Consider the following 113006-nt stretch of genomic DNA (forward strand, 5'->3'; position numbering starts at 1 on the left):
TGATTCTCACATGCAGCTCCTACCTGTGACTTTGACTGCAGTGTCAATGTTCCCTCCTAGGAGAGACCTTCCTTGACTGCCCGTCACAGAGTGGCCACTAAGTGCCTCTCTACTACAGTATCCCATTTTACGTCTCTTCATGGCACTCATTATGTGGCATTTTACTTTTATATATTTTTTCTGCCTCTCTCCACCTCCTATCATCACCTCCTTCCCCACCAAAATATAAGCTCCCTGAAGGGCAAAGATTTTATGCTTCTTGCTTCTAGAATAGAAGCCCCAAGGCTGCAGGGACTTGGCTGATTTTGTTAACATCGATATCATTTCAGGGAAGGCAGGGCTTCCCTGGTGGCTCAGATGATAAAAGAATTTGCCTGCAATACAGGAGACTGGGGTTCGATTCCTGGGTCGGGAAGGTCCTTTGGAGGAGGACATAGCTACCACTCCAGTATTTTTTCCTGGGAAATCCGGTGACAGAGGAGCCTGGTGGGCTACAGTCCACGGGGCCGCAGAGTTGGACACAACTGAGCAACTGAGCATATTAATTAAAAATGCCTTACACAGAGTAGGGGCCTTCAATGCTTCAGTGAAAACTTGTTGAATAAAAGAATCCAAGAAAGAAAACCCTTTTCTGTTGATCAAGTTTGCATGGTGATGAAGCAGTTAAGTTTTTCTCTGAGTTGGGACAATGGCAGGCACATTGCTTTGGTCGTAAGTATAGCCTCCATTTTTAGCCTGTTGGGACCAACAAGGTCAGTGGCATGGGTGGAACTGGAAGTGTCTCCTCTGTGCTAAATATGATGCGGGTAGGAAGACACTGTGACGAGAGAAAGCAGCTCCTTCCTGCTCCAGGGGGGCAAGAAGGAGATGTTGTAAAGGAGGCACCGACTGCATTGAAACAAACACAGAAGATCAGATAGTGCTTCAATCCTTTAAGCTTGACAAAAGCTTTTTTGATGTGTGGCAGGTTACACTTATACTGAAATATACTCTGAAAATATTCTTTACTTGTTAACAGATGTCTTCATCAGATTGGTAAACATCAAAGATTCATCTTGGTCTTTCGTTATCTCTATCTCAAATACTACCTGCATCTTTGCTTCATTATATTCTCCCTTTAGGTAAGAATAAAGCAAAAGCATATGATCATTTACAAGTCAAGATATTTAATATTAGCATTTTGTTAGTGATTTAAAATATACAGCTTTCTGAATATGTAAAATACAACAAATATATACATATTTTAGGACAAATAAAATTTCACAGTAAAAGATACATTTTTTTTAACACTAACAGTAATGTTCATTTTGGAGCACAATGGCTTTAGTAAATGATATAAAGTAAAATAAAGAGGATTGTCCAAAAAGCCAAATAAATGAATTGTGATAAATTATATGTTGGACATTAGCAGTTTTCATAACTAGAATGATGAATGACCAAATGATTTATCATCCAAAGGGATGCTTCTGAGAAGGAAAGGGCACACTGCCCACAATTAACAAAAACCAGGATAAGCCAGGATATTTGGTCATCCTCCTCATGGGGACATCTAATGACAAAACTACTTTGGGGTTGTTGTTTTTTTTTTTTTTTTTTCAAAAGCCAAGACAAAACAAACTAGCTTGCTCAATATGCTGAACACTGGTCCTTTTTTGATTAACTGCTTTGGTACAGTAAAATTAAGGAGAAGGCAATGGCACCCCACTCCAGTACCCTTGCCTGGAAAATCCCATGGATGGAGGAGCCTCGTAGGCTATAGTCCATGGAGTCCACAAGAGTCGGACACAACTGAGAGACTTCACTTTCACTTTTCACTTTCATGCATTGGAGAAGGAAATGGCAACCCACTCCAGTGATCTTGCCTGGAGAATCCCAGGGACGGGGGAGCCTGGTGGGCTGCTGTCTATGAGGTCGCACAGGGTCGGACACGACTGAAGCGACTTAGCAGCAGCAGCAGCACAGTAAAATTAAACTATTTAATCTGAATATAAATTATCACTGACAACTGTTAGAAGAGGAAGAGAAATTCAGTCGGTAATTGCTCAATTTTCAAATGGCTCTGATCATTAGAAAAAATTTCCCCTTGATGTAAAAATTAATCATAATAGAAAAGTCTGCTGGTTACCATTTTTCAGCTTAAAAATATGCATTTTGTGTTTTTAAGATTACCCACTTCCAATATTGACCTGGTTGGCAGAGAGCTCACCTCCAACCCCAGCCCTTATTGGCTGTGGTCATCAGGAGTCCTTTGTTGAGAGGATTCTGAGGTCACCTTAGGGCCAGCAGCAAGGCACATGGTGATGTGTTAATGGTGTTTATAGGACACATGGACTATGGGGCAGTGACAGGTGTGGCAAGTATTGCCATCCCAGATCTGGAAATACACCTGTTTTTACAATAATTTTCTGACAGACATCCAATACAAAAGAAATAATTACACCTTGTTGATCCTGCTTCTTCTACCTCAATAAGTCTGAAACTGAAGTGATGTCGCTCAGTCGTGTCCGACTCTTTGCGACCCCATGGACTGTATGTAGCCTACCAGGATCCTCAGTCCTTGGGATTTTCCAGGCAAGAATACTGGAGTGGGTTGCCATTTCTGTAATTAACACATCAGCTACACCACAGAAGAACAACGTCGTCACTCTTAACTAGAATGAAGACAACCACCTCATGATTTCCACACATCACTGTTTACAACTCTCTCAGTCCAAAATCAAAACAAGGAAGGTCACATTCTTAATACCTGAATAGAAAGCAGTAGAAAAAAAAAAAAAAAAACCACAGTAAATATGTAATTAATTGTTCCTCTGTTTCCATCCCTTACTTGTTTGGTTGTTTGTGGGCTATATTTTTATCTACTAAGTAATAAAATGAAAATTAAACTTGTTTTTCCTCTTGTAAGCAAATACTAATAGCTCGATTTTAAAAAACTATTTTCTGCATTTATTTCATTACCATATATTTTGCATTATTTATCCTTCATACAGAGAGATCTCTTTAGTGTCTTGCAATGAGGAAAATTTTTAAAAGATATAGTTGAAACATTTTTTAAAATATAGAAGTCTTCTCTAATATTTCTGCTGCTTTTGTGGCCATGAAGTATGTTTCATCTTTGGATCTTAATTCTCTAATTAAAAAAAATTGGGCAGAATTAAATTTGTGTTGAGAGAGAGCCCTCTTCAGATTGCAAGGCAGCTTTTGACTACACAAATCTACTTTTCTAAGAGTGAAATCCGATTGAAGTGGCTTTCCAAAATATTTTGTGGAAAGTAAGAATTAATAGATGGCAACTCTTTGTTCATGCTCCCCAAACAGGAGACAAATTCATCAGGCAGCAGAGTTTGTTCTGGAATAGTTTCATTCAGTAATGCATCTTCCAGAAGCATGGCAGTTTCCCCCTCTATTGAGTTTTGCATGTCCGGAGGACTGCATTCTCCTTGATTTAAAATGAGGTTTAATTCTTCAAGAAATAGTGTGTTGCTTAGTGAATTTGTACTTGAGACAGAAAAAGCAAAATCAGGATATTTTTTAAACCTGGCATTGTTTCCCAAGTTTAAGGAATCAGCTGGTGGTTCCAGAATTGAGGAAGCTGTTTCATCATCATTGCTGAGATGGTTTCCCCCAGGGAGAAAACTTGAAATCTGGGGTTTATACCCAGTGTTGAGATCAGGAATATAAACAACTGTAGTGTCGGTGAGTAGTGATTTCTCCAGGCTCTCTTTTCTCTCCAGGCATCCTGTATTGTTTTCTTTCTTGTAGCCCATGGGTTTTTCTTCTGGGAGAATGATTTCTATCTCTGTAATCACCGGATCAACATATAGGACCTGTTCGCTGGAATTGTTATTCATAAACTCATTTCTTTCCTAGGAAGGAAAGACACTTTTATTTTACAAAAGACATTTAAAGGAGCAAACTGGGTAAATGAGGACTAGAATTTTGCTTTCCCTCGACTTTCCTTTCCCCCTTGCTTTTCTTCATAGTGTTTCTCTTCCCATATGATTTCCTACTTTTGTCTTGTTACTCTGCTCCTTTCCAAAGGTTTGTTAAATTCTCCCAGGAAGGGATTGAGGAAAGGAGTAATAAAAATAATCCATGCTGTAAGCACATGTCTTTATTTATGAATTTTAAAGAGAAAGAAGCCTTCTGCTTGTTAACTTACATATTATCTCAGTGCCTTTTAAAATTTTGGAATATTTTGTTATATTATAGAGCTTTACTAGAAGAAAATACTTTGTTGCTTAAATAAAAGCCACCTGATGTGAAGAACTGACTCATTTGAAAGACCCTGATGCTGGGAAAGATTGAAGGCAGGAGGAGAAGGGGACAACAGAGGATGAAATGGTTGGATGGCATCATTGACTCAATGGACATGAGTTTGAGTAAACTCTGGGAGTTGGCAATGGACAGGGAGGCCTGGCGTGCTACAGTCCATGGGGTCGCAAAGTTTTGGACAGACTGAGCGACTAAACTGAACTGAAAAGGGCACAGAAAATCCTGTTTTGCTTCCATTTGAGAATAAAGTTGTGGTAAGTGCTTTGGGTTGTGCCTCCAAAGGTGGGAAGCTGCTCACAATTCAGACATGTCTGTGGTGATCAGTCAGGAGGGTGGGTGAAGATAGTTTTTATTTGTATAAAAGCCTGATGACTTTTCTGGTAAGAGAAGGGCTCATGGCCTTCCACCTGATGGGTGGCTTCCTGGGGCAAGTAACTCCCACCCAACATAGTTATAAAATTATAGCTGCCCGCTATTGTGGAATGTTCGAGTCCTTCCAAAATTCATATGTTGAAGCCCTGTGATGATATTAGGAGGTCGGACCTTTGGGAGGTAATTAGGTCATGAGAATGGAGCCCTCATAAATAGGATTAGTGTTCTCATAAGAAAAGACACAAGAAAACTGATCTCTCAGTCTGCCATCTGAGGATATAGCAAGAAGACAGCTGTCTGTAAGAGAGCTCTCACTAGGAACCACATCTGCTTGTGTCTTGATCTTGGACTTCCCACTTAAGCTGCCCAGTCTGTGGTATTCTATTGAGCGTCCTGAACTGACTAGACTACCACCTCTTAGTCTTTTGGCAGAAAGCAAAACCTCATCTGAAGGAAACCCTAAGGTTCATTTCTAATTCCAAGAGCTCAGGATGGGAAGGAAGCTTGGCAAAAGGAAGACCTTGAATAAAGCAGGGTGAAATATCATTAAATTTTTTTCAACTCAGCCTCCCCAGGGCCTTTGCTAGGTTTGTGTTGGGAAGGGCAGACATATAGTCATGGATCAGATGTAGTCAAAGGAACCAGATTTGCTATTGTAAACCAAGAGGAAGGGGGTGTTTTTCCCCTCTTCAGGTTGGCAGCTGAATGGAGAAGTACATAGGGGTCAGACCACAGTGAAGAACACAAAGCAAGGACTAGTCCAGAGTGAGGACACTGAAGGAAGAGGAGAATCTGATCACAGCGAGGTCAGGGACAATTGTCTGAACCACAGAGTGTTCCCAGTTCCCCAGGATAACTAGTGGGGGAACAAGACAGAGTGACTAAGTGGAATGAATATCAAGACCACAGGATTTATCAGCTGTAGTTTACTGACTGTGTACTTGCCCTTCAGCCAGTTGTTAACTACTTTATTCTATGTATGGGTTCAGTTATTCCAGACCACCCCTTCACTATGTACAACATTACCTCCTTAGAGTCAACCACGTCCACACTCTTTCCTTTAAGTATCCAGTGACAAGGATCCCTCCTCCTGTTCATGGTAGGCCTTTCCTCCTCAACCCTTCATAGTCTTGCTTGCTCAATCCTTGCCCTACCTCTGCCACCCCATACTAGTCCTTTCAAGCCCACCCAATTTAGTACAAATACAATTCTGAGTCCACACTGCTCTGTAGCTATTGTTACACATAGGTTGCATCAGTACCATCAGTACTGAGAGCATTTGACCATGTGTCAGCATAGCCCCTTTCTTACTTCTCTTCTAGTCTACACTCATCAAAAGATGTCTCCACGTCCATCCCCACTTCTTTATCTTCTATTCACTTCTAACTGAACCCTTGGATGGACCACTGGTGACCTGCTCCTTGTAATATTCCATAGGCACATTACAGTCCTTATAAGCCCTCTACAAAGTCAGCACTGAGGACTCTTGCTTCTTGACACTTTGCCCACCCCTCACAATGCTAATTTTTCACAGTGGTTTTCAAACCCTTAACAGTGTTCTCAACACTGGCTGTATAGTGGATTCACATGGGAAAATTTGAAGATGCTGACACCTGGGTCTCCCTACATCAGCCCTCCTCCCCAAAGATCCTGGTCTCCCTCAAAAGATTGTGGCCTGGGAATCAGGATTCTAAAATGCAATCAAGGCTGAGAACTGTTGCCTTAAGGACTTATCTAGGGCTCTGAAAGGAGTTGATTAGTGGGCTCACTAGATCTCCAGACAGAACCACTTTTACTTGTTTTGCAATACTTGTCTACTTCAACATCATTTGAACAGAGGGTCCCTAGGCTAAAAATAAATTTAAGCTTGAAAACTGTAGGTTGGTCAAATGAAGTCTGAGTTCCAAAATAAGGCCTCCTGTGCCCTGATCCACTCTACATGCAGTGCTTAGTCACTTCAGTCATGTCTGACTCTGTGCAACCACTCTGCATTCCCCCATTATTCCAGCCACTCCTCACATCAAATGTTTCCACAAAGCCACACCCAGCAAGCTCTTCTCATCTCTGCACCTTTGCTCATGTAGCCTCCCTATTTTGAATGTTCTCTGTCTCTCCTGAGCAATTCCTTCCCATCTCTTAATATATTTCCTCTACATTCGCATCAAGTTTGGTCTCATTTCTTTCACTATACTACGTTGCTGCATTTCAATGCTTAGATGATGTGTCTGTCCAATCAACTGAGTTTTGAGCCCCTTGACAGCCAGGCCAGAGAGCCAGAAAGTTAAGAGCACACATAGCAGATTCTTCCCTCTCCTCCATAACCAGCAGCTGCTCCTTCAAAACCTGCAAGATCCCCTATTGCCTCAGGATCTTCCCAGGACAACCTTCTATTCTTTGTTGAACTGGAGACCTGATCTACCCCTGGTGACACCATCTGCCACAGTCTCCTCACATCCATCTTCTCGAATTCCACTGGGTCTCAGGAGCAAAGTAGTATCTTCCTTGGGCTCCACCTGCTTCTCCAACTCGTGTAAAACAGAAGCCCCTTTGTGTCTCTGAGGCTCCTTCTATTTAGATTTTATTCCCTGTCCCTTCGATCTCTGGGGACACCTACCAATTGTTTGGCCACCAAGTAGCTCTGGCACCTGGCTTACAATCTTGTTCTTCACTTTTATCTTTTGAATAACATTGCTTCTCTCTTCCATCTCTCTTTTCTTCCCCTAACCCATTCTCCCATCTCTCTTAAGTATGATCTGAAATATGTACAGTTTTATTTCTGCATATGTTTATACAGTTGTGCAAATATGCACACACATTTATTTATTTTAATGGAAATTCTACTTTAACTATTGGACTGTGCTCTTGGTCTCAGCTGCCATTTAGTTTGTACTTAATGGTGTTTGATTACCTGAAGGATTTTCACAACTTTACTGTTTTCCATATTAGGAATATCTTCATAGAGCCATTTTGGTATTAGCAATAAGATTCTTCTTTTAATTCTAAAAAACAAAAAATGACACATTAAGATAAGTATCTTACTGGAGGACTGGTGCAGGCAATCATCTTGGAGATTAGGAAATAAACTAGAATAGAATACATAATAAAAGTTAAAATTTCCAATGCAGGAACTAAGATTTCCATCTCTTTAAAAGTTATATGGGAAATTGATTCAGGATCTTTTCAGATGGTCCTCTTCTCCGTATTGCTCTGCCTCCAAGGAGTCAGAACATTCCAAAGCACTCATGCTAGATTCAAGATAAGTGGGAGAACCACCCAGGAAGTGAAACTATACATGCGTTAAATATGGCAAAGCATTATAAGTGGAGACGTTAGTGTGGAAAAGTTTGTAAAACTTTAGGGATAAATGTAAAACTTTCCAAGGGGAGCATAACCATAAAGAAATATTAAAGAAGAGAATGTCATATAGGAAAACTATAATATTTGTGCTCCTCTAATTGAAATGATTCTAAATAAGGTTGAGAGAGAGTGGTAGCCACAAACTTCCCTTATGTGGTCAGAGTAGGAGCCTGGAGAAATTGTCTTTCAGTTGTATGGCACAGAGAGAACACCAGTTTTTACTTCACTTGTGTACTTATTAAGGATCTCTGGGGTTGTGTGACAGAAAGAAGAGGGAGAAGCTATGAACACCCCACTTTTCCTCCGAAGCTACCCCTTGGCACTGCCACTGTGTTGAAAGCACTTTCTACATTTGTGTAAACACTGATTTGAGCAAAGAGGTTGTCTTGGGTGTTTAGGTTGGGAGCTTAGAAAAGACTACAGTGAGCTCTGGCACATTATTACATGTTAACAATGCACCACACAATCAGGCTTGCTTATCTGCTTATGCAGCTTCTGTAAGAACTTCAACTAATTAACAATCAAAATGGCTGCACAGACTTTGCTAGCTCAACTTGACCTTGAATTGTAGCATAAAACTAGTTTCTTTACATATATTTATACAATGTTTTATGGTTCAGTTTCTTTTACTATTTCATATTCCTTTAGCATACCTAAAATTAGAACAAATTGGTAAATTCATGATACTGTAGTAAAGTTTTTATACAGAATACTGATACAGTGAGAAAAAAATATTCATTCAATATCACGATAATCCAAGTCATGCCCCAACCAGTAACGCTGGAGAAGCTGAAGTTGAATGGTTCTATAAAGACCTACAAGGCCTTCTAGAACTAATACCCCCAAAAGATGTCCTTTTCATTATAGGGGACTGGAATGCAAAAGTAAGAAGTCAAGAAACACCTGGAGTAACAGGCAAATTTGGCCTTGGAGTACAGAATGAAGCAGGGCAAAGGCTAATAGCATTCTGCCAAGAGAATGAACTGGTCCTAGCAAACACCCTCTTCCAACAACTCAAGAGAAGACTCTACATATGGACATCATCAGATGGTCGACACCAAAATCAGATTGATTATATTCTTTGCAGCCAAAGATGGAGAAGCTCTATACAGTCAGCAAAAACAAGACTGGGAGGTGACTGTGGCTCAGATCATGAACTCCTTATTGCCAAATTCAGACTGAAATTGAAGAAAGTGGGGAAAACCACTAGACTGTTCAGGTATGACCTAAATCAAATCCCTTATGACTATACAGTGGAAATGAGAAATAGATTTAAGGGACTAGATCTGATGGACAGAGTGCCTGATGAACTATGGATGGAGGTTCATGACATTGTACAGGAGACAGGAATCAAGACCATCCCCAAGAAAAAGAAATGCAAAAAGGCAAAATGGCTGTCTGGGGAGGCCTTTCAAATAGCTGTGAAAAGAAGAGAAGTGAAAAGCAAAGGAGAAAAGGAAAGATATTCCCATTTGAATGCAGAGTTCAAAGAATAGCAAGGAGAGATAAAGCCTTCCTCGGCAATCAATGCAAAGAAATAGAGGAAAACAATAGAACGGGAAAGACTAGAAATCTCTTCAAGAAAATTAAAGATACCAAGGGAACATTTCATGCAAAGATGGGCTCAATAAAGGACAGATGGTATGGACCTAACAGAAGCAGAAGATATTAAGAAGAGGTGGCAAGAATACACAGAAGAACTGTACAAAAAAGATCTTCACGACCCAGATAATCATGATGGTGTGATCACTCACACTCACCTAGAGCCAGACATGCTGGAATGTGAAGTCAAGTGGGCCTTAGGAAACATCACTATGAACAAAGCTAGTGGAGATGATGGAATTCCAGTTGAGCTATTTCAAATCCTGAAAGATGATGCTATGAAAGTGCTGCACTCAATATGTCAGCAAATTTGGAAACCTCAACAGTGGCCACAGGACTGGAAAAGGTTTTCATTCCAATCCCAAAGAAAGGCAATGCCAAAGAATATGCAAACTACTGCACAATTGCACTCATCTCACACGCTAGTAAAGTAATGCTCAAAATTCACCAAGCCAGGCTTCAGCGATATATGAACCATGAAGTTCCAGATGTTCAAGCTGGCTTTAGAAAAGGCAGAGGAACCAGAGATCAAATTGCCAACATCTGCTGGATCATGGAAAAAGCAAGAGAGTTCCAGAAAAACATCTATTTCTGCTTTATTGACTATGCCAAAGCCTTTGACTGTGTGGATCACAATAAACTGTGGAAAATTCTGAAAGAGATGGGAATCCCAGACCACCTGACCTGCCTCTTGAGAAATCTGTATGCAGGTCAGGAAGCAACAGTTAGAACTGGACATAGAACAATAGACTGGTTCCAAATAGGAAAAGGAGTTCGTCAAGGCTGTATATTGTCACCCTGCTTATTTAACTTAGATGCACAATACATCATGAGAAATGCTGAGCTGGAGAAAGCACCAGCTGGAATCAAGATTTCTGGGATAAATATCAATAACCTCACATATGCAGATGACACCACCCTTATGGCAGAAAGTGAAGAAGAACTAAAGAGCCTCTTGATGAAAGAAAGTGAAAATGGAGAGTGAAAAAGTTGGCTTAAAGCTCAACATTCAGAAAACTAAGATCATGGCATCCGGTCCCATCACTTCATGGCAAATAGATGGGGAAACAATGGAAACAGTGGCTGACTTTATTTTTCTGGGCTCCAAAATCACTGCAGATGGTGATTGCAGCCATGAAATTAAAAGACACTTACTCCTTGGAAGAAAAGTTATGACTAACCTAGATAGCATATTCAAAAGCAGAGACATTACTTTGCCAACAAAGGTCTGTCTAGTCAAGGGTGTGGTTTTTCCAGTGGTCATGTATGGATGTGAGAGTTGGACTATAAAGAAAGCTGAGCGCCAAAAAATTGATGCTTTTGAACTGTGGTGTTGGAGTAGACTCTTGAGAGTCCCTTAGACTGCAAGGAGATCCAACCAGTCCATGCTAAAGGAAATCAGTCCTGAATGTTCATTGGAAGGTCTGATGTTGAAGCTGAAACTCCAGTACTTTGGCCACCTGATGCGAAGAGCTGACTTATTTGAAAAGACCATGATGCTGGGAAAGATTGAAGGCAGGAGGAGAAGGGGATGACAGAGGATGAGATGGCTGGATGGCATCATTGACTCAATGGACATGAGTTTGATAAACTCTGGAAGTTGATGATGGACAGGGAGGCCTGGCATGCTGCAGTGCATGGGGTTGCAAATAGTTGGACACCACTGAGTGACTGAACTGAACTGAACTGAAGGATAATGGGCAAATGGGGCTGCTAAATGGGGCTGAACTGAAGGAGAATGTGCAATGAGGCTGCTAAAACACTAACAAAATTGGTTCAAAGTGATGAATTCAGACACTGCCACACTTTTCTTCAGACTGACTTGGGATTTATTTGGGTAGAACTTGAATCAGTTTACAGCTTAACTACTGTGAAGAATCCAGGCACAGTAGACAGACTTGAGGCACATTGAGAAGACTGCATAGGGACAGAAAGAACATGGGCTGAGATGTCAGCTGCCTTTGGACTCCTGGCTTAGTGTTTGGTGACCTTGGTTTGAGCACTTACCCTCTCTACACTTCATCTAAATCATCTGTAAAATAGGTCACTCAGCTTTTCTGGCAGGGTTGTTGCAAGGATTAAATGAATAATATTTGTAAAGAGTTTGGCATGGATAGATTCCCTGATGCTCAGTTGGTAAAGAATCCACCTGCAATGCAGGAGACCCCAGTCTGATTCCTGGGTGGGGAAGATCCCCTGGAGAAGGGATAGGCTACCCACTCCAGTATTTTTGGGTTTCTTTTGTGGCTCAGCTGGTAAAGAACCTGCCTGCAATGCAGAAGACCTGTGTTTGATCTGTGGGTTGTGAAGATCCCCTAAAGAAGGGAAAGGCTACCCACTCCAATATTCTGGCCTGGAGAATTTCATGGACTGTATAGTCCATGGGGTCCCAAAGAGTTGGACACAACTGAGCGACTTTCACTTTCACTTTTTGGCATGGATGCATACTCGTTAAATACTGTTCCTTTTATTTTGCCTTTTTCTCAGGAAAAGTGTTGATGAATTTTTAAAATAAATCACATAGTTGACTACATTTTGATTGTACAAATATATGGTCTAAATGAGAAAACAAATTCAACAAAAACCTACCCAGTTCGAAGCGATCTGTTAAATATCCCAATCAAAGATAGAACTGACAGCATAACAGCAAAGAAGACCATTCCCAATAAAAGTCCAATGTCTTGTTTCCTGTTGTCTGAAAGGAAAGAAAAATAATTTTAGCTATAATTTCCATCTTGGCTACGTGATGTGAAGAACTGACTCATTGGAAAAGACCCTGATGTTAGGCAAGATTGAAGGCAGGCGGAGAAGGGGGTGACAGAGGATAAGAAGGCTGGATGGCATCATTGACTTAATGGACATGAGTTTGAGTAGACTCCTGGAGACGGTGAGGGATAGGGAGGCCTGGAATGCTGCAGTCCATGGGGTCACAAAGAGTTGGACACGATGGAAAAACAACATGTGATACCAGAATCACTGTTCTCTCTATTCTGCTCCAAGTGAAGGTCATTAATCTCAAAGGAAACAGGAAGAAGAAATAAAATTAACATTTACCTCGGGCTGTAAAGTGACTGCCATTCCAAACTGCACAACAGTATCTTTTGTTTGAGAAGACTGGGTTGCACGGATCTGAGGTCAGTGGGTTTCTGGAATTGAGTCTCTGGCAAATGTGGTCAGTGTTAGACATTTTTTATGAGCTTGTGCTTGCATATTTTATATTTAAAAAAGTGTAGTGATGAACCTCATTTGGTTTGTCTGACACAAGTGAGAATTCCCAATTGCTTGTGACAGAGGCTAAAGCTGGCCACAATCACAACTGAGGTTTTTTTTGGTTTGTTTAACCTTTTGTACAAGACAGAAGTTATGTACAGTTTGTCACCATTCTTCAAAGTTTACTGTTCATGAATTTCTTCCTGCTGAAAAAGGGCACTCTACTTAGAGCAATATACAAGAGAGAAATTCAAATTGTCATATATTTTGCACTGATATTTTATTTTAGAAACAAGGCTTATTTTGAATTTTGAAGTAGAATTAATCACCTGAAATCTTTAAATAAATAATATATTCAACATGTATTACCTGCCAGGCCCGTCACATTTTCTCGCTGCTGCTGCTGCTGCTAAGTCACTTCAGTTGTGTCCGACCCTGTGCGACCCCATAGACGGCAGCCCACCAGGCTCCCCCGTCCCTGGAATTCCCCAGGCAAGAACACGGGAGTGGGTTGCCATTTCCTTCTCCAATGCATGAAAGTGAAAAGTGAAAGGGGAGTTGCTCAGTCATGTCCGACTTTTAGTGACTCCATGGACTGCAGCCTACCAGGCTCCTCTGTCCATGGGATTTTCCAGGCAAGAGTACTGGAGTGGGGTGCTATTGCCTTCTCCACATTTTCTCCCTGGTACATGAAAAACCTTATTTTCTGTTTTCAAAAGTAGACTGTAATTGAGACATGATTTGTCACATGGGACATCTAAGCCATGCTGTGTATTGTCTCCTTCATCCTCCTTCCTCCCTTTGACAAACGTTTATCAGATATTTACTACATGACAGGCACTGAATCAGCCCTACCCTAGTTATTTCCCAGCTGCACCTAACACACACTTGGGGGTCTCCAGGCTGTCCAGCCCCTCTCCTAAAGCCAGCTGGTGGGCTGGGGTCAATGTGGCTTAGTTCACTCCTAGTCCCTGTGGGGTATGGAGTTAGTGTTTTCCTAGGAATAAAATACTAGTGCTGAGAATTTCAAGCCACTAATGGGAGGACTGACTGCCAGACATTAGAGCCTAGAAGATGATGGAGAATCCTAAGTTAACATGGGATCAGGTAAAGGGGTGTGAGGAGTAGAGCAGAGTGACCAAAAGTACAAGCCGAGATACCTGGGTTCCAATTAGATACTGCCATTTATCAGCTCTGGAACCTCAGAGCATAATAATGAACTTGCCAAAGCTCAAGTTTCCTCTTCTGTAAAATGATGTCTACCTAATAGAGCAGCCATGAGTTCCTAGCCTCCACAGTTCCCACAGCAATACCAAGGTGCTGGTCTGTGTAAGCATCTGTAATTAGGGATCTTTACGGAACCTAAGCACTTGGCTCATACTTGATTCACATAATACAAAATTTAGAGTACCCTTACATTGCTTGGTCTTTATAACGCTTACTGCCACCTTACTTTTCTTGTTTTGTTTGTTGTTTACCTCCTCCCAACACACATTCATCTATCTAGAAAAGAAACTTCATGAAGACGGGCTTTGTTCATTTTTTTCACTGCCTATTCCCCAATACTCAAAATAGTGACTTAGAATATGTGCCTGGCAACACAGAATGTTTTTTAATAAATAAATAAAAATCCAAAGAACATCAATATTGTCTGCAAAAGTTTTTATACTGTTCCTGCCATATTTCTGTGCAAGGAAATAAATGTTCCACAACCTGATCTCATATCTTTTTATGCCTAAAACATTTTGATATGCTTATCAATGGAGAATATCTAGTCATACTAACAAATAAAATGGCAGCTGGTTTGTGTAAGAGAAGGAGCACAATAGGCTTTAGGATTTGGAAAATCAGATTTGAATTTTAGTTCAAATAAGTTCCTCAATGTCTCTGAGTTCCAGTTTTCCCATCTGTAAAATAGACTCATAACACTTACCTCAAGAAGTTATTTTGAAGATTGAAAAAGATGAAGTACATGAAACTTTTAGCACAAGGTAAACACTTAAATAATGATATTTTTTAGGAAGAATTTTTGAGGTCTTGAGCCCCAGCACCAATTGAAATGAACATGTTTTTAACCCAGAGCAAAAGCCGGCAGAATCTACTTAAAACACTCCTTAAAATCAATTTTAAGCAGATTTTTGTTGGTTATTTTCCAGTGTAAATCATGTGGCATATCTTACTATCAAGAACTTATGCCTAACGTGATTTTTCAGTATGGAGCATTTAAATGAATGATTGCTAAGACTACTCAACAAACCTAAGCAGTATTTTCTTACCAGAAGTAAGATGTTTTTTAAAGATGGAAGCAATTAGAAGTCCAGAATTCTGAGTATCATGTTGGAATGATTTCATTGTGACCTGAGGAACTTAAACAAAAAGAAAATAGTATAAGCTTTTCATTCTTTGCACTCAGGTTGCCCAGTTTCCTAAGAGAGTTTTTTTACTTGTTTGGAGATGAATAAAGTAAACCACTAACTTTAATAGACTGCAAAGATGGAGTAAAAGCCTTCTGTATGTGTGTCTTTTCCTCTTTTTATTAAATTGGATAAATCCCAAAGGAGGAAACATACAAAGGACGATACCTGGAGTTTGTAAGACTTCAAGATGTGTCCACTAATTTCCTGAGACTTCTAGGCAACAAATACCAAGGAGCTTTATTTCATTCACTGAGCCAGAAGAAAATGCACAACCGGTCTCTACTTGATTCCTTCCAATAGGTGATGCAATAAGGTTTAGGTTTCCTTAAGCGCCTCCAAGATGTGACACTTTTGCCTTCGCATGATCTTCAAGATGCTCTTGGCAAACAGCATCTTGGCTCCATATAAGAAGCCCAGTTTTGATTAGCAGACACTTTGAAGTTATAACATAAGGGTGGAATGCCATTAATGACTTCCCTCTGCTCCTTCCCTGCTGGCAAGGATCCTGGCCAGCCCTGTCTACTCATAAAGGCTCTCAGAACACTGCTAATGAAAGCTTCTGACCAGGGTGGGGTCATCTAGCTTTCTTGATAGCTAACTCATTTTCAGTCTGAACTCAAGAGTCCTGGAGCTTCCTCACCCACCTCCTCCCTCTTGATAATTAAAAGCTTCCAGAGGTGATTTCAAGGACACGATTCTCCCAGTTGTTGGAAGATGTTCCTTAAAGTGGTTCTAAGCTCTGGATCCCCAATAGGGCCGCAAACCCTGTGTATTCAGTCATTCTGATTTTAGTGTTCAAATTCTTCTTTTAAAAGAATTACAGTGGGGGTCAGGGAGAGATCACAACTTGAGATGTCCTTAACTGCTACAGGGATATTACAGGCTTTTATGACAAGCTATGTGGCTGGGGCAACTCTTTTTGACAAAAATATCACAGAGTTCCGATAAAAAAGGTCCCTATGGGTCTTTGGAAATGATTATAAAAGGCTGATCTGGTTGCAAACACAGGCTCAACTGTAGAGGAGTTTTCTGAGAACCATGGGTAGGGAATTTTAGGAGATGAAAACATCAGAAAAGCCAAAAGTTCTTTCTTGTGTTTTTATCTTGCTTCTCCACAGCAAGAGGGAAATGTTTCACTCTGAACTGTGCATGCTGCATGCTCAGTCGCTTCCGTCGTGTCTGACTCTGTGCGACCCTATGGACTGTAGTCCACCAGGCTCCTGTGTCCATGGGATTCTCCAGGCAAGAATACTGGAGTAGATTGAAGTGTCCTCCTCCAGGTGATCTTCCCGACCCAGGGATCAAACTATCGTCTTTTATGTCTCCTGGGTTCTTTACCACTAGTGCCACTTGGGAAGCCCTACTCTGAATTGTGACAAATCAGAAACTCTTTCTGGCTCCTTGGTGCTTCTGTAAATCTCTTTTTTCCCCTGAGTGTGTGGTTCCATCACCAGTGGCCAACAGCCAAGATTATTCATCTAATTTTAAGAAAAATATTACATTAAAATGTAATACAGGTTTATAGCATATGTTGCTGGATTATTTTGTTCTCACTTTTATTATTTTTGAATTAGCATTTTATTTAAAAATAATATACAATGTTGCTAGCTTTTAAACACAGGTTAATATAATTCTGTTGCATAAACTGCAGGTGGTTATTTGGCAATGAAACATCAGTTATTAATTTGCATCACGTAAAAATAATTTTCATATCAGACTAGGGTTTTATTAGCCCTAATAGAGAAGAAACATAATCTTCCTTTAGAGTCTTTTGTTATCATAATTTCAAATTGACCAGGTTAGAGTAATGAAGCCATTTAAAAAATGTGCTTAATTGTGAGGTGATTTCATAAAGAATCATGTATCTGAAGTAAGACAATTTATAAGCAAAATTGTCAGAGAAGAAATCAAGTCAATGATAAATTTTTAAGCATGGGACTAAAATGAAGCCATGTAGACTATATATTCTTCACAGCATACTGCCACCAAGTGGCTAGGTCATTTTTTTTTAATCACACATAATATTTTTCATTATAAAATCAATAACTGTAAAAAGAGAAAATAATTTTAAAAGAAAAATAAAAGGGAAAAAAAGTCCTAACCCTTAATCCAGCTTCCATGACTAAAACATTGTTTATATCAACTCTGATGATCAGTGTATTGCCTAAAACGCTAGAAAAAAATCTCACAGTATTTTTGTTATTTGTTTAATGTCTGTGGTATTGTCTGTAAAGAGACAATTCTGTCTCTGCAGCAGAATATTAAATTATGCTTATTACTCTCACAGTACATATTTGAGTATACTCAGAAACCCCAAATCATCTCTAATTTGGTAAAAATTTTTATATAATTTATACACACTGACATTGGACACTAGAGTTAGTCTTAACAGAAGGGAACGTGTTTATAGGGAGTTGAGAATTTTTTTTTAAAAAGATGTAGTTTCTTATTCTTGGACAAAACTGGAAGCAAAACTGCATTCTTTGGCCCACTGAATACCAGCTTAATTTAATCAGATCTACTCAAAAGGAATTAACTTTTGCAATAATGTATTCCATCTGTGTCTTACGGATAATGTCAAACCAGTCTCCTCAGCCTTTGCCTCCACGTCTACCATGGGGCAAAATGTGTTTTGTTATTCTTTTAAAGTGATGATTTATTGAGTACTAATTACGTTCCAGATAATGCACTAGACTTTACATGCTTTCTCTCATTTAATCCTTACAACAACCTAATCAGGTAGATAATACTGTTGTTCTCATTTAAAGATGAAGCAACAAAGGCATAATAAGGATAAATGACATGTGCAAAGTCACCTAGGCAGAGATCCAAGAGTAAAAATTCCTACCTGGTTCTGGCATGTGATTTACGCTGGTCGCTGGCCCCATTAATTAACAATCTCACCTTCTATCAGGATGGCTGCAGGTGGGGCAGCTCAGCCAGCCCAGCAAGCAGAGCTCCCTGCTGAGACTTAGCCGTTGTCCCTGGGGGCTGGCCAGTGTGCTAGAGCTGCCTGGCCTTGTAGGGCTCAGGACCCACCTCAATGGCCTGTGTTTGGACTAACCCACTGAGCACTGATTCTTAGACTCTTCCAGCCTAGAGTTATTTTCTTCTGAACACCAACTATTTTATACAAGCTACGGTGGCTCAGAAAGTAAAGAATCTGCCTGCAATGCAGGAGACCCAGGTTCAATTCCTGCGTCAGGAAGATCCCCTGGAGAAGGGAATGGCCTCCAGCATTCTTGCCTAGAAAATTCCATGGACTGGGGAGCCTGGAGACCTACAGTCTACATGGTTGCAAAGAGTCAGACACGACTGAACAAGTAACACACACACATGCTAACTACAAGATGCTTGAAAAACATAGAAGAGTATGAAAAAGAAAATACAATTTTGTATTTGTTCAAAAACTAGAAACAATCATTTTTTTTATATTTGTTAACAGTCTTTGGTGTATGTCTATGCCCTAGTGGAGATTATGCTCTTTACTAAATGTTGTGTCTAGGTTTTTTTATTCAATACTACATCATGAACATTTAAAAGTTTTATTAAAACTTGTTCACAGTCATCATAGTACTGGCAATTAAATATTTCATCATGTTTGTACTGTGTTGATTCTATCACTCTCCCATTGAGAAACTGTATAGCTTGGTGATTTCAAATAACAGCTTTGGATTTAGATGAAACTGTTCAAATCTTTGCCAACAAAGGTCCGTCTAGTCAAGGCTATGGTTTTTCCTGTGGTCATGTATGGATGTGAGAGTTGGACTGTGAAGAAGGCTGAGCACTGAAGAATTGATGCTTTTGAACTGTGGTGTTGGAGAAGACTCTTGAGAGTCCCTTGGACTGCAAGGAGATCCAACCAGTCCATTCTGAAGGAGGTCAGCCCTGGGATTTCTTTGGAAGGAATGATGCTAAAGCTGAAACTCCAATACTTTGGCCACCTCATGTGAAGAGTTGACTCATTGGAAAAGACTCTGATGCTGGGAGGGATTGGGGGCAGGAGGAGAAGGGGACGACAGAGGATGAGATGGCTGGATGGCATCACTGACTCGATGGACGTGAGTCTGGGTGAGCTCCGGGAGTTGGTGATGGACAGGGAGGCCTGGCATGCTGCGATTCATTGGGTCGCAAAGAGTCAGACACGACTGAGCGACTGAACTGACTGACTGACTGACTGTTCAAATCCTGGCTCTATCACCTGGAGTTGCATGGCCCTGGGCAAATTACTTAACTGCTTTGTGACTCTGTTTCTTCATTTGTCAAATTGGATAATAATAATAATGCTTCATTGTGAGGTTTGATGAGATAGTTCATACAAAGTGCTTAGTACCATGGCTTATACAAATTAAAAGCTTAGTAAGCATTAGCTATTGCTATTATTGGACTTTTAGATTGTTTCCAAATTCTTATTTTATAATTAGCTTTTAAATAAATTTTATGCATCAGACTTCTTTTCATATCTCTACTTATTTCCTAAGGCTAGATTTCTAAAAGTGGAATTGTTAGGCCAAAGGGCATAGATATTTTTAAGACACCTTTATTTTTGTCCTTGCCAGTCTTGGTGTTAGAGCCACACTAACCAAGATCTGCGTCTTAGAGCTTTGACCAGAGCTGACACAGGGCCCTTTCTAGACCTTTCCTTCTGAAGTTTCTAGGTATTTTAGAAAGAGAAGTCATACTAAAGGTGTGTTTTTCAAGTTAGTGAAGGTTTTTTCCCCGTCTTGTCTGTCTTAAAACATAAGCATCTCCTTTTGATTTATTTCTTTTTATTCTCCTTATTCTAATAATCTCAACTGTTTCACAGCATTTACATGCTATCTTCCTAGGCTAGTTTAGTTTTATGGTTGGAATTCAACATTATTTGGGCCAAGGGTAAAGATCTGACTATAGTCCATGTCAGATGGCAAAGCAAAAGACAGTAGGCAGAAGTATCAAATAGTCACCAGAAGCTCTGGGCAGAGAAAAGGATACGTCAGAATAAACTCTTTACCACGCCTTGAAAAACAAGTCGAACAATGAATCATTTCATGAGTTACCATGTCATCCTCGTATATTAAGGACAGGAGGTCGTGCCTAGACATATTCAAGGGATTATCGTCATGCTTATATTCCTTACAGTTGAGGGAGAAGAAGGTAAGAAATCTGGGTATGGCAGTCATATCACTAAAGAGAAAGAATAAGAGAAGGAAAAGGTTAAAAAAAAAAAACGGCAGCCACCCAGACATTTTCTTGAGTGACATGGATCTCACAGAGGTGAGGATCTGATATCAAAGTGTAGCAAACTCTAGGCACAAGCATGGGCAGCTTCCAATTTTACCTAGTGGTTCAGGATTTTTCAAAGGTGCAGCCTGGCTATCAAGCCCAGCATGTACCTGTTCCTTAGTCTGAACAGTCTAGTGGACATTTGCCATTTTTCAGTTGCCCAGCTGCAGGACCTCCTTCTTTGTGGGCATCCTAGAGGAGGTAGGAGGCAGGTAGGGTTTCCTACTGTGGTAGCCTCAGTGGAGCAGAGAAACCCTCTCCCTACCCCATCCCACCCGCTCCCCAGCCAGCAAGTGGCTGCAAGCAGATGACCTAAGCCTCACTCATCAGATACCCTTCTCCCCAACCCACACGTGGCTCCAGGAAATCACTTAGAATCCGATACAGATGCAGCAGCTCTATCCAGAGTCTGGTGACAGCAGCAGCAGTGGAGTGTCTGGGGCTCAGGGAAGCAGTGGCAGGGAGCACAGTGCCCAGTGCAGAATCCTCACAGGAGTCTTCCCCGGCTGAGATTTTGGCTGGGCTTCTGGCTGCCCCCATCCCTTGGATCCTATCTGTGACCATTTTACCAGCCTTTCTACTACTTTCCAGCTGTCGTTCCAATAATTAATTCCTTTTCTGCTTCAGAAAACCAGATTTTATTTCTTTTGCTTACACCCAATCACAATGAAAAATGCTATAGTGGGTAAACATTGCAATTTTTGGTAGTGGGTGGTTAGGTGAGGAGACATGGTAGGACAAATATCGACCCCACAAAGATGTCCATGCTCCAATCCCTGGAATTTGTGGATAGATTACTTTATATGGCAAAAGGGATTTGAGATGGGGAGATTATCCTATATTCAGGAGTGAAATTTCAAGGGTCTTTATAAGGAGACAGGAGGGTCAGAGTCCGAGAAAGAGATTGGCAGATGCTATGCCTCTGATTTTGACGATGAAAAATGGGGCTGCAAGCCAAGAAATGCAGACAGCCTCTAGAATCTGGAAAAGGCACTGAAACTGACTCTGAGTGCCTTCAGAAGGAGCATAGTCCTGCCAATACCTTGGTTTTGGTGCAGTGATGCTTATTTTGGATTACTCACCTTCAAAACTACTAGAAAACACATTAGTATTGTTTTAAGTTACTGAGTTTATTCTAACTTCTAATAGAAGTGATAGGAAACTAACACAGGAGAGTAAGACTTCCTCATGGAGAAGCATAATCTTTATTCTCTATTATTTGATTGTAGACCTCAGAGAGATTGTGAAACTCTTATGGATTGTTCTTTATTCTACAAAACCCTCGTGGTTTACTAGGGACAGGATCCAAAGAAGATTAAATCCAGATGAAGGATCTAAAATCATCAGTATTTCAAAAAACCCCACTCCAGTACTTTTGACTGGAAAATCCCATGGATGGAGGAGCCTGGTAGGCTGCAGTCCGTGGGGTTGCTAGAGTTGGACACGACTGAGTGACTTCACTTTCACTTTTCATTTTCATGCATTGGAGAAGGAAATGGCAACCCACTCCAGTGTTCTTGCCTGGAGAATCCCAGGGACAGGGAAGCCTGGTGGGCTGCCGTCTATGGGGTCGCACAGAGTCAGACACGACTGAAGCGACTTAGCAGCAGCATACATATTTAACCCAGTTTAGTAACCACAAACCTACAAATTTATAATCCATCTTAATATGAATGAATCAGAAATCTCTTAATTACAAATAACAGAATTTTTGCAAAGTACACTCTGTGTGCCACTTCTAATTTGCATTATATTTATTATCACCTATATTTGGTTCCATTGGTATAACATTTGTTTTTTCTTTTTGAGCCACTAAAATCCTGAAAAATTAATGAGAATCTTTGAGTCACTGGTAATACAACCAATGGTATTTTGTGAGAACAAAGTACAATGTGGTTTAATATCTTGCTTATACTTGCCTTCCTCTGGAGAACCTCCAAAAAACAAACAAACAAAAAAGACTATGATTTCTCTGGGAATCTTTTCTACTGCCAAGTTGTAATTCAAGCAAGTTAATTAGTCATTGTGAAAGGTAACTGCCCTTCCCTCAGGCCCCTAACTTGTCATTAAAGGGATTAGAGGGCCTGTACCTTTTCTTCATGACAAAAGGATCTGTATTACAACACAACTGAAAAACATTCCTGCCTAGAAGTGCTCTTCTCACATTTTTTCACATCAGTAGGAGTGAAATTAGGAAATTCATGTTCAGATTTTCAGTGTCGGTTTTCTGCGCCCACAAACTATCTTTTCCCTTTTGGTGCTATTTCTGCACTGCTTAATGACTCCAGGAATTGTTGCAGTGACTATCCAGGTTGGTGGTCTAGAAGCTCCAGTTTCAGCAGCCTCTGGAAGTTTTCAGCGCCTCTGCTGAAACCTCATATCCAGAGGCAGAGAGAGTCTAGGCCGAGGGGGTAATTTGGAACATGATGGTTCACTGGAGCCATGGTCCTGCATCCTATACTTCTTGAGATCCTGGGGTGCTCAGGGACTGAGGAAGTGGTGGGCAGGAGGAAAAGGAGGCAGAGGTGGAACCATAATACTAGAGAGAATGGCCTGAGATTCTCATGTATCCACCCTTTTTTGCCCCCCAAAACCATGTTACTAAGGCAATGGCTTGGGCAAGTAGTTCTGACCATTTTTGTCCACACACTTCTCCCTCTTACAGGGTGTATCCAACCTCCAGAACACTGGTTTTTACACTTGATAGATGTAATAATACTAGAGAGAATGGCCTGAGATTCTCATGTATCCACCCTTTTTTGCCCCCCAAAACCATGTTACTAAGGCAATGGCTTGGGCAAGTAGTTCTGACCCTTTTTGTCCACACACTTCTCCCTCTTACAGGGTGTATCCAACCTCCAGAACACTGGTTTTTACACTTGATAGATGCTGCAGAAATACCACTTGATAGATGCTGCAGATATACCACTTGATAGATGCTGCAGAAATACCACTTGATAGATGCTGAGGAATTGTATTTTTAACTGGTACCCAAGCATTTCTAATGCAGATGATGATCCTCAGAGAAGCACTGCTTTCAAGACATTTACTGAACCAAGTTCCAGCTGGAAAAACACACTGTGAATTTCCCTGTGGTGCCTTGTCTCGGGCAAGGTCACCTTTTCCTCCTGTACTTTGTCCTTGTCTCTAACTGCCCTATCCTATCCCAAGGTTCCTATGGATTCATTCTCTTCACTCTAACACAAACCTGCTTCCACATCTGGTATTCATGCCAAAGTGGAAACAGTTGATAGCATCTTATGGCTCCCTCTTCTCTCATGTATTTGCATTTCATAACAAACATTAAAAGAATTAAAAGAAGCTCCGTTGGCATATTAGCTAATGTATAGAGGAGGATTTGGTTAGGTGATCCAGAGGAGGCTGACAAGGGACCCTCTGAGGTCTCTTAGGAAGGAAACCAGCAGAACTACAGGGTGAGTGCTGGAATCCTGCAGCCTGCCTCATTCCCAGATCTACCATTTACCAGCTTTATAATGTTCAGCAAACTTCTTAATCTCCTTGAGCCTCATCCTCCTCTGTACAATTGGAATAACAGTTTTATAGGGCTGCGGTGATGAGTAAAATTCTTATCACAGTGCCCGACACATAATAAGCATCCAATAAATGTTAGCTGTATTATGTTTTATCCTGAAGTCACCTGGATTCAGCCACTGAATTAGCCTCTTGTTATTATACCAGGATAGAAACATAGTAGTCTCTAATACAGGGAAATTTGTCCCATAAAGTCTGAAAGTATATTCTGAGGTTGATTTATTTTTTCTTTTTTAGTCCCCTCTTATGATTATCCATGGTTTTGCTTTTCTCAGTCTGTTACCCTGGTCAGCTGGATCCAAAACTATTAAATGGAAAATTCCAGAAATAAAGAATTCTTAAATCTTAAACTGTACACCATTCTGAGTAGTGTGATGAAATTTTGCATTGTCCAGCTCCATCCTACCCTGGATATGAATGATCCACGAATTGGGCCTGTCAGTCATTTAGTAGCCATCTTGGTTATCAAAACAACTTTTCTGTATTTTGGTGCTTATCTTCAGGTGACTCTTATCTTACATAATAAGGGCCCAAAGAACAAGCATAGTGATGCTGGAAATTTGGATATGCTGAAAAGAAGCTGTAAAGTGCTTCCTTTAAGTGAAAAGATAAAAGTTCTCAACTTATTAAGGAAAGAAAAATAGTTCTACGCCAGGCTGTATGGTAAGAATAAATCTTCTGTCCTTTAAATTATGAAGAAGTAAAAAGAAATTTGTGCTAGTTTTGCTATCATACCTCAAACTGCACAAGTTACAGCCAGAGTGTGTGATGAGTGCTTAGTTAAGACTCAAAAGGCATTAAATTTGCACAATAAGGTATTTTGAAGTTGAAAAAGAAACTACATTCACACAATGTATATTATGTGTACATTGCTGTAGTTCTATTTTATTACTAGTTATTGTTGTTAATCTCTTGCTGTGCCTAATTTAGAAATTAAACTTTATGTTTTATTTACAGGAGAAAAACATAGTATATATAAAGCTCAGCACTATCCATGGATTCAGGCCTCCACTGGGGTCTTGGAATATATTCCCCATCCATATGTGGGGGGCTACTGTGTAAGGCTTTGTTTTCCATTGAAGTCTAAATACTCTAAGGATGAAAAAGCGAGTATGTCATTTAACCCTTATTATAATTTGGTTATACTATAAAATGATTTCATTTGGTTTCTTTTGGAGACCAGGTTTTTAAAAGCCAAGGAAAGGTGCTATCCAGAGGGAAAGTGATACAGAAGGATGCTAGGGTCTGCAGGAAAGCCATACCTACTTCACGATTTGTCCTGCCGTGCCATCTGGGCAAAATTTTGAAAACGCATTGTTACAAGGATGAATCTATTTAGTGGTACACAAATAAGAATTTTAGACCACAGAAACAGGAAATTCCTCCATGAAGGGAGGATTACTGCCTGGGCTGTGTTTCTTCATACTTGATCTTAGCCAAAAGGCCAAAAGCGATGTTTCTCCATAAATAAATAAATTGCCAGGAAAGTTTGGCCCCAAACTCCACTACTAAACAAGGTAATTAAAGTATTAAGAAACTATCTTTTTATTTTTTCCATTATGAAGCAATTCAAACTTCTGTGGTGAGGTTTAATTCTTACTGCTTTGATTTATATGTTTGTTTATAATGCTGTGTGCTTTTGGTTAGACTTGTGCTTTGTCTGTCTTCTCTAGGATTAAGGGATCTTTGTCTCCTTCGCTGACTGAAGTTAGGCGAGTATCTAGCAAGTGCCTGATGTGCAGTATAGGATAAAGGAACATTTCATGAACAACTTAAATGAATGACTGTTTTCATGGATGCCTTTTTAAAAAAGCAATTGATATTAAAGATTTACTGAAAAGCAATTTGGCAACTTGCATTAAGCATCTTAAAATATGCTCAACTCTTGATCCAATAAGACCTAAAGGCAGAAGGAGAATTTATATACAAAACTATTCAAAGATGTTTATTGATAATGGAAAAATGCAATAACCTAGATATTGTTTACATCCATAAACTGAAGTGCACCCATTAAATAGGTTTTTAAACTCAACAAAGTAGATTAAGTAAGAAAATCAGGATATAAAACAGTACTTACACCACAGCACCAACCATTTTAAAAATATGTGTACAGGAAAAAACTAGTATTAAATCCCCTAAAATGTAAACAATACTTATTTCTAGGTTGCATATTACAATAGATTTGCATTGCTTCTACAAATAGAAAAAAAGAGATAATTTTTCAAAATGATTTTATGCTAGCACTTTCCCTAACACATTTTTCCTGTATCTTGTTTAATGTGTCTTAGAAAGGAATTTGTACCAAGAGAATAGTTTACAGTTCCTCTTAGCTAACATGTTAGTCCTGGATAGATGCAAGTTTTCAGAGATATTTAATTTCAGCTGGCATTTTTGCCTCTTGAGTGATTATTTTTCCCTTAGGAAATAAAGACTTTAAATTTAGAATTGTAGGACTGGAAAAGGTCAGTTTTCATTCCAATCGCAAAGAAAGGCAATGCCAAAGAATGCTCAAACTACCACACAATTGCACTCATCTCACACGCTAGTAAAGTAATGCTCAAAATTCTCTAAGCCAGGCTTCAGCAATATGTGAACCATGAACTTCCTGATTTTAGAAAAGGCAGAGGAACCAGAGATCAAATTGCCAACATCCTCTGGATCATCAAAAAAGCAAGAGAGTTCCAGAAAAACATCTATTTCTGCTTTATTGACTATGCCAAAGCCTTTGACTGTGTGGATCACAATAAACTGTGGAAAATTCTGAAAGAGATGGGAATACCAGACCACCTGACCTGCCTCTTGAGAAATCTGTATGCAGGTCAGGAAGCAACAGTTAGAACTGGACATGGAACAACAGACTGGTTCCAAATAGGAAAAGGAGTTCGTCAAGGCTGTATATTGTCACCCTGTTTAACTTATATGCAGAGTACATCATGAGAAATGCTGGACTGGTAGAAACACAAGCTGGAATCAAGATTGCCAGGAGAAATATCAATAACCTCAGATATGCAGATGACACCACCCTTATGGCAGAAAGTGAAGAGGAACTAAAAAGCATCTTGATAAAAGTGAAAGTGGAGAGTGAAAAAGTGGGCTTAAAGCTCAACATTCAGAAAACGAAGATCATGGCAGCTGGTTCCATCACTTCATGGGAAATAGATGGGGAAACAATGGAAACAGTGTCAGACTTTATTTTTCTGGGCTCCAAAATGACAGCAGATGGTGACTGCAGCCATGAAATTAAAAAACGCTTACTCCTTGGAAGAAAAGTTATGACCAACCTAGATAGCATATTCAAAAGCAGAGACATTATTTTGCCAACAAAGCTTTGTCTAGTCAAGGCTATGGTTTTTCCTGTGGTCATGTATGGATGTGAGAGTTGGACTGTGAAGAAGGCTGAGCGCCAAAGAATTGATGCTTTTGAAGTGTGGTGTTGGAGAAGACTCTTGAGAGTCCCTTGGACTGCAAGGAGATCCAACCAGTCCATTCTGAAGGAGATCAGCCCTGGGATTTCTTTGGAAGGAATGATGCTGAAGCTGAAACTCCAGTACTTTGGCCACCTCATGGGAAGAGTTGACTCACTGGAAAAGACTCTGATGCTAGGAGGGATTGGGGGCAAGAGGAGAAGGGGACGATAGAGGATGAGATGGCTGGATGGCATCACTGACTCGATGGACGTGAGTCTGGGTGAGCTCCGGGAGTTGGTGATGGACAGGGAGGCCTGGTGTGCTGGGATTCATGGGGTCGCAAAGAGTCGGACACGACTGAGCGACTGATCTGATCTGATCTGATCTGTGATGTCCCCGTTCTTTCTGTGTGTAGCTTACAACCTTTACTTTTAAAGGAGAACATCTGTGGTTTGTGGTCCTATACAGTTGTCCATTGGTATCCATGGAGGATTAGTTCCAGGACCCTCTTTGGATACCACACTCGGAGAAAGCTTGAGTCCCTTAACTAAAATGGAGTTTGTATTTGCCCTTAACCCATGCACATCCTTCCATATACTTTAAATCATCTCTAGAGTACTTAAAAAACTCAATACAATAAAATGCTATGTAAATAGTTGTAAATACAATGTAAATGCTATGGAAGTAGTTGCTGCTGTTATCAGTTGCTCAGTCGTTGGGACCCCATGGACTGCAGCATGCCAGGCTTCCCTGTCCTTCACCATCTCCCAGAGTTTACTCAAACTCATGTCCACTGAGTCCGTGATGTCATCCAACTATCTCATCCTCTGTCGTCCCTTTCTCCTCCTGCCTTCAATCTTTCCTAGCATCAGAGTCTTTTCTAAGGAGTCAGCTCTTCGCATCAGATGGTCAAAATATTGGAGCTTCAGCATCAGTCCTTCCAATGAATATTCAGGATTGATTGCCTTTAGAATATCAATGACTGATCTTGATCTTGATTTTGATCTTGCAGTCCAAGGGACTCTCAAGAGTCTTCTCCAACACCACAGTTCAAAAGCATCAATTCTTCGGCATTCAGTCTTCTTTATGGCCCAAGTCTTACATCCATATGTGACTGCTGGAAAAACCGTAGCTTTGACTATACGGACCTTTGTTGGCAAAGTAATGTCTCTACTTTTTAATATGCTGCCTAGGTTTTTCATTCCTTTCTTCCAAGGAAGTAGTTTCTGGTGTGAGGCAAATTGGTTTTGCTTTTCAAATTTTCTGGAATTTTTTTTCCAAATATTTTCTACTCTTCATTGGTTAAATCCGTGAATGTGGAACCCATGAATGTGAAGAGCTGACTGTACTTGTAGGATATTTCTGTAAGTTGTTCCACTTCGAGGTACAATTGACCCTTAACACAAGGGTTGGGGAACTGACCTTCCACACAGCCAGAACTCCTCATGTAATTTATAGTTGACCCTCTAAATTTTTTGTTCCACTTTATCCTGTTCTGCACTGTGAGTTCAATCCACCACAGATTGTGTAGTGCTATATTATTTATTGAAAAATATCTATGTATAAGTGAATCTACACAGTTCAAACCCATGTTGTTAAAGAGTCAACTGTAATTGGTTAAAGAAAGAAATCAATGAGATTGCTGAGGGCTGCTGGTAAGAAAACTTGTATTCTTCTTTAACTGCTCTTTACTCACTAGCAAGGAAACAAATCATGCTTCAGTTTCCTCATTTGTAAAATGATGCCAATTTCACTATTAAATTTGTCTGATGTAAAGGTCAAACACTTATGTATACTATAATAAATGGTAAGAAAATGTTAATTATCAATTTGAATAATCTTGCTAAGCAATTCTAGATTTCATTAAAATAATTGGATTATCTACTAAATTCTGACTGTTCTAAAATGGCATCAAAAGTTCTAAGAATTTTAACAATATCAATTTAAGTTGGAATACCTTAAATTAAAAACTTACTTAAAAAAAAGAGAGAGAGAACTGATAACCCGTATTGCAAATGATTCTCTTAATGTGTTTCTAAGATTTTGACATAGAGGGCACCAAAAGAATTTTTTAACCTTATCTTTGGCTCTATGGCTCCCTCTACTTACTTGGTGGCCATTAATATTTACAATGTATGTCAAAGTGCTTTGAAAACATAAAATAATTCCAAGATGTTATATTATGTAACGATGACATTAACAGTGCTATGATTACAAATAAGTCCTTCAGTTCTGAAAAGAACATTTTAAATCTAGTGTGTAAGCTACCCACAGTAGAGAGACATCTTCAGGATAAAGACTGGGACCAGCATGGAGTATTATGACAATTACAATAGGTTCATTTTATTATTTACTTACAATTAAAAATAAAATCTTAGCCAAATAGACTTAATTTCTTAATTTAATTTTTTTTGGGGGGGGGCGGGGGTTGTGCTTGCAGCTTGTGGGATCTTAGTTACCCAACCAGGTGAATTTATGCCCTTGGCAATGAAGGAGCAGAGTCCTAGCCACTGGACCGACAGGGAATTCCCTGGCTAAGCTTTTACAGAATAACGTTTAAATGACTAGAAAATTAACAGAATAATATTAAGAGCAGTAAAATATCTAAAAATAAACAATTGCTCAGCTATGTTATACTGAGAAGAGAATTTAAAAATCTCATGTTGAAGTGTTTTAATTTTTTATGTTTACTTTGCATATAGTAAGTAATCAATCTTTATTGAATAATTTTGTGTCTCCTAAGGAGAATATATGTTATCAGAATGGCCTAAATAGTGTACTGTAACTCTTATTAAACTCTTTTTTAAAACAAGGGTTAGGGGGATTATATGCCTGACAATTACCCAGGATATTTGACAACCCCCATCCCCTCTACCTCAGATCATGGACTCAGACACTCTGGGAGCAGCCATAGTGAACATGCATACCAAACAAGCACCCCCAGCTGGTTGTTATATCTTGAAATATTTGAGAACCATTACATAAATTGTAGTCAGCCTTAACAAAATCACAGCAAAATAACAATTTAAATGTTATCACCTGCCCCAGTCGGTTTTGGTGATGGATAGGGAAGCCTGGCGTGCTGCAGTCCATGGGGGTTGCAAAGAGTTGGACACGACTGAGCGACTGAACTTAACTGACTTGCCCTAGAATAGTTTTGTCAATTTTGATAGAAATCAGGGAGAAAAAAAGAGAGAAACTTAGAAGAGAGACAAAAGTCAAAAGAAAAGCCAAAGAGATTAAATATAGAAATACACTCACCTATTTCAGGAGTTTTATGAAAAAAGGGTGAACTCCAGGGCTGCCAGTACTTTTTACCTGTTTCTTGACATCTCACTTGAAATACATACATAGCATTTGGCTGCAAGTAGAATTCTGACTGTTGCTCGTATGTAAAATTGGTATCAAATTCTTTAACCTAAAATAGATGAATAACCATAGTGAAGTACCATAAAGAAATAATGCAGTAGGCTTTTAAAACAAACAATTATTAGCGGAAACATATGGGGCACATATTATGTTCCAGACACTTCTCAACCCTGGGAAAACAGAAATATAATACTTTGTATAAAAGATAGTCATAAATAATCAAATACATGTTACTTAACCTTAAAAGTCAAATACACATTGCTTAATGTTTGACAACTCTCTCAAGCTTTTAAATCTCAAGAAATTCCAACATGTAATATACTCTTAATTTTGACCTGGCTGATTTTAATAGGATAGGAGGAGGGGAGACCTGATAGCTACTGTTTGAATTCAGTCCTTCTTCCTGCCCCCATCTGTCTGTCCCTGTCTCTCTGCAGTTGGGTATTTAGATCAATAATTCTTTCTAAACGGTGAAATAATTTCACTTGCTAATGATGACTTATAGAAAAAAATTACCTACAAACTAAGCTGTTAAATTGGTGCTTATTGCAGATCTATGCATTCTATAAGGATATATATGAAAACAAAACAAAACATTTAAGATTGTTGAACTGTGAAAATCCAATGGAAGGTAAGCAAAAACAATAGCTGAGGGATTAATTTAAAAGTCATGATTCTGGGGCACTACAACCTGCCATAAAATATAATGAAAAAGGATCCCCAGACGAGCTGGTTCAGAAGGGAGAGAGAAACCAAGGTACTTACAGAGCACATTAATGTGCTGTAATAAGTGGATCTACAGAAAAAAAGTGAGGCACAATTGAAAGGTAAACATAAAAAAATTCTAGAAAAGCATTTATTTATTAACAGCAACTGAAAGAAAGCAGTGACCATAAAAGAGAAAGTTAAAACTATCACGATTAAAACACAAACACATACACACACACACACACACAAAACAGGGTATTCACATCATTTAGAGATTCTTCTGTTAAAACTCACTCTTAATATGTCTTAAAACTTGCAATACATTTAAATTGTAAAAATTATATAAAGGTCTGTTTTGGGACATGTTCCCTGAAAGATATCATTCAGAGTTTCCATAAGCCACATTTTTACCCATGGCTCCTGAAATTTTCTGCTGTTTTAAATTTGAGTGGAGGCTCCTGGATTCGCCTGAGATACAGGAGAGATTGTACTGGTGCCAAAAGTTTAGCTTCCATATGCACTATTCTCCCGTATGTCTCTTGCCATTATGTTTGTAGATACGCCCTCTAAGAAGAGAAATACCCTAAAGTTACAGCTAGAATTCTGAAATAGAAAGAATTTTATGGAACTGTTACAAGTTGTTTCTACTAAGAAGCAAACCAGGTGACTCTTTAGGGCCTTGCAAGCTCAAGATGGTACTTCAAAATAATACTTTCAGAGGCTAAAACAGGCATTGAGAGAGAGTTGGACCTAATTGTGTTCCTATGGAGAGGGTATGATCTCAAGTGCCAGAAATATAACTTCATTTTTATAGCAGCTAATTTCTTTTTAGAGCCTCAGTTCTCAAGGTGGGAGGCCTGGGAACTTAATCTCCATCATTTTGGGGTACTGCTTTTCTTAGGGTTACACCTAAGTTTCTGGGAGCATCCTTGGGTGAAGGGAAGAATCTCACCCTATTCAGCGTTCTATAACCTAACTGCCTCTGACTCCCAGCCTGGAGCATGGCATAGGGTGAGGGGTCCTGATCATTAAACATCTGAGTCTAAACGTTTTTTTGTTCTTCCCCCTTACCCACCCATTTCCTCCTCTCTCTGCCCAGAAGCCTCTTTTTTCCCATATTTATTTATGTTCGGTTGTGCTGGGTCTTTGTTCCTGTGTGGGCTTTTCTGTCGTTGGGGTGAGTGGGTGCGACTGTCCAGCTGCAGTGTGCAGGTTTCTCATTGCAGTGGCTTCTCTTGCTGCAAAGCATGGGCTCTCGGGCATGTGGGCTTCAGTAGTTGCGGCATGTGGACTCAGTAGTTGCAGTTCCTGGGTTCTAGAGCACAGGATCAGTAGTTGTGGCACATGGGCTTAGTTGCTCTGAGGCATGTGGGATCTTCTTGGACCAGGGATTGAACCCAAGTCTCCTTCACTGGCAGGTGGATTCTTGACCACTGAGCCACCAGGGAAGCCCTTGGAGCCTTTAGCTAGTGTTTGGTATGAGAGAGAAAGGGGTTGGGGATTGGGAAATCTAGTTGTGACTAATTACACGTTCTTTTTTGTTTTGGTTTTTTGAACTTTTTATTTTGTGTTGGGGTATAACTGATTCAGAGTAGTTGTGATAGTTTCAGATGAGCAGCGAAGGGACTCAGGCATGCATATGCATGTATCCATTCTCCCCCAGATTCCCCTCCCATCCAGACTGCCACATAACATTGAGCAGGGTTCCACGTGCTATACAATAGGTACTTGTTGGCGGCAACTCACATGTTTTTACAAGTTTTCTGTCCTATAACAGCACTTACACTTTTGAAATGTGAAGGCCAAGGATTTGACCCTTTGCTATCTGCCCGTTGTTCTATTAGCCATTCCAAGAAAACAGTGGATGCTTGGTTTTGTGCAGCCTATGACTAAGAAGGGTTTTTACATTTTTTAAATGGTTGAAAGAAAGTCCAAAGAAGACTATTTCGATGATGCATAGAAATGATACAACATTCAGTGTGCATAAGTAAATTTTACTGGTATGCAACAATGTCCATTTATTTACACATTGTCTAGGCTGCTTTCATGCTATAAATACAGAGTTGAATATCTGAGAAAGAGATCTTATGGCCTGAAAAGACTAAATTGTTTACTATTTGGCCCTTGAATAAAAAGTTTGCCAATACCCTGATCTAGCTTCATCAGAGATTTGCTGCTTCTGCTGCTAAGTTGCTTCAGTCGTGTTCGACTCTGTGCGACCCCATAGACGGCAGCCCACCAGGCTCCCCCGTCCCTGGGATTCTCCAGGCAAGAACATTGGAGTGGGTTGCCATTTCCTTCTCCAATGCATGAAAGTGAAAAGTGAAAGTGAAGTCGCTTAGTCGTGTCTGACTCCTAGTGACCCCATGGACTGCAGCCCATCAGGCTCCTCCGTCCACGGGATTTTCCAGGCAAGAGTACTGGAGTGGGGTGCCATTGCCTTCTCCGATCAGAGACTTGAGTCACCAGTAAGTCATTTACTTAAACTTATAGTCAAGACTTCCCTACTTTACTGTCACTGCCCTTGGAACCATTAAAGGCAAATAATCATACTAATAGTTGATGTGTCCAAATATTATCCGTGTGAAGCAGACATTATAAATATCAATGTAAAAACAAAAATGATTATGGAATAGCCCTGTCTTCCAGGGGCTCACAGTTAAAAGATGAGGAAATACACATGTAAACTGAGCAAATGCTCCTGAGATAGGGCTCATAGGAGTGTGCAAGGATTGCCATTGAGAATTGTGAGCTCAAATTTTTATGCAAATTTAAGGTGTCAGGAAGACAGCTGATGAAGATAACCAAAGCAGATATTCTCCCCATGGCATCAGCCTTGCAGGTTCACCTGAAGGACTGGCTAATACCTTGTAATATGTATGCAGCTTAGCTAAAAACAGCTGAAAACGCCCTCAATGCACTGATTTTGATTTTCAAGTGGGCATCCTTGGCTCAACCACACCTGCTATGTGGCTCTTCTGGAGGTTAAGATGAAGAAGAGCAGTAACAATCAGCATTAACTATATTCCAGGTTGTGGGCTAGCTTCTCTCATCATTTGATCATTCCCACAACCACATGAAGAAAAGTATGGCAATCCACTCCAATATTCTTTCAGGAGAATCCCCCCATGGACAAAGGAGACTGGTGGGCTTTAGTCCCTAGGGTTGCAAAGAGCTGGATATGACTAAAGCGACTCAGCATGCATGCTTGCATAGCATGCACAACCATATGAGGTGGGTGTTTATCTTATTCTTCTTTTAAGTATGGCAGTAATGAGACTCAGAAAAGCTAAGGAACTTGCCCAAGGTTGTACATTTAGAAAATGTCATAGCCAGGCTTTGAACTCTAGAGCCTGTGCACTTAGCCACAAGGCTTTCTGTGTAACTGCCCACCACTTTGAAGTAAAGAACTTCCTTCCAACAATTATCTGATGCAGGCAGAGCTGAGGTGGAAGGGCAAATCCGTAGTCCTTTGTATCTGCCTATTCTTCATGACTCTCATTTCCCGTCTCCTTACAAGGAGGCAACAATAACATTTTATGCATGATCCAGATGAAATTGATGGGTAACACATGTGGAAAACAAAGCTTCATTCTGGCTTTTACCAACTGGACTTGGGTCATCTCTGTGAGTAGTTACATTTGGAGGAATTATGGTAAAAGGGATAGGATACAGATTTTAGATTGAAACCGGTTCCTTCATTTTCCAAAAATTTTTTGTGCCCAAAGTAATATAGGGTCTATGAGAGGTACTTAGTTACTGTACTAACACTGTAAACTTGGAGAACCTGGCTGAAGCTCTTTCAAGCCCTATGTCTTCATTTCTGTGATGGAGCTGAGACTACCTATCACTAAAGATTGTGATAGAGATTAAATGAGGTAACAAATATTCTTTCAGCTCCTTCATTTGCCTGCTTCTGATAAAAAGAACATTTTGAGGAGTTCAAATTTACCTCTAAGTTACCAAGTTTCACAGTGACACATGTAGCACCACCAGGGGGAGCAGAGAACAAGAGTTTCAACCAAAAAATGGTTTCTGAAAATCTATTAGGAGATACTGATACTATAGCACCTTTCTATTTCCTAAGCATTCTTATAGCTTATTACTTCCTCCTACTTGTGCCAAATAAGGGAATTTCATATTCTTAATATCATCCTATGACCATGACACTACCCATGTGTGTGTACTAAGTCACTTCAGTCATGTCCTACTCTTTGTGACCCTATGGACTGGACTGTAGCCCACCAGGCTCCTCTGTCCATGGGGATTCTCAGGCAAGAATACTGAAGTGGGTTGCCATGCCCTCCTCCAGGGGATCTTCCCAACCCAGGGATCGAACCCAGGTGTCTTTTTAGAGTAAAGCCTCACTCACTCAAAGTCTAAGATGAGAATTTCATTTGGGCTGTTTTCTAATTTACCTAAATTCCACATAAGCAAAAGATTGGCTGTGAATTTTTTTATTTTGCTCATCCCAGGCTCTACGCTTGGAGTTACTGTGAACACAAATGCCATAATTATTTAGTCAAGGAGTCCAGCAGGATCTTTATTTGGGTATTTATCAAGTGATGCAGAACATGGACTTGCATCTAAGTGTAATCTAAACAACTAAAATGTCACATTTCTCATTTAAATGAACAAGGGTAAATAAGCAAGTTGGCATTGGGGATTTAAAGAGTAGTTGTTACAGTATGTGGTAAAGTTAGTATTTTGCCCTCATTTTTTTGACACTGCCTGAACATACTGCTTTCTATAGCAAAGAAAAATTCATTCACGTTCAGAATGATGAAGGCTTTGGAGTCATGCTAGTCATCAGAGAATAAATGTGTACCATTTCACTTAACTCCCTGAAAACTGACAAATTAATACATGACACATAACTCATAATTAAGCAAAGCCATAAACTCCATTCCCTAATTATTTTGACTAAACTAGCAGCTACAGTCCATGGGGTTGCAAAGAGTCTGACACGACTGAGCATGTGCGTGTGCACACACACACACACACACACACACAAATGGCAGTTTATTGTACTTGGAAGTAATAAAATGGCATTTCTTTTCAAATACACCAAAATTGGTACTTTTTCCTCAGATAGTTCTTTTTCCCCTATAGTTCAAAATAGTGAGCTTTTATTACAGTGTTCACAGGTGCTGCCATGTGATATGATTTCTATTAATGAACCTTGCACCTGTGCCTCTCCTAAGATACTAACTTGCTAAATTACTGCTGGTGTTTAAGGATGGTTGATTTGCCTAGACATTCACTTTTTTTTTACCTTATGCTCATTTAAAACTAATATAGTAATAAATCTTACATTTTGAATTGTGCATTTCTTCGTTTAAAAAGAGATACCCATAAATCTGAAGCTCTTTTTGAACAAATTTTATTTTCCTGAATGCCTGGTAAATTTCAGGATAGAATACTTACGTTTATATTCATAATTACTGATATAAATTTCAACCTGAGACACTGAATTATAAGGAGCTAACTAGATGAATCCCTCCTAGTTGGACATTTGTCTATTTACTGGTTTACAAAAGGCAAGGGACCTTTTCAGGAAATTCACCTCTTTATTTGGAAGCATCATTATTACAACTAGAGTAGTTTGAATATCACACAAACAGTCAGATAAAAACATGTAAAATAGATCATTATACATCCACTGTGGTCATTGACTTGGCTGGCTTTTCTTTTACTCATTTACATGTAAAAGGAAAGTAAATTTAGCTTACGTTCCAAGTTTGGTTTGTTGTATCTTTGTATCTCATTTCACAGGAAACTTTTTCAATTGATGTTTGACTATCCCAGTGGATTACAGTCTTGGACACTGTAGTATTTATATCCTCAGCCCTGGAAATAATGGATGCAGAAGGTATCACTAGAAAAAAACATAAACAGAAATCCAGTAACTTAAAACTGCCTAGGAAGAAATTGGTATTTTTTCATCAATATTTAGACCTGTTAAAACTCAAAGTGCTAAACAAAAAAACTCACAATCTAATTAATGATTAATGAAATTTTTCTTGTTTTCTAATTTATTATGTAGGAGAAAACTGCTGTTATTAATTAAAATTCCATTCCACCCATTCTCCATTTCTTTTATTTATTTATTTTTAAAATTTTATTTTATTTTTAAACTTTACATAATTGTATTAGTTTTGCCAAATATCAAAATGAATCCGCCACAGGTATACACGTGCCCCATCCTGAACCCTCCTCCCTCCTCCCTTCCCACACCATCCCTCTGGGTCGTCCCAGTGCACCAGCCCCAAGCATCCAGCATCGTGCATCGAACCTGGACTGGCATCTCGTTTCATACATGATATTTTACATGTTTCAATGCCATTCTCCCAAATCTTCCCACCCTCTCCCTCTCCCGCAGAGTCCATAAGACTGTTAACAGTCTTGTCTTTTCCCACCTCATGCTGCCTTATATTCCTAACTCATGAAATCTGAAGCCTGGCCTATTAACAAATGAGTATAAAAAAGAGGTAAAGAAGATATCTCTTCTTTCCTGTGTATGTTTAGGGAGAAATTATGTTTTGCATCCACAATTTAGTTCAGAGTATATGATTTGGCAAAATGTTGAGTTGAGATCTTTCACAATCATATTATTATTCTCCTGTGTCATAGGGAAACTTGTACAAATATTTGCTTACTTGTTTTGTTAGCTATTAAAGTAAATCTGTACTTGAAAGTATAACTTGAACAAAGTGTCTCACAAGACTCTATGCTATGCTATGCTAAGTCACTTCAGTCGTGTCCGACTCTGTGTGACCCCATAAACTCTAAGACTTTATAAATTATTACTGTGTTGTGTGATTATGATTTTCAAAGCAAAAGAAAGTGAAGTTGCTCAGTCATGTCCAACTCTTTGCGACCTATGGACTGCAGCCTGCCAGACTCCTCTGTCCATGGGTTTTCCAGGCAAGAATACTGGAGTGGGTTACCATTTCCTTCTCCAGAGGATCTTCCTGACCCAGGGATCAAACCCTGCATTGCAGGCAGACTCTTTACCATCTGAGCCACCAGGGAAGATCAAAAGGAAACTAAAAATTTCCTTTGATTTTCAAAAGGAAACAGAAATTCTAATTGTTAATCTTACTATTTTTCGTACTAGGCGTCATGGAATACCTGGAATCTCTATATTTCTAATCTGCAAATTATTATATATTTGTCCTGTCTGAATAGAATACAATCATTGGCATTTCTCATTTCTCCTATATGCATAATAGAACAATGAAAACCTATGACTTTGTTAGATGTATTTATTTCGGGATTGGCTAAAAATTTCATTCAGGGTTTTCTGTATGATGGTATGAACTCTTGGGCCAATCCAATATTGATTTAACAAATCGGTGTGCTTTTTGGGGCCATTATTACAACTTAATATTCTCTATGAGTTCATTTCCTTTTATTCTAAGTTATAAAGTATTCTTCAGGAAAATAATTTTTTTATTTTCAATGAATAATATTCCATAAAGTTATGTGCACAGATACATTATTTATAGAAAAACAGAAAAATTAAAGTTTTGCTTTCTAGTAACACAGACCTAAAATAAAATCCTTGGGCTTAACCTAGCATGGTGATTTGGTCACTCAGTCGTGTCTGACTCTTTGTGACCCCATGGACTGTAGCCTGCCAGGCTTCTCTATCCATGGAATTCTCCAGGCAAGAACACTGGAGTTGGTTGTCATTTCCTTCTCCATAACCTAGCATAGTATATAAGTAGTAGTAGTAGAATTAATCTAATTAAAGAGCTTACGGTACTAAATTTTTATCATCTGAATTCCATAGTTGATTCCCTTTTTCTATTTTAAGCTCCTTGTAATAAGAATCAGAATTCGGAGATTTCTAGAGTCAGGGAAGTGGATCTCTAGGGCTCTGAAACCATTTGCGAATACTTAAGCCCCCCTCAAGGGTATAAATTACACCCCATCTCTGAGTATAGCCTGCTACAAATATAACAATACAAGCATTGTGAGATCCTTTTCCAGAAAGAAATATTCTGGGGAGGAAGAAAAACGTTTCTTAGTCCTGTGAGAAATGCAGATAGAACAGTAAGTGTGGTTAAGATAGAGGCTTAGCACAGAGCAGATCAATACAATAGAGATCTAAGGCTTCAGGTTTGCATGAGCTTATATTTTTCAAGTAATTATATAACACATACTTGACCATTAGTTTGTTATACAAGACTCAAAATGTTGAATTTTTTTCTCTCATTGCTTACATTTCAAACATTTCCATTGGATCTTACTTTTTTTTTTTTTAAATGTCAGTTCCATCATAAATGCCATATCTTTAGTTTCCACTTAAATTGAAATAAAGAACTGTATTATAGTTGTCTGGTATCTTTCTAACAATATGTATTTACTTATAATTATTCACTGGCTAGAACTAATGTTCCAAATGGCAGCCAGAAGGCACTGCATTTTCTGTATTGAAACTCATTTCTCTATAAGAGAAGTTTAAGCATTCCTTTCACATGTCATTTTGGCAGTGTTTCTACACTGTTAATTCAGTCCTGCCTTTCAGCATACCTCCCTAATTTAATTAAAGCCCAATCCCATAGCTGTTGTGTGGAAATTACTCCCAGGAGAGTCCTCTGATTCAGTTTCGTAGAACAGTTAATTTATCTCGTTTGCAGTGTCTCATTCTTAAAGTGCCATAAATCAATATAGCACATCCAGTAAGAATCTAGGGGCTTTGATGGGAGGGGCCTCCTACATTGTTAACCTGTGTTTTTCAATCTGAGTTTCTTAGAATCCATTTTGGGAGACTGAGAAAGGAGGAGGAGGGGGTGGAGGTGCAGAAACTCCAAACAAGAGGCTCCCCGGTTTAGTGTGAAAAGATTTGAAGGTGACAGTCAGAAGAGATTTTGGAAGGCGGGGGTGATGGTTAACTACAGCAAGTGAGCAAGTCTGAGATGAAATCTGGCTCTCCTCCTTACTAGCTATGTGCTTTGAGGAAATTATTTTACCTCTTTCTTTGTCTAAAAAATGGGCATAATGGGTATCATATATGATTATTTCCAGAATTAAGTGTAATGGGCATGTTAATTGCCTGGAACACCATAGGTGTTTTTTTTTTTTTTTTTTAATTTAACTTTACAATATTGTATTGGTTTTGCCATATATCAAAATGAATCTGCCACAGGTATACATGTGTTCCCCATCCTGAACCCTCCTCCCTCATCCCTCCCCATACCATCCCTCTGGGTCGTCCCAGTGCACCAGCCCCAAGCATTCAGTATCGTACATCGAACCTGGACTGGTGACTCATTTCATATATGATATTATACATATTTCAATGCCATTCTCCCAAATCATCCCACTCTCTCCCTCTCCCACAGAGTCCAAAAGACTGTTCTATACATCAGTGTCTCTTTTGCTGTCTTGTATACAGGGTTATTGTTACCATCTTTCTAAATTCCATATATATGCGTTAGTAGACTGTATTGGTGTTTTTCTTTCTGGCTTACTTCACTCTGTATAATAGGCTCCAGTTTCATCCACCTCATTAGAACTGATTCAAATGTATTCTTTTTAATGGCTGAGTAATACTCCATTGTGTATATGTACCACAGCTTTCTTACCCATTCATCTGCTGATGGACATCTAGGTTGCTTCCATGTCCTGGCTATTATAAACAGTGCTGCGATGAACATTGGGGTACATGTGTCTCTTTCCCTTCTGGTTTCCTCAGTGTGTATGCCCAGCAGTGGGATTGCTGGATCATAAGGCAGTTCTATTTCCAGTTTTTTAAGGAATCTCCACACTGTTCTCCATAGTGGCTGTACTAGTTTGCATTCCCACCAACAGTGTAAGAGGGTTCCCTTTTCTCCACACCCTCTCCAGCATTTATTGCTTATAGACTTTTGAATCTCAGCCATTCTGACTGGCGTGAAATGGTACCTCATAGTGGTTTTGATTTGCATTTCTCTGATAATGAGTGATGTTGAGCATCTTTTCATGTGTTTGTTAGCCATCTGTATGTCTTCTTTGGAGAAATGTCTATTTAGTTCTTTGGCCCATTTTTTGATTGGGTCATTTATTTTTCTGGAATTGAGCTGTAGGAGTTGCTTGTATATTTTTGAGATTAGTTGTTTGTCAGTTGCTTCATTTGCTATTATTTTCTCCCATTCTGAAGGCTGTCTTTTCACCTTGCTTATAGTTTCCTTTGATGTGCAGAAGCTTTTAAGGTTAATTAGGTCCCATTTGTTTATTTTTGCTTTTATTTCCAATATTCTGGGAGGTGGGTCATAGAGGATCCTGCTGTGATATATGTTGGAGAGTGTTTTGCCTATGTTCTCCTCTAGGAGTTTTATAGTTTCTGGTCTTACGTTTAGATCTTTAATCCATTTTGAGTTTATTTTTGTGTATGGTGTTAGAAAGTGCTCTAGTTTCATTCTTTTACAAGTGGTTGACCAGTTTTCCCAGCACCACTTGTTAAAGAGATTGTCTTCAATCCATTGTATATTCTTGCCTCCTTTGTCAAAGATAAGGTGTCCATATGTGTGTGGATTTATCTCTGGGCTTTCTATTTTGTTCCATTGATCTATATTTCTGTCTTTGTGCCAGTACTATACTGTCTTGATGACTGTGGCTTTGTAGTAGAGCCTGAAGTCAGGAAGGTTGATTCCTCCAGTTCCATTCTTCTTTCTCAAGATAGCTTTGGCTATTCGAGGACCATAGGTGTTTAGTAAATGGATACACTAAGATTGTAATAACAATGATAATAATAGCAGTAATACTACTAATATTAATCTAGTTCCTAATAATGAATACTGCCAAAATGATACTTAACATGATAACTTTTAACCATTATTAATCCATTGAGAGGAACCTGTTTTTAGGGCTTCCCAGGTAGCTCAGCTGGTAAAGAATCCGCTTGCAATGCAGGAGATGCAAGAGATATGGGTTTGATTCCTGGGATGCAAGGATACCCTGGAGGAGGGCATGGCACTCCAGTATTCTGGCCTGGAGAATCCCATGGATGGAGGAGCCTGGCAGGCTACGGTCCCTAGGGTCACAAAGAGTTGGACACAACTGAAGCAACTGAGCCCGCACATACTATGACTGTATACTACCTCAAAATGTAAACTTACAAAAGTGTGTAGATCACGATCCAGAGAACTATAACTCCAAGAATATACAATACAGTGGAGTTACTATTCAGCTCCATAGTTAGCAGTGTTTGTTTTCAAAGCCAATATTCATAGCCTAAGCACAGCTTTTCAGACCAATCCTATTGTGATAGTTGAGACATTGAGATATTAGTTCCAACAGAAGACTCCAGTAGTCCCCCAAGGATACTCATGCTGTATCCTGAGAGGTGTCACATCCCCTAAATCGTTAATCAGCAGGAAAGTTGTCACACACATTGCAATGTGCTTTTATTTTATTTTATTTTATTTTATTTATTTATTTTTTTTAAGAGACGGGGTCTCGCTATGTTGCCCAGGCTGGAGTACAGTGGCTATTCACAGGCGCGATCCCACTACTGATCAGCACGGGAGTTTTGACCTGCTCCGTTTCCGACCTGGGCCGGTTCACCCCTCCTTAGGCAACCTGGTGGTCCCCCGCTCCCGGGAGGTCACCATATTGATGCCGAACTTAGTGCGGACACCCGATCGGCATAGCGAACTGCAGCCGAGAACTCCTGAGCTCAAGCGATCCTCCAGCCTCAGCCTCCCGAGTAGCTGGGACTACAGGCGCGCGCCACCGCGCCCGGCTGCAATGTGCTTTTAAACAAAGACAGGTTAGGAGTTGAGGATCCTGGAACTAGAGGCTTCCTAGCTCTGCAGCCTCAACTTGCCTCATGCCACCTCAGCTTGGTTTCCTCACGTATAAATTACATTATCTTCTACAAAATAGAGTTGTTGTAAGGATTAAACAATTGGAGAAGGAGATGGCAACCCACTCCAGCATTCTTGCCTGGAGAATCTCAGGGACGGCAGAGCCTGATGGGCTGCCATCTATGGTGTCGCACAGAGTCGGACATGACTGAAGCGACTTGGCGGCAGCAGCAGCAGCAAGGATTAAACAAGATAATGTATATAAAAGCAGTTAGTGCTGAAGAAGTGGGCCATGTGTTTGCTACTGAAATTGTCTTTAATAATAAAAACAGGGGTAATTGGCACTAGAATCTGAAACGAGAAGGGGATTCACACTTGGTGCTCTTTGGCTGAACTCTGGCTTTAGGATTAGAATGTAAATGTAAAAGGCTAAAGGGCAGTTACTTTTTGGAATTTATCTTAAGGAGAAAAACAACTACTATGTAAAAATTCAGCCTAAAGGTTGTCCATGGCAGTATAGTTTATGATGGTGAAAAACTGAGAACAGTAATAAGGGATAATTAAAGATTTTAATTAAAAACAAGCTTGTAGATTGAATTAATAGAAATATTTATTCTATATTGTAATTTTTTAAAAAGGCAAGTTCTAAAATACCTTTCGCAAAAAATATTAACATTTTAATCTGGCTGGTATACACAGAGATGTCTACATAATTCTCCACAGTTTTCTATGTTTTTTTGTAGAACTTTTCAAACAAAAACATAACTTTAAAAATAGTGTATATAGCAGTATACTGTAATTCTCACAACATAAGACTCATCACACTTTATTATAATCCTTATTCATTTCCATCATCCCCAGTAGATTGCAAGCAAGTACCTTCCTTGTCTTTTTCTCCCCAGCCCTTAGAACTATGCTTGAACATAAGAAATTCTCAATAAATATTCTGAAAGACATACCCATGTAGAAATAAGACTGGAAGGATATATAAAACAAAGGCAGCCTCACTTATCTTTGACTTGTCTCAGGCAGCGGGTTATGGGTAATGCTTATTTTCTTTATCATGATTTTTGGGGACCTTTAGGGGAACTCCTTTCAGATCTCAACTTCATTTGATTAGGTCAGCGCAAATTAGTTGTTTATTTGTAAAGACATTACAGAATTTTTTATTCTTTACCTATATCGTCCAGATGAATTTGTAGTTGTTTCGACTTCTCCATGCCCAGAACATTTGAAGCTTGGACCCAAACCAAATACTTCTTGCCCTTTTGCAATGAATCAGTGGAGATGTTAATGTAACTTGAAGTGAGATATTCTTGCTCTTCTTCTGTCTCTAAACTTAAAAAAAAGAAAGATTATGATCACCAGTTATGTTGAATTAATAATTCCTCAATTTTTTGATGCTGTCTTTTTAGCTTGCTTGCAGAATGCACTTTCACTTAAATGAATCAAAATTTGTTTCATTTTTGAAAACATAATCAAGACCATCCAGGGTCACAGTGTGGCTTTCATGGGCACTAGGCACCTTTACCTTCATAAACCCCTTTTGCAAGTAAGATTAAAAAGTTTGTATATGTGTAGGTATGTCTTTACATATATATATATATATATATATATATATATATATATATATATATATATAATGTTTATGTTTATATATATATTGTTTATATATGTATATGCAAGCTACAGCCCATGGGGTCACAAAAAGTCATGACTGAGCAACTGAGCATGCATGAGCACTTATATGAATATATATTCATATAGATTATGTTTTACAACTGTTGATATAAAAGTAAATATATTAATGTCACATGTTAAAACGCTTTCTTTGGCCTAATGGTTCATTTTTTTCTTGTGATTTCAAGTGAAATTAAACATTTTCATAGATTTCTGAAGGTATGGCAGGCCCTGGGTGTGCCTATTGTGCCTCTTTGGGGAAGTCAGCACTGGACATAGTTTAAACTAAGTGAACTCCCTCTGGGAAGGGACATTGAATAGGAGTTCCATGCCAAGGCTTTGTAATAAGGAATGCTAACTTTTGTGTTAAATAAGTATTCAAATGTGAAAATAAGAGAATGGCAACTGTGTAAGTAGTAAGTAGGGCATCTTTGAATATTTTTCAGTTAGAGAAAACCACATACATGTTCTTATTGGTTTGTGGGTAATTCTTTCATCACACATATTGAGACCACAAGTCAAAATGGAAATGTATTCTCAGACCGACATTAACTATAGCTACTGGGTAATTTAATTCTTCTTTTAAAGTCTACCCTCATATTAGCACCTAGACCACAAAGCACTATTTTAGATGAAAAATCCAATCAAAATGACTGACTAAACTTTAGGACAATTTTTGCATACAACTGTGTAGTACAAAGTTTCAAAATGTCTTCTGTTTTTTTTCCCTGTGCTAATTAATATATATAACAGATTATTTGTTGAGGGGAATTAGTATGATTTATATTTTTCTGAAGTTTCCATTGCACCTAGTCCTTGTTGCAGTTAATAAATTTTCTGTAGACACTGCTGATTTATGGTAATAATGATAAATAGTATCTTTTAAAATGTAATCATTCATTCAACAGTTATTTAACATTTAACACCCACTGTATTCTAAGCACTACTTTAGACACTGGAGCTACCATAATGAACAGAAAAGGTAAAGTCTCAACCTTTGTAGAGCACACAAATACATATATTATATGTCTTGTGTTGATAAACATTCAGAAGGAAAAAGGAAGGGGGTTAGGAAATGCTAGGAGTAGGGGTGAGGGGGGATCTTTTTAGAGAGGAAGATAAGGGAAGACATGTCTGAGAATCTGAGAAGGTAGTGCTGAAGCAGTACAGAATCAAGAATTATGCCTTTCTGGAGGAAGTGCATTGTAGGTGATGCACAAAGGTCCTGAGGCAGGTCCTTGTCCGTCCTGTTCAAGAACAGTAAGGAGGTCATTAAGGTTTGGTAGACTGAAGGAGATGGGAAGGAATGAGATGAGATCAGAGAGTCCTAGATGAGAGGAGATTTATAAGGCACTGTAACATCACATAGAGCCATGGAAGGATCTCTGAGTGAAACGGGAGACTGAACAGAGGAGTAACATCTGAGATGTGTGTGTGAAAAAGATTACTCTGACTATTTGTGAATAATAGACTATAGCACTTTGACTTTTCACTTTCATGCATTGGAGGAGGAAATTGCAACCCACTCCAGTGTTCTTGCCTGGAGAATCCCATGGACAGAAGAGCCTGGTGGGCTGCCGTCTATGGGGTTGCACAGAGTCGGACACAATTGAAGTGACTTAGCAGCAGCAGCAGCAGTCTATAGCAGGGCAAAGGTGGAGGCTAGAGCACCAGTTTACTAACCCAGATGAGAGATGACCTGGCTTGGACGAGGCAGTGAAAAGAAATTAGTTTTTTAAAGATAGATGCGATAAGTTTTTCTGTCAGTTAAATGGGGGCATAGTAGAAAGAAATCCAGGAGGACTCCAGTGATTTTTAACTTGAATATTGCAAAGGATGGAGTTGCCACTTACTGAGATAGGGAACATGAGTCTGAGGAGAGGGAACTAAGTATTTGGTTTTGAAAATATTAGCTTTTGGACATTAAGAGGAAACATTGAGTATGAAGTTAGGTAAAATTTGGCTGCAGCTCAAGAGATATGGAGATATGGACTGGAGGTACAGATTAGGGAGTTTTACAGCATAAATTTGGTTGAGATCTTTTAGATAATGAATGTAGATAAATATAATAAGAGGTCCTAGAACAGAGCTCTGGATCACTATTCAGTTCAGTTCAGTTACTCAGTCATGTCCAACTCTCTGCGACCCCATGAAACCCAGCACGCCAGGCCTCCCTGTCCATCACCAACTCCCGGAGTCCATCCAAACCCATGTTCCTTGAGTCGGTGATGCCATCCAACCATCTCATCCTCTGTCGTTCCCTTCTCCTACTGCCCTCAATCTTTCCCAGCATCAGGGTCTTTTCCAATGAGTCAGCTCTTCTCATCAGGTGGCCAAAGTATTGGAGTTTCAGCTTCAACATCAGTCCTTCCAATGAACACCCAGGACTGATCTCCTTTAGGATGGACTGGTTGGATCTCCTTGCAGTCCAAGGGACTCCCAAGAATCTTCTCAGTTCAAAAGAATCAATTCTTCAGTGCTCAGCTTTCTTCACAGTCCACATCCTTACATTCTCACATCCTTACATGACCACTGGAAAAACCATATCCTTGACTAGACGGACCTTTGTTGGCAAAGTAATGTCTCTGCTTTTGAATATGCTGTCTAAGTTGGTCATAACTTTCCTTCCAAGGAGTAAACGTCTTTTAATTTCATGGCTGCAGTCACCATCTGCAGTGATTTTGGAGCCCAGAAAAATAAAGTCTGACACTGTTTCCACTGTTTCCCCATCTATTTGCCGTAAAGTGATGGGACCAGATGCCATGATCTTAGTTTTCTGAATGTTGAGCTTTAAGCCAACTTTTTCACTCTCCTCTTTCACTTTCATCAAGAGGCTCTTTAGTTCCTCTTCACTTTCTGCCATAAGGGTGGTGTCATCTGCTTATCTGAGGGTTATTGATATTACTTTACTAGAATGAAGGAGAATTGACAAAAGAAACTGAGAAAAAGCATTCAGGAAGAACCAAAAGGGAGTGCTGTCCTGGAAGATCAAAGAAGGAAGTAAAAAGTTAAGTTAAATGTTCCTGATAATAAATCTACCCTTCCTGAAAAGGAAGGTAGGAACTGAGAATAAACTGTTGCATCTGCAATGGGAACGTCATTAGCAACACTGATAAGACCTGGAGGTGGAAGGCAAAGCTTGACAAGATTAAACAGAGGATGAAAAGAGAGGAAGTAGAGGTGGAAAGTACAAACAGCTCTGTTTGAAGAGTTTGCCATATGAAGGAGCAGAGAGATAAATTAGTGGAAGGGGGTGCCTAGGGAAGGTAGATGCTACAGCATTTTGAAAGCTGATGAGGAGATCCAGTAAAAATAGAAAAGGTGATGATACAGAAGAAAGGAAGGAGTATTGTTGGAGCGATGTCCTCTAGCAGGCAGACAGAGAAAGATCTAGTCTTTAGTGGAGAGCTGGCCTCAGGGCAGTGGTAGTTCATCCACAGTAATAGAAGGGAAGACCAAGTGTGGGGTACAGATGTCAGTGTGTCATCAGATGAGGGAGGTTGTGGTATTTCTTATAACTCTTATTTTCTCAATGAAATAGGAAGTTAGTCATCAACAGAGAGTGAGAAGGGGGAGAAGATGTTGGAAACCAAAGATGAAACAGTAACAAAATAATTGCCTGGTTAGTGGGGGAGTGACTTGACCAGTGAAGTTCCACAGGACTACTGGGTAGCTATCTGGGCTCAGTTGAAGTGAGTGATCATGAATATAAAGTAATATCAGTCAGTAAGTTTGTATTTGTCCCCAGCCACAATTAGCTCTCCAAGCACTGGTGTAGAACCAGTGAGAAGATGGATTTTAATATATGAACTGATTTTTAAGTCCTAAAAGAACTCAGTAGAAATATAACATCACAGCCTTAAATATATTTGGAATTATATTTAAGAACTCTGTCTGGCTATTATGAATATGAATATAGAGAGAAACATGTGGCAAAAGCAAACAGGTCTTATGAAGTAGAAGAGTAACAATTGATTTTAAGGGTCTTATTAAAACTAAAAGACCCTATTGGTCTCTCATGGTACAAGAAAATATACTATTGGTGTTATTCTAAATAGTTTATGATCTTGTCATGCACAGAGATGTTGTCTATTTTTTAAAAGTTTTCTAGCATTTAACATAGTTCTGAGAAGACATGAAATTCTAAATAAATATTTGTTAAATTGACTTGAATAAAATAGAATGAAGGGCCACCAGGCACTCATTTTCATTCAACAAGTATTTACTGAGTACCATGCCAGATATTGCAAGAGCTTCCATGATAAAGAAAGAACATATTTACATGTAGCTGTTGAGGGTAACAGGACAACAGTAAGTAGTGAAGGAGGAAACAGACAGAGCTGGACTCCATCTCAGGCCAGGCTGTGAACATTAGGCTACATGTATGGTCACTCTCCCAATGGACTCTGAACTTTGTGCCCAGTGTCTATAGAAATGGCATACCAATGGAAAACCAGACCCCCGATAAAAGAGCCTCAGGACTTGTACTTGGGCTCTCCATTGCCTAAAAGAATATGCTAATTATCTCTGTAACAGAACAAAGTCGTAAATTCCATTATGTTTATCGGGATATGACCACAGTCCTATTGATAAATGTCCACTGTTTATCTAGTCTTGTGACACATGAATCATGGGCTAACCTTGATCGTATCTCTCTTTTATCTTTTCCAGACTAGTTTCTAGGAATTGGGGGAGGTGGGTTTGAGCAAGTACACTTAGGGTATATAAGGTTTTCACAAAAACTGGTCGGGGTCCTTGGCTAGGAGGAGACTCGGCCTTGGACCTGCCGGTATAATAAACTGCACTCCACTATCTGCACTGTCCTTCTGAGTGAGTTTGTTTCCTGGAATGCGTGGCTACAACAGTAGATGCTTAATAGCAGAGGTTTTATTTTTGTTTGTTTGTTTGGTTTGTTTTTTTTCTATCACCACCCATTGGTGCAATACTTAGCAAAATACAAAGGGGTTGAGAAGGGTATGTGAAAGGTCATGCTGGTGGAGTCACTACAGAAGTCCTGTACAGAAAGAAGATTCTTGAAACAACATAGACACAATTCCTCTGCTTTACAACTTCAACCCCACACCATCTGGAGGCCCTCATGGCCCCACTGCTCCCATGGAGGGAATGCCATCTTTCTGCCACTGTGGAAACAAGTAGGTGGGCTGAGGTGAAATGCCTCTCTCTGTACATGATTTTACTGGAAAATAGAACCACAGGAGCTGGAAGTGAAACCTTGCAAATGCTGATATCTACGCAACTGCCAAAGTAGAAAATACCCTGAGAACTCAGGGTTCTGAGTTCTCAGGGTATTAAAAAGAAGAACCTTTTTAAATCTGATACTACCCTCAACCAGAAAATTCATTATAAGTCACCTTTTTCCTAGGGGGGAAAGACCTTACTCATTAGTTAGAAATGGATTTCTGTAATTTTTCTCAGTTCATGGATGTGTTTTTAATTAATTGTGAGATGAACAGATGTCTGTTTTCTTTTCCAATTTGTCTGTGGTTACAGGAGCTCATTCTTTGAATTTGCTAGAGGAATACATTCATTTTTATGCTATCACTTCACATCCTTTATGTCCTTTTTAAGATACAATAAAATTCCACTAATCTGGACTCAGTCAATTTAGAATTTGGGTTAGATTTGCCTAAGCTTGGCTATAATTTACTCTCAGTTTCAGAAAAGACATGAAAAAATACCTTTTTAATATATAGGACCTTGTATTATTATTATTCAACTTGATTGTGAAGGGAGGATACAGGAAATGTCCATTTCTAATTGTCAGAATGATCACTCAACACATGTTTATTGAGCACTTTCTAGATGCCAGGCCTCATCCTAGGCTAAAGAAAGATAGCAGTAAACAAAGCAAGCAAAAATTCTTGCCCACATTGAGTTTACGCTTCTAGTTTGAATGACTTTAAAATGAGTGACTTTACTATTGATGTATGTACACCAGCTTGAAAATTAGTCTTACTTATTAGACCACGTTTGACATTCTTTCTAGATAGTCATCTGTCTAAAGTTATTATTACTTGAAAAGAAAGTAAATAAAGTTATTGCTTACAATAACCTGTAAGTGATCATTTTTATGGCTTTGCATTCATCTTCTCTCCCAAATCAGTCAGGTTTTGATTTTAGAATGAATCAAAAAAGTCTAGAGAGTCAGTCTTGAGTTTCATCATAATGTTCTAACACTCTAACATCATCTTTTTGTCAGTTTCTAAGCATTTCCTATTTGTGAGCCTTTTCTTATAATTTGCTTTCTTATAAGTTTTATAATACTTAGTTTTGTATTACCTATACTCATTTTTCAGGAGGCTAGGGCTTAGCAAAGCTAAACAAATTTTCCAAGGTCACTCAGCTAGCAACTGTGGCAGATACTGTTAGATTACTGAACTGCATCCACCATACCCTTCTCCTGGGTTCCCGTCCAGATAGAGTAGATGTGTAATTCAATTCTGGCCAATGAGATGCAAGTAGAAGTCCATGGGAGAATTTCCTTTTCCTTTCACTACTTTCCTGCCTGAAACTTGGATGAGAAGCCTGGATGTGCAGCACCCGAGGACTAGGGTCAATGTTCTAAAGACTGCAAAGAAGAAAGATAGAAAGAGCCTGGGTCCTTGGAGTACAATTGAATTAACACACTAGCTCTGCACTACCTACCGCCAATGGCTTGACATAAATAAAGCCTTGTCTGTTTGGGTCATTGCACTTGGGTTTTCAGATATTTGTACCATTAAAGTCTTCTAACTGATAAGTCTGCAAACTGGAAATCAAACATTAAAGTCTAAAGCTCATGCTCTTTCCAATGGATATTTTTGACAGTTTACTCTTTAATAAACCTAGTCTTCAGACTTTCAAAGTGACTTTTTGAGTACCGAGAACAATTTCAGTCCTCATAACTACTGTAAGTAACCCTCACTTGATAAAGTAGATATGTCCCTTAAAAACCACCATGTATAAATAATTTAGACATATATAATTGTCAATGCATTAATGGCTTTTAAAGAGATGTATAACAATCTTATAAAATTGTGAGAACATTTTAATGATACTAAATAGGAAATTATGCATGGTCGACAAGTGTTTTTTAAGAAACATATTTTTTCAAATTGTGTTATGCCTATTTCAAGTTTACAACACAGTCTCATTGCCAGGAATCCAAGAAGGCATATTAGCAAGATTTGAGAGAAGTAAACCATACTCACTATGGTGACAATAATCAACAAGATAATAGCAAATATTGACAAGAATGTGGGGAGGTTGGAATCCTTGGTGGGAATGTAATGGTGTGGCTCCTTTTTTAAAATAATTTTTTTAATTAACTAATTTATTTTAATTGGAGTATAATTACTTTACAATGTTGTAGGGGTTTTTGCTATATGTCTACATGAAACAGCCATGGGTGCACATGTGTCCCCCTATCCTGAACTCCCCTGATGTGACTTCTTTAGAAAACAGCATGGCAGTATAAAAATGGGCAGAAGACCTGAATAGACATTTTTCCAGAGAAGATATACAGGTAATCAATAGGCACATGAATAAATGCTCAACATTGCTAGTCATTGCGTGCGTGCTCAGTCGCTAAGTCATGTCTGACTCTGTGATCTCATGAACTGTAGCCCATCAGGCTCTTCTGCCCATTGGATTTCCCAGGCAAGAATACCAGAGTGGGTTGTCATTTCCTTCAAGGGATTTTCCCAACCCAGGGATCGAAACTGCATCTCCTACATTGGCAGGCAGATTCTTTACCAGTGAGCCACCTGGGAAGCCCAGTGCTAATAATTAGAGAAATGCAAATCAAAACACTAATGAGAGGGAATGCACCAGGGTGATTCATTGGTTAGGAATCCACACTCTCTGCCAAGGGCCTGGGTTCGATCCCAGGACGGAGAACTAAGACCCCACAAGCTACATGGCAAGATCAAAGAAGCCCAACAACTCTCTCTTCCACCAAATACCAATGAGATATCACCTCACACCTGTCAGAATGGTTATGACCAAAAACTCTACAAATAACAAATGTTGGCAAGGATATGAGTAAAAGGAAACCTTAGTATACTGTTGATGGGATTGAAAATTGGTGCAGCCACTATAGAAAACAGTACGGAGTTTCCTCAAAAAACTAAAACTAACATATCATTCAGGAATTCCACTGCTGAATATATATTGAAAGAAAATGAAAACACTCATTCAAAAAGAGACATGCATCCTGATGTCCATATATATATACACAATGGAATATTACTCAGACATAAAAAAGAATGAAATTATGCCATTTGTAACAGTGTGGTTGGACCTAGAGGGTATTATGCTCAGTGAAATAAGTCAGACAAAGAGAAATCTGTTTTCATTTATATGCAGAATCTAAAACAAATGTATATGACAAAAAAAGAGATAGACTCACAGATATAGAAAGCAAACTAGTGGTTACTAGTAGGGAGAGGAGAGAGGGAAGGGACAAGATGGGGTATAAGATTAAGATACAAACTATTATCTATAACATAAATAAACATCAAAAATATATTGTATAGCATAGGGAAATACAGCAATTATTTTGTAATGACTTTAAATGGAGTATGACCTATAAAAATATTGAATCATTATGTGGTACACCTGAAACTAACAAAATACTATAAAGCAGCTATACTTCAATTAAAAAAAGAGTGTGGCAGTTCCTCAAAAGTTTAAACTGACTTAGCATATGACCTCACCTTCATGGATCACAGCCTTGTTGTGGCGAAGGGGCTTGCGTAACTCAGTGAAGCAATGAGCCATGCAGTGGAGGGCCATGTAAGACAGACAGATCATAGTGAAGAGTTCTGACACAACCTGGTCCACTGGAGTAGTGAATAGCAAACCACTCTAGTATTTTTGCCTTGAGAACCCATGAACAGTATGATAAGGCAAAAAGATATGGTACAGGAAGATGAGCCTACCAGGTCAGTAGGTGCCCAATATGCTACTGAGGAAGAGCAGAAAAGTAGCTCCAAAAAGAATGAAGAGGTTCGACCAAAGCAGAAACCACGCTCAGTTGTGCACATGTCTGGTGGTGAAAGTGAAATCTGATGCTGTAAAAAATGATATTGCATAGGCGTTGAAATTTTAGACCCATGAATCAAGGTAAACTGGACATGGTTAAGCAGGAGATGGCAAGAGTGAACACCGACATTTTAGGAATCAGTGAACTAAAATCGACCAGAATGGGCAAATTTAATTCAGAGGACGATTTTATCTACTACTATGAGCAAGAACACCTTAGAAGAAATGGAGTAGCCCTCATAGTCAACAAAAGAGTTCAAAATACAGTATTTGGATGCAATCTCAAAAACAACAGAATGATCTCAGTTCGTTTGCAAGGCAAATCATTCAACATCACAGTAATCCAAGTCTATGCCCCAAGCACTAATACCAAAGAAGCTGAAGTTGAATGGTTCTATGAAGGCCTACAAGACCTTCTGGAACTAACACCAAAAAAGGATGTCCTTTTCATCATAGGGGCCTGGAATGCAAAAGTAAGAAGTCAAGAGATACCTGAAGTAATAGGCAAGTTTTGCCTTGGAGTACAAAATGAAGCAGGGCAAAGGCTAGCAGAGTTTTGCCAAGAGAACGCACTGGTCATAGCAAACACCCTCTTCCAACAACACAAGAGACAACTCTACACATGGACATCACCTAATGGTCAATACTGGAATCAGACTAATTATATTATTTGTAGCTGAGGATAGAGAAACTCCATACAGTCTGTAAAAACAAGATCGGGAGCTGACTGTCATATCATCAGGCTCATATCATCAGTTCCTTATGGCAAAATTCAGGCTTAAATTGAAGAAAGTAGGGAAAACCCCTAGACCATTCAAGTATGACCTAAATCAAATCCCTTATGATTATACAGTAGACGTGATAAATAGAGTCAGGAGATTAGATATGGTAGACAGAGTGCCTGAAGAACTATGGATAGAGGTTCATGACATTGTACACAAGTTCAGTTCAGTTCAGTTCAGTCACTCAGTCGTGTCCGACTCTTTGTGACCTCATGAATCACAGCATGCCAGGCCTCCCCGTCCATCACCAACTCCTGGAGTTTACTCAAACTCTTGCCCATCGAGTTGGTGATGTCATCCAGCCATCTCATCCTCTGTTGTCCCCTTCTCCTCCTGCCCATAATCCCTTCCAGCATCAGAGTCTTTTTCAATGAGTCAACTCTTCACATCAGGTGGCCAAATTATTGGAGTTTCAGCTTTAGCATCAGTCCTTCCGAAGAACACCCAAGACTGATCTCCTTTAGGAGGGACTGGTTGGATCTCCTTGCAGTCCAAGGGACTCTCAAGAGTCTTATCCAGCACCACAATTCAAAAGCATCAATTCCTTGGCACTCAGCTTTCCTCACAGTCCAACTCTCACATCCATATATGACCACTGGAAAAAATCATAGCCTTGACTAGACGGACCTTTGTTGGCAAAGTAATGTCTCTGCTTTTGAATATGATATCTAGGTTGGTCATGACTTTCCTTCCAAGGAGTAAGCGTCTTTTAATTTCATGGCTGCAGTCACCATCTGCTGTCATTTTGGAGCCCAAAAAAATAAAGTCTGACACTGTTTCCCCATCTATTTCCCATGAAGTGATGGGACCAGATGCCATGATTTTCATTTTCTGAATGTTGAGCTTTAAGCCAACTTTTTCACTCTCCACTTTCACTTTCATCAAAAGGCTTTTGAGTTCCTCCTCACTTTCTGCCATAAGGGTGGTGTCATCTCCGTATCTGAGGTTATTGATATTTCTCCCAGCAATCTTGATTCCAGCTTGTGTTTCTTCCAGTCTAGCGTTTCTCATGATGTACTCTGCATATAAGTTAAATAAGCAGGGTGACAATATACAGCCTTGACGTACTCCTTTTCCTATTTGGAAACAGTCTGTTGTTCCATGTCCAGTTCTAACTGTTGCTTCCTGACCTGCATACAGATTTCTCAAGAGGCAGGTCAGGTGGTCTGGTATTCCCATCTCTTTCAGAAATTTCCACAGTTTATTGTGATCCACACAGTCAAAGGCTTTGGCATAGTCAATAAAGCAGAAATAGATGTTTTTCTGGAACTCTCTTGCTTTTTCGATGATCCCATGGATGTTGGCAGTTCAGGAAGTTCACGGTTCATGTATTGCTTAAGCCTGGCTTAGAGAATTTTGAGCATTACTTTACTAGCATGTGAGATGAGTGCCATTGTGCAGTAGTTTGAGCATTCTTTGGCATTGCTTTTCTTTGGGATTGGAATGAAAACTGATCTTTTCCAGTCCTGTGGCCACTGCTGAGTTTTCCAAATTTGCTGGCATATTGAGTGCAGCACTTTCACAGCATCATCTTTTAGGATTTGAAATAGCTCAACTGGAATTCCATCACCTCCACTAGCTTTGTTTGTAGTGATGCTTTCTAAGGCCCACTTGACTTCACAATCCAGGATGGCTCTAGGTGAGTGATCACACCATTGTGATTATCTTGGTCGTGAAGATCTTCTCTGTACAGTTCTTCTGTGTATTCTTGCCACCTCTTTTTAGTATCTTCTGCTTCTGTTAGGTTCATACCATTGGCAGTGACCAAAATCATCCCCCAAAAAAGAAATACAAGAAGGCAAAGTGGTTGTCTGAGGAGGCTTTACAAATAGCTGAGGAAAGAAAAGGCAAAAACAGGCAGGTAAGAAAAAGATACACCCAACTGAATACAGAGTTCCAGAGAATAGCAAGAAGAGATAAGAAGGTCTTCTTAAATGAATAATGCAAGAAGCAGAAGAAAACAATAGAATGGGAAAGACTGGAAATTGCTTCAAAAATTGGAGATTTCAAGGGAATATTTCATGCAAGAATGGGCATGATAAGGGACAGAAACAACAAGGATATAACAGAAGCAGAACAGATTAAGAAGCGGTAGCAAGAATACACAGAACTATACAAAAAAAAGTCTTAATGACCTGGATAACCACAATGAAGTGAGCATTCACTTAGAGCTGGACATCGTGGAGTGTGAAGTCAAGTGAGCCTTAGAAGTATTACTGCAAACAAATAAGGGGATGGAATTCCAGCTGAACTATTTCAAATCCTAAAAGATGATGTTGTTAAAGTGCTGCACTCAGTATGCCAGCAAATTTGGAAAACTCAGCAGTGGCCACGGGAAATGGTCAGTTCTCATTCCAATCCTAAAGAAAGGAAATGCCAAAAAATGTTTACACTACTGTACAATTGCACTCATTTAACATGCTAGCAAGGTAATGCTCAAAATCCTTCAAGCTAGGCTTCAGCAGTATGTGAACTGAGAACTTCCAGATGTACAAGCTGAATTTAGAAAAGGCAGAGGAAGCAGAGATCATAGAGAAAGCAAGGGAATTCCAGCTGGATAAATACTAAACTGGAATCCAGATTCCTGGGAGAAATACCAGTTACCTCAGGTATGCAGATGATATCACTCTAATGGCAGAATTGAGGAGGAACTAAAGAGCCTCTTGATGAAGGTGAAAGAGGAGAGTGAAAAAGCTGGCTTAAAACTCAACATTAAAAAAACTAAGATCATGGCATCTAGTCCCATCAGTATATGGCAAATGAAAGGGGGGAAAAGTGGAAACACTGGCAGATTTTATTTTCTTAGGCTCCAAATCACTGCTGACAATGACTGCAGCCATGAAGTTCAAAGACACTTGCTCCTTGAAGGAAAGCTATGAAAAACCTTCATGGCATATTAAAAAGCAAAGGCATCACTTTGCTGAGAAATGTCCATAGAGTCAAAGCTATGGTTAGCTACCATCACTGATTCAATGGACATGAGTTTGAGCAAACTTCGTGAGATAGTGACAGTCAGGGAAGCCTGGCGTGCTCCTGTGCATGGGGTCACAAAGAGTCAGACATGACTTAGAAACTGAACAACAATACCATACGACCTAGCCACTCCATTCCTAAGTCTATGCTCAAGAGAAATGAAAATACATGTCTACACAAAAGCTTGTACATGAATGTTAGTACAACATTATTCATAATAGCCAAAAATCTGGAAACAACCCAAAATGTCCATCACCTAGTGAATGTGAATAAGTTAAGTGTGATATATTCACACAATGGAAAATTATTTAGTCATAAAAAAGAATGAAGGACTGATACATACTACACCACAGATGAATCTTGAAAACCTTACCCTAAGTGACAGATGCTCTTCATGAAAGACTAATTTGTATGATTCCTTTTACATAAAAATGTCCACAGTAGGCAAACCACAGATGATACCTAGGGCTGGGAGAGTTGAAGGGAAATGTGGGGTGACTGCTAATGGAGATATGGTTTCTTTTGGCATGAAGAACATGTTCTAATATTATGGAGATGGTTGCTCAACTCTTTGAATATACTAAAATCTTTGAATTTTGCACTTTAAATAAGGTGCATTGTATGGAATATGACTGACCTAGAGCCAGACATCCTGGAATGTGAAGTCAAGTGGGCCTTAGAAAGCATCACTACAAACAAAGCTAGTGGAGGTGATGGAATTCCAGTTGAGCTATTCCAAATCCTGAAAGATGATGCTGTGAAAGTGCTGCACTCAATATGCCAGCAAATTTGGAAAACTCAGCGGTGGCCACAGGACTGGAAAAGGTCAGTTTTCATTCCAATCCCAAAGAAAGGCAATGCCAAAGAATGCTCAAACTACCACACAATTACCACTCATCTCACACGCTAGTAAAGTAATGCTCAAAATTCTCCAAGCCAGGCTTCAGCAATATGTGAACCGTGAACTTCCTGATGTTCAAGCTGGTTTTAGAAAAGGTAGAGGAACCAGAGATCAAATTGCCAACATCCTCTGGGTCATTGAAAAAGCAAGAGAGTTCCAGAAAAACATCTATTTCTGCTTTATTGACTATGCCAAAGCCTTTGACTGTGTGGAGCACAATAAACTGTGGGAATTTCTGAAAGAGATGGGAATACCAGACCACCTGATCTGCCTCTTGAGAAATTTGTATGCTGATCAGGAAGCAACAGTTAGAACTGGACATGGAACAACAGACTGTTTCCAAATAGGAAAAGGAGTACGTCAAGGCTGTATATTGTCACCCTGTTTATTTAACTTATATGCAGAGTACATCATGAGAAACGCTGGACTGGAAGAAACACAAACTGGAATCAAGATTGGCGGGAGAAATATCAATAACCTCAGATATGGAGATGACACCACCCTTATGGCAGAAAGTGAGGAGGAACTCAAAAGCCTCTTGATGAAAGTGAAAGTGGAGAGTGAAAAAGTTGGCTTAAAGCTCAACATTCAGAAAACGAAGATCATGGCATCCAGTCCCACCACTTCATGGGAAATAGATGGGGAAACAGTGGAAACAGTGTCAGACTTTATTTTTGGGGGCTCTAAAATCACTACAGATGTTGACTGCAGCCATGAAATTAAAAGACGCTTACTCCTTGGAAGGAAAGTTATGACCAACCTAGATATCATATTCAAAAGAAGAGACATTACTTTGCCAACAAAGGTTCGTCTAGTCAAGGCTATGGTTTTTCCTGTGGTCATTTATGGATGTGAGAGTTGGACTGTGAAGAAGGCTGAGCACCAAAGAATTGATGCTTTTGAACTGTGGTGCTGGAGAAGACTCTTGAGAGTCCCTTGGACTGCAAGGAGATCCAACCAGTCCATTCTGAAGGAGATCAGCCCTGGGATTTCTTTGGAAGGAATGATGCTAAAGCTGAAACTCCAGTACTTTGGCCACCTGATGTGAAGAGTTGACTCATTGGAAAAGACTCTGATGCTGGGAGGGACTGGGGGCAGGAGGAGAAGGGGACAACAGAGGATGAGATGGCTGGATGGCATCACTGACTCAATGGACGTGAGTCTGGGTGAGCTCTGGGAGTTGGTGATGGACAGGGAGGCCTGGCGTGCTGCGATTCATGGGGTTGCAAAGAGTTGGACGTGACTGAGCAACTGATCTGATCTGATGGAATATGAAGTATACTCAATAAAGCTATTGTACTAAAAGAGTTTATTCTTTTATAATTAATATGTATTATTCAGTTTTCATTCCAATCTTAAAGACAGGCAATGCCAAAGAACGTTCAAACTACTGCACAATTGTACTCATCTCATATGCTAGCAAAGTAATACTCAAAATTCTCCAAGCCAGGCTTCAGCAGTATGTGAACTGTGAACCTGTAGATGTTCAAACTGGATTTAGAAAAGGCAGAGGAACCAGAGCTCAAATTGCCAACATCCATTGGATCATCAAAGAAGTGAGAGAGTTCCAGGAAAACATCTATTTCTGCTTCATTGACTACGCCAAAGCTTTTACTGTGTGGATCACAGCAAACTGTGTAAAATTCTGAAAGAGATAGGAATACCAGACCACCTGACCTTCCTCCTGAGAAATCTGTAAGCAGCACAAGAGACAACAGTAAGAACTGGACATGGAACAACAGACTGGTTCCAAATAGGAAAAGGAGTATGTCAAGGCTGTATATTGTCACCCTGCTTATTTAACTTATATTCAGGGTACATCATGCGAAATGCTGGGCTGGATGAAGCACAAGCTGGAATCAAGATTGCTGGGAAAAATATCAATAACCTCAGATATGCAGATGACACCACCCTTATGGCAGAAAGCGAAGAAGAACTAAAAAACCTCTTGATGAAAGTGAAAAAGGAGAGTTAAAAAGTTGGCTTAAGACTCAACATTCAGAAAACTAAGATCATGGAATCCGGTCCAATAACTTCATGGCAAATAGATGGGGAAACAATGGAAACCGTGACAGACTTTATTTTGGAGGGGCTCCAAAATCACTGCAGATGGTGACTGCAGCCATGAAATTAAAAGCCACTTGCTCCTTGGAAGGAAAGCTATGATCAACTTAGACAACATATTAAAAAACAGAGACATTACTTTTCTAACACAGGTCCATCTAGTCAAAGCTGTGGTTTTCCCAGTAATCATGTATGGATGTGAGAATTGGACTATAAAGAAAGCTGAGTGCCAAAAAATTGATGCTTTTGAACTATGGTGTTGGAGAAGACTCTTGAGAGTCCCTTGGACTGCAAGGAGATCCAACCAGTCCATCCTAAAGGAAATCAGTCCTGAATATTCACTGGAAGGACTGATGCTGAAGTTGAAACTCCAATACTTTGGCCACCTGATGTGAAGAACTGACTCACTAGAAAAGACCCTGATGGTGGGAAAGATTCAAGGCAGGAGGATAAGGGGCCAACAGAGGATGAGATGGTTGGATGGCATCACTGACTCGATGGACATGAGTTTGAGCGAGCTCCGGGAGTTGGTGATGGCCAGGGAAGCCTGGCGTGCTGCAATTCATGGGGTCACAAAGAGTCAGACGCGACTGAGCAACTGAACTGACTGATTGACTGATTAAAAGAAAAATAAGTAATCAACTAATCAAGGTCAGTGGGTCCACGAGATAGTAAAAGTTCCAGGAGATAGACAGCAAGGCCCTAGGCATTCTCTGTCAGTCTGGCACATAGAAATTTTCTGTGAGCTTCAGCTGTGGTGTTTGCTCCTATACTGCCCTTGTTTTCACATTCTTAAAGTTGCCTTTGGGCTTCCCTGATGACTCCTCTCTGTCCATGGGGCTTCTCCAGGCAAGAATACTGTAGTGGGTTGCTAGTCCCTTCTCTAGGGGATCTTCCCAACCCAGGGATCTAACTTGCATCTCCCACATTGCAGGCAGAGTCTTTACTGTCTGAGACACCATGGAAGCCTCCTGATGGCTCAGATGGTAAAGAATCTGTCTGCAATGCCAGAGACCCAGGTTTGATACTGGATTGGAAAGATGACCTGGAGAAGGGAATGGCTCCCCACTCCAGTATTCTTGCCTGGAGAATTGGACTTGACCGAGTGACTGACACACACACACACGCAGGTTGCCTTTGCAATGAGATTCTTGTCCTCATGACCTCTTTTCATCTCAAAGACACTACTTAATCCCAGAAACAAGGAGGAGAGGGTTAAGTCTTAGACACCTGTTAGAATCCTGGCTCCATGATGTCTTAGCCAAGTGACTTTGGGGAAGTAACATAAGCTCTGTAAAAGGGGACAATTATAATAGTTACTTGCAAGGTTGAGCTGAAGATTGAGGATGTGAAGCACATGAAGTAACAGAGTGCAGTGCTTAGCAAATTGTGTACTGTTTGACATCACAATCTATCTCTGATCTGAGTGTTTCCATCATTCCTTTTGTACCCAACCATACCTCTGCTTAGTGAAAGATGTGAGCTTCTTGCCCATGGCATGTAGCCAATAACTCCAGGCTTAGTAGTGTATTCATAAAATCTTTCTAGTTTTTGTCCAGATATTTTGAGCAGAGTGGTGTTACAATTTATGTTTCACTTAGTCAAAATTATTCTGAGTATCTAGCAGATGGAGAGAGCAAGATTGGAAGGTTATTCCCTTCCATAATGATGAGACTTGGATAGCATCTCTCAAATATGCCCTTTTATCTGGGTTCCCACACCACTTTAGCAGAAAAAACTAAATTAGGAAGAAAGCAGTCAGGCCATGCCAAGTTCAAATCCCACCTCTCCCTCTCATAGTTGTGTGGTCCTAGACGCATCATGTAACCTAGCTAGGCCTCAGTCCCCTGTCTACAAAAATCAGGAAAATAATCATATGTACCCCATAAGGTTGCATAGGGGATTAAATGACTTCCCAGCTTGTGCTAATGGTAAAGAATCCACTTGCCAGTGCAGGAGACTAAGAGACATGGGTTCAATTCCTGGGTCAGGAAGATCTCCTGGAGGAGGGCATGGCAACCCACTCCAGTATTCTTGCCTGGAGAATGCCATGGACAGAGGAACCTGGTGGGCAACAGTCCATAGGATCGCAAAGAGTCAGACACAACTAAAGCAACTTAGTACAGCACAGTGCAATATCTAATACATATATATAACATACAAAATGTGTCAATGAACTATTATCAGTAAGGTTTCTGCCCAACAGTAGGCTATTAGTAGTTCAGTTTTGGAAGAGTCAAAAGTAACATGAAGGGGTCAACACCACAACCCGTGTGTTTTTCAAAAGTCAACTGTACAAAATTGAAGGCTTTCTTTGAAAAAAAAAAAAATCAAATGAAACAAGAATAGGGAGACCAATCTACCCCAGTTTGCCCACAGTTTTTCCCTCCAAATTAGTGATATTATTTCCATCTTTAACACTGGCAAAGGATTCCGAAACAGACTGACATACATGGATATAGTTTAGATATAACCCAGAAACATTTGAGTTGTGTACATTAAGGAGGGAAAGATTTTTCCACATTAACCATTTCCTATTTTGCAGTTTATAAATAGTAGAAACTAACAATACTCTTCCCCTAATCTAAGTTTCCACTGTTTCCCCATCTATTTCCCATGAAGTGATGGGAAACAGTGGAAACAGTGTCAGACTTTATTTTGGGGGGCTCCAAAATCACTGCAGATGGTGACTGCAGCCATGAAATTAAAAGACGCTTACTCCTTGGAAGAAAAGTTATGACCAACCTAGATAGCATATTCAAAAGCAGAGACATTACTTTGCCAACAAAGGTTCGTCTAGTCAAGGCTATGGTTTTTCCTGTGGTCATTTATGGATGTGAGAGTTGGACTGTGAAGAAGGCTGAGCACCAAAGAATTGATGCTTTTGAAGTGTGGTGTTGGAGAAGACTCTTGAGAGTCCCTTGGACTGCAAGGAGATCCAACCAGTCCATTCTGAAGGAGATCAGCCCTGGGATTTCTTTGGAAGGAATGATGCTAAAGCTGAAACTCCAGTACTTTGGCCACCTCATGCGAAGAGTTGACTCATTGGAAAAGACTCTGATGCTGGGAGGGATTGGGGGCAGGAGGAGAAGGGGACGACAGAGGATGAGATGGCTGGATGGCATCACTGACTCGATGGACGTGAGTCTGGGTGAGCTCTGGGAGTTGGTGATGGACAGGGAGGCCTGGTGTGCTGCAATTCATGGGGTCGCAAAGAGTCGGACACAACTGAGCAACTGAACTGAACTGAATCTAAGTTTGTATGAAGTAATATAACATTTATGACTAGTTATTTGTCTTTAAGCATAAAACTTTTGAACTTTTGGCTGCATGGTGGTCTGGCTCCCGAAGTCTGGTTAGTGTTAGATCATAACAGAAGAGTGTTTCCACAAAGCTCTCCTCAACTCCAATTAAGAAAGTATTACTTTCATTCAATTATTGCTTTCAGTTTTAAAGCTGAAAGTCCTTTGTCCTGATAGCTCCCTTATTCTTCCCTGGCTTGCCAGGGAAGATGGTTGATATATATAGACACCAAATTTGAGATTTGGGGTTCATTATTAATACTCTCTTCCATGAATTTAGTGCTAACTATGGACCTGGCATTACTTTGCTGACAAAGGTCCATCTAGTCAAAGCTATGGTTTTTCCATATGTGGAATATGGATATGAGAGTTGGACTATAAAGAAAGCTGAATGCCAAAGAATTTATGCTTTTGAACTGTGGTGTTGGAGAAGACTCTTGAGAGTCTCTTGTACTGCGAGGAGATCCAAATAGTCCATCCTAAAGGAAATCAGTCCTGAATATTCATTGGAAGGACTGATGTTGAAGCAGAAAGTCCAATACTTTGGCCACCTGATGCGAAGAACTGACTCACTGGAAAAGACCCTGATGCTGGGAAAGATTGAAGGCAGGAGGAGAAGGGGAAGACAGAGGATAAGATGGTTGGATGGCATCATCAATTCAATAGATATGAGTTTGTGCAAGTTCTGGCAGTTGGTGATGGACAGGGAAGCCTGGTGTGCTGTGGTCCATGGGGTCACAGAGTCAGACACAACTGAGCAACTGAACTGTACTGATGGACCTGGCATGGTGATTCACACTTTAAAAGTCAAATTCCACTTAAACAGAATTAACCTATCCATTAGGTTCTATTTTCAAGCCTATTTTAAAGATAAAGAAATGACAATTTGGAGAGTTTAAGTGCCTAAATCCTAGAAGGAGCAGAGAGCTGAGATTCAAGGAAAGATCCTTTTAAAACTGTGCTGTATCACATTAGGTCCTTGCCCACAGTCACCTCCAATGAGTAAAAACAGCAGAAAGATTATGGAACATATTGCCTCACAGGGTGAAAATATCAATGGCTTGAAAAGTGTTTTGGTGGATTCCTTGACTGGCATTAGGGAGTTGGGGATAGTAAAGATGCATTTAACATTTGAGGCAGATTTCTTGGATCCCTGCTGGAGGCACAGCACTGGCTGAACTGGAGTGGAATTGCTCAGGATAGACTGTTGAGGAGGGAACCTACCTCTTCACGTACACCACATACTTTGTGTCTATGTAGGTGGGCCTCCCAGGGTTCCAGGTACAAGTCATGTTGCCAGAATATTCATAAATGACACAGGCTACTTTGTCAGGTACATCTGGTGGGTCTGCAACAAAATGTATCACTTAGGAACCACCACAGAAACATCAAGGTTTTTTATAGTTAGTTGATAACCATTCCATTTCATTTGGAAAACCAGGTCAATCAGCACTTCCCCATTCCACCCCTTCCAGCTCACATTCCAGCCCACTTTGCCCTGAAACATTGCTGCTTTCCTTCACATACTTTACTATATTCCCTCTTTGGGGATACTAAGGTGATCAAGTTCCTCCCATCCAAATGAATTCCTCCCCAAATTATCTTCCCTCAGCTGTCAGTATATCTTTCTCTTTTTCACAATAGCTTTTTTCTTTTTTAAAGTCCATTATACTGGTCTTTTCCCTCAGTTCCCATTTACTTTTGAACCCCAAACAATCAAGATTCAGACCCACAATTCCACCAAAACCACTGTTGTTAAGGTCATCAATGACTTTCTAATCCACAAATCCCATGATTTCTTTATGGTCATCATTGAGCTTGAACTCTGCAGAATTTGCTATTTTGGTCTTTCCCACCTTGATATCCAACCAGTCCATTCTAAAGGAGATTGGTCCTGGGTGTTCTTTGGAAGGAATGATGCTAAAGCTGAAACTCCAGTACTTTGGCCACCTCATGCGAAGAGTTGACTCATTGGAAAAGACTCTGATGCTGGGAGGGATTGGGGGCAGGAGGAGAAGGGGACGACAGAGGATGAGACGGCTGGATGGCATCACTGACTCAATGGACGTGGGTTTGGGTGGACTCCGGGAGTTGGTGATGGACAGGGAGGCCTGGCGTGCTGCGATTCGTGGGGTCGCAAAGAGTTGGACACGACTAAGCGACTGAACTGAACTGAACCTTGATATCTCTCTGCCTTTTGGCTGTTGTGAAAGGCTCTCCATGTTTTTCCTCTACTCTAGCATTCGAATGCAAGGGGAGCAGGTTTGATCCTGGGTCAGGGAACTAAGATCCCACATGCGTCAGGGTGAGGCCAAAAAGAAAAAAAAAGTTTGATAGTCATACATACATACTCAACCTTTAAAAGAAAGGGAATTCTGACCCATGCTATAACATAGATGAACCTCGAAGACATTATGCTAAATAAAATAAGCCAGCCACAAAAGGACAAACACTATATGATTCTATTTATAGGAGATGTCTAGAACAGTTGGACTCACAGAGACTGAAAGTAGAATGGTGGTGGCCAAGGGTTGAGGAGTTGGGAGAAATGAAGAGTTGTTGTTTATTGGGTACAGAGTTTCGGTTTTGCAAGATGAAAAGAGTACTGGAAATGGATGGGGGTGATGGTTGCACAATGATGTCAATGTGCATATTCATCACTGGCATTCATAGAACTTTGCACTTAAGAATCATTTAAAAAGTACATTTCACTACAGTAAAGAAAGATTAAAATTTTTTAGGCATTCACAGAATTCGATTTCTAGTTTCTTTTTCTCTTTTCTCCCATGCTTTCAACTCTTTCTCTGAATGGCCAAATTTTGGAGAATATTGTTAATTTCTGTCTGCCACCATCCTTCCTTTTGAGAACTGACATCTTCCTCATTCCTAACCTCATCTCCACTCCACCCCTGTGCCACGGGGTGTGCCTTGACACACAGAACTGTGCCCTTGACCTAGTCTGCCTGATGGAGTATTTCCATTGGGAATGAACCCGTGACCCAAGATGAACCAATCAGAATTATCCAAGGAACTTTTTCTGGGGCTACTGTAAAAGATGTGCTTTCTCCCTGCCGTATTTACTGTCTCTGAGTGTCATGTAAGCTATGGGCTTTTGATGGCCATCTTGCTGTCATAGTGAAACAGTCTATTTAAGAATTAAGCCAGCACAGGGGAAAACACAACCCAAGAGATGAGAAAAGATGAGAGAGTTCTGTTGGAGCCCTTGGAGCCTCTAAAGCCTATGCTGCTACTGCTGCTAAGTCGCTTCAGTCGTGTCCGACTCTGTGCGACTCCACAGACGGAAGCCCACCAGGCTCCCCCGGCCCTGGGATTCTCCAGGTAAGAACACTGGAGTGGGTTGCCATTTCCTTCTCCAATGCATGAAAATGAAAAGTGAAAGTGAAGTCGCTCAGTTGTGTCCGACTCTTAGCGACACCATGGACTGCAGCCTACCAGGCTCCTCCGTCAATGGGATTTTCCAGGCAAGAGTACTGGAGTCGGGTGCCATTGCCTTCTCCAAAAACCTATGAAACCCCAACAAATATAGAACAGCATCTGGAATTTTCAGATACATCATCCAGTAATAAATTACCAAGAATCAAGATCAAAAAAGAAGTATGGAAATACTGGGCATTTATCACATGCTCACTTTTTAGAGGTGGTTCTCTCAGCTTGTACCTACTTTTGCAATACTGCCTGGGAAACTGATTACTCAAAAAATGATATGAAAAATGAAAGGATGAAACTAATACAACATTGTTAATCAACTATAAAATAAATATTAAACAAAAAAAAATAAACCAATAATTATGTCCCATTAAGGAAAGAAGAAAAATGAAAGGATGGGGCCTCAGAACAAATAAAAATACAGACATTTATGCACCTGAAATTATACCCAAAGATTTAGCTTAAATATAGATATATTCCTGCACTTCATCTATAAATCATCTACCAAAAATACTACTTATAAAATAAGAAATACATATATGGAAAAAATTTATCTTCATTGCAAACTGAACCAATAATAGATGTCATTTAGAGCTATCAAATTGGCAAGGATTTTGAAAAATGGTAATCCATAGTGTTGAAATGGACTCAAGGAAATCCTCTAACACACTGCTTGTGGAAATGCAAATTGGAACAACCTTTATCATAATCTGTAAAAGCAGGAGTAATATCTTGCAACCCAGCAATTTTACATCTAGGACTGCATCCTTACTAAAATGTTCATAGATACACAAAAATATTTGGCTAAAAGGGTTTGCCTCTTAAAGTGTTGTTTATAATAATGGAAGAATTGGAAACCAGCTTAATTTCCCAAAATACACTCCTGAAATACAACCAAAAACAAAGTTATTGAAGACAATATAAGTATCTGGCCTTGGAAGCAACTCAAAATACATTTAATTAAATAAATAAGGCCCATATGATAAAATGAAAAAATAAGTTACAAAATAGTATAGTATAGTATAGTGGGCTCATTTGAGAGACAGAGAGATAAAGGGGTAGCGAGAGAGATAGAAACAGAGACAGAGAAACAGAGAAAAGAGACAGAGACACACACACAGAGAAAGAGACTGAAACTAGAAAGACATATTCCAAATTATTAAAGATGGAGTCTGCTAGTAGGAAGATTATGAGATTATAGAAATGATGTGTATTTCTTTTTTGTTGGTCCAAAATGTTAAATAAAACATTCTACTTGAATGAAATTTGATTTAATGATTTAAAAACATATTTTCAAACAGTAAGAACACACTAAAGTGCTTTAAAACATTATGATGAGTTGTAGCATCAAACGGCAGTGGGGGAGAAATTGGACTCCAAGTGAGAAAAAATAAATCTTTAAGTTTTACTTGAGCCTTAAAGGAGGTAGGGGTAGAAACATAAATTTAAATCATTTTGGATATTGATTGACTGGGGTCCTTCAGTGATTTGTGCTGAAGTTATTTTTTCCCTCTAGTTTGAGAGTATTTTTGATTCGGCCATCATAAAAGACAACTATCAGTCTTTTGGGCTATGTTATTCTACAGCATTTTCTCTGAAGTGAATGCTCAGGGTTATGTCCGGTAACTAATTAACTTTGTAAAAGATCAAATAGATTAAACACTTATGTGCAAATAAACATGCTATTTGTTAATATGAAGCTATGTAAAGATGGGAATGTGAATATAGATATAAAATAAGACCAAATTGTTTTTAGATTCCATTGTGTGTGCCTAGTCACTCAGTCATGTTGGACTCTTTGCAACCCCATTGGACTGTAGCCCTCCAGGTTCCTCTGTCTGTGGGATTCCTGGGCAAGAATACTGGATTGGGTTGTCATTTCCTTCTCCAGGTATCTTCCCAATCCAGGGATTGAACCCTCACCTCCTGTGTCTCCTGCATTGCAAGCGGATTCTTTACCTGCTGGGTTATTAAATGTCTGTGGGCAAAAACCTGCTGTACAGCCAGCTGCCAGAGAATACTCTGCTCTCTCCTACCCATCACATGTCTCCCCACCTACTGGGTCCCTTACTATTCACAAGCCATGTTTCTTATTAATTCAAAGTTTAGCCAAGGATCATTTTCAACTGAGGGCTTCTTGATGGCAGAGTCTGTGATCTCCTCTTCTCTGAATTGCTGTCATTTAACACAGTTTTGGTGCATACTAACCACTAAGTAAAGTGTATTTCATGGCTTGATTGGTTTGATTAATAAAATGATAATGAGGAGAATTTAAAATGAAAAGAAAAACAATGCTTCTGGCAAAGATCTCTCCATAATTCCTTACTCAAAGAGTGTGCAGTCTGGCCTATTGTGTCACTAGTAAGACTGAGTAGCAGTGTTAAAGAGAACTTTTCAGGGCCTTTTATTGGATAATAAGTCTACTTTCATTAGATGATAAATAGAGATCAAAGATGATTAAAATTCAGCTTCAGTCGTGTCCGACTCTGTGCGACCCCATAGACGGCAGCCCACCAGGCTCCCTCATCCCTGGGATTCTCCAGGCAAGAACACTGGAGTGGGTTGCCATTTCCTTCTCCAAAAATTCAAGTTATATATATTTAAACTTTTTAATGATTCAGTGTAAATATGACTGTTTCATGAATAGTTTAATTTGGTGTTTTTAAAGGAATAGAGAAATCTTAAAGTGTTTTATCCTGTGACTGGTGTGACTCTGATAGAATACTTTTCATGATGTGTGTACACTTACAGATAACAATCTAAGAAGTCTAAGATTATGGCTAAAAATGAAACTGTGATAATAGTTTGTGTTTCACAAATTGCACATCAAAGTATAGAACTTTTAATGTTTGGATATCTTTTTAGGAAAAGCAATGACTCCTTTATCTTCTCTTTATTTTGTATGATTTGTCTCCAGTCTAAAAAAATACACATAATCGTTTTGTTCAGAGCAGTGATGATAAGTTGACATGGTAAAGCTCACAGGAAGAGTATCCTGTAATCAAAGTGATCCAGTGAAAGCAGTGTGATTTCTAGAATACCACAAAAACCCTCAAAAACCTCTACTTGACCTACTTCAATAGGAAGTTTTGTTTACTAAGAATGTAGAGCCCACGAACACAGGGTTTCTTGAATCCAGGGCTTTGAGTAAATTCTTACATGGCAGTTACACTTTCACACTCATAACCAGAGATCTATGTAAAAAGTTCCAAAATCACAGAGTAAACAAGTGGAAAGGGTAATGTTCTTTCTAAGCAGCTGTCAGCAGAAAATACAAGTGCTTCTAATGTGTTGTCCTAGAAGGGGAGAAAAGGCCACTCCCTGGCCCTGAGCAGAGCCTGGTGGTTGTGTCTGGGAGCAGAAGGCTCAGCCAACACTGGAGAGTGGTTGGGCATCACTGGTCACTCAAACTGCAACACAGGGAAGGAGGCCACACTTCTTCTGCCTCCTTTCTTACTCTGGCTTAAAATTAAAACTGACCTTTCCCCAAAACCATGACAGTTGCTCATTTGTTCTCCAATGAAATATTCTCTCAACAACCCACCCCCCCAAACATCAAAGATAAATAGGAATGTAATTAAGCAAGAGGGTTACTTTTGTTTCCTGAGGATGCGGACAAGCTAAGAAATCCTCAGACATCAGATAAGATGTCTACTTGAGGTTTCAGTTCCCACAATTTAGGGCAAGTTTAGCATGTTATTATTATTTTAAGGCCTAAATTTTTTTCTTTAACTCCAAAACCTATTAATTTCCTTCCTCAGTTCACCTCTGCTACTTCCTATAGCTCTTCTTTCTTGAAGCAAGTTGGTCAGGTGCCCAGCAGGACAATGGCCTTACTTTAAACAAAAAAGCCTCCTTCTTCTCCCTTTAGGGACAGGTAGAGGTGGCCAGGTAGACTTGGTCTGTCTAGGTGAGGACTGGAGATGAGGAAGAACTCAGATTGGATTCTCAAAAGTATGGAGAAAGGGAACATAGCAAAGATCCAAAGCCCTCTATCTTTCACTGAAAATGGGCCCAGATGCTGTAGGGAATGAAACTCTAGATTAAAACAGTACTGAACTTAACATTTTTCTTTTGTAATAGTAGAACCAAGAATTAAGTATATAATTATACAAGCCAGCCCATATTACTATAGTAACTTAAACACCTTCAGGATACTATGAACACACATTGAATTTAGCAAATATTTTTAAAATTAACAATTCTTTTTTTCTTAATAATTATAGTAACAAACAATGATTCACAATTGGGGCAGTGACATTAGGAGCAGGGAATTGTATCAAAATAATCCCATGTTTTATCAAAAGGTTCCATTTAAAAGGGCTTAGGCACATTAATATTATAGTTTAAAGTATATAATACTTTTTAAAATAAGTTATTGAAATTTGATCTTTACCCTGACCAATATAATTAGCCTCATTTTACAGACATGGAATTGAGGCATAGACTGGTTAAGCAACTTCCTGAAGTCACACAGCTGGTAAGAAATATAGCAGAGATACAAAGCTAGTATTGCAACTGTTTTTTCCTTTCGAAATCTTAGCCTCAAAATTTCTCAATGGAATCTGCTTCAAGGTTTATATTAGTTTGGAAAACAATGTTAAGTGGAAAATAGTTGAAAATAAAAACACTGAAAATCTGAGGGTGCTGCCTTTCACATACCTAAAAACCTGTGTTCGGCCAGGATAGTGTTAAAAAATTGTATTTTGAATATGTTGGCAACATTGAAAAGTTTGTAGAGTTCACATTGAAAATTTACACTTCCATCTTCTTTGGAAGAACCAAAAGATCTAAGAATACTGGATCCTCAGAGACCCGGAAGCTGGACACTGTCTGTGCTCAGTAAACTATCTATGTGTTTTCCTCTCTGCATAGATCCCACCAGCTTCTTAAAGCAACATTTCACCAACCTGGCTCCTGGAGACATTCAAATTGCAATACCTACATTAAACTAACAGAAGAAGTGAAGTACATTAATTTGCCTCCATTTTTAGACAATATTGGTAGTTACCAGTTAATCGTTAGGTTAACTTTCACTTGGCTTTTGAATGCACCCCAACACTTACATCCAGAAGAAATGTCTTTTCCACATATCAGTGTCTCTGGAAAATATCTGGAACATTCAGCAGTACAGTACACAAAGGCTTGTGGCTCCACAAAGTTGTTATACCAAAGGCGAGCTGTTGTTTTATTGATTCTTGTGATATGAAATCTTTCTTTGATGCCATTTTTATAAAAATAAAGTTTACTTGGTTGGCAGTTCTTAATTGCTGCTTGGCAATATATAGAGATATTCATACCCATCTTAAAAATTGTGGCAGGTTCTACCCAGATGTGTCCAGAGCAGTTTATATTTGTAATCCCTGGAAAACAAATAGATAAAATAATTAATTCCATGTAAAACATTAAAACCAGATATTCAGAAAAATATGCTTTGCATTTAATATTGTTTTTGACTAATGGAATAATTAGTCAAATATTTCATTCAAAATAATCCAGTCAAAAATAATTAGATTGCAGCCATGAAATTAAAAGACGCTTACTCCTTGGAAGGAAAGTTATGACCAACCTATTCCAGTGTTCTTGTCTGGAGAACCCCAGGGACGGGGGAGCCTGGTGGGCTGCCATCTATGGGGTCGCACAGAGTAGGACACGACTGAAGCAACTTAGCAGCAACAGCAGCAGACAGCATATTAAAAAGCAGAGACATTACTTTGCCAACAAAGGTCCGTCTAGTCAAGGCTATGGTTTTTCCAGTGGTCATGTATGGATGTGAGAGTTGGACTATGAAGAAAGCTGAGCGCCAAAGAATTGATGCTTTTGAACTGTGGTGTTGGAGAAGACTCTTGAGAGTCCCTTGGACTGCAAGGAGATCCAACCAGTCCATTCTAAAGGAGATCAGTCCTGGGTGCTCATTGGAAAGACTGATGTTGAAGCTGAAACTCTAATACTTTGGCCACCTGATGCGAACAACTGACTCATTTGAAAAGACCCTGATGCTGGGAGGGATTGGGGGCAGGAGGAGAAGGGGACGACAGAGGATGAGATGGTTGGATGGCATCACTGACTCGATGGACATGGGTTTGGGTGGACCCCAGGAGTTGGTGATGGACAGGGAGGCCTGGCATGCTGCGGTTCATGGGGTCACAAAGAGTCGGACACAACTGAGCGACTGAAGTGAACTGAATGGAATAATTTCCACTGGAAAAGAGTTTTAGGACTCAGTGTATCCTTTAATTGCTTAGCTTATCAGTGTGTTTTTACCATTAGGACTCAGTGTATCATTTATTTGCTTAGCTAATCAGTGTGTTTTTACCATGTTCTGTTGATGTTCAACAGCATTACACGAGCCTAGAGTCAGCTTTCAGCTTTTCAGCTTCTCTAGCAGTCTAAAGTGCAAATATAATTAGCTCTTCTATTTTAAAGGTGAGGAATGAGGCATTTTGAGGGTACCTTATGTTTCAAAGGTAACATTAGAAATAACAATTGGTAGTGAAGAATCCAAACCCCATTCTTCAGCTACTCAGTCTTTCTTTCTTTTACAGATAAGGGCTATTTTTATTAGAAAATTATGATCTTAATGAGTGAAATCATACTGTTACTAGTTGCAAAAATTTATTGCTTGACCACCACTTAAAATTCATCATTAATTTAAAAATATGGGGAAATGTTCAGAATATATTTTTAAGTTGAAAAGCAAGTTTCAAAACAAAATATTTAATATAGGCTGGTGGGCTATATTTAATTCATTAAATTAAAGATACACTAAGATATTATCAATGATAATCTCTGTGTGTTAATTTTTATTTTTAATTGAATATTTCTGTGTTACAAAAATTATATAATAATGTATTATTTTTATAGCCAAATAATAATAAAGGCATTTTCATAAACTCAAATGACAATGTAATGCAATATCAATTAAGTTAAATTCACATCAAGGAAAATTCATTGTAGGCTTTTTCTAAATATTCTAAACTCTAAGCATTAGAATATCTTAAAACCTTATCAAAGTGATAATTAAAGGCCAGTATTTAATTTTAAAAGTCCTTATCTTTAGAATTCAAAGCTTAAAAATTAACTTTTATAATATAAATGTAATTGAGTATGTCCATTTATGTAGTTTGCATTCACATATAAATTATAAATATTTCAATGTTGAAGTAGTGATAAAAATAATTCCATCATTATCAATAGGAATTTGAAGCCAAAGACATGAAAAGAAGTTTTAAGAAAGCATCTGACTGCTTTGCCATGCTGAGTCACTGTCCAACTCTTTGTGACCCCATGGACTGTAGCCTGCCAGGCTCCTCTGTCCATAGATATCTCCAGGCAAGAATACTGGCGTAGTTTGCCTTGCTCTCCTCTGGGGGATCTTCCCAACCCAGGAATCAAACCCTGGATACATCTCTTATGTATCCTGCATTGGCAGGCGTTCTTTACCATTAGCACCACCTGGGAAGCCCCTGTTTTAAAGAAGGTCAACAATTCAAGTTCAGAGAAACTGTTTCTTCAGCACCTTAAAAAAATATCTGAATACTATCATGAAACGTGAGTAGTGTTTAAGAATACACAGAAAATATTAAAAACGTCAGAAGACTTCAAATTCGGATAAATGTTATCTTGGTTTTAAAAAATAGAATAAAAAAGAACCCCAGAAACACTGGACTGCTGAGCTTCACAACATTTGGGAATGAATTAATAAGTCGATGATTTTTCAGAAAAAGAAATCAGTAATCAGCAGGAGTTAACTTGGATTATGTAAGAATAAGTCATACAAAAGTATGTTAATTTCTCTTTTTAATATGTTAAAATAAGTCACACAAAATATGTTAATTTGGAGGATGTTGGTCAGAAAAATGCTAAACGTAGTGTTTATTTTTTTTTATTTCAGCAAAGCTATTTAAAAGGGGTAAAATATCATTCTAGTAGAAAATTTGGAAAAGATAGTAAAAATATTACAGCAGATTGAATAATTTCTAATGAACATCTGGAAAGTCTCTAGTACCATATCATATGGACTTGTCTAATTTCTCTATGCTTCATATTAATCACTCAGATGTATAAACGGGTTTCCCTGGTGGCTCAGACGGTGAAGGATCTGCCTGCAATGCAGGAGACCTGAGTTTGAACCCTGGATCGGGAAGATCCCCTTGAGAAGGGAATGACTACTCACTCCAGTATTCTTGCCTGGAGAATTCCATGTATAAACAGAAGTCTGACTTATCATTCGCATATTTCCAGAAGCTGGAAAAAGTAAATGATGTCTTATTTCTACGAAACCTTCTTGGATACTGTTGGTCTGACTCTGGAAGGGTCTGGTATCCTGCTGGAGGGATTCTAGTTCTCATGGTGGGACTACTTCTATGTGTCTAATATAAGTTTGTCCCAACCTACAGAAGATAGTTTTGCTTTTGTCCCTATTCTGAGTAAGTTGCATGATTTACAAAACTTCCTTCAAGATCTAAAACCCTGCCTTGATGTTGCTTGTGTGTGTGTGCATGCTCAGTCACTCAGTCGTGTACGACTCTTTGCAACCGTATGGACTGTAGCTTGCCAGGCTCCTCTGTCCATGGGATTCTCCAGGCAAGAATACTGGAGTGGGTTGTCATGGCCTCCTCCGGGGAATCTTCCCTACCCAGGGGTTGAACCAGCATCTCCTGCATTGACAGACGAATTCTTTCACCACTGAGCCACATGGGAAGCCTTTGGTGTTGCTTATCTCATAGTAAATGAATCCCTCTCGCCTGTCCAGGATGCAATGCCCTCAGTAGAAACTCTCAAGAGCCAATGGCTGTCCTGCCTGAACTTCTGATGATCTCCCACCTCCCACTCTTAAAAGCTGTGTATGCCTTTGTCATAATGCCAGCTGTTTGTGTGAACTACAAAATAAGAATAATAATAGCACATAATACTACTGCACAAAGTTGTTGTGAGGAAGACAAGGCTTAGCACAGCACCTAACACAGAGTAATGATCAATAAATTGTTTGTGGAATTGAATAAAATTCAAATGTTTGATAAGTTATATAAGTTAAAAATGTTCAAAGACAGATTATGCCAAACCAAAATAATAAACTGCTTTGTGGAAATGTTGATATTGGAATTAGACTGCTTCATGGAAATTTTGATATAAGAATTAGACCTCTGTCAGGATGCTTGATAAAGGAATCTTGCATTAGGAGGGAGGTTGGACTCACATTTCATTCCACATAATTTTATGTGCATATAATTTTTCCCAGTATAATAATTTTTATTCTTCAGAGATTCGAGCATAATGTCATGAACCTAATAAACACTCAGTATTTTATTTGAATAAAAAATAGCAATAGGTACTCAAAAATACTGTACCTCCATGACACCAACTGAAGAATATGTAGAGAGCTATTACCACGTCCCAATGAATTGTGACCTGATTCATGCCTGAAAGCAGAAAAAACTCTTTGTTGCTCTCTAGAAAAATATGAAAAATGTTTAAACTGTAATATTTTAATAAAATACTAAAAGGCATAACATTTTTTCTAGAAGTTGTTTTTGATGAGAAACTTTAATTAGGAAGAAAGGAACGAAGGGAGGAAGGATGGGAAGGGAGAAGGAAACAGGGCAAAGAAGAGTCACTGGGGTGTGAGGAGGTATAATAAGGTGGAGGAGTAAAGCAAAAGAATGGGATTTTATACCCTTCAAAAATCAGTGTGAATTACCTTCATAAGACATTTTGACCCTTGATGAAATATAATTCCTCCTGATCTTGTCTCTCTCATCAGAACTCTCTTTCTGCTCTAACTCATGATCCTCAATCCTTCTGACCAGGTTCACATGTCTATCAAGCTCCAGAAATATTAGTCTTTCAGGAAAAGCCAAAAAGATCAGAACTTCCAGAAAAGAAAAGCATTCAAAATGAAGAAAGAGTGAGTGAGACAAAACCTTACACATTATCACCAGTTAGATTTACAGAAATCCCCTTTATCTGCAGAGAGTTCAAAAGAAGCACATTATAGAAATTCCAAACAATATTGCCATTAGTTTACATCTGGAGTTACATTATTCAGTTAAACAGTTACATGCATTATTAAATAATTAAATTATTCAATAATCAGCATTATTCAGTTATTTAATTAAACCTGAGCCTTTCATATAAAACAACAAAAACTCATAACTCATCAAATGGCACACAACATTTCATTTTTAAAAACTGAGTTCCCCAGTGACTTATGAATATAAAGATCCCTTTCATGATTTGTTAATAATAGTAGATCTTCTCTTTGTAAATAATAGACAAAAGAAACTGTGAAATATTCCTAGTTAGGAGTTAACTACTCACCTAATAGAGTATACACAATAATATCATTTAAAGCGATATGATGTTAGATAATATTACAGATTCAGCTTCTATCATAACTCTGTATGAAATATCATACAGACTCATAAGACAACTTGGCCCATGGATTTCCAAAAGGAAATGTAGCTGTTTTTGAGTATTCAGAGGTCATTATCTCTTTACCTTACAGCCTGTTTGAAGCACATAATTCCACCTCAGAGCCAGGCTGCTACCCTCGTATCTGCGTCATGTCTTCTTTCCTCACTGCCCGCCTGTCAACGATCACTTTAGGTTTTCAGTGATGAGGCAAATGGAAATATCTACAAAGCCCCGACCTACATTTCAGATTCTTGAAGAGGAACTCAAAACTGTCCAACTCAAAATGACTGGCTCTTATGTCACTATTTGGGAAAACCCAGATTACTGAAAGTGAACTGCTTTGTCAGTACTCTTTTTTTGTCCCTCACCTTAATTTGAAATAATCTCATCCAAGAAGTAGAGCACATATTTATGCTTAATCTATCAAAATCTTTGACACTAAAGATACAATGCTTAGTTTTAATTTGCAACCAACATTGATATCCATTATAAATCCATTTCTTAAGAAAAGAAAGTTTAAAGCCAGCCGCGGTAGAAAAAAAAAAAAAAGAAAGTTTAAAAGCTACTATTGACCATTCATTTAGTTAACAAGCATTTTTGAGCATCTCATATGTGCCAGGTATTGTTTGGGGCATTAAAGATACAATGGTGATTAACTACAGAACAGCTGCTTTATATATTGCATTGTTTAAAATGATAAAATTATACATCAGTGGCTTTAAACTATTTATTCATGGTTTAACAGGATCCTAAAGTGAAAGTCTTTCAGTCATGTCCGACTGTTTGCAACCTCATGGACTATACAGTCCATGGAATTCTCCAGGCCAGAATACTGGAGTGGGTAGCCTTTCCCTTTTCCAGGAGATCTTCCCAACCCGGGGATCAAACCCAAGTCTCCCATGCTGCAGGCAGATTCTATACCAGCTGAGCCACCAGGAAAGCCCTAACAGGATCCTAAGACCAAATTTTAAGAAAATTATCAATTATTTGGTTGGTTTCTAGCAAGCATCACCAGGAGACCTTGTGGCACACCTTTTCTTCTCACCTCCTTATTTGTTCTACATGAGTATCTTTTCACTCTTCATTCAGCTTTCTATTGTAAATGACAGTTAATTTACTCATTTCCTCCACAGTGAATTTCTTAAAGTCAGAAACTCCATATTGTCTTTTTAGTTTTTGTATCTTTAGTACCTAGCACATTATAACATTATGGGGGAACATTTAAACATTCCTATGCTCAAAATTATTGTACCCACTGAAATCAGAATTTCTGTAAGTGGAAGTTGAGCATCAATATTTTTTAAAAGCCTCTCCTGGTGATTATAATGAGCAGTCGGAGCTGGGGATCACCAGAATACACGAATAAGAGTGTCTTTGACTGTCAACTGGGTTTTAATGACTAGTAACAATTTTCTCAACTATGAAGAAGGGTATGGGAAAATATTTCACATACCAAGAACAATGGTTTGGGACTGGCAAGTTGTTTCTGTAGGCTGAAGGATTTGAGCTGGAAAATTAGATCAATGGCAGAATATAGTGGGCTTTATATTCCTGTCCGTCATCCATGCACTCAGGAGCACACCACCACCTGACTGTTGCTGGTCAGGCTGTTGTTCAGTTGCTCAGTTGTGTCCAAATCTTTGTGACCTCATGGACTGCAGCATACCAGGCCTTCCTGTCCTTCACTATCTCCAGGAGTTTTGCTCAAACTTATGTCCATTGAGTTGATGATGCCATCCAACCACTTCATCCTCTGTCGCCCCTTTCTCCTCCTGCCCTCAATCTTTCCCAGCATCAGGGTCTTTTCCAGTGAGTTGACTGTTTGCATCAGGTGGCCAAAATATTGGAGCTTCAACTTCAACATCAGTCCTTCTAATGAATATTCAATGTTGATTTCCTTTAGGGTTGACTAGTTTGATCTCCTTGCAGTCCAAGGGACTCTCAAGAATCTTCTCCAGCACCACAGTTCAAAAGCATCCATTTTTCAGTGCTCAGCCTTCTTTATGATCCAACTCTCACATCCATACTTGACTGCTGGAAAAAACATAGCTTTGACTCTATGGACCTTTGTCGGCAAAGTAATATCTCTGCTTTGTAATATGCTGTCTAGGTTTGTCATAGCTTTCTTCTAAGAAGCAAGCATCTTTTAATTTCATGGCTGCAGTCACCATCCACAGTGGTTTTGGAGCCCAAGAAAATAAAGTCTGACACTGTTTCCATTATTGCCCCATCTATTTGTCATGTTCGTCAGCTACACAGCCGAAAGAAATCAAACAACAACAACAACAAAACCCCAACTTCCTTTATCTGAAAGTGTCAGAGATAACAAAGATTGTTAGGCAGAGAAATACATAATCAAGTTGGATCTTAGAAAGGCATTTCTAATTACTGCATGGAGAATTGGAAGAGGATAAAGAATCCAGTTAGGAGGCTATGGAAGAGCAAAGGCTGCTGAAGACCTAAGGCAAAGCAAAGGCAGTGAGAACTGAGAGGAGGAAACACGTGAGAGCGCTCTGGGGAGTCCCACTGAACAGGAGTTGTGCAATGAACAACCTGTGTGTGGGGCTAAGAATTCAGGAGCACAAGGCTTGACTCTGGTGGCCATTTTGCTGACTCAGTAAATAACAGCATTAACTGAGCACACAAAAGTGAGAGTGGGGAAGTAATGAATCTGGTTCTGATCATGTTGATTTGAAGGGGCTTCCAGCGTGTTTGGAGAAGACTGTCTAGTAGGCTGTTGGGAGACACTGGTAAACTTGAGAGAGAAGTCTGAGCTGCAGATCTAAATTTAGAAGATTTCAGCATGTCAGTAGTATTAAAAGCAAAATTAGAAAAAGAGATTTCAGAGAGAACATCCAGAGAGATAAGGGAAAGGAGTAGGAGGCCAGAACCAGAAAATCTCGACCAAAGGACAAAAGAGATACAGGAAGAAGTGCATGACGAGTGTCAAATGGTCAGAGATTAAATATGACAGGAACTAAAAGGCAGTGTTGAATTTGACAATAGTCAGTACCTCCTAAGAATAGTTTCAGAAAAGAAATGAAGGTAGAAAGAAGATTGAAGTGAGTTAGAATAGAAAATAAAGGAGAGGACATCATCTAGTATTTCAGGAATTTGGACAGTGGAGATGAGATTGATGGATGTTCACTGCAAATCAGTATCCACTTATTTATTTTAATGGGGGCTGGTGGTGGTTCTCAACTCACTTTTCAGATATTTTCCATGCATATCTTTGGTGAACAATCCATTCAAATCTCTCTTGTTTTTGTTGTTTAGTCACTAAGTTGTGTCTGACCTTCTGTGACTTCATAGACGGTAGCCTGCCAGGCTCCTCTGTCTATGGGATTTCCCCAGGCAAGAATATTGGAGTGTGTTGTCATTTCCTACTCCAGGTTCAAATCTTCAGTCCATTTATATTGCTTTATTGTTTTTCTTATTATTGAGTTCTGAGAATTCTTTACGTGGTTTGAAAACTAGCCCTTTATTGGACATGTGTTTTGTCCTAGTCTATGGCTTATTTTTTTCATTTTCTTACCAATATCTTTTGAAAGAAGTTTTTTATTTTAGTGAAATCCAATTCATTAATTGCTTGAATAATTTTTTCTTTTTTTGTCTTGTTAGCCTCTGCTTATATTTTCATCAGTGGATCCATATATAGTCTTGCCTTATGTGTGTTTCTGTTTAAAGACAATCTATATTGTTGACTAGCTAACATCGAACTCAGGGTCAGCAGCCCTATAATTCAAACCTGAACAAAGCTTACCTAACACAGATGTTCTTTATCATGTACATTGCAGACTTCTTGCATTTCGGAGCACTGGACAGTACTTTAGGACTGTATTTGGGGGCCATGTTAAATAGTGAAATCATCAAAAAAGAAAATCACAAAAGGTGAAAAATGTAGTACTAAATAGACTTGGGGCTTCCCAGGTGGCTCAGTGGTAAAGAATCCACCTGCAAATACAGGAGATGCCAGTATGATCCCTGGGCCAGGAAGATCCCCTGGAGAAGGAATGGCAAACCCACTCCAGTATTCTTGCCTGGAAAATTGCATGGACAGAGGAGCCTGGAAGGCTAACATCTATGGGTTTCAAAGAATCAGAACACACACAACTGAACACACACACCCACACACATAGGTAATTATAAACAATATTTTATTTTCAAAATTTTTCTATTTCCGAAGGTGTCTTTTAACTGTATTATAAGCCCACAAGTAATAAATCTGGTTTATTTCCTAAAAATCACACAATTTCAAGTTTTTCTCTAGTATTGGTAAAAGTTTGGAATGGTTGTTGGATAAGGGAATGAAAAGGATGATTGAGTGCAAAATGCATGATCTTGAAAACAGCATATTAAATTAGTAAGTATATTTTGAGTTACATCACAGGGTAAATACATTATGCAACATTTAGATTTTTTCCAACTTAAAAAAGTATACTTTAGGGAATTTCAAAATGGAAGGAAACAATGTAGTCCTTATGCAGTTGTGCTTTTCTATAAATTTACCTGCCTATTGTGGATTGAAAATATCTCCAGTTTCTCTGTGCATTGGCAACAAACATTGTCATAAACTAACTGGCCACTATTAATAGAAGGAACTCCTTGAAGTGGATTGCTTAGAATCTTTCAGTTTAAGAAGTACATCTGGACCAAGACCTGAAATGTTAAGCTGTTGCCTAGCAACACTGACCCAATAAGGAAGAGGCCTAGGGGAATCTATCTTGCCTCAGAACTCAGATGCCATATATGGGGGAATGAGAAGAACGACGAATGGACTACTGATCCTTGAAATGGGAACTTAGTGACTCTCTAACTCTGATTAGAGGTGGAAAACCTACCACCTCTATATAGGGAAGTGATTTGGCAGTCCCAGCATTTTTAAATGGGCCTGGCTTAGAGCGGATAATCTCATTAGAGAGGAAGACTAGGGAACTCTTGAATCTGTGCTTGCATAGCAGGTGCACTATTTCTACTTTGATTATCACATTTCTTTGAAGTGGCTTTAGTAGGGAAGAACCTCTGAATATCATCATGTGTAAAGCTCCTAAGCCATCCCTTTGAAGGTACCACTAAATATGCAAATCTCATTAGGTAGACCTGATTTCAGTTCAGTTCAGTTGCTCAGTCGTGTCCGACTCTTTGTGACCCCATGAACCGCAGCACGCCAAGCCTCCCTGTCCATCACCAACTCCTGGAGTCCACCCAAACCCATGTCCATTGAGTCGGTGATGCCATCCAACTGTCTCATCCTCTGTCATCCCCTTCTCCTCCTCCCCTCAATCTTTCCCAACATCAGGGTCTTTTCAAATGAGTCAGCTCTTCGCATCAGGTGGCCAAAGTATTGGAGTTTCAGCTTCACATCAGTCCTTCCAATGAGCACCCAGGACTGATCTCCTTTAGGATGGACTGGTTGGATCTCCTTGCAGTCCAAGGGACTCTCAAGAGTCTTCTCCAACACCACAGTTCAAAAGCATCAATTCATCGGTGCTCAGCTTTCTTTATAGTCCACTCTCACATCCATACATGACCACTGGAAAAACCATATCCTTGACTAGACGGACCTTTGTTGGCAAAGTAATGTCTCTGCTTTTTAGTATGCTGTCTAGGTTGGTCATAACTTTTCTTCCAAGGAGTAAGCATCTTTTAATTTCATGGCTGCCATCACCATCTGCAGTGATTTTGGAGCCCAGAAAAATAAAGTCTGACACTGTTTCCACTGTTTTCCCATCTATTTGCCATGAAGTGATGGGACCGGATGCCATGATCTTAGTTTTCTGAATGTTGACCTTTAAGCCGACTTTTTCACTCTCCTCTTTCACTTTCATCAAGAGGCTCTTTAGTTCTTCTTCACTTTCTGCCATAAGGGTGGTGTCATCTGCATATCTGAGGTTATTGATACTTCTCCTGGCAATCTTGATTCCAGCTTGTGCTTCTTCCAGCCCAGCGTTTCTCCTGATGTACTCTGCATATAAGTTAAATAAGCAGGGTGACAATATACAGCCTCGACGGACTCCTTTTCCTATTTGGAACCAGTCCTTTGTTCCATGTCCAGTTCTTACTGTTGTCTCTTGACCTGCATATAGGTTTCTCAAGAGGCAGGTCAGGTGGTCTGGTATTACCATCTGTTTAAGAATTTTCCACAGTTTCTTGTGATCCACACAGTCAAAGGCTTTGGCATAGTCAATAAAGCAGAAATAGATGTTTTTCTGGAACTCCTTTGCTTTGGGAGGCTTAAAATTTGTGCCATAAAAATCTAGCAGTTCTGTATTGAATAAGGAAATCAATATAATGAAAGGATGGGGAGACTGATGGTTGTTGGGATGAACTGTTTTTGAAGGAGAGAAGATGACAACAGCTACCCAGTGAAGTAGGGATCCCTCCTCACTGTCTGTCTGGGGCAAGACACATATCCACCCTCTTCCTTGGGCAGTCACCAGGTAATCCAAGATGACAGAAGAGGGCCTGTAGAAACCGCAATACAAATATAAAATAAAACAGGAGGGCTTCTTTTTCCTTAAGCAAATTACAAGGGTTATGCTTAGAAACAGGCTTCCCTCATTAGAACTGATTCAAATGTATTCTTTTTAATGGCTGAGTAATACTCCATTGTGTATATGTACCACAGCTTTCTTATCCATTCATCTGGTGATGGACATGTAGGTTGCTTCCATGTCCTGGCTATTATAAACAGTGCTGCGATGAACATTGGGGTACACGTATCTCTTTCAATTCTGGTTTCCTCGGTGTGTATGCCCAGCAGTGGGATTGCTGGATCATAAGGCAGTTCTATTTCCAGTTTTTTAAGGAATCTCCACACTGTTCTCCATAGTGGCTGTACTAGTTTGCATTCCCACCAACAGTGTAAGAGGGTTCCCTTTTCTCCACATCCTCTCCAGCATTTATTGCTTGTAGACTTTTAGATTGCAGCCATTCTGACTGGCGTGAAATGGTGCCTCATAGTGGTTTTGATTTGCATTTCTCTGATAATGAGTGATGTTGAGCATCTTTTCATGTGTTTGTTAGCCATCTGTATGTCTTCTTTGGAGAAATGTCTATTTAGTTCTTTGGCCCATTTTTTGATTGGGTCGTTTATTTTTTTGGAATTGAGTTGCAGGAGTTGCTTGTATATTTTTGAGATTAGTTGTTTGTCAGTTGCTTCATTTGCTATTATTTTCTCCCATTCTGAAGGCTGTCTTTTCACCTTGTTTATAGTTTCCTTTGTTGTGCAGAAGCTTTTAAGGTTAATTAGGTCCCATTTGTTTATTTTTGTTTTTATTTCCAATATTCTGGGAGGTGGGTCATAGAGGATCCTGCTGTGCTGTATGTCAGAGAGTGTTTTGCCTATGTTCTCCTCTAGGAGTTTTATAGTTTCTGGTCTTACGTTTAGATCTTTAATCCATTTTGAGTTTATTTTTGTGTATGGTGTTAGAAAGTGTTCTATTTTCATTCTTTTACAAGTGGTTGACCAGTTTTCCCAGCACCACTTGTTAAAGAGATTGTCTTTAATCCATTGTATATTCTTGCCTCTTTTGTCAAAGATAAGATGTCCATGGGTGCGTGGGAGAGGGAGAGGGTGGGCTGGTTTGGGAGAATGGCATTGAAACATGTATAATATCATATATGAAACGAGTTGCCAGTCCAGGTTCGATGCACGATACTGGATGCTTGGGGCTGGTGCACTGGGACGACCCAGAGGGATGGTACGGGGAGGGAGGAGGGAGGAGGGTTCAGGATGGGGAACACGTGTATACCTGTGGCGGATGCATGTTGATATATGGCAAAATCAATACAATATTGTAAAGTTAAAAAAATAAAATTAAACTAAATTTAAAAAAAAGAAAGAAGCAGGCTTCCTCAGTGGCTCAGACGATAATGAATCTGCCTGCAATGCAGGAGACCTGGGTTCTATCCCTGGGTCAAGAAGATGCCTTGAAGAATGGAATGGCAATCCACTTCAGTATTCTTGCCTGGAGAATCCCATGGACAGACGAGCCTGGCAGGCTACGGTCCATAGGGTCTCAAAGAGTTGGACACGACCAAACGACTAACATTTATTTATTACTTACACTTTGAAACAATTTATCAATTCATGGTAGAATGAAAGTCTAATTGTTTAATAGATGTTTGGTTAGGTAAGTGACTTCCTCCTCTCAACTCCTTCTCTAGACAACCAAAAAGGAGGCAACCGCATGGGTTGACCCCCTGACATTAAGGGTGAGACAAGAAAAACCCACTGGGACTATGGACAAAGCTGTTCAGTAAGCCAATCCTCAGGCCTCTTTAAGGTTGTTTCTGCATTAAGGGGCTTGAGGTTGGGGTAAAGATCCCTTTTGTGTTCACCAATGTACTGATATTTGTATGTGCAACTGAAGTGAAAAACTTATTTGCATATTTGACAGTGTTACCCTGCCCTTCTGTTGTTACAGGCCTAATAAAGGGGCTACGTGTTCCTTAAGTGCTTCTATGTAACATCATAGACTGGCTAGGGGTTGTGACTACAGAAGAGGATATTAATGGCTTTCAAGGACCCTGAAGTAGGAAAGAAGATTGTGTTTAAAAGTCACAATAGCAAAGGATAAAATGGTAATAGAAAGATATAAAAGCAGGGCAGCAGAGAGGAATACACAAGAGCCTCAGGTTCACACTTCTGCAAGCTTCTGCCCTGAATGCCAACTCTTATAGGGCAAAGTTTACCTGATCTGGGTCAATGACTCAGGCCTGGTTTCTCACCTGTCCCCTCCAGTTCGATCTTACACTTGTGACTCTCAACTAGATTTTATGGTACCAAATAACTCTGGTTTCCCTGCAGATCATTAAGTTTTTTGCCTTTTTATGGCACCAGCATGCCTCTTTCAACTGCCCTTACTGCTACCCCATCACTGTCCAGTGGGTTTGGACCATACCATATCACTTTGCTCCACCAGCAGTGCCCAGCTCACTCTCTGGGTATGCTCTACTTTTTAACATTCACAACTGAGTAATTACAAAAAGTACAATTTTAGGCCCGCAGTTTTAATTTAAGAAGGTAACAGAAAATATTATTCATTTCAGAAAACTTTTTATCAAAAATGTTGAACTTGTTTTTCTAACTTCGTGGTCTTGAAATTATGTTTTAATTATCTTGACAATACTTTTACCTGGAAAAACTCATTCTTTAAATATGCCAGAGAAAGGAGGTGTTATCACTTTATTAATTTTCTCAACTACTGAATTAATAGTGCCATTATTCATAAAGAGTTATATAGATTCTTTGAAAAGAAATAAATACCATAAATCTTTTGACTCATCCAAAGGACAGTACCTACATGCAACTGCTCGACATTTCTCAGTATTAAGCACCTTATGGTTCATTCAGCTCTGTCAGAGGAATGGGTGCTACTGGCTGAATCATCACCATTTCCTGTGAGGTGTGCATTGAATGTCAACTCGACCTTATTTCCTATAAACTTTTCAGAGACTTAAGAATGCTTAGAAATGGAGGTGAACTCAAAACCTTCAAAGTACACACTGCTATATTCAAAATGGATAAGCAACAAGGACCTACTGTATCACACATGGAACTCTACTCAATGTTTTATGCCAGCCTGGATGGGGGGGCATGGAATTTGGGGTAGAATGGATACACATGTATGTATGGCTGAGCCCTTTGCTGTTCACCTGAAACTATCACAACACTGTTACTCGGCTATTCCCCAATACAAAATAAGAAGTTTAAAATTTGTGGGGGAAAAAACCCACCTTCAGTGTACAACTGTAGCTCTTGGAGACTTCACGCATACTTTTAAGGAGATCAGTTTCAGGATTTTTAACTTCTTAATGTGCCCTTTCCTAAATCTGATTTCTCTGAGAATGAGCTGGATTCATAGTAGTCATTCTTTCACTTCATAGAATGGTACCCTGTATGCAAGACAGCAAAAGAGACACAGATGTATACAACAGTCTTTTGGACTCTGTGGGAGAGGGAGAGGGAGAGGGTGGGATGATTTGGGAGAATGGCATTGAAACATGTATAATATCATATAAGAAATGAATCGCCAGTCCAGGTTCAATGCAGGATACAGGATTCTTGGGGCTGGTGCACTGGGATGACCCAGAGGGATGGTACGGGGAGGGAGGTGGGAGTGGGGGGTTCAGGATGGGGAACACGTGTACACCCATGGCGGATGCATGTTGATGTATAACAAAACCAATACAATATTGTAAAGTAACTAGCCTCCAATTAAAATAAATAAATTTATATTTTAAAAAATAAAATAAAACGAGAGGAAAAAAAGAAGAATGGTAGCCCTCCATCCCAAATCTCAGCATTGTGCATGACCCTGGGTATTATCAACACCAGGGTATCAAACAGAGAAATGCGAGTACTGGTTTCAGGGAGAACTCTTCGAATAACTAATCAAGGCACTTTAAGTTCATAAGGTTTCTGATCTTTTGCTACATTGCATACATATTTTATAAAAGTGAAGCTTATTAAAATACTGGTATTTCAGCACATGTTGACTTACTCTGAATTTCAGCCAATTTGAGATATTTGGGCCCATTTTGGAATAGTCTGAATGCTGAACACCGTGAGCAATATGGGAAACATGATTATCCTCTTAAATGTAAAAAAAGGTGCTTAATGGACTATGATTTTTTTTTCTAGATACATTGGATAAAATTCATGTGTAAAATTTTACTTGATTTATTTCAGATTTGCTGTACTTTATTGAATAAGGTAAAGAAGACTGATCACCAAAGAATTGATGCTTTCAAATTGTGGTGCTAGAGAAGACTCCTGAGAGTCCCTTGGACTGCAAGAGTATCAAACCAGTCAATCCTAAAGGAAGTCAAGCCTGAATATTCGGTGGAAGAACTAAAGCTGAAGCTGAAGCTCCAATACTTTGGCCACTTGATGAGAAGAGTCAACTCATTGGAAAAGGCCTTGATGCTGGGAAAGATTGAAGGCAAAAGGAGAAGAGGGCAGCAGAGGATTATTAGATGGTTAGATAGCATGACCAACTCAATGCACATGAGTTTGAGCAAACTACTGGAGATAGTGAAGAAGAGGGAAGCCTGGTGCACTGAGGTCCTTGGAGTTGCAAAGGATCAGATATGACTTAGCAACTGAACAACAACAATTGAATAAGGTAGCTAAAGGTCATGTTACCAAGCTATATCATGGCATATTTGTTCCTACTCAGCTTTGTCTTGCTTATTTCATCTTATAATATGTTCAATAATTTCTATTGTCTATTTAAAAGGAAGCAAACTCTAATTTTAGACTTGTGTTTAATATTTCAGAGGTTCATTTAAAAATATGCAAAAAGGTACATAATTTTTAAAGTTTATTTTAAGGGTATTTAAGGAAAACATTTGGAAGACTACTATACTAGTGTTCACCTATACTCAGTTCAGTTCAGTTCACTCACTCAGTCATGTCTGACTCTTTGCAACCCCATGGACTGCAGCACGCCAGGTTTCCCTGTCCATCACATCTCCCAGAGCTTGCTCAAACTCATGCCATTGAGTCGGTGATGCCATCCAACCATCTCATCCTCTGTTATCCCCTTCCTCTCATATCTTCAATCTTTCCCAGCATCAGAGTCTTTTCCAAGGAGTCAGTTCTTCACATAGGTTACCAAAGTATTGGAATTTCAGCTTCAGCATCAGTCCTTCCAATGAATATTCAGAACTGATTTCCTTTAGGATTGACTTGTTTGATCTCCTTGCTGTCCAAGGGACTCTCAAGAGTCTTCTTTAACACTGCCATTCAAAATCATCAATTCTTGAGTGCTCAGCTTTCTTTATAGTCCAACTCTCGCATCCATACATGACTACTGGAAAAACTATTGCTTTAACTAGATGGACCTTTGTTGGCAAAGTAATGTCTCTGCTTTTTAATATGTTGTCTAGGTTGGGCATAGCTTTTCTTCCAAGAAGCAAGCATCTTTTAATTTCATGGCTGCAGTCATCATCTGCAGTGGTTTGGAGCCCAAAAAATTAAAGTCTCTCACTGTTTCCATTGTTTTCCCATCTATTTGCCATGAAGTGATACTATACTAGCCAAACAAAATCCATATGTGGAAAAATACACCAAAAAGTAGTTTCTTTGGATTATGAAATTATGGATACTTTTTCTTCCATTTGCTTTCCTATAACTTTCTATTTTTTAGGATGAGCATATTATATATGATAATTTTTAAACATTAAAAAAAATACTAAACACATTAAGAACTAGGAAGTCTTTAAAGGGAAGAATATAAAGAGGAGATTCTTTCCTGGTCAATTCTTAAAATATGAGGTAACTGGAGGGAATTATATGCCTACTGATAGGTACATTTTATTTATATAAATCCAACTAAAGTGGAGGGGGAAGAGTTTTTATCCCATTAAATTCTCCTTCATTCTTCTATCATCTTTTTTAAGAGAGATCTTGAGACTTTAGTGACTCAAAGGAAAGAAGGCTGTACCAGAAATGAAATAACAGTAAATATTTTCAAAATTGGGGTATAACTGACAAAATTGCATATAAAGTGTACAATGTGATGATTTAGTATATATATAATATGTTAAATGATTGTCATAATCAAGCAAATCTGCACATTCATCACCTCACATAGTTATTCTTTTATCCTTCTTCTTTGTGTGTGTGTGTGCACACATGAGAACACTTCAGATCTAGTCTCTTAGCAAGTATGCAATATGGTATTATAAATATATTCACCATGCTGTACATTGATCCTCAGAAACTCTTCATCTTATAAATAAACGTTTGCATCCTTGGATCAATATCTCCCCATTTCCTCCACCCCACAGCACCTGGGGGAGTTCCCTGGTAGCTCAGTTGGTAAAGAATCTGCCTGAAATGCAGGAGACCCTGGTTCCATTCTTGAGCTGGTAAGATCTGCTGGAGAAGGTGTAGGCTACCCACTCCAGTGTTCTTAGGCTTCTCTTGTAGCTTGGCTGGTAAAGAATCTGTTTACAATGCTGGAGACCTGGGTTCGATCCCTGGATTGAGAAGATCCCCTGGAGTAGAGAAAGGTTACCCACTCCAATATTCTGGCCTGGAGAATTCCATGGACTCTATAGTCCGTGAGGTTGCAGAGTTGGACATGACTGAGCAACTTTCACTTTCACAGCCCCTGGGAACTACCATTCTACTCTCTGTTTTATGAGTTTCTTTTTTTTTTTTTTTTTTTGATGCCTCATATAAGAGATACCCAACAGTATTTGTCTTCCTCTGTCTGGTTTATTTCATTTTGCATAATGTCCTCCAGATTCATCCATGTTGTTGCAAATGGCAGGATTCTGTTCTTTCTCATGGCTGAATAATATTCCATTGTATATACACATCACATCTTTTTTATCCATTCATCTTGTCAGACACGTAGGTTGTTTCCACATCTTGGTTATTGTATACATTGTGTATAAAGGCAATGAACATGGGGGTACAGGTATCTCTTCAAGATACTGATTTCAGTTCCTTCAGATATATACCCAGGAATGGAATAGCTGGATCATATGGTAGTTCAATTTTTAATTTCTTAAGGAACCTCTATACTGTCTTCCCATTGTGCATTCCATCATCAGCAAGATGATCATTAACAATGAGTTGATGGTCTTCCTGGACCAGCCGATGCAGACAGCGGTGATGCACCACATCGAGCCCACCACTCAGCAGAACCTGGCCTGGCAGCTGGCTGAGAAGCTGGTCAGCCTGGTGGAAAACAATGAGTGGTGTTTGACCACAAGCATGGTGGGTACTTATGGTGGCTACTTCTGAGACCAGAAAGACAACTACTGCAAAAACGTGGGCTACATGCACCAGGATGGCTACTGCCAGCAGCAATCTCTGACAGCCTACTGATAGCTTAACTTCTGTCTACAATGCCCTAGACCATTCAATCTTTAGGTCCAGCTGCACCCCAGCCATTAAAGATCTATTTAGAGTTGCTACAGTTCCTGCTTGGGCTACATATCCCCAGAGATGATGAGTTTATTTACTAATCATGTTCCTAATTTTCTACCATGTGACAGTCACAAGGCTCAGGATACAGGGATGGCTTGAGCATATCCCTGACTTCAAAGAGCTTGCTGTTCTTTGACATTTGACAAAAAGTTGTAATAACCTGTGGTAAGTTATAACAGTGTTGTTTTAAGGTAATAGAGATATTGAATAGGAGTTCACTGGTGGCTCAGCCTGCAATGCAGGAGACCCAGGTTCAATCCCTGGAAATCCCCTGGGGGAAAGGAATGGCAACCCACTCCAGTATTCTTGCCTGCAGAATTCCATGGACAGAGGAGCCTGACAGACTACAGGTCATGGGATCACAAAGAGTTGGACACAACTCACACACACACACACACACACATACACTGTCTTCCATAAAGGCTGTACCATTTTACATTACTACCAACAGTATTTAAGTTTTCTTTTTTCTTCACATCCTCCCTAATATTTGTTATTGTTTGTTTTTTTGCTAAAAGTCATTCAACAAGTATAAGGTAATATCTCACTGTGGTTTTGATGTACATTTCTCTCATGATTAGTGATGTTTACCAGTTGGCCATTTGTGTATATTTTTTCAGAAATATGTCTATTCAATTTCTCTGCCCATTTTTAAATCAGATTGTTTTTCTGCTATTGAGTTATATGAGTTCTTTATACATTTTAGATATTAGCCCCTTATCAGATATATAGTTTGCAATTATTTTCTCTCATTCCACATTTCTGCCTTTCCTTTGTGTTGATCATTTTCTTTGCTGTGCAGAAGCTTTTCAGTTTAATGTAGTCCCACTTGATTGTTTTTTTTAATTTTATTTTATTTTTAAACTTTACAATATTGTATTAGTTTTGCCAAATATCGAAATGAATCCACCACAGGTCCACTTGATTATTTTTGATTTTGTTGTCTGTATTTATGGTGTCATATCAAAAAATCATTACAAAGACCAATGTCAAGGTTTTCTTTGAGAAATTTTATGGTTTCATGTCCTATATTTAAGTCTTTAAAAAATTTCAGTTAATTTTTTGAATAATGTAAGATAGAAGTCTAATGTCATTATTTTCCATGTGGATATCCAGATTTCTCAGCACCATTTATTGAAGAGACTTTACTTTCCCTATTGTGTGTTCTTTGTCAAAGACTACTTGATCGCATATGCATGAGTTTATTTCTGGGATATTTCTTCTATTCCATTGGTCTATTTTTATGCCAGTGGCACCACATTGTTCTTTTTTAATATTTAGTTATTTTTAATTTAAAAGGCATCATTTAAATACTCCTCTTCAATTTTTATGTTTATGTGCTCAGGGGGGATTTGCTGGTACATCCAAACAATGACTGTTGTTGTTCAATCACTGATTCATGTTCTTCTAAATTATGCTTTTAGGACAACCATTTTAATACTCCAGTACTCAACATTCATCAGTTTCTCAAAGTGACATTTCAACTTAGTGCTGGAAGGAATGCAGGAATGGACTTGAAAATTCAGTGTATAAGAAAACATACTATGTTCTATTGTCTAGTCTTCATGAAGCTTATATTCTAGCATGGGGAGACAGACAGTAAGTAAAATAAATAAGTGAATTATAGTTTTAGATCGTGTTACCATTTGGAGAGAAATAAAGTGGGAAATGCAGACAGAATTCAATGTGCTCAGAGAAGGTCTTGCAGGAATGTGATGTTTGAGCAAAGATCTGGTGGGCTTGAGTGAGGGGCTGTGGGTTTAATTTGAAGAAGTGTGCTTCAGACAGGAAGAACAGTGGAGGGGACAGATAGGGTAAGAAAAGAAGCTCTGGGCTGCTTTTGAGTACAGGTAAGGAAGCCAGTGTAGAAGGAGCTTAGTAAGCAAGGGGAGATGAAAGTGGGAGATAAAATCAGAAGGAAATGAGGTTGGAGAAGAAACTGTCATGAAGGGGGGCGGTGGGTGATAGAGTCAAGCTGCGTGGGCTTTCAGCTCTTCTGTCAGTTGAGATGAGAAGCTATTAGAGTGTTTTAAAGAGAAGAATGACCATGATTTGACTTCAAGGATTCTGGCCTAAGCAACTGGAAAGGTTGGGTGAAGTGGCCATTAGTTCCAATGGGATAAAATATCTTCTTCAAGAGGAAGATATTTTGCAGAGGAATGGGGTAGGGAATTTGGAGTTTATTCTAGGACATGGTAGCTTTAGAATGTCTATTAAGCATCCAGACAGGGATGTTGAATAGCCAGTTTGGTCATATCAGTCTGAAATTCAGAGGAGGGATACAGATGAGATACAAAAATTTAAGTGTCTTCTGCACATACACGGAATTTAAAGCCACAGGCATGAGTGAGATTACCAAGAAAGTATATATAAACTAGGGATAGAAAAGGGAAGGAGTCCTAGGACTGAGCCCAGAACATTCCTATGTAAAGATATAAGGAAAAATAAACCAAGGCAAATTTTCTATCTTTAAGAAAGTTACCTGAAAATTCATTTACTTGTGATTGGAAAAAACTGTATATATCATAAAACTAAAGAACTGTAAAACTAAAATAGATCTTAATCCAAAGGATGATCAGATTCAACCTGTTGGCCTTTTGGCAACAAATATTTTGACCTTTAAAAAACTAGCTGACTCATTTCCTCAATTTAATTTAGGAGTTTAATTTCAGTCAAATGATGGAAAATGATTGAACTATGAACCTCCAGCATAAAGTAGGTGGATTAGAGTAAACAGGGGCTAATTTGGATGAAGGAGGGGATCTAGTTTTAACTCAGGGGTTTGGGTGAAGTACCACTTAATTCCACACATATTTACTGAGTGCCAATTATGTGTGAGACTTGTGAAAGAATTATTGAGGAAATACAAATTTGATTAAGAGACTGTGTTTTGGGACTTCCCTGGTGTTGCAGTAGATAAGAATCTGTCTACCAGTGCAGGGGACATGGGTTCGATCCCAGGTCTGAGAAGACTCCACATTCCTGGAACAACTGAGCCCGTGGGCCTTAACTACTGAGCCCAAGCTCTAGGCCTGAGAGCTGTACCTGTTGAAGCCTGTGCACCTAGAGCCCGTGCCCTACAACTAGAGAAGCTGCCACAATAAGAAGCCCACACACCACAACCCAGAGTAGCCCCCACTCGCCACGACTAGAGGAAGTCCGTGTGCAGCAATGAAGACCCAGTGCAGCCAAAAATAAATGAATAAACACAAATTTTAAAAGGAGAGAGACTGTCTTTTTCTTCAGAAAGATTACAACATAAAAATGGAGAGTGAAGCAAGTACAATGAGATAAGAGGCACAGAGAGGCAGAAATACTTTACGGAGGTTCAAGTTAAAGAAAGTGATTCTCCATTAGGCTCCATAGAGAACATGGCATTTCAGATAGCCCCTGAATTATGGGAAGGATGAGATTTGACAGAAGATATAAAATAGGCAAGGACCTGGGGGTGGGAAAGTTCAGGAGTATGTTTCACTGGTGGGTATTTATGTCCTCAAACCATTGTTATTACATCCATATTTCTTTCATTTTTTTTTTCTCCCAAATGGAGAAGCAGAGATTACACATGTAAGTATGTTTGATTGCTTTAAGAAAATCTGTGTATATTTGCACACCTATCTTCATGGCAGTATTATTCACAATAACCATGAGGTGGAAGAATCTAAATGTCCATCAGAGGAAGAATGGATAAAGAAAATGTGGTAAATATATATAATGGAATATTATGCAGCCCTAAAAGAAGGAAATTCTCTCATATAGTCCAAGGTGGATTAACTTTGAGGACATAATGCTGAGTAAAATAAGCCTGCCACAAAAAGACAATACTTCATAATTCCACATGTTTGTTGTTCAGTCACTAAGTTGTGTCCCCACTCTTTGCCAGCCCATAGACTGCAGCATGCCAGGCTTCCCTGTCCTTCACTATCTCCAGGAGTTTGCTCAAACTCATGTCCATTGCGTCACTCCTGCTATCTAACCATTGTATCCTCTGCTGCCCTCTTCACCTTTTGCCTTCAGTCTTCCTCAGCATCAGGGTCTTTTCCGATGAGTCAGTTCTACACGTTAGATAGCCAAAGTATTGGAGTTTAAGCTTCAGCATCAGTCCTTCCAGTGAATATTTAGGGTTGATTTCCTTTAGGATTGACTGGTTTGATCTCCTTGCTGTCCAGGGGACTCTCAAGAGTCTTCTCCAGCACCGCAATTCGAAAGCAACAATTCTTTGGTGCTCAGTCTTCTTTATGCTCCAGCTCTCACATCCCTACATGACTACTGGAAAAACCATAGCTTTGAATATACAGATCTTTGTTGGCAAAGTGGTTTCTGCCTTATAATATGCTATTTAGGTTTGTCATAGCTTTTCTTCCAAGGAGCTAGCATTTTTAAATGTTGTGTCTGCAGTCACCATCTGCAGTAATTTTGAAGCCCAAGAAAATAAATCAGTAACTGTTTCCACTTTTTTCCCTTCTAGTTGCCATGAAGTAATTGGACTGGATACCATGATTTTCCTTTTTTGAATGTTGAGTTTTAAGCCAGTTTTTCATTCTCCTTTTTCACCTTCATAAGGAGGCTATTTAGTTCCTGTTCACTTTCTGCCATTGTTGTCCTCTTGTTCAGTCATTCATTCATGTCTGACTCTTTGCAACCCAATAGATTACAGCATTCCAGGCTTCCCTGTCCTTTACCATCTCCAAGAGCTTGCTCAAACTCATGTCTATTGAGCTGGTGATGCTATCCAGCCATCTCATCCTCTGTCATCCCCTTCTCTTCCTGACTTCAATCTTTCCCAGCATCAGGGTCTTTTCTAATGAGTCAGCTCTTCTCATCAGGTGGCCAAAGTATTGGAGCTTCAGCTTCAGCATCAGTCCTTCCAATGAGTAGTCAAGGTTGATTTCTTTTAGGACTGGGTTGATCCCCTTGCAGTCCAATGGATTCTCAAGAGTCTTCTCCAACACCACAGTTCAAAAGCATCACTTCTTCTCTTCTCAGCCTTCTTTATAGTACACCTCTCACATCCATACATGACTACTGGAAAAACCATAGCTTTGATTCTATGGATCTTTGCTGGCAAAGTAATGTCTCTGCTTTCTAATACACTGTCTAGGTTTGTCATAGCTTTTCTTCAAGGAGCAAGCACATTTTAATTTCATGGCTGCAGTCATCATCTGCAGTGATTTTGAAGCCCAAGAAAATAAAGTCTGTCACTGTTTCCATTGTTTCCCCATCTATTTGTCATGAAGTGATGGGACCGGACACCATGAGCTTCATTTTTTGAATGTTGAGTTTTCAGCCAATGTTTTCACTCTCCTCTTTCACTGTCATCAGGAGGCTCTTCAGTTCCTCTTCACTTTCTGCCATAAGGGTGGTGTCACCTGCATATCTGAGGTTATTGATATTTCTCCCGGAAATCTTGATTCCAGCTTGTGCTTCATTCAGCCTGGCATTTCGCATATAAGTTAAATAAGCAGGGTAACAATATACAGCCTTGATGTACTCCTTTCCCAATTTGGAACCAGTCCTTTGTTCCATGTCCAGAACTGTTGCTTCTTGACCTGCATACAGGTTTCTCAGGAGGCACATCAGGTGGCCTGGTATTCCCATCTCTTTAAGAATTTTCCACACAGTTTGTTGTGATCCACACAATCAAAGGCTTTAGCATAATCAGTGATGCAGAAGTAGATGTTTTTCTGGAACTCTCTTGCTTTTTCTATGATCCAAAGGATGTTGGCAATTTGATCTCTGGTTCCTTTGCCTTTTCTAAGTCCATCTTGAACATCTCAAAGTTCTCAGTTCATGTACTGTTGAAGCCTGGCTTGAAAAATTTTGAGCATTACTTTGCTAGCATGTGAAATGAATGCTATTGTTCCGTAGTTTGAACACTCTTCGGCATTGCCTTTCTTTGGGACTGGAATGAAAACTGACCTTTTCCAGTCCTGTGGCCACTGCTCAGTTTTCCAAATTTGCCAGCATATTGAGTGCAGCACTTTTAACAGCATCATCTTTTAGGATTTGAAATAGTTCAGCTGGAATTCCATCACCTCCACTAGCTTTGTTCTTAGTGATGCTTCCTAAGGCCCACTTAACTTTGTGCTCCAAGATGTCTGGTTCTAGGTGAGTGATCACACCATTGTGGTTATCTGGGTCATGAAGATCTTTCTTGTATAGTTCTTCTGTGTATTCTTGCCACCTCTTCTTAATATCCTCTGCTTCTGTAGGCCCACACCATTTCTGTCCTTTATTGTGTCCATATTTGCACAAAATGTTCCCTTGGTATCTCTAATTTTCTTGAAGACATCTTTAGTCTCTCCCATTCTATCATTTTCCTCTATTTCTTTGCATTGATCACTTAGGAAGATTTTCTTACCTCTCTTAGCTATTCTTTGGAACTCTGCATTCAGATGGGTATATCTTTCCTTTTCTCCTTTGCCTTTCACTTCTCTTCTTTTCTCAGCTATTTGTAAGACCTCCTCAGACAACCATTTTGCCTTTTTGCATTTCTTTTTCTTTGGAATGGTTTTGATCACTGCCTCCTGTACATTGCCATGAACCTCCACCCATAGTCCTTCAGGCATTCCGTCAGATCTAATCCCTTGAATCTGTTTGTCACCTCTACTCTATAATCATAAGGGATTTGATTGAGTTCATACCTGAGTGACTGAGTGATTTTTCCTAGTTTCTTAAATTTAATTCTGAATTTTTCATGAAGGAGTTTATGATCTGAGCCACAGTCAGCTCCCGGTCTCGTTTTTTGCTAACTGTATAGAGCTTCTCCATCTTTGGCTGCAAAGAATACAATCAATCGGATCAGTATTGATCATCTGGTGATGTCCATGTGTAGAGTCATCTCTTGTGTTGTTGGAAGAGGGTGCTTTCTATGACCAGTGATTCCCTTTGCCAAATTCTGTTAACTTTTGCTCTTCTTCATTTTGTACTCCAAGGCCAACCTTGCCTGTTACTCCAAATGTATTTAACTTCCTACTTTGGCATTTGTCCCCTATGATGACATCTTTTTTGGGTGTTAGTTCTGGAAGGTCTTGTAGGTCTTCATAGAACCATTCAGCTTCTTCAGAATTAGTGGTTGGGCATAGACTTGGATTACTGTGGTAATTAGATACATTAGAGTGTATCATCTGAATATCTGAGGTTGTTGCTATTTCTCCCAGCAATCTGGATTCCAGTTTGTGAGTCTTCCAGTCCAGATTTTGTATGCCATACTCTGCATATAATTTAAATAAGCAGGGTGACAGTATACAGCCTTGATGTACTCCTTTCCCAGTTTTGAACCAGTCTGTTTTTCTGTGTACAGCTCTAAGTGTTCTTTCTTGACCTACATACTAATTAAACTCAAAGAAACAGAAAGTAGAATAGTGGTTGTCAGAGGAAGGGACAGTTGAAAAAGAATTGTTGGTCAGTGGATATAGAGTTTTGGTCTCAAAAGGCTGAAAAGTTCTAGAGATCTGTTGCACAACAGTGTGCAAATAGTTAACACTGCTGTACTGGGTGAGCTTCCCTAGTGGCTCAGGGGTAAAGAACCCCCTGCAATGCAGGAGATGCCGGTTCAGTCCCTGGGTTGGGAAGATCCCCTGGAGAAGGAAATGGCAACCCACTCCAGTATTCTTGCCTGAAGATTCCCCATGGACAGAGGAGCCTGGAGGGTTACAGTCCATGGGGTTGCAAAAAGTCAGACATGACTGAGTGACTAAGCATGCACGCATTGTACTGCATACTTTAAAATGGTTAAGATGATAACTTTTATGTAATACGATTTTCACCACAATTTTTTTAAAAAAGGAAAGGAAAATATGTGTATGACCAATACTCATTCAATTGCAAGCCACTAAACTCAGCCAAAACAGCTTAGTTGAACAAAGGAGAATTACCCGTTCAGAGAGCCAAAGAATGCAGCAAGGCCTTAATAACTGCGACCAGAAATTCTAAAGAGCCCCTAGGTGTCACTCTTCACCTCCTGACTCATCTTTCTCACTGCAAACCTGATTTCTCTACAGGGTGGCCAACAATAGCCAAGGATAATTCCTAGGTTTTACACCTTGGACTTTCTGCCAGAGTGTCCCGCCCCCCCCACCTGCCCCACCCGCCGCATGTTCTCTTCCACGTTCAAAACTCTGAGAAGAGCTGTAAGTAGCTCATTTGGCCTCTGGACCAACTTTTGACAGGATCTTGTATAAAGATATTACAAGGGGTCAGATCTTATAAGAAGAACCTGGTAAGTTCTGTGGGAACAGTGTGCTTGGGAGTGGGAGGTAATTTGCTAGCTAATTTAATGCTATATAACAAAGCACTGAAACAACCATCATTTATTTCCTCAGATCTGCAGATTGGTTGAGGCAGCTCTACTTCAGGTAGTGATGACTAGGGTGGCTACACCTTGGTCATCTACTTCCTGCGACAAGTAAGAGAGTCAGAGCACGTGGAAGGCCTCTGAGGTTTAGTCTTTTAACCATCCTAACACTGCCACTCCCACTCACATGCCACTGATCAGTGCCAGCCACACGATTAAAAACTAAGTCAAGCACAGAGAAAAACTTTCTGCCCAAGTGAAGCTATAGTCAGAGTTTGATGCAGAGAAGGGGAAAGGATGGGGCTAAATCATTTAATCTATCACAAGGGGTGAATATGAAAAACAGTTTCCAGAGGAAGTTTGGGTGATTGGCAAACAAGACAACAGGAGTCCTGTATAGTGTTATTGTTGTTGTCTTGTTATTTAGTTGCTAAGTTGTGTCCCACTCTTTTGCAATCTCATGGACTGTAGTCCATCAGTCTCTTCTATCCATGGGATTCTTCAGGCAAGAATAGAATAGAGTACATTGCCATTTCCTTCTCCAGGGAATCTTTCCAACTCAGGGACTGAACCCGGGTCTCCTGCACTGCAGGCAGATTCTTTAGCATCTGAGCAATCAGGGAAGCCCAGCAAATAAAGTGATATTAAATAGTAGATTTTATCAACCCCAAAATGCTAAAATAGAGAACATGGGAAGAGAACTAATTAGCCCTGACAATGTAACAAGGACTATACTAAGAATTTTATAGATGTCATCTAAAAGCAAAACAGTACAAGATGTTGTTAACCTGAAACAATGTCATTTTGCCCATGAACTCTCTTAGGTTGCAAAGAAAGTGTCCTTGAGAATTCCAGGTTAATAACCACTTTTCCAGTTGGTGCTTCTTTAAGAGTAGGTCACACCTTATTAAATTGTCTATGAAAGCACCAGTATGGATGGATGGAAAAGAGAAATATTCTGGAGCCAGAGAAATCTAAGTTTAAATTCGAGTTTGGCCACTCACTAGTTGAATGACCTTAGACAAGTCACAAGACCATTTTCTGCTAGTTTTTTTCACTGTAAAATGTGAGTAATAATATATACCATATAGGATTTGGAGGAGAATTGAGTAAGATTGGATCTATAAATGTATATCGCAGTGTCTGGCACATAATTATCTGATCAATATTGGTTTCTTGGTTACAGTGATAACAAGTAGAATAAGGCAAGATTTCTATCTTGAGTTCAACGCTGTGCTCCTTTCCACACTAAAATCAAATCAAATAGAATGGAAGAAGTCTCAAATAAAATGGAGCACAAGTTTACATAGGAAAAAACAAATAAAACCTTGAGATCATTAGTGCTATACTTGAAACCAGAATTCAATTTAAAAAAAAAAGCAGTTTGTTTTGTTAACTATTTTTGCCAAGAGAGTCTTCTGGCAATCTAACAGTGAGAGTTTCATTTCATATCTCAGTCAGTAATGGGGCACATATAGCTTATTGTTTGTTTTTTAGCCATGAGACATGTGGGATCTTACTTCCCTGACCAGGGATCAAACCCACAATCCATACATTGGAATCCCATAGTCTTAACCACTGGACCAACAAGAAAGTCATTATTGTTAAATTGTTAGAGTACAGTGGCTTAAACACTGAAGAGTTTAGCACATCTTTCAACCAATACAAGTTATAGGTGTGATTCAATTTTTTTTAACTTAGGAGAAATATTAACTTTGGCTTCAGTAGCTAACTGGCTTTCTCTTTTAGGATATTTCTTCCTTGTGCTTCCTTTTCTTTATAGTATTAGGAAATCAAAGTGTTCATACTGATAAATACATTGTGAAAAGGCAATTTATAGTATAAATTAGGTTGTCAAATTTCTACTTTCCTATTTGATAGAGTATATCGTGGGTGGTTAATTTAATTAGCTTGTCTTCTTTAGATATCTTTATAATTTCAGTTGCTGCAGCTTTGTTTACATGAACCTTTATATTTTGCTGAGATTTCCTTTTAAGTTAATACTAATCAGTTGTTAAATAAAAGTATGATTTACTATGTTAGCATTAAACATTTGTGCATGTTTCATACTAGAAACCAGTAGAAAACTTCATTAATCCAGAGCACAGCATTACTCAATAGAAAAGAATTCTCAGACTTTTATTACTTCATATTGCATAATGTGTCTTCTTTTCTGGATGGCAAAATTACAGAGATATTCTTTAAAAAAAAATTTTCAAATTGGAGTTGCAAGAAAAAATGGTAAAACAGAGTAACTTTTAAAATGGTCATTTTACTCCAAGGAAGCGTTTATTTTCCATAAATTTTTCCCATTACAAAAAACTCTGCAAGTCTAATTTTCATTTCTTGAACAATTTGTTAACCTCATTAGATCAGATTGTAGCAACCACAAATTATATACTATAGCACATTAATTTATTATTAGATAACTATTTTAAAATGCTGCAACTTCAGCTCTTTTTACTCTAAGTCATTTTCCCACTGTGAATATAAGGCAGATAAAAACAAGAAAAATATTTTGTATCATTTTGGTTTGTTTATATGTGCAACAGTCAGAAAAATTTTTTTAACTGTAACTGCTAGGAATCCAATTCAAACTATTTAAATAAAGATGGGAATTAATGGGAAAAGAATACAGCCTACTTGTAGAACTGATGGAATTTCTGTGAGGAGCAGTTAACTTCAGGTATCTCAAGGAGAGAAACTTCCAACTTAACACAACCAGGACTTTCTCTCTTTCATGCCATTCATCTCTCATATGCTTAATTCTTCTCGGCTTTAGTTTCTCAAAACATTTTCCACATAGAATCCCCAGACTACAACTTTCTTATCCTGTACCTCAAGAAAGGAGTCTTTTCTTGAAGAAAATCTCTGAGAGGAACTCTGTCTGCCCTATCTTGGAGCCTATACTTAATCCTTTAGTCTCTTTTCCTAGAGAAAGGAGATGCTGTGATTGACTAGAACAAGATCACATTCTCATCCCTCTAGGCTAGAGTGGAATGATGTACTATAATTGATGATCCAATCACAACTCACTGGAAAAGGGTAAGGGCAGTTTCCCCAAGGAAAATGGTAGCTGTTGGCATCTGGTCCCATCACTTCATGGGAAATAGATGGGGAAACAGTGGAAACAGTGTCAGACTTTATTTTTCTGGGCTCCAAAATCATTGCAGATGGTGACTGCAGCCATGAAATTAAAAGACGCTTACTCCTTGGAAGGAAAGTTATGACCAACTTAGATAGCATATTCAAAAGCAGAGACATTACTTTGCCAACAAAGGTCCATCTAGTCAAGGCTATGGTTTTTCCAGTGGTCATGTATGGATGTGAGAGTTGGACTGTGAAGAAAGCTGAGCGCTGAAGAACTGCTGCTTTTGAACTGTGGTGTTGGAGAAGACTCTTGAGAGTCCCTTGGACTGCAAGGAGATCCAACCAGTCCATTCTGAAGGAGATCAGCCCTGGGATTTCTTTGGAAGGAATGATGCTAAGGCTGAAACTCCAGTACTTTGGCCACCTCATGTGAAGAGTTGACTCATTGGAAAAGACTCTGATGCTGGGAGGGATTGGGGGCAGGAGGAGAAGGGGACAACAGAGGATGAGATGGCTGGATGGCATCACTGACTCAATGGACGTGAGTCTGAGTGAACTCTGGGAGTTGGTGATGGACAGGGAGGCCTAGTGTGCTATGATTCATGGGGTCGCAAAGAGTCGGACACGACTGAGCAACTGAACTGAACTGAGCAAATGGAAGTGGGAAGAGAAGAGTATTCTACACTTAAATAAATATATGAATGAATAGCTTTAGTCTTAATTCCACTAGAATCTGAGCATGTCATACCTCTTTGATTTCAGTCTTCTCTGGTCATGTCTGAAGGTCTGGTGGGGTTCACATTTTAGGCCCTGTATACATCAAGCATCTTAATGCCTCTTCAGATAAATCTTAATCCAAGAGAAGGGAATGTCATGGCACAAAAGTATGACTTAAGGACAATGGACCAAGGATAAAGGAGGAGAAATGAATATGAATTTGGCACTATTTCTATCTATCACTCAGATTATTTAGTGGCCCAGCCCCAACGGATGTTTGGGGTGATCATTGTTTGACAGTGCTCTTTGTGGGATAATAAAGTGCAGGAGATCAGCAGCATTCATGACAACTTCTACAGGGACCTGAGATTGCACCCCAGTGTAGACATCTGCACTCTCAACATCTAGTAGCAGCAACATTTATATTTTATATTAAAAGGGTCAACCCAGCTGCACAGTAGAGTGTGGATTGAAGGTGGTTGAAGATGGAGGCAAGAAGATGAGTTATTTAGAAGGCTATAGGCGCTGTCCCAGTTTAAAAAAAAAAAATGAGAGTTTAGCCTAAGGCACTAAAGAAAGAACTGAGAGGAAGAAGAACTAAGGAGGAATGAAACAATTTGGTAATTGATCCGTCAGATGTGGACAGTGAAAGAGGCATTTATTGGCATATGGCTTGTATCAGTCAGGATAGGCTAGGATCCACAGTGATAACAGCAAACTCTGAAATCTCTGGAACTTACCACATTTTCCCTTAATGATATGGATTATGTCGCTATGCCATCTGGAATTCATGGCCACAACTGAGGGGAAAGAAAAGATTGAGAAGAACACAATTTCTTTAAGTGCCTTGTCTTGGAAGATACATACATAATTTTCATTCCCATTTCATTGTCCAGAACTGGATAAATGATCCCAACCTAGTTGCAAGGGAAGTAAGAAAATGTTTAGAAACATGTATATTTGGTGCTTCTCCTGTTAAGTGTGAGTTAGTGGTATGGACTCTGAAAATGCACTGCCTGGGTTTATGTCTCAGTTCTACTTACTAGCCACGTAGCTGTAGGAAAGTCTGTTTCCTCACTTGTAAAATGGTTTTGTGATAGTACTCACCTCATAGGCTTGTTTTGAATATTAAATAAGGTTGATGCATATAAATGGGCTTCCCAGGTGACACTAGTGGTAAAGTGTGACCTGCCAATGCATGAGACATAAGAGACGTGGGTTCAAGCCCTGGGTTGGGAAGATTCCCTGGAAGAGGGCATGGCAACCCACTCCGGTATTCTTATCTGGAGAATCCCATGGACAGAGGAGCCTGGCGGGCTACATATAGTCCACGGCATTGCAAAGAGTCAGACACGGCTGAAGTGACTTAGCACACATGCATGCATGTAAAAGACTCAGAACTTAATTAATAATTTTAATTATTATTATTATTCATGTTAAAATTACTCTAATATTCCATTTTCACTGACCAAGTGAAAGGGCGGAAAGGTGTGAGAGAACAAATTTAGGAAGGGACATAATTAACAAGTAGACATGTTGAATTTGCAGTGTTTGTGGGGCCTCCAGTGGAAATGTTTAATAATAGGCCATCACAAAATGAATGGAGTTTCAGAGAGAGATGGGGCTGGGGAGATAAACCTAGGAGTCATCAGTAAATAAGAGATGACTTAAACTTTGGATATGGGCGAGATGCTTAGGAGAAGTGACTGGGGTGAGAGAAAAGAGCAGTGTGAAGACAGAACCCTGGATAACACAACATTTAAGAAGTGAGAGGGAAAAGAAGAGCTTGTACAGGAATGATCAAATCAGCAGGAGGAAGCCAAGAGGAAATATAAGGGAGTTTGAGAGAGTGTTCGTTCTTTTAGAATTATAACAATTTGTCAATGTTTAACTTAACACTTAGTTCAAAGAATAAAATGGTATTTGATATAAACTATTAAATTTAATTTTTAGAGTTTTAAGTAAATCATTATAAGTAGCTTAAGAGGAAATGTAAGTATAACACAAGAAGTAAATATTTAAGAATTTTCATAATTATCAACTTTTATAATGACTTTTTGGTCAGCATTTTGATTAGAAAGACAGCTCTTAATAAAAGGAAAATCTTCCTGTTTCAATAAGGAATGCCAATGTAAGGAGACAAATCAGAACTCAGTGGCAGCAAAAAGTAAAGAGAAAGTGGTTGAAACATTAATTCAATAGTTTCACTGCTTTATAATGGTAATTTCTTTTCTCTATATTAGGTATAAAAATGGGCAGGGGCTGAGGGAGAAGGGACACATTGCAGAAAGAATCTTTCTCAAAAACCTACAGTGTAGTCACAGTAGCTTAATCTCCAACTGGAAAACAGCACATTTGGGGGAAACTTTTGTGCAGCCCTTATCATGAGATATTTAGTGTCATTTCAAGTCATTATAACTGTTTGTTGTTGTTGTTGTTTAAAAAAAAAAAAAACTTTGGTATACTGCCATCAAGTGGTAAAAGGGTATGTGACGTAAGGGAATATCATATTTCTCTTCATTTTATTCTTTTGAATCAATGGCTCAACAGGTAAAGAATCCTCCTGCAATGCAGGAGACACAGGAGATGCAGGTTCGATTCCTGGGTCAGGAAGATCCCTTGGAGGAGGACATGAAAACCCACTCCAGTATTCTTGCCTGGGAAATCCCATGGAGAGAGGGGCCTGGTGGGCTACAGTCCATAGGGTCTCAAAGAGTTGGACACGGCTGAGCTCGTGGCCAGGAACCTACTTTATTATTTACGGGTCCCTGTGGCTGACTCTGGTGATGTCCTGCCAGTGTGCATGCTAAACCATTTCAGTTGTGTCCAACTCTTTGCAACCTCATGGACCGTAGCCCGCCAGGCTCCTCTGTCCATGGGATTCTCCAGGCAAGAATACTAGAGTGGGTTGCCATGCCCTCCTCCAGGGGATCTTTCTGACCCAGGGATCACACCCAAGTCTTTTATGTCTCCTACACTGGCAGGTGGGTTCTTTACCACTAGTGCCACCTGGATACCATTATCCTATTTTTAATTTTTCATACCATTATAAAGAATGTTATACTAACAACATGGTTCCTAATTATTTGTGCGTTTCTATGATTACTTTCTAAATATAAATTCTTACAAATGAAATTGCTGAATCAAAGTTTACATATATTTTGAAAGATTTCCTACAAATTGTAAAGCACCATTCTAACAAGTCATACTTCCACTGGTAGAGCATAGGTGTGCATGTTTCTCTTTCTTTCCCCAGATTGCCAATGTGATAAGGGGAAAGTTATATTTTGTAGGCTTAATGCATATGGCTCTGAATATTTTGATAATTAAAAATATAATTAATAGTCATTTGTAGGTATTTTTCAAATGAACTGTTTAAATTCAACACATTTTCTTCTCCATTATTGTGTTTGTCCTTTTCTTAATGATGCCTAAGATTTTTGAGATACGTTTTGTTTATACACGATGGGTAATTTTCCAAGTTTAAAATGTTTTGATGGTTTTGGACATGCAGAAATTTTAAATATTTATAAAGTCAGATTTTACAATCTTTTTCTTTAAATACTGTGTTTTTACATGTAAATCAAGCAAAACGTTTTAAGATATTATACAATAGAATATGTTTAAAGTTGTGTTCTTTAATAGGAAGAAAAGATTTATAGGGAAAAATAATTTAAATATTTGAGAATATGTGCTTTCTTAGTACTATAAAATCAAGTTCAGGTAGCAATTTTTAATTGTGTTGTATGGACTTTGTGGGGATAGGGAGAGGGCTGGGGGAAAGAAACATAATGAAAGTTTTGAATATCTGTTTTTGTTTGGTATCAGGCCTCATGCTTCAGATTGGTAAATGATTTAATTCTCAGACCAGCCCTATGAGATCATTAATCTACCTATTTTACAGTTTCCATTCATCTGACAAATATTTGTAGAGCTCAGTATCAATTTTTAGATATCCTTTCATAGGAAGTGAAAAAAATAAATCCAAACTACTCTGTGCACAAAGAGGATTTATTTTATTATGAAAAAGTCTGACAGTAGTTGTAACTTCCGTGGTAGCTTAACTGGGGTCCCTAACTGGTCTCTCTCATGCCTCTCCCTAAACCAATCACTGTGGTCAGGGGGTTGGGGTCAGTAGTCTCATTGCCATAGCATAGACAACATGTTTTCCCTTTGGAAACCCGGAGTTGAGTGAGTTCTCCACAAGTGCTGAGGGAGCAGCATGAACCCCAAGGCACAAAGATATTGAGAGAGTCATTTCCTAGGCAGGTTGATAGGGAGTCTAGGGGTCCCCAAGGAGAGAGGGGTCTGGAATTCTCAAGGAGGAAGAAAGGACAAACTTTTTTTCTTTCTCCACATTCCTTAGGATTATATAACAATAATGTATCCTGCCTGAGGACAGTCTTTGGATTAAACCTTCTGGCTAATTCTATTATCTTAAAATGTAAATTATGGGAGTAGGTCTGATGAGGTCTTTACAACCTCCAGACATTCTTTGGAATATATAACTTCATTGTTAACACTAGCAAGTGGGTACTCTTTCTGCCCGCTTCTGATGCCTATGTCAGAAGCTTTCTCTATCTCCTTTATACTTTAATAAAACTTTATTACACAAAAGCTCTGAGCGATCAAGCCTTGTCTCTGGCCCCGGATTGAATTCTTCTCCTCCGGGGGCCAAGAATCCCGGTGTCTTCGCGTGATTCAACAACAACTTTTCAATATGAAAACCTGAAACATCTGAAAAATTTACATGAACTGATAAGGTTGTCCTTTTGTGTGCCAGGGGTTGGCCCAAATTTAAAAAAAAATCACAACTGTATTCAGCATAAACTGGACTCAGATGGTAGATATTTCCATATCCATATCCTATACTGTGTAACTTGGACTATGTTCTGAGGGCAATATCAAGGCCAGGAAGGGAACTGAAACTGCACAGATGAGGCACTAACCCAGCCAAAACTCAGACTGGGACTTGCGCCCACAAGTTGGGACTTGAACTTACTGTCTCTTGATTGAGATTGCACACCAGGTTCCAAGACTTAATGAAGCGCTTGTTCTTTATGTCAGTGCAGAAGGAATTTGGTGAGAGGCAAAGTGATAGGTAAGAAGTGGATTTATTTAGAGAGATACACATTCTATAGACAGAATGCAGTTCATCTCAAAAGGTGAGAGCTGCCATTTAAAATATGGCAGGTTAGTTTTTATGAGCTGCGTAATTTCATAGGCTAAACAATTGTTCCAACTGTTTTGGGAAAGGAGGGGATTTCCAGAAATTGAACCATTACCATCTTTGGGGGCTTTATGGTCAGCCTTGGAACTGTCTTGGCACCAGCTGTGGTGTCATTTGAGCATATTACAATGAGCATACAATGATGGGTAAACATCTACTGAAAGTCAAATCTTCTGCCGTCTTGGGCCTAATTGGTTCTAACCAGTTATGTTGTCTCCTCAATGGCTATGCCATTCTTGTAAAAGTTGTGCCCTGTCTCCTTCCCTATTGTTGTAGGACAAAAGGCGATTAAAAACAGGAAAGAATCTCAGGGTAGAATAATACTTGAGAGAGCAGAGGAATGGGAGTTCACAAAAGAGGGTAATAAGAATATTCTCAGTGAGGCAACGGAAGTAGGAAAGAGTAGCATCCCTTGAGGCCAAGAGAAAGGAATATTTCAAGGAGCCAGAAGTCAACAATGTCAAATTCAGAACTGAGGTCAAATAACGTAGGGTCTGAAAGATGTCCATTGGATTTGCAAATGAGAGAGATGAAACTAAGGCATCACTAAGGGGCCAAAGAGTTCATTATCTAGAAGTAAGAGAGGTGATGGGCTAAAGGAACCAGAGTTTGTGATCTAGGACAAACTGGTAAAGCTCAAGATTTCAGTTACAGTTTTATTGGACAATGAAGTAAAAAAGCTTTAATCTAGGAGGCGAATGAGGGTCAAGGTGAGACACTGACTTCATAAATTTAATATGAAGACTGAGAAAGATCTCAAATCCATAAAGGTGAGAGATGGCTGGGGATTTGTTAATAAGTTGGTATGGAAAGATAGTTGAACCTCATAAAAGAAGGCCCTTCCTAAAGAAGAAGAAAAATAAAGGCGTGAGGGGGATGATAGGCAAGTTGAAGAATATTAACACTTCTCTCAGGCCTTGTGGTTTGTGTGGAGCAAGAAAAGAGATGCTCCCATTCCAGAGAGGAAAGAAGGTGGGGATGGGAAAGCAAAGGATTTCACCATTTCTGAATGGCTAAATAAATATCTGGATATTATTTAAACCAAATATAGTCAATATGTAGTAAAGACTATATAATAAAGAATCTCTTGCCCAAAGAGAAGCTCTGGACTTTGTTCTTGGCTTCTGGGAGGTTATCTCTGGGTCCTATTATTGTTGTGCCTGATCGAGTGTCTGGGGGCTTGTGTCACACTGGATAATCCAACAATGTGATTTAGGGTGGAGGGCTATCTACTCCTGCATAGTCTTGGGGGGGCTGACCACTTAGTCTAGTGGGGGATGACCACTCTAGAAAGAACAATGTGACTTAATGCAGGGTCTCTGGATCAGTCAACCCATTGAGATTAACTATGGGGGAAATGAGTCAATCATGCTTATATGATGAACCTCTAAAAGCTAAAAACTCTGGACACAAAGCTCAGATGAGCTTCCCTGGTTGGCCGTGCTCCTTATGTATTGTCATACATCAGTGCTGGAAAACCAACCTCTTTCTGACCCCAGGAGAACAAACATGTGGCACTTCTCCTGGACTCTGTCCAGTATGCTTTGCCTTTGGTTGATTTTAACCTGTATCCTTTCCCTATAATCAACCCTAATCCTGACAATAATGGCTTTCAGTGAGTTCTTTGAGTCCTTCTGCTAATTATTGAAGCTGAGGGTTCAAACTTGGTGTCAGAAGTGAGGGTGGTCTTGGAGAAGATGCCCTCTAACTTTATGGATGGCCCAAACACCTTGCAGTAGGAAAAAGTCTGCAGATATCACTTTCTTTGCTTTCTTATAGAGTACAGTTTATGTTCTAAGACATTGCGTACTTTTAAAATAATGCATTTATTAGATTCCTTTACCCAATATTTATCTATAATAGGTTCATGAACTCATTTGGTAAATACCTGTTGAATTTAACTGAGAGTAATTAAGGAAGTAATTAAGAAAGTTAGGAAAGAATCCATTTAAATTGTTTCTGAAAAAAAAATAAATTGTTTCTGGTGTACATTTTACCAAATGTTTTTTTATCAAAGAAAATACTTTATGCTGTATTATTAATACTTAGTTCAGTTCAGTCACTCAGTCTTGTCCGATTCCTTGCGACCCCATGGACTGCAGCACGCCAGGCCTCCCTGTCCATTGCCAACTCCCGGAATCTACCTAAACTTATGTCCATTGAGCCAGTGACGCCATCCAACCATCTCATCCTCTGTCGTCCCCTTCTTCTCCTGCCTTCAATCTTTCCCAGCATCAGGGTTTTCTCAAATGAGTCAGCTCTTTGCATCAGGTGGCCAAAGTATTGGAGTTTCAGCTTCAACATCAGTCCTTCCAATGACCACTCAGGACTGATCTCCTTTAGGACGGACTGGTTGGATCTTCTTGCAGTCAAAGGGACTCTCAAGAGTCTTCTCCAACACCACAGTTCAAAATCATCAATTCTTCGGCGCCCAGCTTTCTTTATAGTCCAACTCTCACATCCATACATGACTACTGGAAAAACCATAGCCTTGACTTGACGGACCTTTGTTGACAAAGTAACGTCTCTGCTTTTTAATATGCTGTCTGGGTTGGTCATAACTTTTCTTCCAAGGAGTAAGTGTCTTTTAATTTCATGGCTGCAGTCACCATCTACAGTGATTTTGGAGCCCCAAAAATAAAGTCTGCCACTGTTTCCACTGTTTCCCCATCTATTTGAATAATTGTATAATTTGGGGCAAATCATATGATTTCTTTGAGCTTGATCATTTCTAAAATTGAAGATAATACCTTTCCCATACATACTAATTAAAGATTGAGGATTAATGAAAGAGGAAGGATAGAATGAGAGATGTTACTAAAAATGTCTAGTCTGCTATCTGGCACATAGTTTGTATTACATAAATATTAACTGATATAATGATAATACTCCAAGAATTTTATATGATTCATGCTTTATAAATTTCATTGACTAAAAATTGTTAAGTAGTTAACATTTCTGAATTCAGTTTTCCTTTTTTAAAGACACTAATTTCACCTTTGTGCAAATTTGTGGTGAAGGGATTATAATAATATTAGTCAAATGTTCACTAGAAACTAGTTACCAATCCCATACAAATCATTGCACTTCATGAATATGGTTTATGAAATATGATAGAATTAAACTACCTCGTATCTTTTATCATTGAAAATCTTGTATTTAAATAAATCGATTCCAATGTTTTCATACATTGGCTGTGAATAACAATTTCTAGCTGTCTTTTGATTACTACATAATTAAACCTATATTTATTTTTGTGAAGTTCTGTCATTAACACTAGCATGGACTTGTGATGATTAATGCTGTTTTCTAAAGCTTTTGTTTCCATTTTGATTTGCATCAGTTAAGGCACATTCCTAAAATACTTATCAACACAATTCTTGACTAAAAAATTAATCATTGTTGTAGACAGTTTTCACCATTCTTGATCAAATCAAGAATGCTTTCAAGTCAGTCATTTTTAAAGTATGATTCTGTTGTGTGTGAATAGGGTAGTGTGTGTGTGTGTGTGTGTGTGTGTGTGTAGCCAAACCTGCTACACAACCTGTAAAATACAAGGATGATGTTACCAATCACATGGGGGTTTCATGGCCTTAGGAATAAGAATGAGTTTTTTTTTTTAAGTAATAAGTCATGAAAAAGCAATCTTTCATCAAGTATTCAAAACAGGCTGTCAACTTCCATTCAGAGCTGCAAACTGCAAGGAGGAAACTTTCTTTTTCAACTGTGGCATTTCCAGAAGGAAATAAAGAGAAGCAGAGTCATTGCCCCCAGTTC

At 39.2% G+C, this 113006-nt stretch overlaps 1 protein-coding gene across 1 annotated transcript; it reads right to left on the reverse strand.

The window, feature by feature from the left end:
• Positions 1–1161: 1161 nt before the first annotated feature.
• On the reverse strand, positions 1162–78150 carry IL23R (interleukin 23 receptor). The gene is made up of 11 exons (XM_070786350.1): positions 78027–78150; positions 76877–76948; positions 72593–72889; positions 65304–65427; positions 44510–44670; positions 37267–37412; positions 30719–30875; positions 15093–15182; positions 12196–12301; positions 7556–7646; positions 1162–3866 (listed from the first exon to the last, which is right to left on the reverse strand). Exons 2-11 carry the CDS (start codon positions 76944–76946, stop codon positions 3216–3218), a joined length of 1893 nt encoding a protein of 630 aa, XP_070642451.1. The 5' UTR covers positions 76947–76948; positions 78027–78150; the 3' UTR covers positions 1162–3215.
• Positions 78151–113006: the final 34856 nt, after the last annotated feature.

The sequence above is a fragment of the Bos indicus genome, chromosome 3 (genome assembly GCF_029378745.1).
Source record: "Bos indicus isolate NIAB-ARS_2022 breed Sahiwal x Tharparkar chromosome 3, NIAB-ARS_B.indTharparkar_mat_pri_1.0, whole genome shotgun sequence".
Taxonomy (NCBI): Eukaryota; Metazoa; Chordata; class Mammalia; order Artiodactyla; family Bovidae; genus Bos; species Bos indicus.

Coding starts and splice junctions, on each gene's coding strand:
- IL23R (XM_070786350.1), bottom strand. CDS start 76,946: ATGAATCAGGTCACAATTCATTGGGACGTGGTAATAGCTCTCTACATA. Junction 30,876..37,266: donor CAACAAACCAAACTTGGAAC/GTAAGCTAAATT, acceptor CATCTATTTTAG/GTTAAAGAATTTGATACCAA. Junction 15,183..30,718: donor TCATAAAACTCCTGAAATAG/GTGAGTGTATTT, acceptor TTTTTGTTTAAG/TTCCTCAGGTCACAATGAAA.